Source organism: Lemur catta, chromosome 12, assembly GCF_020740605.2.
Source record: "Lemur catta isolate mLemCat1 chromosome 12, mLemCat1.pri, whole genome shotgun sequence".
NCBI classification, from domain to species: Eukaryota; Metazoa; Chordata; class Mammalia; order Primates; family Lemuridae; genus Lemur; species Lemur catta.
The window spans coordinates 87,061,823-87,206,001 of record NC_059139.1 but is presented as its reverse complement, the minus strand read 5'-3'; the positions used below and the strand labels follow the sequence as shown (position 1 = coordinate 87,206,001).

The window sequence follows — 144,179 nt, the reverse complement described above, 5'->3', positions numbered from 1 at the left end:
TAAAAACTAAAAGCATATCACAAAAAAGACAGGCTTTAAATCAAAGGTGGCTGTCAAAATACTAAATGTAAATGAGGAGAAAATATCCCCTATGTGTGTGTATATAATCCCCTCAGATTAGATCAAAAAGGAAAAAAATGTCTACATAAAAGGGTGATTCTGAAAGGCTTAAAGAAAAAGAATAGGAGAAAACAAATGAGTAAACGAACAGACCAGAAACTGCTGGTCACGGAGGAACCAGACACCCACCAAGTTGCAGACGAGAGACCCTGTTTCTCCCTCGCCCGTGGTGAGGGCTGCAAAGCCCACTCCTGCCTGAAGGAGGGATGGCGTCTAAAACAGGAAACCAAAATTCAACAAATAATTTTAATAAAAAATAGCCCAACTTCAACATGCCTAACCAACTCATTCAACATTGATTCAACAGCATTAACAACTTTTTAAAACTTTTTCACTATATTTGTATTAATAAGTCATTTCAAACTGAGAATTTAGATGAGCTTATCTTAAATTTTTTGAAGACTACTATTTTTAACAGCTGTGTTTCAGGGTTGCTTTTACAAAAACAATAGTTTTCTTTTTTAATGTAATTTTTTTAAACTATTTTTCATTCACTGGCACAATTTGCTTTTTCACTCTAGGGAGAAAAGAGGAAAAAGGACTATCTGAAAGGTGATGGTAACCCACAGAGTTTGATATTTTTTCACATTTGCATAATTTTCACAATATGCTTCAGTGCTTCTTGAAAATGCACTAAAGTGGTCTGACAGCCCCTGGAAAGCTATGTTATTAATATAACCTTCTATTCCAAGCAGCTGAGAAGAACTGTGTAACTCAGAACTATTAGCTATGCCTAACGCTAGAGAACAGGACAACAGGGACAGCTATCTCATTCTCCACCAAGCTGCGTGTGAAAGGTCTTCCTCCTGACTATATGATCACTAAGGGTGATATTCTAGGTAATAACTTAGCACCAAAATAGAAAGCCACCGGGATAATTTTCACAGGGAAGTAGCAAGTTCAACAGAGACCATGGCTACCACAAGGTTAGACATACTAGTAAGAGGGAAAACTCCAGCAGAAAATATCAAATATGTATTGTAAGTGCCCAAATGGGGGGATAAATGAGTTTAGGTGATTTAAAGAAATAGATTGACAGAGAGAGAGAAGAAAGAAAGCAATTAAGTTACATGTACCTAATCATGACATCCTTAAATTATTCTAGTTAAGCCACAACATATGAAAGGGTGTTCACTTTAACCTTTCCTTCAAAATGGATCACCAGGTTTGGGGTGAAAGCTTGAGTCAATAAAAAAGAAGGATAAATCCCCAAGAAAAGCTGCTCTCTTATGGTCCTCTAGTAAAATAATTATACAAAATTCACACTACATTCATGAGTTGATCAATTATCTCTAAATAAACTTTAAAAATGTGTCTATTGGGTGTTACACGTGAGATTAGCTGGGAACATTATTTCCTTGCTGTCTTTGAGGACAGGTGAATTTTGTACTGAGAGGCAGGGGCTGGGAAAGTATAAGTGCAGGGACGTGAAGGAACCCACAGCTGAACACTGAATCAACTCTTTATTTTCCTGTGGTCTAGATGTGCACACAGGGCCAGCAATTTCACTTTTAAGCCATTAACTATTTTAACAGAATCACCAGCTTAAGAAATTACCTATGCCTTAGCTTCATGTAGCTCACCACACAAAAACTAGAAGGCCAGCTGGACTTTGCACTCATATATTTTAGGACTGCCCCTATCCCAGGAAAGAGTTAAGAAGTTTTTGTTTTTAAAGCCTTAGGAAAGTGACAAACAATGATCATAATGAAAACATGGAGTACCCACGTGTGCCAAGCTTTCTCACACATGCTATCTCGAGTGGTCCAAGTGCAAGAATTCAAGGAAGGGCTTGAAGAGAATATAGGGTTTTGTTTTACGGGGTGAGGTTGGGGGTGGGCTAAGAAACAATGGAAATCTTTAAGTGAGGGAGGATGGTTCTGGTTCTTGTATAGAAAAGACCAGTATCTCCCTCCAACACAGTGTCATTAGGGCTGACTGTGGTAAAAATGAACCCTGGGAGCTATGGCCTTGGGTATCACAGAATAATTTGCTCTAGCTTAGTTGTTCATTGGAGACATGGATGCTCTGAAGCAGTAGGCCAACCCAGTTGTATTGACTAAACATTCTAAGGAGGCTGAAACAATGGGCAGTGTCTGATCAACTACGCTCACAGAAGAGAGCCCTTACCCCAGATTTCTGGCCTAAGTAAGCTTTCTAGGGTAGGAGGGCTTTCCTAGTCATGACTGATATCAGATATCTTGCTAACCTATGTGAACAGGGGCTTAGATTTAATTTGATTTCAAACAATAAAGCAATATGACTGTCGTACACTTGAGTGTTATAAAACAAATACATCTCTGTCTCATTTGTTTCACAGTCACAACCATAGTCAACACAAGCTTTTCCTCAGCAAAAACGTGTTGTACTCAAATACCATCGCCACATTAAATTCAACTGTTACCCAGGGTTTTTAGTCTACCATTGCATTGCTCTGTTCATCCTTTGCCCACAACACGGCTGTTGTGCAAATTTAAATGAAGTTGAGAAATATTTTTATCTAATAGCAGTTAACAGATGACATCTATGTGAAGATGGGACAAGATTTCTAAATTCAAGGCCAATCACTGAGACCTGTTCATTGCTAAGCCCGAACGTCAGCGTGGTGGACGTCAGTAGCTCAGGGGCTCGGGCAGGCGCCTGTCTTTCTGAGCCGGTTCTGTCTATGCTCACTGGCCCAAACATGTGTTGGGACAGCTAAAAATTGTCAGGGCAAAACACTGTAGCACTGCAAGCAAAGATGCTCTCTTTTGACACTTATATCTTGTGGTTGGCTAAATAATGGCCCCAAAGATGTTCACATCCTAATTCCCAGAACCTATAAATGTTATTTTATATGACAAAAGAGATCTTGCAGATATGAGTAAGTTAAGGATCTTGAGATGGAATTATCCTGGTTATCCAGATGGATCTATGTAATCACAGTGTCTTTATAAAAGAAAATTAGGAGATCAGAGGGAGGAGAGGTTACTGTGACCATGAAAGCAGAGATTGGAGCCATGTAACCGTGAGCCAAGGGATACAGGAAGCCTCTGGAAGCTGGAAAACGTTAGAAATCCCTAAAACCTTCAGAAGAAACCAGCCCTGCCAACACTGTGGCTTTAGCCCAGGAAACTAATACATATCTCTTCTTTTCCATATTAATCCAGAGTGCTTGATAATTTACGTTGTGCTTTTATACATAGCTGACCTAAGACTTAAACTGGTCTAATATTAGTGTAATTTTCCTACTCAGACCCTGGAATTCACGCTTTTTAGGCTAGAAAGAAAGAACAGAAATCTATCCACAGGGATCATAATGAAAACACAGAGCGCCTACATGTTCCAGGCTTTCTCACACATGTTATCTAATGTAATTCTCACTATAGCCCTGAAAAATAGGTGGTAGTTTCCCAATATTTTACAGAAGAAGAAACAGGCCCGAAGATTAAGTAATTTTCTTCCTCAACCTACACCTCCTCCAAGAATCTTTCCCTAATGCCTCTCCTCCCTGCGATTAGGCTGGGTGAATCATCTGGGCTTTCTCACCTCCGCAGCATTCCCTGAACTCTTGGCGTTGAAACTGAGGGACTCACCTGCTCACCACGCCACCCTCCCTAGACAGCCTCGCAGGCAGGAACTGTGCTTCGCTCATCTCTACGTCTCTGCTAGAGTGGCCGGTATATAGTTGGGGTTCAACATATGTTTGATAAATGCATGAATGAAGTATGTACAAAATTAATACAAAAGGTATGAATTAAGTAAGCACAAAGGAGGAAGGCTAGCTTTGATGGTCCACATGCCTGTCCAGACATGATGTTAGGGATCTTCTGATCGCCCTACGAATCCTGTGACCTCAGTGAGTCTTCTCAGTTAGCAACGAGTGTTGATGATGTACTTCAAATTCAAGGAATCAAGAAGGAGATTTTAAAAAAAGAATTAAACATCTCTGATTCTTACCTCCAGTTGTTTCTAGGTAACACTGCAGCTAAATTCAAATTTACATAAATTTTTCCTCCTAAACGATCCCATAAAATCCTCTGTGTTTATCTAAGGAAAAATATACCATTTCTAGATTAAGTACCTACACAATTTTTTTGACAACCTACCTTGTTGGCAATGTTTTTAGTCATTAATTTCAGATTCAGGAAGAAGGAATTCAACTATTTTTCACAGTGCTGCAGAAGTCATATATACACATTTCTGCTGAATCAAGCACAAGATAATGCTATACGATGCACTCACCTGAAACACATCACCTCAGCCACCATACGTTACCAACGATTAAAACAAAATGAGAACCAGTTTTTCAACCCAGTAGTTTACCTAAAAGTCTCTCTTAGACAGCTTTGACCTTTATATCATGAATTTCATTTTGCTGTAAGCTCTTACATTTATATTACTGCTTAACATGCACTCTTCATAGAAATCTGCCCTAACAATTTCTAACTGTATTTATTCAGTTTGAGCAGTCTGCTTAACTACTAGCCTAAAATGCAGTACAGTTACCAGAAAAATAATATTTCCTGTTATTTCAGAGCTGTGAAGGTCAGACCAGTTTCATACAAAGGGAAATGAAATGTTTTGTGTCTTTAGGCTGTGTAGTATAATTTAAATGCTTTCCTTACTGCTTATGGTAGAGCCTTCCACTATTCCTCATGTTACTGTTTTCAACGTTGTTTCCCCTGCCCTCTCTCCCACACCTTTTTAACTGAGCAAAGTTATTTCTAACACTCTGCTACCTATAGAAATTATGGAACACATACAGTCATTAAAAATTTCAGTTAAAAGCTTTTCTAACCAGAAAGCAAAAAGTATATTAATGAAACAGTTCTGCAAATTTCTTTAATCAAGTAATTAACCCCTTGGATAAAGTAATTTATTTAATTCTCTATACTATTGTGAGGAGTCAGATGATCCCATCAAGGCTGCCTATTGCTGAGGTCCTATTAAACTTGCACACAGTGGCAACATAAGCCCAACCCTGGTGTAAGTGGCTGATTTTCAATGGAGACTTTTTAAAATTTATACATAATATGTGTACATTTTTATGGGATATGTGTGGGTATTTGTCACATGCATAGAATGTGCAATGGTCAAGTCAGGGTATTTGGGTATCCATCACTTGAGTATTTACCATTTCTATGTGTTTGGGAACATTTCAAGTCCTCTCTTCTAGATGCTTTGAAATATGCAGTACATTGTTGCTACCTGTAGTCATCCTACACTGCTGTGGAACATTAGAACTTGTTCCCTCTATCTAACTGTGTGTTTTCACCCATTAACCAACCTCTCTTCATCCTCCCCTACCACCCACACACCTTCCCCTGCCTCTGGCACCTATTATTTTATTCTCTATCTCCATGAGATCAATTTTTTTTAGCTCCCACATGTGAGTGAGAACAGTCGATAATTATTTGTTTGTGCCTTGCTTATTTCTGTTAACATAATGACCTCCAGTTCCACCCATGTTGCTGCAAATGACATTATTTTATTCATTTTTATGGCCAAATACTATGTCATTATGTAGCTAAATGCATGGGCTCTGGAGTCAGAAAGACCTGGGTTTAAAACCTAGTTTTACCAGTCATTTGCTGTGTGAACCTAGGCAGTTGGCCCAACCTCCTTTGTTCTGCATTCAATAAATTGAGCACCCACTGTTCTATCACTATTACTCTCTGCTTATGGAATTCCAGAAAAATAAGCCTAGGTACAATTGCAAAATTTGCAAATATTTTCTTCATTGAAAATTTAGTGAGTACAAAAACCAGGACAGGACCACTACAATATGGTAAGAGGAGAAGTTCTACAGGACCAAGCACTATGTCACAGTTTGGGCCTTAATACAGCCAACCAATGCACATCACAAAAAAACAAAGCAAACTTAGATGGGATTGGGATAAGTACTAACGTCAGGGGAGTCCAACCTTCTGGGCGAGACACAGCAACAGGTAAAATTCCAGCTATATTCAAAGACATTTAAGTGGCAAGGTCTAGGTGCGTGGAAAAGCACTTGACAGTCCTATAGCTATTCCACAACACACTGTGGCAAGAAAGATGGAGCTAAATAAGGAAAAAACTGATATGTTAAAAGAAAGACCCACCTGTTGGGGCAATAGAATAGAAGAGAAATGAAGAACGATAACCACAGTAACCAGTTCTTAGTAAGGTAAGAAGGAAACGCTAAGTCAACACACAAGAAGTGCTGTGACATAGTAACTTTCAATATGACCCCAAAAGATATTCTATTAGATGATAGCAGAATCTATCCCACAAGAGAGGGGCTTCTCTAATTTAAAACCTTAATTTATAAAACCTACAGAGACAATTACCTAGCCCAGCTCATTCTTCCAAAAAATAGTTAGCCAACTAAAAAATAGCTTCCTGAGCCTAGTCTATTCATCATTGACTGTGTTTTCATGCTGTCTATTCTATTCTTTGCAGCATCTAATGTCTTGATTTCTGTTGGATTTTTATTTTTATCTCTCATTTTTATTTACATTTTTAATTTTTAATTATTATGGGTACATAATAGTATATATTTATGGGGTACATGTGATGTTTTGATACAGGTACACAATGTGTAATATGCAAATCAGGATAATTGGGGTATCCATAACCTCAAGAATTTATCATTTCTTTGTGTTAGAAACATTCCAATTCCACCCTTTTAATTTTTAAAATATACAATAAATTATTAACTATAGTCACCCTATTGTGCAACTAAATACTAGATCTCATTCATTCTGTCTAATTGTATTTTTGAACCCATTAACCATCCCCACTTCACCCCCCACCACCCTTTCCAGACTCTGCTAACCATCATTCCTAGGCACATACAACCTACCAAGATTGAACCACAAAGAAATACAAAGTTTGAACAGACCAATAACAAATAAGGGGGTAGAATAAATATTCTCCCAACAAAGAAAAGACCAGGACCTGATGGCTTCGCTGATGAATTCTGCCTAATATTTGCTATATTCTAAGAACTAATACCAATCCCACTCAAACTATTCAAAAAAAATCAAGGAGGGAATACTTCCAACTCCTTCTACAAGGCCAATATTACCCTTATACCAAAACCACGCAAAGAAACAACAACAATAACAAAGACAACAACAATAAAAAAAAACTATGGGCTAATATATCTGACGAACATAGATGCAAAAATTCTCAACAAAACACCATCAAACCAACTTCAATAACATTGAAAAGATCATTCATCATGATTAAGTGGGATTCATCACAGGGATTCAAGGATGGTTCAACATACACAAATCAATAAATGTGACACATAACATCAGCAGAATGGTGGTTACCATTTCTTTTTGAGCTCTACCAGTTCACTATTTATCTCTTTCTGTTGTTTTATCATTTTTTCTTTGTGCTTTTTCTTCTCTTCTCAACGTTCTTCCATCAAAGACCATAGTTTCTTATATTTTGCTAAAATGACCCAGCCTCTGCCCTCCTTTTTTTTCAAAAGCCCCTAATAACTAAGATGAAAATAATGAGAAATGAACCAGCATGGAAGGTATAAAGAGATACTATTAAAAATATATGTATATCACATATAAAGAAACATACAGATATATATAAAGAGAGAGAAATACTTCAAGAAAAAAACCAAAGGACAGCCAAATGTTATGCCAGGAAAACTACACCAGAAAGCATATTTTAAAAGCTTAATGGAAAAAATAGTTCTTTTATAAAATTAATGAAATAAAATAAACAGAAAAAAATTGTGATTTGAATGAAACATTAGAAATATTTTTAAAAGCATAAACACTATTGAAAACAAAGTCATAAATAAGGAGAATCACATTGAGGAAACTGAGCAAAATAAAATGAGAAAGAGAAAATACTGTACAAAAAGTAGAGAGAAAATGAAACAATATGACAGACAAAAAAGTTCCCAAATTGGCATCCTTGGTATTGCTGAAGAAGGAAATAAAACAAATGAGACACAAGTTTGCTAAAAGATATAATAAAAAATACTTTTATAAAGCAAAAGATTGAAAAGGCATATTGCTGGCCCCTCCAAAATTGATATAAAACAATCAACTCATAAAAAAATAAATTTAAAAACAGCAGACGGACAATAGAGAGGGGAACGTGGGACGGCTGTACCTGCCTCACCAGCGAGTGAGGGGGGGTTCAGCCCCACAGGAAAGCGGCCTGTTCCCCCACTGACCCCCACTCCCACTCAATTAGGGATCTGCCTGAAGCCGGTGCAGAATCACCACAGGGGACGCGGGCTCTGCGGAGAGGAGACAATAGCGGGAGGCATTTTGGACCCCAGAGCCCTGTGGGCGGACTGCAACCCGTGGGAGAGGGTTCGAACTGGGCTGCAGCGAAAGACATCTGGGGGACGTCGAACTGTCTCCTTTACGTGGGCAGCTGGGTTCCCTCAATCCCCGGCTCCTCCGGCCACTGCCGGCCCCTGAACATTCGCCCCCAGCACCAGCGACCAGCACGCGGGCAGCCGCCATTGTCGGGGTCTGCAGCCCAGCCACTGCGGAGTGATTGGGAACCAGGCGGCTCCATCCCCTGGTCCACAGCCCCCCACTAGGAGCTCCACCTTTGCGTGAACACTGAGAGCTTCCCCAGTCGCGAGGGAGCGGAGCGTGGACCTTGAGGACATGGGGGCGGGCAGAACATCGCCCCCGGGAGCTGCAGCAGCCGGGGTGCTGGGCGAATGCGGGCAGCCCCCCCTCCCCGTAGCCACTGTCTTTCACGCAGAGAGAGGCAGAAACCACCTTGGGAGAGGAAGAGGCAAGGAAAAAGTCGCTTTTCATCTGCAATTAGAACAGCCCAGTGACTGGACTCTCAAACCAGTTTCAGGTCAAATTAATTCTCTGGGGCTGGACCCAACAGGAGCAGCCCCCCAGCTGAGGTAGCAAAATCCTGAACAACACATGAAGGGCTCCCCCTAGTGACAGAGGAGGCAGCTTACCTGGGCTGCTGCACAGCCCAAGATCAGCGCACACGGCCTGCCTCTATCCAGGCTAAAGCTGAAAGAAGGGACCTAACGATTGATCCAGATGGGAAGGGCTCAGCGAAAGAACTCTGGGAGTATAAAGAATCAAGCTGAAACCTTGCCCTCTAAAAGGATTACTAACTAGTTCTCTATCAATTGACACAAACCAGACTCGAAATAGCAACATGTCACAGGAAGAATTTCAAACATGGATCAGAAATAAGCTGAATATTATGCAAGAAAAAATGGATAACCAACACAAAGAAACCACAAAAAAGATCCAGGACTTGGAAGAAAAATTCACTAAAGAAATCGAAATATTGAAGAAAAATCAAACTGAACTCCTGGAAATGAAGAATTTATTCAGGGAGCTACAAAACGCAATGGAAAGTCTCAAGAGCAGGGTAGATCAAACAGAAGAAAGAATCTCAGAGATCGAAGATAACACTTTCCAATTAAATAAGTCAGTCACATAGATGGAGCAAAGAAATAAGAGAAAAGACCAGAGTCTACAAGAAATGTGGGATTATGTGAAGAAGCCTAACGTGAGAGTTATGGGCATTCCTGAGGGTGAAGAAAACAATAAGCAAGGGTTGGATAAGCTATTTGAAGACATAATTGAGGAAAATTTCCCAGGCCTTGCCAAAACTCTAGATATACAGGTTCAAGAAGCTCAAAGAACCCCTGGGAGATTCATACCGAATAGGAAGACACCATGTCATGCAGTTATAAGACTGACCAAAATATCCACTAAAGAGGCCCTTCTTCGAGCTCTAAGGAGAAAGAAACAAGTAACATACAAAGGAAAATCCATCTGAATTACGCCAGATTTTTCAACTGAAACCTTACAAGCAAGAAGAGACTGGGGCCCCATTCTCACTCTTCTGAAACAGAATAATGCCCAGACTAGAATCTTATACCCAGCTAAGCTCAGCTTTATATATGAAGGTGAAATTAAGACATTCTCAGATAAACAAAAACTCAGAGAGTTCACCAAGACAAGACCAGCACTCCAAGAAATACTCAAAACAGAGCTACACACGGACCAGCACAAGAAAGATCCAAGAATATAAAACTACTCAAGAGAAGATAAAAACCCAGTTATCACAATGGCTCAAGTGAGAAAACAGAATAATGAAATTCAACCCAACATGAGGAACAGAAATCAATCTCACTTATCAGTTCTCTCATTAAATGTGAATGGATTGAATTCCCCACTCAAGAGACATAGACTGGCCCAACGGTTAAAAAAATACAAGCCAAGTATCTGCTGTCTTCAGGAAACTCATCTAACCTGCAAGGATGCATTTAGACTGAAAATAAAAGGGTGGAAATTGATATTTCAAGCAAATAGAAGCCAAAAGAAAGCTGGCGTGGTGGTTTTAATCTCCGATAACTTAGTTTTTAAATCAATAAAAGTAATGAAAGACAAAGATGGTTACTATATACTGGTGAAGGGTACAATTCAACAAGAAGACATAACTATACTTAATATATATGCACCCAACTCAGGTGCACCCAGATTCATAAAGCAAACCCTACTTGATTTGAACAAAATGATAGATAACAGCACTTTAACAGTCGGACACCTTAACACGCCGCTGACAGTACAGGAGAGATCCTCCAAACAAAAAATAAACAAAGAAATAATAGAATGCTAGAACAAATGGGCCTGACTGACATCTACAGGACATTCTACCCAAAATCCACTGAATATACTTTCTTCTCATCAGCTCATGGGACATTCTCCAAGATTGACCATATCCTAGGACATAAAGCATGTCTTAAAAAATTTTAAAAAAATAGAAATTATACCATGCATCTTCTCAGATCACAGTGGAATAAAATTAATAATGAACCCTAACAGAAATTCTCATTCCTACTCAAAGTCATGGAAGCTAAACAATCTTCTTCTGAACGATTATTTTATAAATGAAGAAATCAAGATGGAAATCAAAAGATTCTTTGAATTAAACAACAAAGGAGACAACTTATCAAAATCTGTGGGACACAGCTAAAGCAGTCCTGAGAGGAAAATTTATTTCCATAAATGCCTATATCAAAAAGACAGAAAACTTACAAATAGACAATCTAATGAATAGACTCAAAGAGCTGGAGAAGGAAGAACAGACCGACCCCAAACCCAGCAGAAAGAGAGAAATTATTAAGATAAAATCAGAACTAAATGAAAAGGACAACAAACAAACTGTAAGGGAGATTAATAAAACAAAAAGTTGGTTCTTTGAAAACATAAACAAGATTGACACACCTCTGGCTAGGCTAACCAAGAGCAGAAAAGAAAAAACTCTAATTACCTCCATCAGGAACATGAAAGGAGAAATCACGACCAATGCCACAGAGATACATGACATCATCTATGAATTCTAAAAAAACCTTTATGCACACAAATTGGAAAATGAGGAGGAAATGGACAAATTTTTAGAAACACACAGCCTTCCCAGGCTCAACCAGGAAGAAATACAATTCCTGAATAGACCAATATCTAGATCTGAAATCAAAACAGCAATAAAAAACCTTCCCAAAAAGAAAAGCCCTGGACCAGATGGGTTCACACCTGAATTTTACCATACCTACAAAGGAGAACTGGTGCCCATCCTATATAAACTATTCTCCAATATCGAGAAGGATGGAATTCTCCCCAACACATTTTACCAAGCCGACATAAATTTAATACAAAAACCAGGAAAGGATGCAACAAAAAAAGAAAACTACAGACCAATATCCCTTATGAATATAGATGCAAAAATTCTCCATAAAATCCTAGCAAATCTAATCCAAGTGCTTATCAAAAAAATAATCCATCACGACCAAGTGGGCTTCATCCCAGAGATGCAGGGATGGTTTAACATACGCAAATCTATAAATGTAATTCACCACATAAATAGAAGCAAAAATAAAGATCATATGATCCTCTCAATAAATGCAGAAAAAGCATTTGACAAAATTCAACACCCTTTTATGATAAGAACACTTAACAAAATAGGCATAGACAGGGCCTATCTAAAAATGATACAAGCCATATATGACAAACCTACAGCCAACATCATACTGAATGGGGAAAAATTGAAAGCATTCCCACTTCAAACTGGAACCAGACAAGGCTGCCCACTGTCCCCATTACTTTTCAACATAGTATTGGAAGTCCTTGTGAGAGCTATCAGGCAAGAGAGCAGAATCAAGGGAGTCCAAATAGGGAAAGAAGACATCAAACTCTCACTCTTTGCAGATGATATGATGTTATATCTAGAAAACCCCAAGGATTCAACCAAGAGACTCCTGGAATTGATCAATGAATTCAGTAAAGTCTCAGGATACAAAATCAATACACACAAATCAGAGGCATTCATATATGCCAATAACAGTCAAACAGAGAACCAAATTAAGGATTCAATACCCTTCAAAATAGCAACAAAGAAAATAAAATACCTTGGAATATATTTAACTAAGAAGGTAAAGGACCTCTATAGGGAGAACTACGAAAAACTGAGGAAGGAAATTGCAGAACATGTAAATAGGTGGAAAACCCTATCATGCTCGTGGATCGGAAGAATCAACACTGTTAAAATGTCTATACTGCCCAAAGTGATCTACAGATTCAATGCAATCCCTATTAAATTACCAACATCATTTTTCACAGATATATAAAGAATAATTTTACACTTTGTATGGAACCAGAGAAGACCCCATTTAGCAAAAGCAATTTTAAGCAACAAAAACAAAATGGGAGGTATTAATTTGCCAGACTTCAAACTAAACTACAAAGCTGTGATTATTAAAACTGCTTGGTATTGGCACAAGTGCAGGGACACAGACCAATGGAACAGAATAGAAAATCCAAACATAAAACCATCCTCATATAGCCATCCAATCTTTGACACAGCAGACAAAAACATACTCTGGGGAAAAGATTCCTTATTTAATAAATGGTGCTGGGAAAACTGGGTACCCACATGTAGAAGACTAAAACAGGACCCACAGCTTTCACCTCTCACAAAAATCAAATCACAGTGGATAACAGACTTAAATCTTAGGTGGGAAACTGTTAGAATCCTAGAAGAAAATGTAGGAAAGACTCTTACAGACATTGGCCTAGGCAAAGAATTTATGAAGAAGACCCCTAAGGCAATCACAGCAACAACAAAAATAAATAAATGGGACCTGATCAAATTAAAAAGCTTCTGCACAGCCAAAGAAACAGTCATGAGAATAAACAGACAACCTACAGAATGGGAAAAAATTTTCGCATACTACACATCAGATAAAGGACTGATAACTAGAATCTATTTAGAACTCACGAAAATCAGTAAGAAAAAATCGAACAACCCTATCAAAAAGTGGGCAAAGGACATGAATAGAAATTTTTCAAAAGAAGATATAAGAATGGCTAACAAACATATGAAAAAATGTTCGACATCTCTAATTGTCAGGGAAATGCAAATCAAAACCACAATGAGATACCACTTAACTCCAGTGAGAATGGCCTTTATCAAAAAGTCCCAAAACAATACATGTTGGCGTGGATGTGGAGAGACAGGAACACTCATATACTGCTGGTGGGACTGTAAACTAGTGCAACCCCTATGGAAAACAATATGGAGATACCTTAAACAGATTCAAGTAGACCTACCATTCGATCCAGCAATCCCGTTATTGGGCATCTACCCAGAAGAACAAAAGTCATTCTATAAAAAAGACACCTGCACCCCAATGTTTATAGCAGCACAATTCACAATTGCAAAGATGTGGAAACAACCCAGATGCCCATCAATCCACGAATGGATTAGTAAACTGTGGTATATGTATACCATGGAGTATTACTCAGCTATAAAAAATAATGGTGATACGACATCTCCTTGGTTCTCCTGGAGAGAGCTGGAACCCATTCTATTAAGTGAAGTATCCCAAGAATGGAAAAACAAGCATCACATGTACTCACCAGAAAATTGGTTTCCCTGATCATCACCTAAATGCACATCGGGGAAGGATACCAACTGGATATCAGACTGAGGCGGGGGGTGGGGGGAGGGGATGGGTGTATGCCTACATGATGAGTGCATTGCGCACCGTCTGGGGAATGGCCATGTTTGAAGGTGCTGACTTGGGGAGGTAGGGGGTGGGGGGAGGGGATGGAGGTATGACTACATGGTGAGTACCAGGCGTACTGTCTGGGGAATGGACACGCTTGAGGCTCTCAGGGGGATGGGCAGGACATGGGCAATATATATAACCTGAGCTTTTGTATCCCCATAATAAGATGAAATAAAAAAAAAAAAATAAGTAAAAAAATAAAATAAAATAAAAACATCAAAAAATATTCTAAAAAATAAAAAAATACAATTAAAAATAATACATGTAAAAAATACAGTATAACGACTTTTAAAAAAGAAATAACATAGGAAATGGCTTGCTCTATTTAACTTTTTCAATATATATATATAGTTTGTTACACAATTAACCCAAGTTAATTACACAAACTCCTATCATTTCCAAAAATAAATATGCATTTGAAAGTTAAAAAAAATATCAACTCAATCAACTCCAAGGTTCCAAAGACAGACTTAAAAGATACCACTAACACTTGGGCAAATAAATAAATAAACTCACCATGGGGGTGGGATGAGAAGGAACTGAGTTCACTCGCCCTGAAAACTTTTGTTACCAGAAGACAGTGAAGCAGGTCTAGGGGGTCCAGGACACAAAAGAGTGAGTAAACATTTTTTTTTTCCCAGCCAAGCTGTGTAAACCTGAGGAGTCTCAAGAATAATTGAAAAAATAATAATTAAAGGAATTAATAATTTACTGGTAGGGTAAATTGATTCCACTCAAACATAAAATCTGTTGGAATTATTGTGAAAATATAAAAATATAAATATTATAAATCATGAATATGTTTTAAAACAATCTACTTAATAGATATTGAGAGAGACAATGAAGGAAAGAGTATGGTATTAATATAAGGAATGTAAGTACATTGATTTTTCTAATTTTGCAAGGCAGGTTATCACTGAAATGTTTAAAGTTGATAAATCAAACAATGGAGGTAATGTTATTTTAGAACAGAAACAGAAACAAAGACATAAAAATAATAATATAATCATGGAAATTAAAAATAATATGCATGCCCTGTTATTATATAAGACCTTATGTTGTAATGATTTTAAATCTTCATAAATCATTCCATAAATTGTGAGTTCAAAAAAAGAAAACTATTCTAGAATTATTTTTTTAAAGCTAAAAAAAAAAATAAATGTTAAGGATTAGGTCAAAAAATAAACATGCAAACATAAGTGACTAGCCTAACCAGATATTAAAATATATTACAAAGCTACAGTAATTTTGAAAACTACATAAATAAGTTAATTGAACAGAATGCAGTCTAATAATGTGTATACAGTAGGAACTCAGTATATGATAAAAGCTATATTTTGGAGCAGTGTGAAGAGATCTGTTGGTCAACAGAAGTTTTGGAGAAAACTAGCAGCTGCCTGGAAATGGATCAACATAAATCCCCACCTCACTCCTATCAAAATAAATTCAAAATAGATCAAAAGTTTTTAAAAGTTGTGTATACACATATCCTTTGATTTAGCAATTCCAATTCTAGGAACTTTTCCAATTTTTATATTTGCTAATATCTAATATACGTATTACTGGAGAACAATTTCTAGGACCTCTATTTAAATTAAAAAGCAAGCTACAAAACAGTACATCCAGTATGTTTGTACTTACATAGAATATATAGCAAATATATGATGTATATTTGTGTACATATGCCTGTGTGTATAAAGTTTACACAAGCATAGAAACATTTCTAGACAGGATATGCAAGAAACTGAACAGCGGAGGCCCGGTGCAGTGGCTCACACCTGTAATTCTAGCACTCTGGGAGGCCGAAGTGGGAGGATCACTTGAGGTCAGGAGTTTAAGAGCAGCCTGACCAAGAGCAAGAGCAAGACCCCATCTCTATAAAAAATAGAAAAATTAGCTAGGGGTGGTGTTACATGCCTGTAGTCCCAGCTACTCGGGAGGCTGAGGCAGGAGGATCACTTGAGCTCAGTAGTGAGAGGTTGCTGTGAGCTATGATGACACCACTGCACTCTAGCCAGGGCAACAGAGCAAGACTCTGTCTCCAAAAAAAACAAACAAAGGAAACTGAATGATGGTTGTCTCTGGGGAAGAGGGACTAGTTAGCTGCATATCTGGCAACAGGAGATTTCATTTCATTGTGTAACCACCTGTATTATACGGATTCCTATCATTGAAATATATTGCTCTTTGGATTCATAAAAAGATCTCTGAAAGCCCCAAGTAGCAGAGGCAGCCAGAGAAGCTGAGCACTGACCCAGACTTCCTGGGTGACCGTGGAATTACTCCACGAGTTACAGGCAATGTTGATACAAGTTACAAATTGCTTGGTTAATGGAAAACAAAAACTTGAAAGATACATGGACTCAGAGCGACGTTACACTGCTGTAATATATCACCTATTCAAAAAGTTAATTCTTAGCCACTGCTAACATGATCTTAATACTATGTTGGGAAGATAAAAGGATTCTATTCATGGACATGTATTCTAGAAACCTATACTACAGCTTAGAAAATTATGGAACTTTAATTCAGTATCCAATTTGGTCTCCTTTACTTGAGAGCAGATATTTTGATTTCAAGGCACACTTCAACTGTGAAAAATACGTGGTGATGTCTGAGGTCCCCAAATACAAGGGTCATAGCCAAAAATAATTCTTTTGTAGCCAATGAAAATTTTATTTTCCTAATCAACTTACAGATACTTCATCGAACTAGATCCCAATTATAAGGCAGAACTTTTTATCATGTTCTTTGTGGTAACTCCTTAAGTTTCAGCACTTCAAAAATGACCTTGGAGCCATAATTTCACATAAATTTTATGTAAGCCAAAGAGAAATCAAGGCCTACAGTGTGGCTCACATGAGAATGACACACCCAGTCACTAATGTATTTTTGTAGTCAAAGAAAAAGCTCCATATTATGTAGTCTGAAAGCGTTTTGCAGTTGAAGAAAAGAGTATGTTTTTAGGGCAGATGGTGATGGTGCTTTCAACTTGGGGAAAGGTAAATAAAGAGGAGTTCAGGGTATTGTTGCAATTTAGATGTAGTTTATTCATCAAGAAAGCTCTTGAAAACCTCTCACAAGTTATCTACCTGTCATTTCCTAACTGGACTATAGGCTTCATTTATTGTTTTTATAAAACAGGAAGAAGAGTCAGAAACACATTTAGTGTAGAGATTCTAAGGGTTAGATACTATAAAAGCAACAGAAATTAAAAAGCATTTCACTAAATAGTGCTAAGTCTACCATTTATATTTTACTTATATGTTTATAACACATATTTTTAATTATAAAATAGAGAATGTAAGTACATTATAATTGTAAGATAACAGATTAGTATTAATATAGTAGAGTCTAATAACTATCCCATTTTTTATTAGCCCACCTCAATCTTATTGGCGATAGAAAATCGTATTTCCAGTTTAATAGACTTCTATCAATCAATACTTTTTTCCTCCCTTTTTCTGACAAAGCCTCATGTTATCTGCTCCCTACATGGATTGAAAAACATTCTTTTTCATTAGACTCCAATAATAAAACTAATCAACAAACAATAATTTATTGTATACTATCTGTAAAGCCCTATGTATACTAGGCTCTGTGAGACACCAATGCATTTTTTAACAGCTTCAAGCCTCCAGATGGAAGGATACTAGAGAAAATCCATCTCAGTCTTGTTCAGGGGGTCCTTGTCATCTGAGTGTTTAAGCCTCCCAGCAGATTTTAGTTGGCATAGGTAAGCAAGAGTCATCATAAAAGGAACATAATCATTTAAATTTCCTTAAAAAAATTTTGGTCCCACACAAACATTTCTCTCCACTTACCACTAACACCTGTCTCATACTAACATATTTGCACGTCATTCTTTTACCAGATATTTACAACATCCCACAATACAGTGTAAATAAAGTACCTATTGATTGCAAACTGAAACTTCAAATTATGCAAATGGAGGATATCATGCTATCCATGAAGGTGATATTGAAACAGATCAGTTCACACAAAAGCTGTTAACAAATAAGGATTTTCTAGAGGAGGGCCAGTTAACAGGAAAAAAAGAGAAATAAACAATGATACATGTTTAATCTTGGTTGGGTTTGCTGAGATTCTTGACTATAAGAAGTCATAACTGTAACCAAATTAGGGAAATTTTTAGTCATTATTTTTTAGAGGGATTTTTTTAAGCCCCATTCTATCTTTTTATCTTCTTAAATTCCAATTGCACACACATTAAAACTTTTGTTTTTGTCCCATAGGTGCCTGAAGCTCTATTTATTATTTTTAAATATTTTTCCCTGTGTTCTTCAAGATGGATAACTTCTATTGCTCTAGCTTCAATTTCAATGACTTTCATCTGTCATCTTTCTGCTATTATGCCCATCCAATGAATTTTTTATTTCAAACATAGTACTCTTCAGATCTGGAATTTCCATTTGTTTCTTTATTATAGTCTATATTTCTTTCATGAGATTTTCTATCTTTTCATTCATTGCAAATATATTTGTCTTTGTATCCTTGAGTATAGTTGTAATAGCCATTCTAAAATCCTTGTCTGCTAATTTTAAACGTGGGCCATTTTAAGTTTGATTTCTAATGATTGACTCTTCTTTTAAGAATGAGTTTCATTTTCCTGTTTCTTAATATGTAGAATAATGTTGTATTATATCTTAATCACTGTGAACTGTTAAGTTGTGAAGAATCTATGTTATATTCCTCTGAAGATAAAGATTATTGCATTTGTTAGCTTGTGTTAATAGGCAATTAGGTTGCAGTCAAACTTCAAATGCTGTCTGTCTTTTGTGTGATAACTCAACTCTTATTTATTTTATGCTTAGCTACAACCTGTTCACATGTGCGGTTCAGGGGTCACCTAGAGATTTTGTCAAAGATTATGCATAGAATTGGGGCTTTCTTTCTGGAATTTCCTCCTCACTTTACATTCTCTGTGGATTCTCTGAAATGTACCATCTGATGATGCAGTGCAGAAATAGTGCAGGTTTTAAATTTGAATTTTAGCTATCTCACATACAGCTTCTGCCCTCTTTCAGGCTTAAAGTCATGAAAATGACTAACTTAACCTATGCTGCCCTTTCTGCCAAGTGCTCACTACCCTATGATGTCTTCCTGTTTTTATTCACACTTCAGTGTTAGAGTTTATTGTTGTTGTCTATGGACAGGGCAGGTCTAGTAAGAGCTCATTCAGCTATATTGGAAACAGAAAATGAGGATTCATGCTACAAATAAAAACATTTAAATTAAATGTCAAAGAGTTAAAACAATAACTCCCTCTAATAATTTTACAAAACTGACTTATTTTATGAGCATCCTGCAAAACCAAAAATGAAATGTCCTATCTCGCCATAATACAATTTTGTTAGAAACATTGCTCAAAAAAATATACATTCTTCTTTGATGTATGCATGCTTTCAATTCTAACCTAAATTTGCTAAAAATAAATTTTTTTTTCAGTTTTTAAAGGATCCATCAAATTTATTAAACTTCTAAAAAATCACTGTTTACTATAAAATATGGTTTGCATTTTATTAAAATTCATTTTAAGTGGCATTCTTTCCAGCTTTAATTATCATCAGATAAGGAGGAGTTTCTGTACTTTCAGGTCCGTCCAATATACCTAAGCATTGTCATTCACAATGACAATTGAGGATACTCAGAACTCAGAACAGTAGTATCTAGTCTTCAGACATATTCCCAACACACTCTTTGATCCAGCCCCTGAGTCTTGGCTACGTCTTTTGATTAGGATCCTTCTCCTACTCCAGAACCTTATGTTGGCCTCTCCTATCTCTCATAAACTTTGACTTCGTTATTTCTTCTCTGGTCTTCCCTCCTGTCCAACGTCTACTGCCCTGGTGTGGTAGGCAAATTCTGATATGACACCCAGAGCTCCATGCCTCCTGGTATTCATGCTCTTGCATAATTCCCTCCTCTGAGTGTAGGCTGTACTTAGTGACTTGATTCTAATGAATATAATACTGCAAAATTAGGGGATGTTAATTCTATGATCAGGTCACAAAATATTTTTACTTTTGCTAGTGGAGTCTGTTTCCTTCTCAGCTTGCACAGTTTGATGAAGCAAGCTGCCATACTGGAGAGGCCCACGTGGCAAAGAACTGAGGGTGGCCTTCAGCCAACATTTGTTAGGGAGCTAAGGCCTTCAGTCTAATAGCTCAAGGAACTGAATCCTGCAAAGAACCATGTGCACTTGAAAGTGGATCATTCCCTAATCAGGCCTTAAGAGGACCATAGCCTAATCAACACCTTAATTTCAGCCTGTAAATTTCACCCTAAAGTAGAAGATCCAGCTAAACTCTGTCCATATTCTATCAAAGGACTTTAAGCAACTAAAATATAGTATTAATATTTTTTAATAGTGGTTCTCAAACTTTAGCAAGCATCAGAATGACTTGAAGCGTTTGTTAAAACATAGATTGCTAAGTTCTTCCCTACCCTCTGTGCCCAGATGATGATGATATTGCTGGTCTGGGTTTCAAACTGTGAAAACCACTGTTTTAGAACATTACACTGGTCATGTTATGGAGAATAGATGGGGTAGAGGGGGCAAGAGAGGGATCTGTTGGAGGCTGTTGCAAGAATCCAGGAGCCCTAACCTAAAGAAGTGACACTGAGAATAGAAGTAAGTGGACAGGTGCAATAGATATTTAAGAGGTATAATGATCAAGAATTGGTGACAGATTGCATAAGGAGGGAAAGGGGACTGGATTCTGGCTTAACCAATTGGGTGCATGATCATGTCATTTAAGGTAGAAGTGGTCAAAAGTCAAGTAAAAGGATAATTACAAAATGTAGTAAGAGGGCAGTCACTGGCAATGTTAGTGGGAGCTGTTTTTGTAGAATGAGGGATAAGAGTGGGCTATAGCCAAATTGCAGTGGAGGGGGTAAGTGGAGACATAGAGTACACAACTTTTAAAGAAATTTTGTGAATGGGGCATAAATAAATAAGGCTGTATCTAGGGAAAGACACTGGACTAAATAAGTAATTAAGGCCCAGGGGTAGAATTAAGACCAATCCTATTTGTCTGCTTCATCTTTCTGTGAATTAATTGAGCAGACAGCTTTTTGAATGCTGGTTTGGATAGTGAAAAGAGGACAGAGAGTATGAGTTCAGGATATGGCAGGTTGTACTAGGGTTCGGGCATTTATAAAATAGTTGTACTGGTTACTTGGTAAGGGTGGGATAATGGCATCAGTTCATAGGGCAAAATGGGTATGCAAAGGCACTGAATATTCTTGATGGGTGTGAAATTAATTTAACACTTTTGCATCTTGGTTTATGCATCAGGAGACTTTAAAGTGTACTTTCCTTTTTCTCAGTAATTCTGCTTCTAAGATATATCCTGAGAAAGTAGTTCTAGATAGGAGCAAATGATTATAGACAAAGATGTTCATCATATATCAATTATAGCAAAAAGAATTAAATATCTTACACATCAAACAATAAAAAATTGGTTAAGGAGATTATAATATACTTAATTAGTAGAATCATACTATATTGTGAATGGTCATTTACAAAATATAATAGCATGGAAGAATACCTAGTATATATCATGTTTTTTAAAAATCCCTAAGAAATGAAGAGGTTGGAGATCATTAGAAGGAACTATATCCAATCGTATATAGTTGCTGCATTCGGATATTACACAATTTAAGGCTTAGCTTTATTTCTTCTAAAAATTCTCCTATTTTGATTATATTTAAAACTTCATTGTAAAATGTTCTATCAACAACAGAAAAACTATAATGAAAATATAAGTACTGTGTCCTTGCAAGGCCACCGTATATGTCAGAAGGATATGGTTAAAAAATGTATCTGATACTTTTGCTAACCTTATCCTTCCTACATTTTCACACTTCAGGGAGGAGGACAATAAAGAGAGGTACCTTTTTTTTTTACATAGAACCTTTATTTTTATTTATTTTTTTTATTTCAGCATATTATGGGGGTACAAAAGTTTAGGTTACGTGTATTGCCCTTGCCCCCACCCCCACCCCGAGTCAGAGCTTCAAGCGTGTCCATCCCCCAGACAGTGCACACTGCACTCATTATGTATGTATACACCCATCCCTTCCCCCCCTCACATCTGCCCAACACCCCAATAATGTTATTCCTAAATGTGCTCTTAGGTGATGATCAGTGAAACTAATCTGATGGTGAGTACATGTGGTGCTTATTTTTCCATTCTTGGGATACTTCACTTAGTAGAATGGGTTCCAGCTCTATCCAGGAAAATACAAGAGGTGCTATAGCACCATTATTTCTTATAGCTGAGTAGTACTCCATGGTATACATATACCACATTTTATTAATCCACTAATGTATTGATGGGCATTTGGGTTGTTTCCACATATTTGCAGTTGTGAATTGTGCTGCTATAAACATTCGAGTACAGATGTCTTTTTTATAGAATGTCTTTTGTTCTTTTGGGTAGATGCCTCCCAGTAATGGGATTGCTGAGTCAAATGGTAGGTCTACTTGTATCTGTTTAAGGTATCTCCATATTGCTTTCCACAGAGTTTTGCACTAGTTTGCAGTCCCACCAGCAATGTATGAGTGTTCCTATCACTCCACATCCATGCCAACATTTATTGTTTTGGGACTTTTTCATAAAGGCCATTCTCACTGGAGATAAGTGATATCTCATTGTGGTTTTGATTGCGAAAAAATTTTCGCTACACATCCGACAAACGGTTGATAACTAGATTCTATTTAAAACTCAGGAAAATCAGCAAGAAAAAATCAAACAACCCTATCAAAAAGTGGGCAAAGGACATGAATAGAAATTTTTCAAAAGAAGACAGAAGAATGGCCAACAAAGGTATGAAAAAATGCTCAACATCTCTAATTATCAGGGAGAGGTACCTTTTTTAAAAGCTGTTTTCTATTCTGTTTTCCAGCAAGAAACTAGATGAATATTCATGAGTCTGGATCTCTAGCTAGCTTAATAAAGGCAACTAAAGTATGATTCATTTTTCCCTCTGAGATCAAAACTGAGATCTTTGAGTTTAATGCAAAGAGGCAGAAAACAGGAAACCTGAAACAGCAGGTCAATAAATGCATTAACTATAACTCTCAGTTAACCTTTCAGGTACGGGCTATCCTCAGTACTTGTTATGGCTCATAAAGTGACCAACCATTCCTGAAGACCCTTAACCTTTCCCAGTGGCTCATAAAACTTTTCCTTCCTGGTTTGAGGACCTTCTGTAAAATCAGAATCTCTCTTCCTTGAGACTTCAAATCTTACCATAAAATTGATGCCCAAGGAGAGTTTAGACGTTGTTCATTGAGGGCAATACTTTCCTATATCTCTTCTCCTAGGCAGTGTTTTGAAGTGGGAAAGAATATGAGCGATCAATATATTTATGTGGGAGAAAATGGAATCATCAAGAGACTGGGTGGTGGTTCTCAAAAATGTCAAAGAGCAAGTATAATTATTTCAAACTTAATTCTGTTATAAAATTTGCTACTTGTGGCCTTCAGTTTTCCTTTAGGCAATATATAAAGCTCCTGACATAAAATGATTGAATTATAAACCTGTGTCAAAAAGAAGAAATCTTTCCCCTTCTGCTATAAGAATCCACTTTTTAAAATCTCTTTTCATATAAAAAATATTTCATAAGCAAATTGCTCTTTTAAAGAGTCCTTGGTAATATAAGATGCATTATGCATCTACCTGACATTTCACGAATGTTCCATATTAATTACCCTGCATGGTTTTTGGTACAGATGTGGAAATCTAGTTAGCTAAAATCTAAAAATTCGGTGTTAATACAACTCATCATTTTACCTTCAGATATGTATAGACCATAAATTATAATTTTTATATATTTACATTATGATGATTATACACAATGGATAAAACTTTCCCAAATCAGATGTTAACCAAAATTAAAACAAAGGAAATATATAAAATTCCATTGCTTCTAACTTATTTCATTAATGGAAAAAATAAGGAAAAGTAATTAAGTAGAATACAAAAATGGTTTGATTTCTTTGTTGTACACTTATCTGTTAAAAATATAAATTTAAATTTTCATTTTATTTCAGAACATAAATTTTATGTTTTAGTCAGCTAAGGTCTGAGTCAATTTGCTGGTTTAGACACAAATGAGGAAGTTTCTATTTGTACACATGTCTATATATCTGTACACATAGAAAATAGCCTAGGATGTGATCAATCTTAGAGAATGTTCCATGAGTTGATGGATGAGCATTATCTCTTTTCTTCCTTTGTGCCTTCACAACATACAGTCAGCAGAATGTGTGTGATGCTAAATAGAGATAATACTTTAAAGAGCAAGACGAAAGCATCAACTAACTTACAAAGGAAAACCCATCAGGCTAACTGCAAACTTCTCAACTGAGACCTTACAAGTCAAAAGGGATTAGGGTACCCTCTTCAGTCTCCTTAAACAGAACAACTGCCAGCCTAGAATTTTGTATCCTGCAAAACTGAGTTTCTTATATGAGGGAGAAATAAAGACTTTTTCAGACAAGCAAACACTGAAGGGACTTGTCAAAACCAGACCTGCCCTGCAAGAAGTACTCAGATCTGCACTGTACATTGATCAGTACAATAGAAACCCACTAGTGTAAAATTACCCGAAAGCTCAAGCTCAGAGCCCATATAAAATAATGGCTTAAAAGGTAAAACAAAGCAACTAGTTTCTACTCATCGAGCTGGAATGTGCCTGAAGCCCGTGGCTGCTGAGGCCTGCCTGCTACCGAAGGCTGTCCAGAGCCCAGGGCCACCGTAGTCATCTGGCAGTGATACACACTGGAGATTGAGTTCACACACAGGGGCTGTGGGTTGCTCACAGGACAGGTCTGGATGCTTGGTCTGCATGTACTCACCCGGACTTAGGGGCCATGGGGTTCTGCCTGGTGCTGCAGCAGGCCTTAGGTTCCACGGCAAAGTCCTATGCTCATTTCCCTTTATTTCCTCCAATGGTATGATATGCCTCTCCATGCTGCTGCCTGGGGTTGGGGGAGGTATGACATGAGCAATGTAAAACTAGCCTTTCTACCCTCTTCAATGCATCTTTTCATATTATTGTGCTATAATCAAGTACTGTGATCTCTTATCTGGTTTACTTAGCTCTTTTGAAGGTATTGTTGTGCGTGGTTAGTTATTCAAATTGATGTTTCTGAGGTAGGAGGGAGATGACAACTGAAGAGTCCTATTCTGCCATCTTACTCTGCCTTCTCTGTTTCTCTTTTACAGTGTAAATAAAGGAGGCATAATCCACTCTGGCAAACTAGCCATCTTGAGGAATAAAGACTCAGCACAAGTCTATAGTCTTGACCAGAGCTTGTTAATCCAGGTGCCATAACTTGTTCAATATATTTGAGTGGAAATCTCTATATATTATTGGGTACACAGCATATAGAGTGCATAGTTCTCTATTTTCTTAAGCAACACAGAAGGAATAAATTGAATATTTCACATTATTTAGGACAGCACTTTTCAAACATTTTTGAAAGAAGAATCTATTTATCAAACAAAGTTTTTCCTAGAACATCAATTTAGTAGGACAATTTAGAAAGGTGCAGCAGAGTTTACAGAAATCAAAAAGGCTGATAATATACCTCAGCGTGGCACTTCACTGTGGAAAGGCTGCTGTTGACCAGCGGACTTTCTGGAGCCTGGTCTCCGAAGCAAGGCACTTGCTGATCAGCATGAGGCTAGCACTGATTTGTTCTCTTTTAGAAGAATGAGGCTCTTTCTGGCTAACTCCTTTTCAGAAGCATGGCCACTGGAAGAATGTCTTTGTTGATTTTCGTAGTGTGTGTATTGATCTAAAGTTACCTTGAATTAACAGTGGTTACTTATTCACAACTTGGGACTTTGGCTAAATAATAGCCTTTTCCTTTCTTGAATATGAACAATAAGGACTTTCAATTCTTATTCTCTCCCCTTTTGGTCTTCCCTCAGGCAAACCTGTAGGAGAGATAAGGGATTGTCCAGACGTTTATTTATGGAGGTATAATTTGCAGCTGGTGTTGCCACCTAAGTATTTGAAGCACTCCACATTACTGTGGAATAAAAGTAACTCTGACTGCTCAGTGTTTCCAATTTATTGAAAAAATACCTAATACAGGATATTTAGGGCACCCTGACAAAGTTAATACAGGAAGCAGAACAAAATATAGTACAGGAAAGAAGTGATTGACTTTTTACCCATATGATGTTCAGAAATGAGATTCTAATTTTCAAGGTACAATTTAAGATGGTTAGAATATAATCTCATGAGATCTTGATAAAAAGCATAACTGACATGTTAAAGTGATTTTTCCAATGAATGAGAATGAGGGTGAAAATATCAGATAAAAACCACAAAAATGGTGGTTATATACACCATCAGGTTAGAGATGACCAAGTGATTCACTCTAGAAGAGTTTGAAAAACAATACCAAGAAGTCTTCACACTGATGCATATACAAGACTACCAAGAAGAGTTAGATAAAAAGAGGGCACAGTAAATATGACAAAGGAGTTATTGACACTTGGTACAATGAGGTTTTGATTGGAATACACACGAGGGGTAGAGAGGAGTATGTGGAGAGGATACATAGCTCTAATGAAATTCAGTACACCCAACGTAAGATGCACCATGGAAAATATTTAGGCAAAGAAAAGAGGGGGAATTGAGATACTATTACAAAAATACATTACAAAATGGTAGGCCAGATTTTTAAAAATCACATTCAAGCATACAACTCATTGTCTGGAACAAAGTGTTCAAAAAGAGCACAAAATACTAAACATAAAATTTAGTAGTGATAGAGGGTACCAATTGTCCAGAAAGTCTTATTTTACTAAAACCAAAGCATCTGCAAACTCTTTATATGCCAAAAATCTAATCTCCCAAGAAATAAAGAAAGCAAAAATTAAAGCTACTATTCTGGACCACAGAAATGACCAGCAGGCATTGATTGATAAAGGAGAAGTGTCAGAAACCTTGAGGGAATGTAAGCATCTCAAGGTCTGTGATACCTAGTGAAAAGAACTCAAAACTCCAACTTCATTTCTCCAATGAAAAATTATCCTAAAGGCCGGGGGCGGGGGACAATGTTGCAAAGTAAGACTATTGTCTCTGACAAGCTCAGCTTTTAAATGGGTACAACTAAGAACTCAAATATATTGTGTATAGCAAATGAATATGAAAAATGATAAAAATCTTTAAGGCTCTCTATTAGCTGAGGATTTTTTAAAAATGCTAAAGCCAACATAAAAAGGTTTCATAAACTAGGTGTAGAGCCAGATGTAAGGAAAAGGCTGAGAGATAATAAACAAAATTGTAAGGCTCAGCTTTTTTTTTTTTTTTCCTATTATGGTCTTTCAAAAATCAAGAATCATGATTAGCTTGAAAAGTTAAAGGTGAGGGGAGAGAATGGCAAGAAAGAAAGAAACCCAAAAGTCCTATCAATCTAAATCCAAGTCCTTTTTTGATAGTATAGTGAGAATGACAGGGCAAGGAAACAGACTAAATGGTTTACCTGGATTTCGGCAAAGCTTCTGATAAATAGTTAATGGTATTCAAGTGGTTGTGAAAATTTATCATACGTTAGAATGAACATTTAGACAACCTGTTATTGGTTCAGTGGATTGATATTAACTTCACATGGATTACAGTGGCTTGATATAGGGCTTGCCCTGGCTTTCCCATTTTGTCATTTTTATCAATAAAGGTATAAAATTAATGATTTTTAATTTATTGATGTCATTAAGTGAAGCAAAATAGCAATTGTAAATATGACAGAATTTGAGTCTAATTTTCTTTAACTTTTTGGAGACAGAGTCTCACTCTGTCACCTCAACTAGAGTACAGTGGTATCAACATAGCTCACAGCAACTTCACACTACTGGGCTTAAGCAATTCTCCTGCCTCAGCCTCCTGAGTAGCTGGGTCTATAGGCATGCACCACCACACCTGGCTAATTTTTTCTATTTTTGGTAGAGACAGGGTCCCACTCTTGCTTAGGCTGGTCTCAAACTCCTGAGCTCAAGCGATCCTCCTGCCTCAGCCTCCTGAGTGTTAGAATTATAAGCATGAGCCACCACACCCACCCTGAGGCCAAATATTTTAAATCAGATAGGAATGATGGCTTCAATACAGGAAGACAAATTTAACAAATACAGGTCTGATTCTTGTCTCAAAGAGCAAAAGCATACACACTGTATGAGAAATCAAAGTGTTGCTCAGTTCAAAACTGTACTTTACTATGAAGGTAACGGTAAAAGATACCTTGCATTGTGAGCTATCATAAAGATTACTGCTAATTCTCAGAACCATGCTGCAAAGTTGGCATTATCTCCAATTCGAGGTCAGGAGAGTGAGCGTAAGAAGTCAGATAACTTGCCACAGTTCTCACAAGTTAAGTGAAGTAGTTTGGATTCACATCAAATTTGTCTAATCTCAAAGTTCATGCTCTTCCCAAGATGACACACTGCTTCAACATCTCTATTCAATATGGGGGCTAGACTTAACTCATTTGATTTCTAACTCCCTTATGTGCTATGGTTGTATTTAATATTTTAATTCTTGATGCTGTATCAAAATGTCCCTATCTTTTATAAAGGAAAGAAATGTCATCTTTTGGTAAGCAGTTTCATTCAATTAGGTATAAATTAATTCACTACAAACATCCCAATATTTTCAGTGTTGTATAGAACACAGGTTGGCAAACTATGGTTTACAGGCCAAATTCAGCCCACCATCCTATTTTTGTTCAGCCCACAAACTAAGAATAGTGTTTACATTCTTAAATGGTTGAAAAAAAATCAAAAGAATATTTCATGACACATAAAAATTATATGAAATTCAAATTTCAGTGTCCATAAATAAAATTTTATTGGAACACAGCCATGCTCGTTCATTTACATATTGTCTATGGCTGCTTTCATGCTACAAAGGCAGAGCTGAATAGTTGTGACAGAGACCGTATGTGGCGCTTTCGTTGCTTCACACTGCTGCTCAACACACTACAAATCTCAGTGATTGTTATAATTCGACAGCATTTCAAGTGTCACACATATTGTCATACATTTTATTATTTTTTACTAGTGCATATTCATCATGTCAAAAAAAGTTTAAAAAAAGTGAACTTTGAGTGTTGCGCTTTTAAGGCACAGTGGAGTGTGGATTATTTTGTTATACAACTATAGGACAAAGCATTGTGTTTATTATGCAATGACACTTTAGCTGTGCTAAAAGAATGTATTTTCAGACTAAGCACTCATCACAATATTCCCAACTCACAAGAAAACAACAGTCATAACAATTAGAAAACTTAAAACATAGTATCTAATTACATAACAACAAAACTGAAGATAAGGGTGCAATCAAAGTAACTTTCTGATTGGCTCATTTGTTAACCAAGCGAAGATTTGCTGATGTTGAATTAGAGTTAATTAAGTTGTGTTTGATTGTAGCAACAAGAAAGTGTGTTCAGAGAAAATAAACTTGTTTACGCCTACTAGCTTTTCAGCAAGAACAATTGCTTGAAGACATGAGGACACTGAGGCAACACCAACAGTCAATTAAAAAACAAGGCAATAATTTCAAGTACTTTTTCTTGGCTTTTGGTGAGTCAACAAATGTTACCAATACTGTCCAGTTGTTGTTCATATGAGAAGTCAATGCTGACTGTGAAGTTCCTCAAGAAATAGCCTTTATGGATAGTTCGCATGAAACAACTACAGGAAAGAATATTTTCAAAGAAGTTGAGAAAACATCAATTCAGTACAACCTGAAGTGGAATCTGCTAAGATGTGTTGCAATTGATGGTGGTAAAAACACATGTGGAGCAGAAAAAAGTAAAGTTGGACAAATTTACAAAGCTTGTGAAAATGTCAGATGTTTAAAGTCAATGGTTATACATTGTATTATTCATCAGCAGGTATTTTATGGAAAAATCTGAATCTATTGTTATTGAACTAGTAAAGTCAATGGTGAATTTCCTGCACTTGTGGCCCTAATAATCATCAGTTCCATTAAGTTTTGTCAGAAATAGAAGTTGAATATTCTGACTCTCCCAACTACATAGCAGCAGTTTGATGGCAGTGGTAAACTTTTATTGCAATTTTTTGAGCTCAGACCCAAGACAAATTGTAAGAATGAGAAGAATCACCCTCAACGTTTTTTATCAAACACTGAATAGCTTTGAAAATTAGCTTTTGCTGCAGACTTGATAATGTTTCTTAATAAATTCAACCTAAAATTACAAGGCAAAACATCACTGATATGTGAAACTTACACCGCAACAGGTCATTTTGATGACAACTAATGTTTAAATCACAAGTAATTTCAAGCTGTTTTATACACTTCCCATGCTGTCAAGTTAAAACAAAACCTCCATTCCCACACAAATTTGCAGTGGATATATTTTCCAAATTCAACTACAGTTCCAGCTGCATTTTTGGTCCTCAATGCAAGTGCAAAGGAAAGTTTCATATTTCAATATCAATTTAAACATACAACTGAACAGCCACCTAACCTCAAAGCAAGTTATTAATCTGCAATGTAATAATATGCTAAAAGGCAAATATCAAGAGCAGAATCAGAAACTAATGGAATTCTATAAATACCTTCCAAATGATGATATGTTCAATTAAAATCACACACTCAAGGACTAATAACAGTATTTGGTAGTATCTACCTGTGTGAAATGACATTTTCAAAGATGAAATACAAAAGATCACATTACAAATCTGCATTAACAGACGAATAACTGCAAATGATTTTAAATACAAATTTAGTGAAATACTGTCTTCTCAAAATAATTCAATCCTTATTAGTACACCTGTATTACAAAAAAAATTATATTCAAGTGTTAATGTATTTGTAATTTTATCAATAAAACGTTTCCTTTCTCATTATATAAGCATGTAATAGTCTCAATTTTGCTTCTTCACCCATAAAACCCAAACTTTACAAAAAAATTTTGCCAACCCCTAGTCTAGAAACACGTCAGAATGATTGTCCATTTAAGTAAAATCATAGTATGGTAAATATCCCAATGAATAATTTTTTTTCTAACAAAACCATTTTCATGCCCCAATAATATTACCTGACAGTATTTCTATATATAGTCCTTTCTTTGGTTATGATCCATGTAGTCTTAAGAAGAAATAAATTATCTAAGAAAATAACTTACATAGGTCTGTATTAGGGCCGGGCAGAAAAGAAACTAGGTATCCTGAACATCAGCCGAGCTTGATAATTCTGTTTATTTGCACTTTAGCAGAAAAAATAGTTTTTAACGCTTCTAACCCAATTCTATCACTAAAACCCTGAAAAGCTAAACAGAAACAAAAACACACCAAATGAGGTACTAGTAACCTGCTTTTTCACCTGAGTCCAAAACATTTTCCAAATATATACATTCACTACAAAAGTGATTTCTAATAATATATTCAGATTTCTAAAATTCCCAATAATGATGATAATGTTTTCTAATTTAAAACAAGTGGTCTGAGTTTGGCTTTATGCTATATTTTGTTTCTTTCAGCATGATGGTGGATACGTGTTGATTTTTGCCTGCTCAGTAGCTATTCATTCTTATTCTGATAAGAATATCCTAATTTCCTTTTGGGTAATACCTCTTCTACCTTATTTGTCAGTCCAAAGTGTCTTCTGAAGGTCAGCTCATGACTCACGCTCAGCTATTGACAGAACAACATTCACTGGCTCAGGGTTGGGCATGTGAACCAATGAGGGAAGGTCAGTCTTAGGATTTTATTTTTGCTGAGGTTACTAAGATGGTAGAGAAGAAATCTCAAGCTGTGGCCTAGTGGCCTCCTAACCATCACACCTGGAAAGTATACCTGATAGTGAAAACAGCAGAGTGGAAAGCAAAACTTCTGGAGAAAGATAGATTTCTGTCTTAAGGCTAAGATTAGGCATGTCTAAAGCTAGTCCTACCACTGGAATCTTCAGTTAAATGAGATCATGTACACCTCTATTGCTCCAGCCAGATGAAGTTTCTACTGACTACTGCAACTATACAATCATTCAGATTAGAACCCCGAACTTAAGTTGGATTTTTCTAGATAAGGCCTTTTATTACTTATGTGTCTCTCCAGATCTTTCTCCTCTTCTGAATCTGGTGCTTAATGGACACATTTTTCATGTGCTGAATGTGTCCTGCTTTGCCTTATCTTACCTGGAGCATCCTTCAGTTAGTAGAGCACCATTAATGCCATTTTGTCAAACCCCGTAATGCACAATGATAAACTGTGAGTTACTGTCACAAATATATACTCTACATTTGCAAAGATTTTTAAGCCCTTAACCTAAAATTGTATTAATAATGCTTACTTTGTGTAAACACAATAGTATGATTTCATTTTCAAAAAAGAATAAAATGATTCTGTTTATTCTCCTTAATTTATCAGAAGACATTAGTTTTAATTAATTACTCTATCAACCAGTTCAAAGAAGTTTAAAAAAGAATTTAACACATTAAATAAAGCTTATATCCTTCCTGGTATGTGCTCTTTACAACTAGGTTTGACCAAAGCAAAATTAAACATAAACAATATAACAAAAGCATATTCCTTTAATTCTGCCTCTCACTTATAATAGACTAAATGAATTGAATTTTTAAAATTCCTATCTTAAATTAGCGAGTGGCATTATTTTAACCATGATTAGAGGAAATGGGAAAGAGCAAGTTTAAAAAAACTACCTTTATTTTTTACTTCTTTTTCAGTTACATACTTTTAAACAGGGATGTGTTTCATTATTCAGACATTCAGGCAATGTTGACTTCATTAGTGTTGACAGAAAAGAAGCATAAAAATGCAAAACATTGTTGGCTTAACCTGAACATACCTGCATTACCTATTATTGACCAGTTTGTGTTGCCAAAAGACTTATTCCTTGGCTTTAAAATAGAGCACTTAAAAATATTGCTAAAAAGCAAATGTCTACACACTGGTCTTTGCAGCAAATAAGGGTACTTATACTTTTAAAATATTTTTAAGTCCATAATTGGATTAATATACACACCTTCTTATGTATAAGGAGTTCAGATCATATAAACACTGTACAATCCAAAAAACCCTACTGAGAATAAAACTAGACTTATGATAAGAAATACAGATATCGCATGTATTTACAAATATCATAGACACACAAATTTGGTCAAATACTGTAAAGAAAGAAGTGGTTTCACATTATAATGGCCAAAACATCCATCTACCTTGCTCAAAGCAAACAAAAATAAAAACTCAGTATGTAATTCCTGAACTTTAAGACATCATGACAGTATACAAATAGAATGGAAACTACTGACCAAATTATATAGCAAATGTTTCCTAAGCTGAGTGTAAGTCTTTAAAATCAAGAAAAGATCATTCACAGGATTGAAAGCAACAATGATAAACAATGTCCTGATTTGTGGTGTTCATATGGGTGCCTAATTCATCAAAAACAATGCATTAAACTTTTGGCTAATAAGAAAAATAAATTACAAAATACAATTAAATCCCTGTAAATCCAATCATAAAGTTTAAAAAATGTGGATTTATTTACGTTAACACACATTTTAAATGTTACCTTGAGATAATAAAAATAAATAAGCATGCCTGGAGGCACATACTTAAAAACAAAGAAAAGACAGCATGGAAGGAGTAAGTAACAATTTTAGAAATGAGAAGTGAACATGAGATTTGTTCAACCTAATTATCTTTGTGGCCAGTTTGTTTGTTTGTTTTAATCCCTCTTGAAAATTCTGGCTACTAGAATGTGACAAAAGTACATCTGTGTCTCGCTGGCTTAAAACAAAACATACTTGAAAAGTGGAATGGGCTTCCTTTTTTACAGAATTGTTTCTTTGTTCATATGCAGGCACTTCAAAAGACTATGAAGGCAAAGCACCTGACCCATCCTCTCCAAAATATTTTTCAATCATCAAAATTATGCTAAAGACTAGGAAAATTCCAGAGAAACAGCAAACTTGAATACAAGAGACTAATGCTCACATAGGGCAAGAGAGTAACCCAGTTTTTATTGCTGGGGTTCTTTTTTATCAAAGAGCAAAATAATTAATAAACAGACACCATTGCATGGCACATCCAAAGTTTTCTGTTTAAGGGAGAATGTAATCATTCAGCAGTAGGTTTCAGTGGGATCTCTTAGGCTTCAACCTTATACACTGCAACGAGTTTCACATTTATTTCTTCTCCTTAGTGTATTTCTTTAAAACTCCAACATATATCACTTCTTAAAGTATTCATTTCTTGCTGTCTAACATACATTATTATCTGGAAGCATAAAGTTACATTATACAAATAGTTTGCATTTTTAACAATAAGCACTTTTGCCAATTCTGCAACACGGTACTTCACATAGTGGTGCAACAAAAGCAGAGCTCGTATTTACCGCACTACTTACGATTCATTTTACCACTACCATCCGCCAAACCCATAGAGCTTTTTCCTCAGTACCTCTGGGCAGTGACTGTACCATGATTTCACAGAAAGAATGTTAATATGACTCATGAATAACAGTACCATCAGTAATACTGAAATCAATGCAGATGTCATAAAATATGAACTTCTCAAGGAATAATTCTTTTAAACATTTGGGCAATGCTGTTTTCTCTGTGGCATTAACCACTGGGGGAAAAAATTCCTGTTTGATTATGCTCTCACAGAAGTTACAAAAAACCAAATTAGGCATATAACTGGTTGACATTTAAGATACTGTACTGCTTTCTACAATAGGAGAAGAGCTTCTAAAAAATGTTCTATAGAACTATATTCATCAATACCACCTCACTGGTCCATTCCATTCATCGATGGGCAAAGTACTCATATTTTGACAAAACTTTAAAGCTTCCAAAAAAGTTAAATTAGGAAAAAAATATGAATGTAAGACAACCACAAAATGAAGTATGAAAGTATGACATTTTTGTTTCTAAGAGTGAGTCCTTGAAAATATATGTGGTCACTACAGAGATGATTTAATCACAAGACAGCAGATGAACGCGTAAGTAACTCCCTATGGTCTGTCTGTGTCCAGAGTCATTTGTGGCGCTGTATGGTTTTCCTTTTCCTTCGTTTGAAAAAACAGCAGCACCTGCAGATAAGGGAAACACTCTTTTTACTATAAAAGTACTAAACTGTTACAAAGTAAAGTTGAATCTATCACATTAACTTAAATGCTCATAAAAAGCAACATGCTGGTGCAAGATGAACAGTGAATACACCAATGAAGCATATATATTAGTGAAACTATGACAGAGCTATTACTATTATGTTTCATCAACATGCCTTTTAGGAATAGCAAGACATTGTATGCAACATAAAAAGGAGCCACTAAATTCAAAAGGCTTTGCACCAAGACTAATTGAGAAGCTAAAGAGTTCTGAATTCCAAGTGACCCACCATTTTTACTTAGGATGCTCGATAATTTCTGACAGTGGTGTGCTTTTATGATATTCATCCTATGCATTCTCTCCCTTTCTCACTGTTTATTTATGATTGTTGAGGCCATTATTAAAAAGGCAATACTGATCCTAACATTGGAAATTTTATTTTCACCAAGAATCAGTTTAGATTCCAAAAGTAAAAAAGAAAAATCAAATATACACTAGTCAACAAACATTCTCCATCATATTTACAAACTGGAAAAGAGAAAATACATTAAATAGAATGTCAAGACTGGCACTTTTTAATTCTTTAAGAGTTAAAGAAGAGTCAAGCTTATTGTAAGTTATTTTAGTTAAGGTAAAAATTATGCTTAATATTTAAAATAGCACAATCAAGGTGATTTAGTTTTATAATTCAAAACTATGTATTTAAAACAATTAAGTTCTGATTTTTATTCCTAGGTGAAAAAATCTAGACACAATCCCTGAGAAAACTAGTTTTTCTCACAATAAATTCTCCTAGTCATGAGAAGATGTAACACATCATGGCTGCTGTAGAACAAGGCTGGGGCTTGTATGAACTGAAAAATGAGAATCACTAATCAGTTCCTAACACCCCATAAAACAATACAAACATACACACACACCCCTTAAAAGCCTGGCATTCCTTCAAATAAATGTATGAAGGTACGGCTTCAAGCCAAAAGGTATAGTGTTTTTTTTTCCCCTCCACACTTGAAAGAAAGTCAATCTATCAGAACATACAAAATGACAGGCATTATATATAGTGAAGCGTCTTTTTTTAAAAAAACTTTCTAATTCCTAGGATTGAGTTTATTTTTGGCATAGGCAAGCACAGTTGGCTATCTCTTGGCTATCCCTAAATTTTCCATCATTGAAGTTCAGAGTGTGTGTGTGTGTGTGTGTGTGAATCTTATTTTGTAATGCAAGCCATATTTACATGCATGATTTCATCACCAAAAGCTGCCAATTCAAAGACTGTATGTAATATGATCTTATAAAGATGTTCCTACAATTCTTATCAACCCACATTCATAAAAGAATATTAACTCAACATTTGCAAGCTAAGCATAATAGGAACCATATTGCTTCAAGTTTCCTATCCAGCAAAAGATTATGGAAGATGAAATAACTGCTAGATATGTTTTATATATTTCTGTAAGATAAATTTAAACAGAAATCCATACTGTCCAGTTAAATTACACAATCTCTCTACCCACATTATCTTTAGTCAAAAATAATTTCATATCATTATTATGATTTATGCCATGATTATGAACTCACTATGCAGGCACTGAAAACCAAATTATACAACTGTATTGTTTAAGTGCATCAAATCGCACATAATGACTAGACCATGGACTATGAATAATTCAAAATTGTGTATCATCTGATAAAGATTCAACTAGAAATATGTACAATTACTTATTCTTATGGAGGTAAACTACTGGAAAGAACTAAAATGAATTACCCAGTCAAAGGCCTAGAGAAGAGCTGCCATGGTAAAATAAGACCCCAGGTGTAATAGATTTTTCCAGGATTTAGAAAAATAAGTCAAATTTATTTTTAACTGTCAGCTATCTAATACTTTCTCAAATCTCAGTTATATAAATTTTCCAAAATAGAAAAGCAAAACACATTACCTAAGCCAAATTACTCTATAAAATATAAAAACCATTACTCCAAAATGAATCTTTCAACTAAAGACTTAGAAAAGAGTCAGAAAATGTCTATAGGGTAGCAAGCAAAACATGAAAAAATAGGTATGTAGAAGAAACAGACAAATATTTAAAATATTTAGTTTAAGAATCTGGTAATATTTCAATAGAAATTCTTAACTGTTTAATATAAAGTTCTTTTAATAATGTTCTCTGTTCCTAAATACTTTGAAAAGACATTAGTCTTTTCAAATTCTAAAATACATTGCCGAAAATTTTCTACTAAAAAGGTGTTTTAAGTTATATAAGCCCTTTTGAATGGGGAATTTAATATAATACATGTTTTAATAAACAAGCCCAAGTCCCAGATTTTCCACACTTGTATTAGCAATTCATCTTGTCTAGTTTATTTTCCCAGGATTCCTTTCAGTTCTGAGAGTCAAATTCTTCCCATTTAAGTAACTGTTCCTTCAACAGCGTAAGTATTATTGAACATGGAAATCTATGCCAAGCATTTATTTGGGAGTACATAAGATTTTCAGATGAATTCTAATGGTATAGACCCTTTAAATTCAAACATCTTAATCTAAAAAAGACATCTAGTTTTCAGAAATAAATCCCACTAACATATTTGCAAAAGACCAGTTGGTATGCTATTCCAGTAACTACCACCAGAGGGTAGCATTGCTTTCTGTGATATGAATGTATCCAACTACAAAGACAACAGAGATGCTCTCAAAATATGGTATTACTTACAGAAGTCAAGAGGTAAATTGATATTTTAACCTTATGGTTTATTTATTAAGATAGACGTCATTATCAAAACATCTCATTTATAGTCTTAGTAATTAAGAAATTAGGTCTCACTTCAATTGTCTCCCATCTCTAGCACTTAATCTGAAACAGTGGCACTGCCATATAGCCACTCTATCACATTACTGTTTTATTTCACTCTAATTACTAACTACTACTTTGAAATTCTTTTATTTGTTTACTTATTATCTGCGTTCGCACTAGAACGTAAGCTTGTTATGAAGCTTGCTCACAGATAATATATCCCAACAAATTGGTACAAAGTTGGTACTCATTTAATATCTATTGAGTAAATGAATGATTTGTCTCATAAATGCAACTAACTCCTGGAGTAAGAACATAGTCAAAATGCTAAAGCATATTCTAAAGCTAGAGTTCTTATCCATGGGCCACAAACCCTAGTGAAACCTTGTAAAATAAATATTTTAGTGCCTATGTGAGGCTTTTCTGTAGAAAAATGGTTTACATCAGATTCTTAAAGGAGTCTGAACCCCAAGGTCAAGAAACATTACTCTCAAGATGTAACTGCTGGACCACCCCTCCTGTTTCTCCCTTTCCAGCAGAGCCTCAGTCCTGGATGCCCTGAGCTGAGCTCTGCAGGTGATGAGCGGACCCGTGCCTTCAATTCGTATGAGTGCCAGCAAAAGTATAAACAGAGACCATGTAATTTCACAGCTTGGTACAGTTGAAAGGAAAAAAGAAAACACCAGTTACTGACCATAACTACTGCAAATAATAGCAAGAATTTCAGGAATTAGCACATACAACAGTTCTCTCAATGCCAGCAAGTTATTTTTATCAATAAATTTGATTATCTGGTCTTAAAAAATTATCTACACCTATAAAATTCTGAATACATTTTCTCTTTGCTGCCCCATGGCTGTATTTTCTTACACATTAGTTCATATTCATTTGAGGTCTCTTCAGATCTAGACTATTGGCAACTATCCTGGGGAAACTTACTAAGCTTACCAGACATTTGAACCATGTTCTTGTTAAGGCTTCCCTTTTTTTTTTTTTTTTGGCTTTTTATTATTCCTTATGTGGTTCCAGTGAGCCAACATGCTCTCACAAGTCAGGATCATACTGTGACATGATCATTCAGTAACTCAGTAGCTAGCCTAAAGCTTTGAAGCTACACATCTAATCCGAAATCCTTTCAGAATAAATGTTAAGTCCAGCTTCTGATGAACTCTAAGCTGTTCAGGAAACAAGAAATCAATAGATCAAAGTCCTGAACTATGCAGAAAACACATATGGTAAGGGTCAAGGATTTGCCATTGACATTGTACCACCATTTCTACTTTATTCATTGCCTTTTTCTTCATCTAGAATTTGCCTTGTCTTCCCAGATTTATGTCATATACTTACTTCCTTTTCTCAAATTCACCCAGAAACTGAAGCCTATTTCCCTGTCGAAATATGAAGTTCTTATTTATCCTTTCTATAATGACTCACTGGCTCATCCTTTGGTTGAGACTTCTAGTACCTCTAGATCCTACCCACTTAGGACTCCAGAACCTAGCTTCTCATGACCTGGGTTCATAATGACATATAATCTTTAATTCTTTGACAAAGGATTTTTCCCCTTAAAATTTATACTTGAAATATAATTTCTTATCTCTGGATCTCTTGATCTAAAAAATGAGGAACTATTTAGTTGACCACCAAGATTTTAGATCAGAGAACAAAACTATCCATTCACATAACTACTCCAACTAAAAACTTGCAGACCCATCTTCATCTCTAATTTCTTTCTCTCCATCTATATGCAGTTAGTCCTTTAAGTCTGAAATGACTTCCAAAAATTTCCCATCTTCTCATGCTGGCTTAATTCAGAACTTTTCAACTTGTCTCCACCATTGCTAAGAGCCTTTTAACTGACTTCCCGGGATAAGTCTCTCCTCACTCCAATCTGCCATCCAAATTGCCCCATCATAAATAGGCTATGTCCTTTCCCTCTTAAATCTCATCAATGATTCTCACAGCTCTTCAAAATGTGGTTCCTAACCTATTTCCTCCTCTCAGTCTTATTCTGCATTAGGAGTCCTTCCCAAGCAGCCTAAACTACAGACAAAAGGGAAAGGGAAAGGCAAAGGCAAAGGCAAAGGCAAAGGCAAAGGCAAAGGGAAGAAAAAGAAAAGATCTACCTGTCATTCACCACATGGTCTTTCATACCTCCTTATCTTTGCACACATTCCTCCTTCCACCTATAATCTACCCTCTCCCCCCTCAAATTATACATTCTCTATCACCTCATATTATAATTTTTATGCCCCTCTCTTCTTCACCGAACTCTCTCTTGAGGAAACATACTATGTTTTTCCCATCTTTATAGTTCTAGAGACTATCAAAGTCCTGAACACTTAGTAGAAACTAAATGAATGATCCAAGACAGTCATCTTAAAACATTTTTTTAAATGACAGTTTAATCACTAGAAATTCCTGACCCAAAATAAAATCTCCATCTAGTTTCATAGGAAAACTTAAAATTTATATTTTTGAAGCATTTTCTGTAATCTGATGAACTCCAGGAAGTAACATAAGCCTCATAACTGCTGCCAAATTAATTTTTCTAAGGCTCAACTTGATCATATTGTTTCTTGGCTTGCTTTCTTATAGAGAAAGATAGTGTTCAAATTTCTTTACCTGCCTACGAAGGCCCTTTTAGATTGGTAACTTAGACTACCTAAGCTTCCATTAACGTATTCACATACTCTATACCTACATGGGTTATTCCTCTAACTGGTTCCATTTTTTCTTGCTCATCATTGGAGCTCAGCCTCTTCTCTCTGACTCCTCCTAACCTCTCTGACTCCTTCTACCCATCTTCCCTGCCAAATCATACTCATCTTTGGGAACTAGTGCAAATGTACCCTTACCCAGGAAGACTTCACTGATCTTCCCAGCTGGAGGTACACATTCCATTCTCTGAACTCCAATAACATTCCATCCTTCAACTACAGTGCTAATCCTGCAATACCTTGTATTAGACCAATGGTCCTCAAGCTTTATTCTCCTTAGAATCACCTTGGAAGCTTTTAAAAAATACTGATAACCAGATTCCACCATAGAGCAACTATTAAATCAGAAACTTTGAAAGTACAGCCTAAATATTAGTATATTTTTAAAACTCCTCCAGGTGACTGTGATGTGAAGTGAGGGTTGAGAATCACTGTACAAAAGTCATTGGTGTACCTTCCATCCTCCCTCATGGTATTAATATATAAGCCTTCATATATCTTCATTGTTACCATATTAGCAAACAAACAATCTGTTCAATAAATGCTGGAAGAGGAAAAGGGTGGGGGAGAAGGGGAGGGAGAGGGAGGAGGGAGAGAGAGAGGGAGAGAGGGACAGAGAGAGAAAAAGAAAGATGGTTTCATACTATTAATATTTAAAAAGTAAATAACGGTATTAAAGGAAACACTGTGATCTTAAATTCCCAAAAGGAATGATGAGGATGTTATCATTTGTATCACCTGTCTTAACATTCTCAACTACAGTAAACAAGTAAGGCACAATCTAATTACTAATGAAGAAGTCATTTTATATGGAGTAATAGAATATTTTCCATCATTTAAAAATCATATATTTACCCCAGTGAGGTACTATGCTGGGGAACTTGAAGATGCTAAAATGTCCACCATAGAATACATTCTACTTAATGGGATGGGGTGAGAGGAATCTCTGCCAATCATAGGTATGAAAGATGGAAAAGAAACAGATTCTGAAAGAGAAATTCTAAGCAGGTCCCTAACTACCTGTAAGATGGTAGCAGAGAGAAAAGAAGAGATTGCCCTAGGCAATCACTAACCTTTTTTCTGTGCCTATGTATTTGCCTATTCTCGACATATCATTTAAATGGAATCACAAAATATGTGGTCTTTTGTATCTGACTTCTTTCATTTAGCATAATGTCTTCAATTACATTTCTTTATATTGTCAAATATTCATTGTATGGGTATACCACATTATTTAGTAATAATTTACTGAGGCATAATGTTTTAGCTACTGAGGATCTGATGATGAAAAAGGCCTTGTTCTCAAGATATTCAAGAAGTTTCAAGAAGTGGGAGATACATAAAGAGAATAATATAGCAAAGGCAGACTTAAGGAACCAATGGAATACAGGGTTCAGAATGGAAAATGGGGCTGGAAAGATAGGCAGGGGCCTATCATACCATATGAAAGGTATGAAGAGCTTGGTGCCATGCCAAGAATCTGGACAGGCTATTCCAAGCAATGTAGAATGTTTCCTTCAGGAACAGCCTTCCCACCATTTTTTCCTTCTCATCTTCCAATGCCTACAGATACAGACCCAAACCCATACACACACATTCACACTCATCCCAACTAAATAAATTACTATGCCTTTCTTCAAAAGCCATCCCCATACAGCAGTCTCTGATCATCAAGGTCAGGAAGTAATCTTTTTCTTTACAAACTCTAACCAATTTTTATACCTTTTTCATAATATTAATCATATCCTGACATTTGGTAATGCAACAGCAATCTTCCCTGCTACTTTATAATCTACTGAAGAGCAAGGACACTGTCAGGTATTTCTGAAATCTCAACAGTGTAATTGAATGAATACACAGATAGATATAATAGATTCAATTGAAAACAGGTCTCTAGGAGGGTGTGAACACAGAAAAGCCAGTTTTGATGAAGACTGTGGTAGGTATGGAAGAAAAAACACGGGACACTGGATGGAAGAAGCACAAGCCCAGGAAGAACAGAGATGAGAGAGGTCACTGGCAGCTCGAAGAGGAGAAATAAATAGGGGTGATAATAGCTACTGAATACCTCCCATGTGCCAGACGAAATACCAGAGCTTTATCACATTTAATTTTCTCAACAACCTATGAGGTAGATATTATTAGCCTCGTTTTACAGAAAAACAAACAAGCTCTCTTGAAGGTTAACAAATAAGTGGCAGAAATAGGATTTTACAATCTATCTTTAACTGCAAAGGACATGTGCATTCTAATCTGCCACACTACCACTCTACTTTCATAACTGTGCTTACTACTGTACCTAAAATTCACAAACAAATATAAGCTGTTGTTTTTATCTTTTGTTTAAAAACACACAAGTATATAGTTAACAATATCCTGAAATACACTAAACTTAGTCATGCTGTCAATAAATTCTATAGTCAAAACTAATTAAAATGCATATTTGATCACTGCTCTTTAAAAAGAACTATCTGCAAAAGTTTCCTCATTTTGCAGCCAGCAAATGAGCATTGATTTAAAAATTATGTAAGTTTCCTTTTGGATATGAATAAAATGCTTCAAAATTTACTAGTCTGAGCAACTTCCTTTATTCACACCAAGGCTGACTCAAACTTTGTCTTGAAACTGGGAGAAGCATTGTAAACATACTACAACTAAAGGCAAATGTCAGAATTAATTTAATATAATATTTCTACTAATAAGAATATTATTCTTCATAATAACTATAATTATCAGGAACTATTTAGATGAGGATTTTTTAAATTACTCTCTCAGTATATCATAAAATTTTTCAAGATTATATTCAAAGCAATGATAATTGGTTAGTAAATGTAATACTGTTTTAGTGACACTATTCAGGGAGGAGAATATCTGCTATATGTATTTAACATTTACAAACAGGAAAAAAGAAAGCTTAATTCAAAAACCTATCTTTCTCTTTAAAATAGCAAATAACAACTATGTTACAAAATGAATGCACAAGCACAAGCAGGGTTGGCAATTAAAAAGTGGCCCCAAATCTATGTCACCTGAACCAAAAAAGTTGCAGCAGGCAAAAGAGCTCCTCAAATAATTTTTTTTCCTTTTCAGGGCTATATTAATTATATCAAATACTTTTGAATCACTTCCACGAATTATGATTTCTATGTTAAGAGGTTTGTTTTCAAAAAACACAAAATGGTGCTAAATCTTAGAAATCACAGTCAACGGAGCTATTTCTGCCTGCCTACACTTGAGAACTCACCACATGTTCAACACTTTCTGGCAGCTATACACACACACAAAAAAAAAATACAAGGGAAAAAAGAGAGAGAGAGAAATCATCAGAAACAGCCCAAATTGAAATTATCACGTTGTTATTCATGCTTATATTTTTCCAGTGTTATTATAATGTATATTTTTAAAAACTAATTCAACAATTACAGCATGCAGCATTTTATAAAATTAATAATTATTCTTATGATTACAGAAAAATGTTTATCAATAGTACACAATAACTTTCATGCATCAACACTGCTAAAAATCAAAAGCTAAAAATATGCTTTTAATTCTACATAAGAATTTGAACACAGATCTTAAATAACTATCTATTATTAAAGTATTCACTGGAATAGCACAATTTTAAACTTTGTAATTAAAATAATTAAGCATACAACTTGTTTTTCATGTACCTATTCCCTGAAAAAAAATTTCTGAAATAATTGTATGACTATAAATCTCAAACATGCATAGTTTAAGAACAAAAAATTACTAAAACAAGCAAAACAAATACATACTTGGTTTCATCCATCACTTCTACTTCGGTAGGGGCTGTGATGGGCGCATTTGAACGTCCTGCAGTAGGGTCATCTGTATTTAACTCTCCATTTGTAGAACTTACAACCTGCAAAAAAAAAAAAAAAAATTTATATATATATATATATACACACAAATATACATACACACTAAGTAAGAGGTTATACAATGGTGAACATAGCTAAGGTTAAAGAATTTAAATTAGAAAGTTAATATGAGGAATACAAAACAATTAGTAGGTAGTTGTTCATAATTGAATATAGTAATAGCTTTAACATTTTATTAAACATCAAGTGTCATCTAATATGTGCTTTTTAACTCATTTCCTTTACATCTTGAAATTTGTCTTGTCTCTTTGCCTCTAGTTTTTAAGGCTAACACCTACACTTATGTCTCAATCAGTTTCCTCTTGTGTACCCCTTGTCCTTTGGCACCTTGCTACATCATAAATTACTTTCCTTGAAAACTTCAATATCACTCCTTCCAATGGATCCTTCATGTCAATCTCTAATCACACTCAGGTCTCCATCTCAAATTACATTTAAATAGAAGGCAACACCATTCATTCACCCAGGTGTTCAGACGCAGGAGTCATCGTGATTCCTCTTCAACTTAAACCCCACATGGAACCCATCTGCAGGTCCTGTTAAATCCTACCCCAAACATATCCGTATCTAATCAGTTCTCACCATCTCTACTACTACTAGAACTCCAGTCCAAGCCACCATGATCTCTTAAGAATAAAATCCTATTAACTGGTCTTCTGCTTTTACTTGTCCTCACCTCCTACAAAATGTACTGTCCACACAGCAGTCAGGCTGTTCCTTTTAAGATATAAATCAGATCATGTATAACTCCCTACTTAAAACTCTCCAACTGTTGGTTTCCCACTTCACTTAGAATAAAAAAAATCTATATTCCTTACACCAACTGACAAAGTCCCACATGATGTGATTGATGATGCTCCCTGCCTATCTCTGATTTCTTTTTCTTTTCTTTTTTTTTTCACTCTGTCACCCATGCTGGAGTGCAATAGCACAATCATAGCTCGCTGCAGCCTCCAACTCCTGGGCTCAAGCAATCCTCCTGCCTCAGTCCCCCAAGTAGCTCCCCCAAGTAGCTGGGACTACAGGCACATGCCACCACATCCAGCTAATTTTTTTATTTTTCATAGAGATGAGGTCCCGCTATGTTGCCCACACTGGTCTCAAACTCCTGGTCTCAAGTGAAACTCCTGCCTTGGCCTCCCAAAGTGATAGGATTACAGGTGTGAGCCACCACACCCAGCCCCTAACCTCTGCTTTCATACCACTTTCCCTATAGCTCACTAGCCTCCATCTAATATGCCAAGTTTCTTTCCACTTTAAAGACTTGGCATTCTCTACTGTCGCTGCCTAGAATTCTCTTCCTACTTATTGGCTGTCTTCTTATCTTTCACATTATCAAAAAGCATCTCTAAAACAGGCTTTTTCTATCACACAATATAAATTTCTACGTAGACACAGTCTTTCATGTTATAACCTATTTTTAATTCTTTGCATAGTATTTATCAGAGTTGCTATTTTTCTTATTCATTTTCTTATTTGTTTCTTGACACCACCTCTGCCCCCCTGCCTCCATTAAAATTAAGTTCCATGACAATAGGAACCTTGTCTCATTCCCCACTACACTTGGCATAGAGCAGGCACACAATAAATACTTGTTGAAATAAATTAATGCATGCATGCATGAATCAAATCCTAAAACATGATAAAAATCATAATGAAATTCCCAAATTGTCTTGTCCCTGCAAATTCACCTTATGGTCCTATTTCTTCCTTTCCCCTTATTTCTAAACTTCTTGGGAGAAAAAAAACATAACTCACCACTTCCACTTTTATAAAATTTTCCATTCATTTATTCCTTAACTCCCTGCAATCTGACCTCTATCCCTACATCAGAACTCTAATAAGAGTTTTCTTGGAGGTTACCAGTGATTCCTAGAAAATGTATTCAGTGCACTTTGCTCAGTTCCTCATTTTCCTATGCAGCTTTATCACTTGGTGCCAGCTGACGACTCTGGAGTAAGATGGGTCTAGACTCAAAACCTAGCTCTACCACCTATCATCTACATGACACTGGGAAAGACACTTTATCTTGCTAAACCTCAGTACTCTCAACTATGGAATGGGAAAGAGGAGTATCTATTTAACAAGGTTGATATGAGGATGAAATCAAATTAATACATAAATATCAATATAAGGCACAGTGCCTGGCATATAGCGAGAGCTCAATAAATGGTGGTCATCATTATTGCATTATTAATAGTTTCATCTATAATCATGGCTTCAAGTACCACCTCTATGTAAAGGTGGTTACATATGTAACCACTCACCCATATCTTCAGTTTCCTGGGCCAAGTTTGCCATCTCAGTCTCTGTATTTCTGAAACTAAACTTATCCTACTCCCTCTTAAATCTATTATCTTCTATGGTTCCTGTTTCATTTAAAGCCCCACCATATTCCCAGACTTCTAGAATCAAAAATCTAAGACTCATCTTTGATGCTCCCCCTAACCACTATCTATTTAAAAAAAAAAAGTTCATATATCAAAGGCATGGGCACCAGAGTTGACAGCTGCCTATTAGACTTAAAAGCACTATTTATAGAACCTTACATTTCTAAAATGTAATTAATTCAAAAGTTTTTACTGAGAGTCTACAACATGCCAGGCACTGTTCTAGGTACTTGGAATACCACGGTAAACAAGACAGACTAATCAACACTCCTGCTCCTGTAGATCTGATATTCTAGTGTGGAGAAATACGCCCCTCTCCTCAACTCTAGGAAGGCCCTTCTCCCCAACTCCAAGAAAAGTAACTAGAAACCAACCAACATATTTGAGTTAATTTGGGAATTATGGAAACTCAGTTTCCTGTATCCTATGTAGAATAAGTACTTAAAAATGAATACTGCGTTTGTGCCTACAGCCGAAAACATGTAAAACTGCCTTGATCATCTTCAGAGGCAATCCAAGGAAAAGAATACTCTTAAATCTAAGTGTGCCTCTCTGTTTCTGGAGCACTTGCTTCCCCCTTTCTGTCATTCTATAGAGCTGTCAATTTTTTCTCTTTATTTCTTCCTCTTCTGAAAACATTTAAAAATAATTTGTTCTAATTATTGAACATAATTTGGTTATTTTTAATTTCAAAAATGTCAGAACCTCTGCACTAAAATGGAAAGTAGTTACAAAGGAGTATTCTTATCTTATATATTCTTCACTACATTTAATGAACAGAGTGCCTTGTATACAATAGATAATCAAACCAGTTAACTGAACAATTTTCACTGTTCTTCCCTCAACATACTATTTAACAGGTTTCTTTTTCTCCCTTTTGTTCAATGGCCCTAGATAGCTGGAGGGACTCCACTTCAACTTACAGGCAGCTCCTCTAACATGTCTTCCCTTATTTTAAGAAGCATAACTGAAAATTTAAACCCCAGGTATTCTAAATTCCAGCAACAGTAACTATAGCTTTTCCAGGAACACTAACCATGTATACATTATAATTATATAATCTGATTTATTTCAGTTCACAAATGAAGAACTTTTAAATCTAACTTTAGTAAACTTTATTTTATTGAAATGTTTCAAATCCCATTTTGCCTGGTTGACCAGAACTAGATCAGAAAGAAGTAACAACTTTCAGAAAGAAGTTGTTTTTTCAGGGTTTCTCAGATTCTCTAGCACTCTAAGTAGAGGCCAGTATCCAAAGTCAGAATAGAATCTGTGTGGTAACAGAGTAAAGATAAGATACTGCTGTTGTCCCCTATAAAGTTGTCCTATTTAACACCAGTGACTTGACAGTGTATCATGGTATTAAAACTTTTCACTTAAAATTAGTGGTCTTTTTACAAAGGAAAGACAAACACATAATATTGTAAATAATGTGTCATCATATTCTGAGAAGCCTGAATCAATCAATCAAACAAATATATATAAATTATTTTTATAAGCCAAATTCTAAAGAATGATTCTATTTAGGTGACATTTCTAGAATTATAACTTGAACTAGAAGATAAAAGCCTCCGAAATATTAGTGTTCATCAGGCTGATTTCTTTAATAAAAGTGTATAAAAAATGACAGATCCTCTGAGGTTTGACATTTCAAAAAATAATTCAGATGTTTTACGGGTTTGTTGTTGTTGTTAAAGAAATTTCTTCTGACATTCCAAATTTGACAAAAAAGTTAGCACAGTTCTTATTTTAAGTTAAAAAAAAAGGCAAAGTTTTACTGTCAGAATTTAAGAGAGCTTTTGAGGAAATAGCCCATAGGTAAGTGTGAGAGATAAACAATGGTTCACTTCACAGGTGCCTGCCAAATCTAATTCCAAAAGACATCATTCTCACAGACTTTAGAGTACAGAGATAACACATAGTATCTTTATAGTCAGTGATGTTTAAAAGCCAATTAATATATTTTCCAAATATAATGAATTCACACAAATTAGTTATACTACTATCTTCCTAATTTCTATTTCATTTCTTGTAAGCATGGTTTACCAACTGCATGGTAGAGACTTACTATATTACCCAAATCTCCATCCATCCAATAAATGTATTATAAATATTAAAACATTATATATTTTATTTGTATACTCAGCTTGTTCTAAAAGGCATCTATAATAAAGCACACTAATAAATGACATATAGTTAAAAGAGTAATTTCCAAAGGGTTTACTAAACCTGTGCTGGGATACACATGTACTATATGAAACCAACTTTTTTATATATTCTAAAAACTATAGCTAGAGTTATAATTAATATTCTTGATATTCCAAAAGATGACCCCAAAGCATAGTGACATTCTTACTGACTTTCAACAAAGATAAACCAAAATGAATTTTCAATTTAACTTTCACTTACAGAGGCATTAATTAGAGCATTATTTTCTTTGAGCATTCCAGTCTTTGGAGATGTTAATGTTATTGTAAAAGAATACCAAAATAAATTCATAATCCTGATTTACCAGGTAATAACTAGACAGGGAATTTCCTAAACTAAACTAAAGGAGATGAACTGGAATCTGTTTAAGTAATAAAGGCAAGTAACTCCACCTCTCTTTTGCAGATTTCAGTACCCCAGAAAACTATGATTGGAATAGGTACTTGATTTTGATCCTTGTAACTCTGTCATTTCAGAGATATGATAGAGAAGACTGAAACTAATTTTAGAAATGTTTTAGAAAGGTCAGCATTCACAATTAGCAAAATTGAAAACTCACTGAGACATGTTACCTAGTACTTCTCTGATTTTTAACTATGCATATATGTTTTATTACCATCTCAAAACACATTTGTCTAATCCTTTTTGCATTATCATCACCTGTATTTGTACTTCTGATGCTTTATCAGCTAAAACATCAGAATGTTCATTACAACAATTAACATTACTCTTTCATTTTCTTCAACAATGCCTTGATGCACATGTCTGTACTATTTGCGATTCTACCCGTTTCTCCCCCAGGTGCTGAGAATCACATAATTACTTAGATTCAGACCAAAGGCTGCCCCTAACTATACCAGATTTCCAAACAATCGGGAGGTATACTATATACCGTGTAAAATAGTTTTTCGGTAGCATCCTTAATATTTGTCTTCTTCCCTCTACTTACAGTCACCTCTCAGCTTTATAGGATCAGATTCTCAGTTGGCATTGAGCTCAATGGAGTTGTGCTACAGTGAAAAGCACAGGTACAAAGGAAATAGAGATTACCACTATCTGCTGCCAGTGGTACATTTTAAGCCCTAATTTTGGTGCTCTTCATTTGCCAAGTAGAAACACATCAAAACAGAATAACTGAATTCTTCCTTTCTCCTCAGCTCCCATCCTCAACTCAACTCTACCTTTGGATTATTTTTCAAATCTTTTCATTTCTCTTCATCTCCACGACCCATTATTCTTCTTCAGCTACAGACTTGATGGCTATGTCCCTGACTTAGTCCCTTTAATGCTAGTCTCCAATGAAAGTCATCTTCAAAAAACAACAATCTGATCAATTTGGCCCCCTATCTAATTCTCTTTATGGCTAACCCAATATCCTCAGAATTAAGTCCAAATTTAGTAACAAGATCTGTTGGATTCTTCATGATTTGCTTCCTCCTACCTCTTGGTCTTATTTCTCAACAACACCAGCTTGACTGAAGACATGAGCTCCTCAAAGTGTCTCTCTCTCCTCCATAACTTTACGCACGTTGTCTTCTCTGACTGGTATACATACACTCCTCTCTTGACCCCTCTACCTTCTTCTGCTGATTAACTCCTACTGATTCTTCTGGTCTCCACTTAGATATCACTTTTCCCAGGAAATCTTGACCCAATTAATTCAGGTTAGGTGCTTTTCCTCTATAACCTTCTAGCACTTTGTGATGTCTCCACCACGAACCCTGCCTGCTCGTCAGCCTTCTCCGCTGACTGAAAGCCCCATGGACACAGGCACCATGTCTGCGTGTTCTTCCTTTCATTCAAAGAACCTAGAACAATGCCTATCACCTAGTAAACATTTATATAAATATTCGCTGGATAACAGCCAAGAAACTGAATGCTGTAGGTCTAAGTTTCTCAACCGTGTTTATTACCAATGATTCTAAGGAGGAACAGAGTGGGGCACAGCTGACTCCCCTAGAGGTTTTCCAGAATGCACACAGGCCACGAATAGATTCAAATAAAGTCTTTGGATAGCTAAATATTATTCTTAGTCTCTTGACTGGGAAAATTTTATCAAATGTATAGCTGTATCCTTCTGCTTAGTAAATTAACATGACTTCACTAAAGAGACAGAATAAAATTAGGAAAATTCCATTTAGCAATGGTTTTTTTATTGTACTGCTATACTTCACTTCCCAGAGACAGATAAAAATACTAGTCAAGTTTCTTAATTTGCAAAATTAATAGATTGTACTTACTTAGCACTTCCTAAGCCCCAACTTCTATGCAAAATACTTTTTTAAAATTAAATTTTCACAACAAAACCATAAGGTAGAGGTACTATTAATACCCTCAATTTACTGATAAATAATTCTCAGGCACAGAATTTGAACTGAACTATGACTTCAGAGCTTGTGCACTTAACCACAATGTCACCAACTTGGTAACTTGTATGTCTGGTCTGTTACATAATAATTCTGGAAAGGCACGGAGTTCAAATTTAGACTCTGCTAATAGTTTCTATTAAGAGCACAACTGAAATAACAAATATATGAAGATCTTCCTGTACGTCAAAAATTGAAAGAGGTTTCATCTTGGATGTCAGCTCTCAACAGTCTGGAATGCTTTTGAGTGCTGCACTGAGAGCAATTGTCAGTTCCATGGAAAAGAGTACAGTGACAGATTAGGGAAGAAAGCATAGGTCCAGAATGGCTCATTTTAGGTAACTGCTGATTCTGTTTCTGAATATCCTAAATCTATACCACATTTCATTACCACATAGCTATCTATTTATCATGGAAATCTCTCTCCTGAAAAGCTATTTGATGATATGCCCTTAGTACTTGAGCATATTTTTTTTAATTGCCATATAAAATCTTTGCATCTCCTGCAAAGCCAATGCTTGAAACTTGTTCAACAGGTGGTTTAATGACCATTGCACAAAGAACCCTAAGGCAAATTCCTCTCATACTTTTGTATTAGTAAAAAGTTTTTTCTCCTTATCTCTTCCCTTTATCAGACAATGAGAATCATAGAACATATAGTTCTCTCTCTGCCTTTGTCCAAAATAAAATATAGTATTCAATTATAATAATCACATTAGCTCAGATTTTAAGCACTTTTCTTTCCTCATATTATCATTAGTTTTAATTCATAATTTTGTAATAATTTTGAAAGTGTATAGACTATAAATTATAAATAAATTCAGTCTTTATTTTGGAACAGGACAAGATTCAGGCATGATCCTACTTAGGCTGATGGTAAATTTTTCATGAAAATCAAATGTCTTAAATGTCCATCATAACAGGTCAGTTAATATTATAAAATACATTCATGAAGTCCATGAAAACAGTATATATATTGTTTGTTTACCTAAGTGTTTATTTTATGTTATACTGAAATTCTAGTAAGTCAAATTGATCACTTCTTGAATATTAGAATGAAATTAGATGTAGTCTCCATAGGCAGAAAAGTTTTAGAGAGAAATGAGAAATGAACAAAGTTTAAATACCTCTGTGAAAACATGTGAAACAACAGAACATGAAGTATTGGAGTAATTAAGCCAACAATCAAATTCATTTACCCTTGACAGTGCAAAGGGATTCCATGAGCCACCTTTGAGAATCGCATAAGAGTAAGAAGGGGCTAAGAAAATAAATTTGTGGCAGTGGTACAGAAGTGGTAGGAAAGCTTTCTAATAATGCCTTAATTGTTGCAGATTTCTCTGAGCAAAACACTTCCTATAATACATACACACAAACTTAGAAACATGTAAACACATACAGATACATACCCAATTCAGTTTGTGTTATGCAAATTGAGTATAATTTGCTCAGTTAGCTTTTCCAATAATATGAATTGAGGTCAAAAAATTATTATAATTCAGGCATCCTTGCCTTTGAGTCCTTCACTCTGGACTCTCACAGAACTATTTAAATATTTATATCACATATTACTGAAAATTCCACAAACTTCAAAATTCTACAAAAATATTTGATTACATAATTTAAATTACCTCTAAAATTTAATGGTGAGAAAAACATGAGAGCTCATAAGATTTAATTATGAATTAATTTTTAGAGTTCAAATCAAGAAAGAATAAAATCCAGAGTATAAATCACTTGATTAAATATATATATAAAGAAAAATGCAAACCTGATAAAACATAATGGAAAATTTTCAAGTGAAAATACGCAGAGAAAAAAATCAAAATATAAAAAAAAAGATTCTAAATTAAAATGTATTAACATTTGTTATTGCAATAATTTTAAGCTAGCTTTTATAATACCTTACACCAGTATTTTAAAAGACATAAGAGACTTAGTAATCTTTCCCTATTTCTATAATACATATAAATGATTTAAATTTAGGGGGCATAGGAGGGTTGAGTATCGTAGCTGTCTCTAAGTGTGTAAAAAAGGGACAAATCATAAATAAGCGACTGCTTTAAATTTATATGAATATCCAATTTATTGAAGGGAGTATTTAACTAATACTTGTCATTAAAATTATTTTCTCCATCTGATATTTTCTACAAATATGAAAGCAAAATATTCTATTATAAAATTTAGGGTCAAGTTTATTTGACCAATTAACTAGAAAGTACATTCTGAGTACAAAGGATACAAAAAGATATCTATTTAACTGGCTTAAGTTTGAAGGAGGCAAAATCAATGAAAGGGAAAAGATACAAAAATGTCATATTACTTAAGCAGTGGTCCCCAACCTTTTTGGCACCAGAGACCAGTTTCATGGAAGACAATTTTTCCATGGACGGGGGTAGGGGTAGCTCAAGCAGTGATTCAAGCAATGGGGACCAGCTGTAAATACACAGGAAGCCTCAAAGATGAAGCTTCGCTTGCTCTCCCCGTTTACCTCCTGCTGCACAGCCCAGTTCCTAACTAACAGGTCCGTGGCTGGGGCTTAGGGACTGCAGACTTAAAGCATTAAAAAAGATTGAGGCTATTATTGTAAAATCAGGTTTAACACATATTTCAAGTAACACAGTTTTTCTAATCTGTTTGAGTATGACTTAAATATTGTTGCATATACTTGCAAAAATGAAGAAAAGCAAATCTTGGTGGTCTTCCTAGACCATGTTAATTTTGTTTTTTTAGTTAAATAACAAAGGATAGAATTATGGGTAGAGTTCAGCAACAAACTTTCCATTAGGATATGTAATCATGCCATGAGTTCCAAAAAAGGGTTAGTTGTATAAATTTGGGAAATAATCACTCATGCAAAAATCAGAAAATACCTGTACCGAGCCACCATGTCTGTCTGCTGCAAGGTGAGCTCTCAAATGGTGGGGATTTGCCTGCTGGGAGTCCCAGGCTGCCCTGTGGTCTGCCGACTGCCATTTATTTAATGCATATGGCATGCATGGAAGAAGAGAAACCCAATATGTTAAACATCTCATCCTTATAATATATAAAACAAACATATAAAAGGAAATTTAAAATATCCTTACTATTCTGAATCATAGGTATAGTTATCTTTGCATGTGGAATATGGAGAGATTTTAAACTGCCAAACTGTGTAACGATCAATAATAAAAATAAAATTGAACCATAAAATTTTAGAAGTAAAAGGACTTTAGATATCATAAATTTCACCCTCTAACTTAATAAATGAAGTTAACAAAGAATCAAAAAGATAAAAATGACACGCCCAGGAAAGCACTCCAAATAAGTCATGAGCACTCTAAAAGGCCATCCACTGTATTTTTTGATGGTACAGGTCCCCAGTGGTTTTCTGATAAATATTTTTAAGAAGATAAAAATGATCATCCTTGAATAACTGTGCTTGAGATCCTAGAAAAAATTTCTCTCGTGCTTAGTTCCATTTCTGATTGTGAGGATAACATGAGAAAACAGAAAAGTTCTTTGAAAAAAGAGAAGCACTATACAGAATACTATGAGAATAAGACCAAACAAACAAATTTTTTTAAAAGTGACAATTCTACACATGTGAATCCCTTTACTTCTTTGATCTCTTTTTATCTGGTTCAAATTAAGGAACCCATTTCCATGAAACAGGATAAAAATTCTTAGTGTTTTCAGATCTGTTGGCAAATCTGCATGGCAATAACCACGAACATAATAATCTACTAGTAGAATTAAGAGTAGTTTCTTAATAGAGGTCAATTTCTATGCTTCAAGAAAATGTGAACAGCACTAATCAAAAGAAAGGAGAAGAATACAATATTTAAGTTTTATTATGTGTTTGGTTCTGCATTAGCTACTTTATATGTGCTATTTCATTTTGAGATAGACAGCAGCAACTCACATTTTACTGATGAAGATACTGAGATGTTAAGCATTTCCCTAAGGTCACAGACCTAGCAAGGAGTACAGCAGAAATTCTAACTCAGAGCCTCCTGTTCTTACAATAATAAATACTACCTAGCTCCTCACCACAATTACACATATTCTAAAGCCTTCAGTGCTCTTTTCTTTCTTTCTTTTTCAACCAAAATCAAGAAAATCTTGCCACAAAGTACCAAGCACATTGGGCTACAGGGAGCCTAAGCAGATTGGTGGCCAGAGCCACCTTCTAGGGGAAAGATGTTAAATTCAAGTAGACACATGAATCTATGATCTTGCACTAAGCTTTCTCAATTAAATTGTACAATCCAAAATGACATACTGTGTGGCACGAAGTATGTCATCAAAACAATTATGATAATTCTCTAATGTCTTTTCATGAAACATTCCAATTCATAACCAGAATTTAACAGATTTATAGCTTGAATTGAAATAAATTATTAATACATAAAATCAAATCTAGATGAGATAAAGAATGAAAACAATGCTAAAATTGAGAAAAGTATCTACGGCAATAGGCAACATTTTGGAGTCATGGAACTCTCTAAGAATATAGCAAAAGCTATGCACCCTCTCCTCAGACTAAACAATTAAACACACCCATCATTTTACACAGAATTTCATGATGCCCTAAACTTCAACCCACTGACCCTAGGTTACCATTTATCTGAAGCCATTACAAAGGTTTCAGTCATTTGAAAGAATTAACCTTTATTTTCTTTGGGATTTTGTACTGTGGGTGTCTCCTAAAACTTAAACTATTTACTGGTACACAGATATTTAAGAAGAGTTTTTTCTAGATACCCAACTTTCTTGTCATGATGAGAATCTGTACATTTAGGTCTCAAATTAAAGATGTAGGTCTATCCTAAAGGATTTTCCTACATTTAATTCAATAACAACTGCACAAATAAGATATGGTTCCCACCCTCAGTGAGCTTACAATATAGCTAGTAAGATATGTCCAAACCATGTATAAAATTAAAAGTCTAAAATATTTAACTTATAATTTAATTCAACAATAAAAGAAGAATTCCACTTATTATAATACCTAACAGCTCAAATGAAGAACTTCAGAGAATACCAATTATTAATCTTCTTCCAAATACATTCAAGAAACTGACTCTGGTTTATAAAACACAAACTCAGGTCTCAACTTCTGAGCAGTTTCTTTCTATAGACAGCATCTTATCAGAGTGCCCAAGCTATCAACTAATTTTAATTTATACATGAATTTACATATAAGGCCCTTTACTGTCCCAATTTTTCTAAGTCAAAATTTTAAAAGTAATCTTTTAAATTGGCTATACTTTATAGCATAATATAATATTGTTAAATACCCCCTAAAGTACAGCATTTTATTTTACTATAGTTTTTAATAAGCGGTGGTCTTTCCTTTGATTTTCATTTCTTGTTTTAGCCTTGGCCTGTACTCTGATAGAATGCACAATATAAAAGTAAAAAAGGAGAACATGTTATCCTTCTCCAAAAAGGATTATAACGGAAAACTACTAGACACTTTTTAAACTCAGGGTGACAGCAAAATTTTTAAGTCAAAGACATCTTCAATAAAACTTCTTTTTACAAAAAAAAAAGAAATGAAAACATTGCTCAAAAATTTCAACATCTTTCTATTTCCTTACCCAGGAAACATGAACCATTCACTCTCAACCGATCTTCCATGCCTCTTCTCAAACTTACTCTCTGTTCTCCATCTAATCCGTCTCTACCTACTCTCTGCTCCAAGCAAATTCCAATTCCTTAAACCAACTCTACATTTTTAAACTTATGTTTCATATTTTTTATTGTTTACTACTCCCCAAATGCCTTATTCCTTCATTTCTCTTTAAAAATTCCATTCATTCTTCAGGTTTATCTCAAAAGCCACCTTTTCCTTAGATTTTTTTTTTCCAATTGTAGAAATTTATTGGTAAAAATTCAAGGGGTACAAAGTGCAATTTTGTTACATGGATACATTGCATAGTGATGAAGTTTGGACTTTTAGTGTATCTATCACCGGAATAGTGTACATTGTACCCAGTAAGTAACTTTTTATCCCTCACCCCTCTCCCGCCCTCCCACCATTCTGAGTCTCCAATGTCTATCATTTCACACTTTGCTTCCATGTGTACACGGTATTGAGCTCCCACTTATAAGTGAGAACATGCTCCTTAAAATCTTTATAGATCCCCACATGTGATCTTCTATGACACTTTACTGATATTTCATATACCTTATTCTGCTTTGAAATGTAGTTGTTTGTGTACTTATTGTAATAAGCATGATAATAACAACACCAGTCACAAGAGTTGACATTGAAAGCTTCTTATATGCTAGGAATTAACATGCATTATCTTCATTTTATAAAAGAGGAAATTGAGGCTTTGGAAGATTAATTTGCCGAGGGTCAAGCCACATCCATGTACATCTGACTCTACAGTCTGAGTGAGCTCATAACTACAATCTTGCTTTTAGCCACTTGCCACAAAACCATTTCTTACAGGTTATACTGTCTTCCTTACTTCTACATATCTACGGTGTGTAGAACAGAGGCTTGTAAATAGCAGAAACTCAATAAACAATTTATTGAACTAAATTAGAGTATAGTAAGATCAAGTACTCTTTTTTTTTTTTTTTTTTTTTGAGACAGAGTCTTGCTCTGTTGCCCAGGTTAGAGTGCCGTGGCATCAGCGTAGCTCACAGCAACCTCAAACTCCTGGGCTCAAGCGATCCTTCTGCCTCAGCCTCCCAAGTAGCTGGGACTATAGGCATGCGCCACCATGCCCGGCTAATTTTTCTATATATATATATTTTTAGCTGTCCATATAGTTTCTTTCTATTTTTAGTAGAGATGGGGTCTCGCTCTTGCTCAGGCTGGTCTCGAACTCCTGACCTCAAGTGATCCTCCTTCCTTGGCCTCCCAGAGTGCTATGATTACAGGCATGAGCCATCGCGCCCGGCCAGATCAAGTACTCTTACAATTCATTCCAATATGGTATCCAAATAGTTTCATACTAATAGAATATCAAATATTACTCAAAGTTTACATGAATTTATACCATTAATTAGGAATTTATGATTAAACATTTTAATGTTATTATTAAACTAATAAATAGTAAAATTAGGAGAAACAGTTTATTAAAAATATATGTATTTTTAATCCTTCAATCTGTTTTATTTATTGAAGAAAAAAGTATGTGTTTCAATACCGAAAGAAAGATATTTCATATCTAAAAGAGCAGCAAACCTGGTTTTTGGATTGTTGCATTTTATCTCTGTGTTGATGTGCTTCTCTGTTTGATGACAGAGCAGGATCTTGCTGAACTGCACCCACTGGAGTAGGCTACAATACAATAAAAATTGGTATCGATACATTCTACTTCAGAAATCTTATTTAAAATCATTTATTTAGCTGCTTAAAAAAATCAAGGAAAAAATAAAAGACACTGTTACATAAATTAAGGCTTTAAGAAAAGATATTCTCAAAATACATTGTTAAAGCTAACAAGGTAAAGCAAAGAGAATATAGCTACTTTTTAAAATGTTTTTAAATATTTAAATACTTTATAAGTATTTATTTTATATTTACAAAAAGCCTTCTAATACTGTCATTATTTTTAGGTTACTTTTTCATTTCAAAACAATAAAAATATATTTGGTTATGTCTCTCATTTCCAAAGCTAATGTATAAATAGAATAAATTATTTTTAAAAAATTAAAATAGTTTAAAAAATAATAAAATTAATTATTTTCAATATCTGACTCAGAGAAGAGGCTTATTAAAATTTTTAATTCTCATCAAGGTATTAAAGTATTAAAGTACTGAGACTATTATACAAAAAGAGTATCTTTGACATTAAGAACTAAATCAGGATGAAAAGTTCAAAATAACCCATCACTCTAAAAAGCAGAGAATCCAAACGTAGGACTTTTACAAAATTTAAAGAATACTAATATGGGCACTACCAGACGAAATGTCCCTCCCCAAAATAATAAAATGAATCCTTTTAAAAAGTTATTTGTTCTCAACTCTTTTAAATTGAAGAATCTGTACTATTAAAAAGAAGATAAATACTATAGTCTTACTGCATAGCATAGAGGAGGGGGCACCAACCTATGGTGAGTTGTGTAATTATTTCATTATATATTACAAAGTAATAATAATAGAAATAAAGTACACTATAAATGTAATGTGCTTGAACCATCCCAAAACCATCCTCCCCCCTACCCCCCACCCCAGTCCATGGAAAAATTGTCTTCCATGACAATGGTCCCTCGTGCCAAAAAGGTTGGGGACTGCTGGCATAGAGTACTCACCAACTGTTTACCAATCCAGTCATATTCATAATCAAACATATATCCTTTTCGATCAAACAAGTCAGTAAAAAGCTTTCTTAGGTAGTCATAGTCTGGCTTTTCAAAAAAATCTAGCCTTCTTACATAACGAAGATATGTTGCCATTTCTTCTAGAAAAAATATAAAAATTATTTGACTATACTTCTATTATACTCAATAATAAAATTATTTAAATGTCTAAAAACACATTGTATTATAAAAACATGGAAAAGTAAAAAAAATCCTATTGCAACTTAAAATTTTCTGAGTTTAATTAAGACAAAATAAAAAGGGAAAAGAAAGGAGGAAAGCAAATAGAGAAAAAAGAAATGGGAGAAGTTTAGTTTAACAACCACTATTTTTGCTTCATTTCATTAGGAAAAGCTAAAATTTTTATTTTATAATATTATTTTTAATATTGGGTAGTATTAGAGGTTAAAATTAGCAGCTGAATAATGCATGATTAATCACAAAGCATCACACTCAGTTCATGAGTTTAAAAATTTATTTAAATGTTGGTGGAAATTGACTTATACAAAAGCATCTGCACTAGCTTGCTGGATTTCCTTTAGAACCGGTGACATACACAGACGAACAGAGAATTCAAATTCTTAACCTTGGCTATGAGTGGTATTCTAACAAATTACACTAGCAAAATAAAGCTAAAACAGATCTCAAAAACAGTAACACAGGAGCACACTGTAAGTTTTCTTTTAATTTCTAGTCATATACTTAACAATTATTTGGTAATAGACAAATCTCCATAGACCCCTATAATTCCCAAATGTATTAGAGATATATATATATATATATATTTTTAAAAGGTCATATTTTCCAGAAAGAAAAGAAGAAAAAACCATAAAAGCCAACAGGTAAAATGGTGAGCAATTAATAAAACAGAGTGCTTCACCCTAAAGGTACAATCACTATAGTAAGAGATGGCAGGTTATGCCTAGCTGCTTTTCTCTTCCAATTGATTCACTGGCAGCCAGTAAGTATTACACCCAGCACAATGGGCAAGAAAAGTAGTATCCAGTGATCTTCGTCACATGGTGACTTTCCCACTACCCACTTCCTAGCTAATCACCTGGCTAATTTACTTTGGCACTCCCATTTTTCCTGCCTTTATATAGGCTTCTTTAATCACAGCCAGCTCTGTCTACACCTTCACTCCTAGTACTATCAACCAATATTTTTAAAATCTTCTACTTCTAGATGTTACAGCAAGAAAAAAATATATAATTAAAGTTTGCTGTCAATAAGTAATATAAGCAGCCTTGAGAAAGAGCTATTTAGATTATATTGATGATATTATTATTACAACAATAATGCCAGCAATGTACAGGACAACCAGTAAATATTGAAATGAGACAGGAACTCAGTCTTAAATCTGCAAATTTAGTTCCCTTTTCATTTAACGTTGCTGCACAAATCACAGCAGGTATTTTAATCCATTAACAATAACATCCTTATTCCTTAATTGATTTAGAACCCAGAAGTAAATTTTGTTGGTTTGAGTTGCCATAAACCTACTTGAAAACAAAATTATTTTCATAAATGCATACAGCTCCCCAATGTGAAATTAGCCTAAAACTAGAAAGGTAAGATTTTATTGTAATTTGAAAACTAAACTATAAATCATACTTCATACACATCCTTTGAACTTGACACTAAGACCTAAATGACTAACATTGTACACTATAACTTTATAATTGGTATTCTTTAGCAAATACTTTAACTTATTAAAAGTATGTAACTGAAGGAAATATTACATCAGCTAGTATTGTTCAATATTATTAAAAGATGGGATTTTCTTCCATTAATACCACTTTGCAAGAAAATATACAGATTGTTGCTATGGGCTATGCATCAAATGCTGACATCTTTTAAATCACATTTTGAGTTCACTTTTTTAAAGCATGAAAAAAAGTGTTTATAAACTTAAGCAATGATAATTAGCACTTCAGCTTTTCTGTATTTAAGTACATGAATGAATTTGGCATTATTCATTACCTGGAAAATTTTCACATAACACTTCTATTGGTGTAGCTCGTTTTGTATCTCCAATTTTCTGATATCTCTCTTTTAATGTGTCAGCCTAAAACACAAACAAAAGAATTCTGAGAATGTGGTAATTTTAGAATTATTGAGCTGGAAGAGAGGACCTTAATAAATGTTAACATTTTAGGAAATTCAGTAAGGAAACACAAAAACAATTACCTTTAAGCCTTGCCAAGGAAGACTGCCTCTCAGAAAATACATGAACATATGACCTAAAGCTTCTAAATCATCTCTTCTACTTTGCTCTGAAATATAAGAACATAAATTTCACTATTCTCTACTAGTTAAGGACGCAAGAATGGAGCACTGATTTTTTCATTATGTATAAACTAATTTCCAAAAGTTCAATATATAAATACAAAATACAGATCTAGTGGCTATAGATGACAAAATCATGTCTAGTTAACTGATAATGTTTTTACATTAAAATTATTGTGCATCTTAAAAATATGCCATTATAATTTTTTAGATGCTATTAGAGATTTATTTATCTGTTTAGATCTCTATTCATGGAAATAAAGGCCAAGGGAAACAGAATTCCATGGGCAAATAGAGTCACTGTGTACTATAGCTCTGACTTAAAGATTCAGAACATTACATATTAAAGGTTCTGAGAAATATAGAGTTAAAAATGTTTAACTTTCTTTAACACTGCATTTCGTAAACTTACATGAGCACAAAACTTCCATCACACATATTCTCCACTGACATTAAACACAATTAGTATTGTGTATAATATATTTTAAGAAACACTTGTGTTCGACATATACCATTAATAATCCCTCCACTATTACCAAAAAATGCCACTAGGACAAACTGTCATTTTCAAGTTGTCATCTTAGTAACAAAATGTTGTATAGCACATAACTGCATGACAATCATAGACCAAGGCTCAAGGAGACATTATATAAATATTTGCTGACAATGATATTTAAATTTTTGACACTGAAGTTAAATAGTTAAAATTTCTTGATGTTTTAAAATAATACAAAATGCTAACAATGAAAGAAAAATAATACTTTACTGAGAGGATATTTGTGTCCAAAATATTTTACCCAAATGAACAATCATCACACTATCGATGCAGTACTACATGCTTTTGGAAAAGCAAACTTCAATGTATGTATCTGAGCTAGGGTGAAAGGGTAAGAAAAGGTTTTAATTTTTACTATGTGTATTGTCAAAACATTCTATACGTCTATAACACTTGCTATAGTTTACAAATATATGTTTGTGTGATTATTATTTAATCACTATCCTTCCACCAGACTGCTAGTTGCAGAAGAGCAGATGTCTCTTCTGCCAGCGTGACGACAGGCATAGAGCAGGCACTCAACACACATACTACTGAAATAAATAAACAGGGCTAAGTGCAGTGGCTCTTGTCTGTATCCCAACACTCTGGAAGCCTTAGGGAGGACTGCTTGAGGCCAGGAGTTCAAGATCAACCTGGGCAACATAGAGAGACTCCAGTCTTTACAAAAAATTTAAAAATTAAAGAAAGAAAGAAAAGAATATTTGAAAATATATAATATTAAGTATATGTCCCTTTTCTATAAGCATAGGGAAAATATCTAGAAGAATATGCATCAAAATTGATAGTAATTAGGGCTATAAGATGAAAGAACTAGAGAAGGGACTTCAACTCAAAATTCACATTTCACATAAAATGTAGTAAAATGGAGAATTTTTCTTTTCTTTCTTATACTTCTGTAATAAAAATGTAAAGATATGCTATTAAAAATAGCTAAATTTTCTAAAATAAGTAAAGTGGACTTAAAGTTCATTTTAAATTCACTAATGAAAGTGGGGATATGAATAACATGAATAAAACTAGTATTGACTTTTACAACAAAAATTTCACTTCATTAGGTTCTGAGAGTCTTAAGAATGAAAAGCCATGCAAAGAGAAAAATACTTCTGAACTCCAGCTGAGAATCCAAATCACCTCTAAAACTTTATAAAAACTCAGATAAGCAGGCCTACTGCTAGCAATTGATTCCTTGGGTATGAAGTGGGATAGAGGAATGTACATTTTAAAAGCTTAGCAGATGATTCTGAGGTACAGCCAGATTTAATAACCACTAAAAAAGAAACTTCACTGAAGTATAATTAACAACATAAGAAGCATAATTCATAATTTACATATATTAAAATATACCCACAATAAGGGGACAGTTTGATAAGTTTTGACAACACACACGACTGCAAAACTAATCCCACAATTAAGAAGCTTTTTTTTTTTTTTTTTTTTTTTTTAATTTTTTTTGAGACAGAGACTTACTCTGTTCCCCAGACTAGAGTGCCGTGGCATCAGTCTAGCTCACAGCAACCTCAAACTCCTGGGCTCAAGTGATGCTCCTTCCTCAGCCTCCACAGTAGCTGGGACCACAGACACGCACCACCACACCCGGCTAATTTTTTCTATTTTTAGTAGAGAGGGGTGTCACTCTTGCTCAAGCTGGTCTCAAACTCCTGACCTCAAGCAATCCTCCCACCTCGGCTCCCAGAGTGCTAGGATCACAGGCATGAGCCACCGCGCCCAGCCAGGAAGCATTTCTGTAATACCTGAAAAGGTTCCCTTATGTCTCTTGCCTATTATTCCCTTACCCACACAATCTCCAGCCTCAGGTAACCACTTAACTGTTTTCATCACCACAGATTAGGTTTTTTAATAGAGTTTCACAAGAATGGAATCATAAAGTATAGATTCATGTCTGAATTCTTATACTGTGTTTTCCAGATTCATTCATGTTGTGTGCATCAGTAAGTAGTTCATTACTTTTTATTGCTGAGTAGTACAGCATAATAGATTTATCTATTTACCTACTGATGGACATTTGGGCATCTTTCCATAAGGTTTTCACTTCTCTTGGGTAAATATCTAGGAGAGGGACCACTACATCATATGGTAAGTGTAGGCTTAATTTGATAGGAAACTTCTGAACTGTTTTCCAATGGGGCTGTGCCATTCCAACAGCAATGTATGAGAGTTCCAGTTGCTTCAGAGCCTGTCCAACATTTAGTATGGTAAGTCTTTTTAATTTTAGTGACTTTAAATTCTTAGCATACTATGATTTAATTTGCATATCACTGGTGACTACTGTTGGTGAACTTCATGTTTTATTTCACATACATATTTTTGTGAAGCATTTATCCAAATATTTTGCCCATTTCTGAAATTGGGTTATTTGTCTTATTAAAAAGATATGAGTTCCATGTATATTCTGGATACAAGTCATTTTCAGATATGTTTTTGTAAATACTTTCTCCCTCTAAGACTATAGCTTGCTTTTTTTCTCTTAAGAGAATCTTTAAAAGAACAGAAATTTAACATTTTGATGAAGTCCAATTTATCAGGGTTTCTTTCCTCTTATTATTTATGCTTTTTTATGTCTAATCTAGGAAATCTCTGACTAACCTCACAATCACAGAGATTCTCTTATTTTTTTTCTTCTCGAAATTTTACAGTTTTGGGTTTCTACACTTAACTCTATTATTCATTTTGAAGTTTTTTGTTGTTGTATGTTTTTTGCTATCATTTGTTTTTTGCTTTTGAGTGTAGGGTAAGGGTTTAGATTCATTTTTTAAATATTGATATATAGTTATTCTCACACAGTTTCTTGGCAAGACTATCCTTTCCCCTTGCATTGCTTTTGTAACATTCTCAAAAATCAATTGACCATCTATGTATGAGTTTATTTCTGGATTCTGTATTTTGACCAATTTATCTATGTCTGTCTTCTTATCTATACCACCCAAAATAAGTAGAAGAAGAAAATAATAAGCGTCAATGACCAAACTATGACCAACAGACAATGAATAGAGAAAACCACTGAAAACAAAAGCCATTTATTTGAAAAGTTCAATAAAGTCATTAATACTCTGACTAGGCTAAAAGAAAGAAAAACAAATTGCCAATAAGAGCAACAAAGGGAACATCAGAACAGATCCTATAAACAATAAAAGAATATCACGAACCAACATTATACAACAAATTCAACAACTTAGATGAATGGGACAAATACCTTGAAAGCTATTAATTACCAAAATTACCTGAAGAAAAAAAATGTGAATAGCTCCATATCAATTAAAGAAATTTAATTTATAATTTAAAACCTTCCCAATATACAATCCAAGGCCCAGGTGGCATCACTGATGAATTCTCTTAAACAGTTAAGGAATAATATCAGTTCTACACAAACTCAGAATTAGAAGAGTTTCCAACTTACTGCATTACCATGTTACCAAAAACAGACAAAGACATTACAAGACAAGGATACTATAGGAAATATTCCTCATAAACAGACACAAAATCCTTAAAAAGATAATGCATCATGACTAAGTAAGTTTCATCCTGGGAATGTAAGTTTGATTTAACTTTCAAAAATCAACCAATGTAATTCACCACATTAATAGCATAAGATACAAATTGTATGATCATCTCAAATATAGAAAAAGCACTTGACAAAACTCAACATATATTCATAATAAAGGAAAGAAAAAACCTCTCAGAAAACTAGGAATAGAAGGAAACTGCTTCATCCTGACAAAGAACAGCTATAAAAAAGGTACAACTAACAATTTCTAAATGGTAAAAGACACTCCCCAGATGAGGAAGAAAACAAAGATGTCCACTCTTGCCCTCTCTATTCAGTGTTATACTGGAGGTTCTTATCAGTACAAAAAAGCAAGGAAAACAAAATTAAAAGGTATTTGGATTCCAAAGGAAAAAAATACAACTATTTTTCTTTGCAGACAACATGACTGTATATGTAATCTACAAAAACTCTACTAGAAGTAGTGAGTTTTAGCCAAGTTACAGGATACAAGGTTAGTATATAAAATCAACTATATTTCTATACTAGCAATGAACAATTGGAAATTGAATTTAAAAACCAGTATCTTTACAAAAGCATCAAAAAAAGAAGAAATATGTAGGGATACATTTATCAACATATATGCAAGACATATATTATAGCATACAGTTTAAAAGACTTAAATATAGTATATATAGAAGTATACTGATCCCTACAGGAAGATTCTTTGATACGGAGAGGATCTCAGTATAAGAGGCAATGCCTCTTTGAGTTCTATCCAAGGCGGGCTTTAGTTATCACAGTGCCAACAAGCCGTGATCATAAGGTGATCTCGCCTATGAGGTTCTATCAGAGAACAGTACTAGTCTCACAGCCTACAAGGCACTTAAAAATTCAAGCCACAAATACAAGCTAGTAAAATAAACCTACTACTGAAACTCAGTCTGAAATGCTCTGTACCCTCATAATTACTTCCTTTGTGTTCTTTCCCCAAGTGACATATCTGGAAATAAATTTCACCACGTATTAAGTAATAGAAATCATAGGAAGGCTTTCTCTTAGAAACACAGTAACTAAGGAACACCCCACCCTCAGGTCGTTAGCAGTTCTTTTACATGAAAAAAAATCTCCCAACAGTAATCTGGCTTTATTAAACCCAGATCACATTTTGTACAGCACTTAACTACAAAGGCCTGTTTGAAAATGGACGTTTTTCCACAAAGCCAAGAATCAATATAGGAACTCTTGATGTAAGCACCTAAAGAGACTAGAAAGTGACAATCTGCTTTACAGTAGGTATCACTAAGGATTCTTTAAAATAGCTTCTTTGAACCAACTTAAAAGTTATATAAAGAGTCAATTAAAATTTCAGGAATATAGGTATCACATGAAATAAACAAAACCCACACATATTAAGAGCCTACTATGTGTCTATGCTTCATACACATGCTCTTTTAAAATTACAACTACCACTGAAAGTAGACATTAGTAATCCCACATAAGGAATGTAAACCTGACAAAGGTTGAGTGACTACTACAAAACTATGTACCAAATAAGTGGAGGGACAGCTTTTCAGCCTACCTGTCTCACACTGTTTTCATTTTAGAAAGCAAAGCAAACATATCAATTAATCAAATGTTTATTGCAAACCTTCTGCAATGCTTTTCTATTTAAGAATCCTACTCTCATATCTCAACTTTTTTCTCTGTCTAGCACTATTTCCATTTCAACTGAAATTTCAATTTTAAACAGAAAAATATTTCATTTTTCATTAACTCAAATTTATCAATGTAAAAAAATACATCAATGCCTCCCATGGAAACAGGAAACTTTCTACTATACATGTATACATTTGCAAAATTAAACTTATTACTGTATTTTCTATTTCTGTTTTTCAAAATGAAAAACAATGAGGTCAAAAGGCATGTGAGTTAAACTGAATACAAATACGAAAACAGAGCTCAAACAACAAAGAGTCTCCCTGAAGAAAGTTTAAATCATTTCTTATAAACAAAAAATAAAAATTATCTACTATAAGCAAGTAAATGTTTTACTTAGTATTTCCTTCTAAAATATTAAAAGTTACTTTCCTTAGCATCCCCCAAAAACAAAAATACATCGTCCTTAAATTTCATTTAGCTCATATTTTTCAAAATTACATAATAAAGATGGGTTTTTAAAGAATGAGAACAAAAATCTAAAAGGAAAAGAAAAAATACAATTATGCCAGACAATATGCAGCAACAACTCACTACTCACTATTCCAAATACCTAATCTAGCAACGTCAAGAAAACCTACAAATTAAGAAAAAAGAGTTTTCTGAGCAACAGAACCACATACATTCACTTAATTCCTAGAGAAGTTCTCTCGAAATCTAGTACTTTTAATTTAGACATAATTGCAGTAAGTTTGGCTTAGTGGGTTAAAAGTAGCAAATCAAAAGACGAGAAACTCAAAGTGCTACCAGCAGTAGGTATACGTTACAGTATGTAGGTATACTACATGCAATATCAAAATGAGAAAATACACTTGAAGGCCAAAAGAACCACACACAAAAAGAATCTATTAAAAAATACAGATAGCATTTTCTCTAAACTTATTTAGATAAAACTATACATCCTAACACTCTCCAACTGATCATGAGACTACCACTATATAACACTAATTATACAAAAAATATTTGCTGTGAAACATAGGAAAAAAACCAATTATGCTCATTGTATGGTAAAGACTTTTTTTTTTTAAACTTCTTTTTTTCTTTTTTCTTTTTTTGTTTGAGACAGAGTCTCACTCTCTTGCCTGGGCTAGAGTGCCATGGAGTCAGCCTAGCTCACAGCAACCTCAAACTCCTGGGCTCAAGCGATTCTCCTTCCTCAGCCTCCCAAGTAGCTGGGACTACAGGCATGCGCCACCATGCCCAGCTAATTTTTTCTATATATATTTTTAGTTGTCCAAATAATTTCTTTCTATTTTTAGTAGAGACGGGGTCTCGCTCTTGCTCAGGCTGGTCTCAAACTCCTGAGCTCAAGCGATCCACCCGCCTCAGCCGCCCAGAGTGCTAGGCTGCTCCCGGCCTAAAGACATGTTTTTAAACTTTAAAAAGTTGTATGGGTAGCTTAAAGAGCAGGCCTCAGGAATTTGGACAATTAACCTAGACATTAAATTATATAAATCACATCACAGAATGATAGAACAGAAAGAAGGCATTTTTGGAACACCATAATTCTGTGATTCCTTCTCTCCTATTCAGAGAACTTACTTACCACTTAGAAGCTTAAAGTATCACTCTTCTTTGGAACTCAGATTTTTATTAACACAACCAACTCCCAATTTATGCCTCAAATCCTAGTCTTTTTATTCTTGAATAATAAATAATAATTTAAAAAACAAAAGAATTGATTTTTATTTCAAGACTACTCACCAAAGAAAAATACGCAGTACTTACTTAAATAACTACAGTAAGAGAAGACATAAAGAGGGGGACAAAGTGATACAAAGGAAGATTATAAAATAAGGTTCAAAGCAGTTGACAGAAGTCTTTAAAGAAAATATTAAAAAGCAGACACTTGATCAGATCAGACCCAAAAATAACAATTCAACATAACAATACTAAAGAAAGCTTTCATTCAAATAGACCGTGGATATCTATATCTGTCACACACAGCTTTATCGAGATTTTATCCTGGGCAATTAAGAGATATGAGACAGGTACAATAGTGAATCATTATATCTGCTTTCTGAACATAAATTACCTAGTTAAGATCAACAGATACTGCAACAATAAAGATGCAAATTCCTAGTGTCATTTTACACTATTCTCCCATATTAGAAACATCTTTTTCCTTTTAAAATCTGATACAGTGTCAGTCTACAAAAAGGAAAAATACTTATAAACCCATACAATATTCTTCTGACCAAATTCTCTATTTTGAAAAGTTTATGTAAGCAAGAAGTCCTTGAATGCACAAGAATGAATGAATGAATAGATGGATGGAAGAATGAATAAGGCTTTAAAAGTAATCACCAAAATCCAAGAAAACCAAGGAGGACAGAAATCAGATATGTACAAATTTAAATCACATTAAAAAGTCACATTGTCTCTGTTCCTCTTTCTTCATCTCTTCCTGACTCCTCACAAAGCCAAGTACTCCTAACTTAAAATGCCACTAAATATTCCATGTTCACAGGCATCACAAGCTTATAGAATAACTCTTTAGCACCCAAATTCATATTACTTTAGCTTATGCTTTTTTAAAATAGGAATTCATATAATCTGCCAAAAAAATTTTTATCTGTTAATATTACTCATTGATTCCCAAGTTTTACATGAATACTGAGAAGCAGGGCTTTTATAAATGGGTGAAGTAAACATTAAAGCATTTGCCGTTTGCAGTACTTGCCAAAGAAATACTTTTTTGTTTTCTTCCTGAAAGAGGAGTAAAAAGAGATTATTGCAGTAGTTAAATGCCATTTCCCAAGCTCTTAAGACTTTTCCCAACAAAGACAAACATGTCAGACTCACTCTGCCATTTCTACAAATAGAATGCTTATTACAGTTACCATTGTTCCGATAAAGAACATTAGGCCCTAAGGAAGTTGTGACTTCATGTTTCACAATAAATTAGTAGTGAACCTTTGTTAGTTGTTATAAAATAATCTGTTAACAACTCCCATGAAATGAAAATTTCTCACAGACACTGTACATGTAAATACAGGCATGCCTGGTTTTAACTGAAGGCAGGATCCTGAACGTTGTATATCTACCCAATCGTATTCTAAATCTACCAGGAAAGTTTGCTATTAAAAGGTACTCCCTGAAAATATTATCTGAATAAAATTTGTGTTTTATAATTTTAGATGTTTGAAGCTTTTCTTTTTTAAGGGCAAATTTATATTTTTCAGGCATTTCAGACATCTAAAAAGAAAAAAAAAATCATGAGTCTACTACCAGGCAGGCTGTTAGGAAGCATGCCAAGTGCCACTTAGTTCTGACTGAGAGGCAGAGAAGGAACATGAAGTATATAGGAGGTCAGGTTGGGAAGAATGGTTAGAGAACCTAACGTTAGGAGCTGGAAGTTGGATTAGATGACTTCTAAGGTCCTGTCCAGATCTGTGACTGTATATTTTAAGGTACCTTTGAGCAATGATGATGGATATATACTGATTGGTTTACATTTCTGTCTATCCCTTGTGAGTGAGATGTCAGGAATAGAATCTAAAAGCAAAAAATTTAGTTTATCTACAACTGATATTTTTAAGAAATAAAAGTAATTCAATAGGAAAGAATACGGTACCATAAAAAGAACTTCAACCCCTATCTCACACCACATAAAAAATTAATTCTAGATGGATCACAGATATAAAAGTAAAAGCTAAAACTATACAGCTCCTAGAAGAAAACATAAAATGTCTTTACCATAAGGGGGTAAATATTTCTTAGGAATCAAAAGCTAGACTTCATAAATACTTAACAGTTTTGCTCATCAAAAGATACCTGGAAGAAAATATACACAATGCATATATATGACAAAAGAATTATATCTAGAATATATAAAGAACTCCAAAGAATTAACAATAAAATGACACACTTCATAAAAGAAGATATACAAATAGCCAATAAATACGTGAAACAGAGCTCAAAAACATTAATCACAGGGAAATAAAATATTACCACATATCCACTAGAATAGCTAAAATGAAAAAGACTGACAACACCAAATATTGTCAAGAATGTGAAACAAATAAAACTCTCATTCATTGCTGGTGGAAATAAAAAAAGATACAAACATTTTGAAGAACAGATAGGCAATTTCTTATAAAGTTAAATAACACCTACCATATGACCCAACTGAAAACATAAGCCCACAAAAAGATTTACAAGAATGCCATGGAAGTTTTATTCATAAGTCAAAAATTATTAATCCAAATGTCCATCAATGTTAGAATGGATAAACAATTTATGGTACATTTATGCAATGGAATACTACTATTAAAAAGGAACAAACTACTGACACTTGCAACAACACAGATGAATCTCACTGATACCATATTAAGCAAAAGAAGCCAGATGATCCCATGGATATGAAGTAACAGAATCAGAAAAGCTAATCTATGGTGATAGAAATCAGATCAGAGGTTGCTTCTGAGAAGGTGGGGACTGACTGAGGGATGTTTACAGGATGATGATAGTGTTCTAAGTCTTCGTAGCAGTGTGAGTTACACAGTGTGTCCATTCATCAATACTTACAAATGGAATATACTCAAATGTTGTATACTTTACTCAATGTAAATTATACTTCAAATAAAAAAAGAACTCTTCAATAAAATAAGAATTACAAGTATTAGAATTCTAGTAGGTTTGCTTTTTACAAAGTGGTATCACTTGGCAATTCTGAAACTACTTTCTGAGTATCCTAGGCTTCTAAAAACAAATAAGCATATTATAAGTAGTCATAGATTTCTCACTGTTGGTAAAAAAAAAAAAAAAAAGATGCAACTATAGAAAAGGGAATTACTTTTTTACTAGAAAGGGAAAAAAAGAAATGCTTCAGTGAGGAAACTTAGAAGACACTACCCCAGGCAGGTGATCGAGGCTACTTGGAACCAAGCAACATCATGTGTCACTTGACATGATGCAATAAGTACACAGCACTCCTGTGATATTTGTGCATGCCCAAATCTAGTCATGAAGAAATAATAGACGCAAATAGAGAACGTTCTATAAAACAGCTGTGCTCCTCAAAAATATTAAGGTCATGAGCCATAAAGAAAGACTGAGGAACTGTTCCAGATGAAGAAAACCAAAGGTGTACGACAAATTAATGTGTGATCCTGGACTGGATCCTGGACCAAGTGGAAAAAAAATCTACAACAAATGCTGTGAGGTTGCTATTATTTTACCCTTTGTACAAATAAGAAACCCCCTTGAAAAGGTTAAACAACTTGCCCAAAGCCATACAGCTCTGTGGTCCTTAACCGCGGACAGCCTGTTAGGGACCAAGCTGCAGAGCTCCGCCTCCACCATGCCCTCCCCCCACCCACCCCCATTCGTGGAAAAATTGTCTTCCATGAAATTTAGGAACCAGAGGGCCACACAGCAGGAGGTGAGCAGCGGGTAGATCAGCAATTTTCATCTGTATTTATAGCCACTCTCCATCACTCACATCACCACCTGAGTCCACCCCTCCTGCACCCCATCCCTCCATTCCCCCCACCCCCGTAGAAAAACTGTCTTCCATGAAACCAGTCCTTGGTGCCAAAAAGGCTGGGGACTGCTGATACAGCTAGTATAGGTAAGCCACCATTAGAAGCCAGCTCTGCCTACCTCCAAAGTATATGCTTTAAGCATTATACTTCTTAGGCAGGCTGCTATTTCCGTGGCTAGCCATGTTAAAGAGTTATAGTCTTAATTAAAATTTTTCACATGTACTAAATTCAGTTAAAATTAGGTATTCTGTCATATTTTTAATAGAAATAATCAAATGCTGTATCAAAGTTGAGTATTTCAAGTTATCATAGAAATAAAAAAGATATAGCAAATGTAATAGCTTTCATTTATTTATTCTACAACAACTTACTTTAAAAGTTTTCTTCAAATATAAATGAAAGTAAACTCTAGGTAGATGTGATAAATGAAAATTACAATGAAATCTACTGTAGTCTGCAAAAACAGAACCATAACAACAAATAAAAACTCACAATGTTAGCATAGCTGCTGAATTCAAACTTCCATACTTACGAAAGGTACACATACCTTTTCCTAAATGCGTGTTTATGCTCATATATCTAGCTGTTCCTGTAAGGCTCTTGTGTTCTCTGTATGGTATGTGTTTCTTTGTCTCTGGATCAATATATTCCTTTGCCAAACCAAAATCTATAATATGAATAACTTGCTGGGTTTTGTTTCCTGGTCGTCCTATTAAGAAGTTCTCAGGTTTTACATCCCTGTATATCAAGTTCTTTGAATGAACATATTCCATGCGAGAAATCTTGGTTTAAGAAAAAAAAGAAGAGACATTTTATTTTGGGCTTTGACTAGCCCAAGAAAGCATGATAGAAGGAAGACAGAACTTTCACAATGAAAACAACATAAAAAAGAAAAAAATCAGAAATTATTTTCAATCCTTTAAAAGTAATATGATATATATTATATACATATCCAATTATGATTAAATTTTTTTACCTTTATTATTATAGTCACTGAGAAATGAAAGTGTTTGAATTTTATGAATTCCTTTCATAAAGGAATTGATTGAAGCCTGATTCAATCAACACTTTCAGAGGATGCTACCTCATAAAATCCAAAAGCTTTATTGATACAAGATCTTGAACTCAAAAGTATAACCAAACATATGCAAAAAGTTACAATTTATTCTTCCTTATCAGTTCAATAATCAAACAACTTTTATAACTATATTAAAGAAATCTGAGTCAAAACTATTAAACAAAAACAATTAACAGCACCATTCAGTATTTCTTTCTTTTTCTCTTTTATAACTTGTTTTCTTTATTTTTTCCTAGGTATTAATACTTAAAAATAAGATCTTAAAATTAGAAAAGTTTGGAATCCAACTCCAATAATAATATAGTACATAATTGTTTTACATATTCTCAAATAATGTTCATTGTACAAATTGTCACAAAATAGAACATCACAAATAAGAAAATAAAATTGCTTCATTTAGTGATGATCATGGTTAACAATGCAATGTAAACATATAGTTACACAGGCCATTCTAGCTTGTTTAACAAATTTCTGATCATATATAATATTCTATGACATATACTTTTAATTAATGGTATATTTTAAGCATTTTCCAGGTCATGAAATATTTTTTAGTATGTACTTTTTAATAGTTGCATATTATTTTATGGCTATTAATAATTTATTCAACTAACCCTGTTATTTCTGTGCATTTGCGTTGGTTCTTCTTTTTATCATAAACGTCCTTGCACATACAGCATTAAATAAATCTGACTACTTCCACAGGATAAATTTGTAGATGTGGGATTAATGAGTCAATGGATAAAAACAATTTTAAGACTTCTGCAGCACACTCCTATTGACATTTATTTCAAAACTACCTTAAATCATCCTCTAAATTATTATTCCATGGGTTTCTTAAAGTTTAAGTAATTTATTAAGACTCCTTCATGATTGTTTCTTCTTCTTCTTCTAGGTCATAAACTCTATTACCAAGACTAAGAATCCATGTTTCTGAGAGTTTTCTTTTGAATTATTCATCTTCTACATGAAAAAGGTGCTATTTAATAGAAACAACTTAATTCTCAAACTGAGCATTCTTAAAGTAGTTAAGATACAAATTTTCATACAAATAAATACACCTGACTCAGTTATTTTACGCTATATGCATCCTAGACAGACAATACGAAAAGTAGAAACATTAATATTAGGTCAAATGTTCTGTAAGATAATGTCCTAAAACTTTAAACTTTTAATATAAATTTGTGACCAACAAACCATGCAATCATTCCAACAACTTCATACATCCTGCTTTACTTACCAGTTGTATAGCTATCATGAGAACTGTTTTAAGAGAAAATGTTCTATCACATAAGTCAAACAAGTCTTCCAAACTAGGTCCCAGCAGTTCCAGCACCATAGCATTGTATTTACCACAAGGGCCAAAATAGTAAACTTGAGGTATACCATCTAGGGGAAAAGAAACAGTCATTTAATAATTTCATCATCTTAAATACTAAGGTTTTCTTCCTAGAAAACCGATAAACAATTTTTTTAATTTTATAGTTTCAAGAATGGCAGCAGTATTTTTACTTTTTGCAGACACACAATAAACTTCCTGACCAAACCTCCTTCCTCCCTATACCTTCTCCTTGATGTTCACATTGTAGCCTGGTTACATCTCTACTGCTGCTGCATTACTAAACTATATTATAAACAGTACCTTATTGTTTCTCTCCACCACCTCACTATGGACAAGAACTAGGCTTTTTAGTCTTATATTTCCATGTCCTAGAGAAATTCTTAGCACATCATGCTGAAATCAAGGTGTAAGGCTGGACTGCAATCTTACATGAGGCTCAGAGCCCTCGTCCAGGCTCAGAGGTTCTCGCCAGAATTCAGTTCCCTATGGCGATAGGATTGAGGCCTTCAGTTTCTAGGGGCTTTCTACCTGCATGTGGCTCTTTCCACAACATGGTGATTTGTTCTGTTAAGGCCAACCGGAGAGCTGCTCTGCTGTTTCCAGTATCTCTGACTTCTACACATTCTTTAAAGCCCCTTCTTTGTGATTAACTTTATGTCAACAGATAGGGGCCTTAATTATATCATCTCAGCTATATAACTTAGCCTAGCTGCATGGGGGAAATCCTAGAGATCCTGCCCATATTCAAGGGGAGGGCATTATATAGGGTGTATACACCAGAGGATAGGAATCTTGAGGGGTGATCTCGTAGTATGCCTACCACAAGGTTATTAAAGACAGCGGTGTTCCCTTGTTCAAGCCTCATATAAGATCGCAGTCCAGCCTTACACCTTGATTTCAGGATGATGAGACCTTCAACAGAGGACCCCGTTAAGCCATGCCTAGACTCCTGACCTGGGAAATTGTTAGATTATAAAGTCTCTCATTTTAAGCCACAAAGCTGGTAATAATCCATTATGCCACCCTTGTTAATGATCCTTGTAGCCAAGTATAATTGTCTTAAAACAACTTAAGTAATAACCCTCCTCATCATTTCTCTAAAAACCCTTGTCTTCCTTTACCTCTCTGAATACAGCCAAGCATATTTCCATTGTAACGCCCATTCCCAAATAAATACCATTTTCTTTTAGAGAGTCTCCTTCTCTGTCTGTTATCTAGGTTTGACACTTAATACTGCATCTATCTATTTTTGGTCATGAAGAAATGAATATCTTCCACCACAAATGTCTCAGTTTTACTTCCAAATGATTTTTTCAGTAATTTTAAAAGGGAAAAAAATCTAAACCATAATAAAAGACTTTTCCCATTCTTTTTAATGAAAAATTATTTTAGAAACCTAATATCATTCTTATTGCTTAGCCTATCATTTTTAATATAAATTAGTACAGGAACAGAACAGAAAACACTGAACTGGAAACCAGGACAACTAGGTTCTTACTCTAATATTATCTAATATTCACCCGCTGCATGGCTAGTTTGCCATTCAACCTCTCAAGTGGGCCTCAGTTTGCATATCTATATTAGTAGTTTGGATAAAACCACTGTTTCTCAATTGTGAATATAAGTGAGGCAGCAGAACATCCGACAGCGGGAAGGTGAGATAGTATAATCATGGCATAGGCAGAGGAATGAGTACAAGTTCAAACCTCATATTTGGTCTCCTCTCTAGAAACAAAGATTCTGATACACCCCCATGTGTATATTTCAACACTCTCTGCAAATGCACAAACACACACACATACACACACTCATCACACATGCTTGTCCCATTTCTTCTTGCCACTGGGAATCATTGTCTTAGTGTGAGCCACTTCTACCATAGCCACTGTTACCATGTGTGTGTCACATCTACCCCTCATATGTGTAAAAGCAGAGAAAAGGTTCAGAAATAGAGAAGGAGAGGCTTATTAAGTTTATTCCTACTTCAAAATCCTGCTTTTACTATGCTATATACATTAAGAGCCTGGAGCTGCAATTAAGACTTACCAATAGCTCTCAGCTACTAAGCTTTCAAAATTCTTTCTACAATGCTTTTTTCCCTCTAAGCCACTGAAAGTTGTTAATTTATATGTTCTCAATTTAACAACCTCCAATAACTCATTTCCACTATTTAGTTTGTTATTTCTGATATGTAGGGTGCAAGGAAACCAGATCATCAAGGCTTATTAGAACTATAAACAGAACGAAAAATAAACAGGTTTTGAAGATCTTCAACGAAAGGACTGTCAAAGGAATTCTCTACTTCCATCTGAGACACCATCTATATTCCCAGCAGTTAAAGTTGGGAATGAAGTTGTTGAGAAATGATCTCTCAACAGGACAACAATATGTTTTGGTTTATTAAATCACTGTGTTTTTTTCAAATATTTTCAAAAGTTTCTAAAAATAGAAAAACATTGAAGGAGTTCTGCTGTCTTAATTAATTCAACAAATCAACAATAACTTATCGAGCATATACTACATCCTTATGGGACTGGGCTGGACATTATGGATACAAAAGTGAACAAGACACCAGGACTAAGGATGCTTTAACCCAGGAATGCAAGGTTGGGTTAACATGCAAAAATCCACCAAGGTAACTCACCATAATAACAGAATAAATGTGGAAAACCACAAGATCATCTTAATAGATGCAAAGAAAGCATCTAAAATAACTCCGAACAAATTTGAAATAGAGGTTCCTAAATCTGACAAAGAACATCTACGAAAAGCTACTAGCTAACATCATACTTAATGGTAAAAGACTGAATCCTTTCCATTTATGACTAGGAGTAAGACAAGGATGTCTACTTTTATCTCTTCTATTCAACAGAGGAATGAAGCAAGAAAAAGAAATAAAAAGCATTCTCGAGAATGAATGAAGAGACCCTATTACTTTAAGAAAAACTGCCAATTATTTACTAACAATAAAATTCAACCTTTCAAGCAATAATTTCAATTTTGTAAAATTTGTATCTGCCATGATGACCTTAATAACTTCCCAATACTTAAAAACTTGTTCTGATGAAACGTGGTGACATTAACTATTATGATTTAATTTGGGATAATGAGATGTATCAATATTTGAAATATATGCATAACTCAGTGAAACAGTATGTTTCAAAAGACCAATGCTGGCAGTTACAAAATCACACATAGGTAAAAATGATCCATTCAAAGTACAATGGATTTTAATGTAAGCAAGTAGGAAAAATTTTTTGATATGACTTCTAACTCTACATTGCCACTGACAATTAAGAAACTGCCACTTGCCAAGTTTTGGTGTAGTATCAAAAACATATTCATAATACAAGTTAATTAGTCAAGATTGACAAAGTTATGGATTAAAACACTGATGAGATTATAAAACAGTACCTTTTTAAAGGAAAATAACGCTATCCTTTTCAAAGTAAGCGAAAGTATGCATACAATGATGTTTAAGCTCCATTGGTTGTTTCAGTAAAAAAAGAACTGACAAGTACCTAAATATCATCAAACCTGAACTAATAAAACAAATTATGTCAAACCCATTCTGTGGAATACAGGTACAGCCTTTAACTACTTTTGGAGATAATTGTGAAGAACAAACCTTTTCTATTTACTTCTTATAATACTGCTGATTACATTTTTTATTGTTTACAGTCATGCATTACCTTTTTTTTTTTTGAACCAGGGTCTTGCTCTGTTGCCCAGGCTAGCGTATATGGCATCATCACAACTCTCTGCAACCTCAAACTCTTGGGCTCAACTGATCATCCTGGCTCAGCCTCCCAAGTAACTGAGACTGTATGTGTGCTACCACGTCTGGCTAATTTGTCTTATTTTTTGTAGAGAAGGAGTCTCGCTATGTTGCTCACGCTGGTCTCAAACTCCTAGCTTCAGATGCTCCTCTGGCTTCGGCCTCCCAAAGTGCTAGAATTAATAGGCATGAGTCACAGAACCTGGCATACTTTTAAAATAAAAATACTTTTAATGAGTCATTAAACATACATGTGACTAGAAAAGATACTAGAAGAAAAAGCCAGAGAAGAAAGCTACCAGAGACTCCTGGAAGCACAGGTGATTTCTACTTTCACTTTTGTAGTTTTGGGACTTTTCCCAATTTTTATGAAGAATATATTGCTATTTTTGCAATCAGGAGAAAAATGCACATTTTAAAAATTCTTCTGAGATCACAAAAAAAACTCGAGTTGAAAAAGTATTTAGACCAAACTATAATTTTACTTCCCAGGAAAAGTCTGGACGGTTTTTTATCACTGAGTAAACAAATTAAATTGTTAAGAGTTAGGAAAAGTTGCAACTAACAAACAGAGGATGGGACAGGGTGTACCCTAAGCAAAGAACAAACAAAACAAAACCACTACACCAATATAAATATGGCAGACAAGACCACCAGGAAGATATTTTTTGGAAGTGAGAGAGGTAAGGGAAAAACAGGCAAGAGAAAAGAGGCTCAGAAAGAAGGCTTAGAAGGAAGAATAATGGAGGAGTTAAGATACTAGCTATGTCTACTGATCAAAATATTTGGCTACTGAAATGCATAAATACAATTCAACTCATGGGCAAAAAGAAAATTTTTGCATATATTTGTTCTTACACTTGGTGAATTTTCAACTATAAACTCATATTGCACCCATTTCCAATGTGTCTAAAATTACTTTTGAAACTACTATATAAAGCCCTTCATTGTGAATTCAGGAGTGTTAGTTCTGATAACGTCCAATATCCCTAATTTTCAAGGATGCTCATTAGCATCCCTAATTTTCAAGAAGTCTGTTTTTTTTCCAAGAAAAGCTCAAGAATGAGTAAGAATATAAAATTTATATATTTGAAAACAGTCTTACCCTTACTTCCCCGAAATTCACTTTACTAAATACTTCATTTTATATTTCAGTATTCCATTTAAGTAACAAAACACCATTAATTAATTAAAGTCACAAAACAATAACACATAGGAGGTTTAACACTATCAAAGCCTGCTTGGTACATCCTGCCAGGTCTTCAAATACTTCAGTTCCTTATAGGTGGGCATTAGTTAAGCAGATCATTAAAAGAAATATCATGATCCATTTCATAGTAATAATATCACAATCCATTTTCAGGTCCAGAATTGTTCATGTAAAATGTTAAATAGGAAGAATTAGAACCAAAGTATCAACATACTTATTAGGAAATTTAAACCCCATACCTCTGATTAAGAAAACCTAAAGTATGATTAGAAATACTAAGTACAGAATTATGATACAGGCTATATTCATTTTTAGGGAAGTTTTGCATTAAGGCATTCTTAACTTTAGCACAAATGCTTATACTCCTAGGTCAACAGCTCTCAATATGCAGTGTGAAGACACTTGGGGACAGAGGTGGTCCATGAGACCCTTTCAAGGGGTCAGTGATATTAAAATTCTTTTAGAGTAACATAAATACATTATTTATCCTTTTTAACTCTCAATCTCTAACAAATGAACAGGATATAGGACGTGATATCACAACAGATTGAATCAGAAGAAGATATGAGAATCTAGCTGTTTTCTATTAAGTCAGACATTAAAGAGAGTTACAAAGTATGTAAAACAATGCTACTTTTCTCACTTTTTTGTTTTGAAAAGTACATCAACAAAATTGTTTTGATATTAAAATGTTTGAATTATATTATTTTTAAATGAATTAATATAGCAACATTTTCATATTTCTCTTTTAATTTCTAATATAGCAAATATCAATAGCTATAACCCATAACAACAAAAGCTGAGATCCTCAAAAAGTTTAAGAGCATAAAAGGATCCTAAGACCCAAAAGTTTGAAAATTCTGTCCTAGCTGAATAGTAAGCTCTGACATGAACAAAACAGGTGCAGTGAATTATGGATTTGGTAACAGTCCTTCCATTAAAAGACCATAATATCTGCCATTTAGTAGTAAAATTCTAATTAGCCTCAAATAAAAGGAGTTAAATGTAAGGAATCAAGTCACCCTACTAAAGAAAGAAGCAGAAGTACAAAGAACATTAAAGTACAAAGGACGTTAAAAAATAACATCACCTACAAACAAGTAAAAGTTTAAATGTTACAAAAACAGAAAGAATTTATTATCCTCTTTGAGCATAAATAATTAAGGAAAAAAGGACTATATCATTCTCACCCCAATCCCCCAAAGTTCAAGCTTACAAACGTTTTCTTCTTACAATGTGCTACATTATGAATATGAAATTATCATTTCATTTTTCATGGATTTATATTGTCTTTTACTATTATATGGGCAATTACAAAAATGACACAGTATTTAAGAAAATTAAATCCCTTAGCACCATTTAGTAATACTCTATTCAAAAGTATGGTTTGGTTTTTGTTTAAGATTCTTATTTAATTAATCACTGAAAATACTACAATTACCACATAACACATAACTGTCCTAACACCTGCATCATATAAACCAAACTGAAACCACTATCAATTAACCCTTCTCTCTTATTGATGATGCATAGCATTCCTTAAATGTACACATTCTCCATAACTTAAGCATTAAGTATATTCACACTGTTGTACAACCATCACCATCATCCATCTCCAGAACTTTTTCATCATCTTATACTGAAAATCTTACTCATTGAACAATAATTCCCCATTTCTCCCCTCCCCTCAAGCCCCTGGAAAACACCATTCTACTTTCTGCCTCTATGTATTTGATTACTCTAGGTACCTCATATAAGTGGAATCATACAGTACTTGTCCTTTTGTGACTGCCTCGTTTTACTTAGCCTAATGTCATCAAGGCACATCCATATTATATCAAATTCCCTTCCTTTCTAAGGCTGAATAACATTCCATTGCATGTATATACCACATTTTGTTTATCCATTTTTCTGTCAAAGGACACCTACCTTTTGGCTATTGTGAATAATACTGCTATGAACATGGTGCGCAATTATCTGTTCAAGTTCCTGCTTTTAATTCTTTTATGTGTATCTAGAAGTAGAACTGCTAAATCAAATGGTAGTTCTATGTTTAATTTTTGGAGGAACCAATGTACAATTTTCCACAGTGACTACACCATTTTACATTCCCCCCAGCAATGTACGAGGGTTCCAATTTCTCCACATCCACACTAACACTTGTTTTCTGTTGTGTTTTGTTTTGTTTTGTTAATAGCCATATGATGGGTGTGAAGTATGTCCCTGTGGTTTTGAGTTTCAATTCCCTAATAACAAGTCATGTTGAGTATCTTTTCATGTTTTTATTGGCCATTTGTATATCTCTGGAGAAATGTCTGTTCAAGTCCTTTGCCCATTTTTGAATTGGATTGTTTCTATTTTTGCTGTTGAGTTTTAGGAGTTTTTTACATATTCGGGATATTAATTAAATATATCTTATTTTTTATAAGAATACTAATAAACAAATTGCTGTCTAAATGAAATTTAACATACCATAGGAAAGTTATAGTTTAAATTACTTCAAATGGCCCATTTATTATTAAGAGCAGTCTGAAAATATAATCTTTTCAGGTATGAATTCCAAAATCAAATTGTTTCAAAGTCATAAATCTTCCCAAAACAATTAAGAACTCTTGTTTTTCTACAAAGCTCACTTCGGTAGTCAAAACATATTTTTTAAATTCATGATTGATTAAAAAACACACACATGCATACACACATACACACACACACACACACACACACACACACACACACACACACACACAAAGTACCCCAAATTCATGATTCATACGAAATACTCAAAAATATCCACACCTGTCAGAGTCTCAGAGCCACCATGATGCACACCTTATTCATACGCAAACAAACATATGCAAACCATTCATATTGCAATCTATGTTAATGATGCCCATGCAGCACAGGGGAGCACCCTTAAACACACAGACTACCCTGTAAACGGTGGTACCTACAGTTGTGTAATACTGCAGTCCTAGGACAATCAAGTGCTAAAAGATGTATATTTCATTTTTATTCTTACTATATTTGACATAATTTTTAAAAGTTAAAACAGGCAAAGGTTAAAATAATAAAAGCACACTTTTGTTATTCAACTCAATGATCTGCTAAACTCCAAATTTACTTATTCATTCCTATCCAATAAACTATTCAATCCTATTTTTCTAAATGACAATTTTACTACTGTAGTAGAGATAGATCTGTTGTTTTTAATCTCTCCAGCATCCAATCCTCCTTACATAATACCTAAATTCCTGAATAGGCAAATACTGCTCCCTATTCTCAGTCTCAGAAGTTCAGGTAGCTCCTGAGATGAGCACATGATCTAACTCTGGGCAATCAAATTCATAGTGATTAAATCAAGAAAGAGCATGGGACCCAACATAAGACAGTAATATTCAGTCCTAGAACATTTGCTGGAATTTTTAAGAAAGAGATATTTTCATAATTGCTAAGCCTACATTATTGGAGGCCACCTCCACCATCTCTTAAGAAGGGCCAACCAGAAAGTAAAGCTTAGGTGTACAAAAAACATAGACCATAGAGACTCAATATGTTGATGATAATATTTGAAGCCCTGGATACAGCAATATCTTTTACATCAGGGCATTTCTCTAGTATGTGAGTCAGTAAATTCCTTTTTTTCCCACTTAACTTCTTACTTACTAGTGCTAACTAGTATATGTGGTTTCACATACAATTTGCTTTATCCCTTTAGCCTTTAAATCTCAGTTACCAGTGATAATTTTGATAACTCCCTGAGGTGTGTCCATATCAGATATAAATATGCATTATAAAAAGTCTATAATGATAAACACATTAACACAAAATCTCAAACTTACTGTCCCTGCAGTGATTACTCATTTGCAAAGTATGATCTTTAAAAACAAAATGCAAAATCAGTATCAGTATTAAGAAATAGACAGCTCTACAAATTAGAATGTAAACATGCTTACAGAAAGATGCATGAAGCTATTCCATTTTACTAAATCTGGAGAAACAAAATCCCCTTACCTGTATTATATAAGAAACTGTACAAGGAAAATCATTACAATTAGTAGAATAGGAGTATACAGAAAAGTAGAGCTGTGAGAAGTTTTAACATAAAGGAAATACAAGTAAAATCATTACAATTAGTAGAATAGGAGTATACAGAAAAGTAGAGTTGTGAGAAGTTTTAACATAAAGGAAATGCAACATACAACAGAAAATTTTTCCATTAATTTTCTCCAATGGCACAAAATATCTATTCTCACTTAGACTTAGGGTTTATGTAAAAATATACCCATATTAGCTGCCTAGGGCTACCGTAACAAATTACTACCAATTGGTGGCTTAAAACAACACAAATTTATTTATTCACAGTTCTGGAGCCTAGGGTATCTAAAATCAGTTCCACTAAGCCAAATCAAAGTATTGGCAGCACCACTCTCCCGTCAGAGGCTGTAGAGAACCTCTTCTAGGTTCTTATAGCTGCAAGAATCCCTTGCCTTATGGCTGTATCACTCCAATCTCTGCTCCATGGTCATACTGCCCATTCCTTTTCTGTGTCTGTAAAATGTCCCTCAGCCTCTCTCTTACAAAGATACTTGCGATTGCATTTGGGGCCCACCCAGATAATCCAGAATAATCTCTCCATCTCAAAATCCTTAACTTAATCACACCTGCAAAGTCTTTGCCATATGGTAACATTTACAGATTCTAGGGAGTATGATGCAGATTATCTTTTGGGGGCTATTTTTCAGCCTATCATAATAGCATAATTCCCTTCAACAGCTATAATATTGTCAAAAAGGCTAAGAAGATGGAAGCTATGTGCATTTTATATTCTTAAATTTTTTTCACAATGTTCTCTACTCATATTTATACCAACATAAAAAGCTCCAAATCTGTCATATGTAAAATAAAAAGGGATCATTAAGACTATGGTAAGAAAGTGTCTAGTAAACACAGCCTTATGAAGTGACTTTTCTTAACCAAATTTAAAATACCATTCCTTGAAACTAAAGAGTTATTTTCATTACAATCCATTTTATTCAAAATTTAAAAATTATATATAAAACTTTACCTCCAGATCCTAACTGTTTGTAGAATCTGTATTCCAAATGTAGCTGTGGTGCTCTGGATTTCATGGGCTCCTAATTAAAAAAAAACAAACAAAAAAAAACAAAGACAACATTTAAGTATTAAAAGATCACTGGGAAAAAAAAAAGATCACTAGGCCCCAACTACAAATGTTATAAATTTTGGTGTAAATGCTTATATTATATAATAGTCTACTAGTCATCTTTTTGTAAGATTAGATCCACATAAAAATTAACTTTTTGTTCAATGTAAAATAAATGGAAACCATAAATGTACATAAGGTTAAATAGCTATTAGATCAAGTGACAGGAAAATCTCTGATATTTTACTCTTTAACCCTGAAGAAAACATTCATGACTACGGAAATGGAGCCCCTTATACTCTTTCCCTTGTTCTCAGAATTCACCTCTGAACTGTACATTTCTCACATAAAGGTTGTAAGTAAAACTGAAATCATAGAAAAGTAAGAAAGAACAAACACGGTGATAAGAAAATTTTGATAATAGCAACAATGCCCTTCTAAATATTTTCAACTGAGGTAAAACTTACACACAATAAAGCACACAGTTCTTAAGTGTTAATTAGATCCATGAGCTTTGTTAACTCCAGGACCCCTACAACCACTACACCAAACAATCTACTGATTATTTCATTTCCATTATCCCTCCTTCAGAGGTCATCCCTTTTTGACTTTTATTGCCTTTGGATTACTTTTGTCTGTTGTTGTAGTTCATCTATATACAATATATGCTTTATTTGTGTGTATGGCTTTTATCAGTTAACATAAATATTTTTGAGATTCACACATATGCACACATATAGATACATACACAAAGACAACATGCACAGAAGCAACACAGACTTGAGAAATTAGAAATAATATTAAATGTGAAAATATTTTCAGGAAACAGGAAAACTACAATGGGGTAACATAGGAAATTTAAACCAGAAACACAAGGTAACAGAAAATTTCATAAGGAACCAACAGACTTGAAAAATAAAAATATAATAACTAAATTAAAAACTCAGTTTGCCAGCAGAAACACAACAGAAGAGAGAATTTCGGAACTGGAAGGCAGACAGAAAAACCATATGGAGAGCCGGATGCAGTGGCTCACACCTACAATCCCAGCTACTTAGGTACCTGAGGTGCAAGGATTGCTTGACCCCCAGGAGTTGGAGGCTGCAGTGAGCTATGATCATGCCACTCTACTCCAGCCTGGGTGACACTGAGAGACCCCATCTCTTAAAAAATAAATGAATTAATTAATTAAATTTTAAAAAAGAAAAACTACATAGAATGCATTATGAAGGAAGAAAAAATAGAAAACACAGAAGAAAAGATTAGAGACCTGGACGATACAGTAAGAAGGTTTAATATGTACTAATAATAGTCTTGGGATTAAAGGAAAGAGAAAAGTGAGCAGAGGCAATAACTGAAGAAATAATTGCTACAAATACTCAAGAACTGATGAGGGTAACAAACCACCAATTCAAGAGGAATGTGAATCCCAAACAGGATAACTAAAAAGAAATTTATACCAAGATACATCATAATGAATCCATGACCAACAACAAAGACTTCAGATAACCAACTATTAAAATCTCACTGGAAAACTTACAGTCATTAAGATTATTATAAGAGAAAACAATGAGATTAATTCATGAGAAACAGGATAGTACAGATACTATACTGTACTTAAGAGCACAAATACTGAACTGAATTGTATAAGGCTTGAATCTTGAATATACTACTTACTAGCTCTGTGACTTCGAGCAACTTACTTAACCTTTCTGTACTTTTCAGTACCCTTATCTGTAAAATAAGGTTAAAATTTTACCTTTCTCATAATATATACAAAGTACTTATAACAGTGCCTTCCACAACAGTGCTATATAACCTATAATTCTGCAATTAACTATCTAAAGTGCATAGCCTTAAGATATAACAAAAAGATGTCCACTTAAGTAATCACAAGTAAAATTAAACACATACCTTGTTTAATCACTAATACCCTGTAGGTAAAAACAGAGACTCAGATCTGACTTAGTTGAGTTGTTTCAACTTGATTCCAGCACTTTACTAGAAGTAAAATTTTATTATAACACCATATAACAAAAGTTGCCTTACAACAGGATGACATTTTCATTATTTATGTACAACTGGTTATCATGTAAGTGCAAACAACAAGATATGAGGGTTGTGGTAGAGGTCAAATTACCAAATTATCCTGAAACAAACTATCAATCTGAACTAGGATAATATTAGAAAAATGTAAAAATCTTTATAAGGGATAACAAAGCTGAAAGTAGTCACTGAAATCTGCATCTCTGAACACCATGCTATCAAATAACACCTTTATTTGTACCAAAGTATAAAAACCAGATAGCACTGAAAGTACACAGACATAACATTTTCAAGTGATTACTTTCATGCCAGGTTTTGAACAAAATCATGTTATCTGTTGCAAATAGATACAATAGATACAAGCAAATAAACAAAAATATAAGGAAATAGCAAACTAAGTAACAAACTATGCATGGTTCAACAATCTGTGAAAATTTTTGTCCTTCCAATACATTTTTGGCTGAATTTGATGAAAACATGACTATATACCACACTCCAGCATCAAAATACTAGAAATTCAGATCCAAAAATATTCCCAGTTCTCCCAAAGAATACTGAATAACCATTATTATTATATATAGTGCCAATCATTGTGCTTTAAAAAAGGGTAAGAGCAAAGGAAGAATGTCCCAAAAAGGAGAAAAAATAAGTAAGGGGATAGTGATATAGCACAAAAATAAACTTTAAAAAGTGATATATGTGCATATACATAAGAAGGCTGAAAGATGACATAATAAATGTTTACTAAGGTATCAATGGTACGGACAACGTAAACAGGTTCCAAATTTGAAAATAAGAGGACCTAAGAGTCACTACTTTAATGACTGAAAACAGACAAGGAAAGGTGAGCCTAGAGTAGTGGCTCCTACTTTCACATAATGGTTTATCTGCCTTTACATATAAGATAAATATCATTCACATGCAGAACATGCTCCCCATGACTAGAGCTACTCACTACAAGCTGCTGCATCAATACCACAGAAAACAGGCATTGCCATACTTCTATCCTTGCATGTCACTCCCACCCACAATGCAATACAATGTCTAGGTTCAACACCACTGGCATAGTGCAAGGGAAAAGGGAGAATTTCAAAGAAATGAAAGTCAGCAATGCCCAAACACTGTCCAATTCCTGCATCTTGGGCCTCGCTATTAAGATTCATATTCACTAACTCCCCTTGTCCCGATTTCATGCTCATCAGGGACCCTTGTAATTTTAACTTCGCTTTCTATGTAGATCAGCCTATAGGAAGAAACTTGGGCATTCTGGATCTATAATAGTTAAACATCTCACTATAAATTAGAAATTAGCTCTTTGCTGAATATTTACGTTTCTGAGAGCTTAACTGTGTGAACTGATTACTGTGAATCCACCTCGAAGAAACAATGACAATCTTTGTGAGATGACCTAACCAAATTTTGTGTCATAAAGCCAAAAATCAGCCTTTAATACCAAGATGAACTCATCTAGGTAAATGCCAGTCCAAAGCCACATGGGTGGGACCCAGCCAAGTCTCCCCTGATGGCACCACAGCCCTACTGTGCAACTTTATTTCCCAGTGAAAATAAACAGCACTCACTGCAGTGAAACTTAGTCTATACTCACAAAGATACTTAAAATGAAGTAGTAGAGGCTTTCTATTTCATGTCAAAAGTTTTTCTATTGCCTCCCACTTGCCTCTTCCCCTAACACTCTCTCTTTTCTATATCTATTTCATATTACCATAACAACAGAGGTTATACTGGCAGAGAAAAGCTTGAAAAAGGCAGGCAAACAGGGAAAACCAAATCATGCTAAGCCTCAGGAAAACCTAGCTGGCAAACCAAACAGAAAATTGGTGCCAGATGAAAGTATGTCTTTTAAGACTAATTCCTAGATCCCAATTCTGCCTTATGGCCGTCATACCAGGCGCATTTAAGACTTCAGAATAATCTCACAGGAGTTTGCTTTCCCTCTATCCCCTACCACATCAAACATTTCCGAAACCCTGAAAGTCAAACAACAGGCCAGCTTACCACATATACCAATAAAAAAAGAAATTTCAGAAGCTACCTGGAAGTATGTTTTCAAAGAATGTAATCCTGAATACTAAAATACTTTTTTGTCAAAATGTTTGAATCAGAAGGATAAACCTTGCTTTCTAATTTTTATCTAATTAAAACTTCTTCCCTAAATTAAAAATAGTGCCAAAATTCAAAAACTCAATTCTACAATGCTGCTAAAAAAAACAGATTGAGCTTCTGTGGCACAAAAAATCATAAATGTCCTACACATTATCATATACTTGAAGGGCGTAACAATGTTAGGAGCATAACAAAACATCAGTTATGCGTATAACTTTTCAAATAAACACTCAAGTTATAAATGACATGAAAACAAAATATAATTAAAATATAAGATAATAATTAAGGAAGTAACAAGGAAGTAATTAAGGAAAATTAAGAAACATGAACTTACCAGTTTAATTGCCACATATTCATTTGTGTATAAATTTTTCCCTTGAAAAAGAAAAAAAAGTCAGATTCTGCCAGTAATTAATTTTTAAAAATATATTATATCAACTGTACTCTGGACAAGAAAGCACATAATACATTTAAATAAAGCATAGTTTTGTGCTTCTGACTATTTAGTAAAAAATTCAATAACAAAGAAATATTTATGATCAATTCAATTTTGTATTTAGTATTTCACCTGGATTCAGAGTAGAAAGTCAAACTAACAAATACGTTAGCCCACTTACAAAAATGGGAAGATTCTGAGTTTGGTAGAATATTGTGTATAATTTAAAAAGTAATTAACAGTCAAATGTATGCTAAAAAAAATTTCAAAACCAGAACTCCTATGTAATAACAGGAATACAAAATTCCTCTCCCAATGACCATCTTATTTTAAATCCTTTATTAGAGGATATAATCTTATTAGGGCTCATATTTAATTCAGTGGATATATCAAGTACATTTTTTAAATCTGAAATATATTAAAAATGAAATAAGAAAATTATTATTCATCAATTGGCTCAGAAAAGCTAGTTAACTTTGAGGGGAAAAATGGTTAATAGCGCCTCACTTTATGACTAAATTAATTCCAAATATTTTAAGAGTTAAATACAAGATATAAAACAAAGAAAAAAATTATCATCCCCGTATCCCCATATATGAAGGCCTTTCTGAGTGTAAGAAGACATGAAGAAGACAATCAGAAGGTTTCATATATATTCGATTACACAAAATATTTTAAACTCCTGCATGTTGGAAAAAACCTACCACATACAAAGTGTAAGTATAAGACAAACCAGAATGTAGATTTAATATCACTGATATGTAAAAATTCAAATGAATTACAGTAATCTTTGGCGTCGGCAAAATTAAAAATAATCTAGAAAATTCCAATAGGCCAGTATCTATAGCTCAAGTAGAATACTAGGGAGAATTTTGGTAGCAATGACTATATGAAGATAGTTTGATATATAAATTCATGTATATGTTGATAAGTATATTTTAAAAACTGAAAAAATAGTACATGGGATTTTTAAATTTCTAGTATTTTTTCAATTAGCATGTATTACTTTTGTAATGAGGGAAATAGAACAATGGCAGATTTTTTTTCCAACTGTGAGAATAACTGGCCCTGGTTACACTGGCTACTGAACACAGAGGAAGCAATCGTCAGCTTTGATCCATGTGATTTTCCAACATAGCACTCCTAACCTCCTTCCACATAGCAGCTAATGAATGAATGGCAATAAAACTTCCAGGCAAAATTTCAACCTCAAATGTGTTGCCACCTTTGTACAGTAGTTTATTTGTATACATATTATAATTCTCTTCTAATTCTAATTTTGTCCTTATTGTATAAAAATGAGTGAAAACAAAGAGAAAAAAATTCACAATAATGCTAAGTAGCATAGGTCTCATAAACTCAATACAGTTGGAACAAGGATAGAACTTTAAGTACCAAAAGTGGTGAACACTAAGCTCTATTCAGATAGTCACTGAACCCATATAAATATAAAAAAGAGAATATTTCATATTTTTAGTCAACTAGTTCACCATTTAGTTGTGCCTTCGTATACATTTTCAAGAATGTATTATGTATGAAAATTTAGGTTTCCTCTAGTAAGCTTACAGTGAATAATTTGACAATATAGTGAAGAACTTAATCTTGAAGAACTGTTGTCTAAATTAACAAAGAAACAAGACAGGTTTTGAGTTCAAAGATTAAATTTGTATTTCCTCAAGATATAATCATCTTTCCATAACTATATTATATATGATGTTTATTAATAACTACACAGGAAAAAAAATTCACAGGACAACTTAAGTATAGATCCCATAGAACCAAAATGTACCAATCCTTCTAAAAGTACTGTTTTTGTTGTCTTTTATATGGTCAATGTCTACCTTTTAGGTCAGAGCAAAAGACATGAAAGCATCATCTTTATTTGAACCTTAGAGATTTTGCTAAAACTTGGGGTCATAGTTATGAACATGAACAAACATTAAGCAATAATACAAATGCACTTTTGTCACCTAGCATGGCCATAGTCTCACACAGTCGACTTTTAATCAATATTTGTACACACATAAACAAATAAATTATGCAAAAGTATATGTTTGTGTATATGCTATGAGTGAAAAGGAAGAAATGTGCACTTAGCAGAACCCCATTAAAAGAAGGCTCCAAGTAGACTGGTGCTAGTTAAGTGATGTTTTAATTCAATTTCAAAAGACATTTCCAATAAAGCTCTGTACCATATTAAACTTGGAAAGATAGTTTTACCAATTTTGTAGTATTGCGGTGGTTAATTTATTACAGAAAACTATGTTCTTTAGAAACTATTTTTATGTTTACAGCAAGAACCAACTAGTACCAACATCCATTCTCCCTATGATAACAACAGAATGCCCAAGTTCAAAAACAGCTGCCTAGCTACAGACTACATTTCCCAGCCTCTATTTTAGCTTCGTGAAACCCTGTGACTGAGTTCTGGATATCATGAAATATGTTACTCTCACTTCCAAGAACAAATGTGTGCCCTCCTTGCTCTTTTTGTTCTTCTTGTTGGCTGGCTGGGAGAAAAAAAATGAGACCAATCACCTTGTACACAGAAACTGAAGTCACATATTAAGGATGCCAAGGTGCCCTGATAGCCTTGGATGCTCTCCCTCTGGTCTGTGATGTGAAGTAAAAATAATCTATTTTCTTAAAATCACTATATGTGGGGATGTTTTTGTTATACCATTATAGTCTACTCCTTAGTTATTACATTTTGCAGGTAAGTTTTATATTATAATATGCTTCTGTTAGAAGCAGAAAATAAATAAACATAAAATGATGAACCCATCCAAATCTACATATTTATTTGATATGTATCATAAGACCTGCAGAATTTTTAACAAAATAATTCTCAAGCACAAACAATAAAATAAGGGGAGTTATGAGGGAATAGGAAGAGAAGAAACAAAAATAAGCAATGTTATGGAAGCTCCTGTAATATACCTAATTATGTCAAAAGTTATATCTTATTTTAGATACAGTTATTCATAAAGCAATATAAAATATCCTTGCACTATGTTCTTTAATATGATGGTCAGTCAGGTGTGGCCACAAGAGTACACAGGAAAGGCTCAAGAAAACGAAGTTTATTATACTCACAAGTCCTAGAGAAAGGTCACACTGAATGCCGCACAGGGTCACAGGGGAAGCACCAAGTTTTGATTAGGTTGCAGAAGACAGGAGCAAGGGGAGAACTTAAACAAAGCTTTTATTGGAGTTTCCAGGCTAAAGAATGCAGCATAAACAATTTAGGATTCCTAGTTTGAATCATTCCAGTGACCCCTGGGCTATAAGAGTTGGTTTCTATAATAGTTGCCTTGTACTTGGCTCTGGGATGATTAAGCCAGAGGGATATAGCCTCCTGAGTGCATTGGCCAGACAGAAAAGGTATGGCTATGGATTGGTTAGTCTGCATATCAAAGACATGCTGCCTCTTTTGCTAACTCAGAATTGGCTAAGCACAGGAGGGGCAATCTCTCCCCAGCAAGAAAGGTTTTTTAACAGGTCCAAATAATATAATACACAGAAAACCTGAAAAATATATACAATACAACCTTATATTTTAGCTATGGTTGGTCTCATTCAGTGCATGTCAAAAACATTCCTAGGAATTCGACTGTCTAAACTAGAAATATAATACATATACCAATGCAGAATGCAAACCTTACTACCAATACATAAAATAAAACCACAAATATAGATGGGCCCCAACTTACAATGGTTTGACTTAGAATTTTTTGACTTTATGATGATGCAAAAGCAATATGCATTCAATAGAAACCATAGTTTGAATTTCAGTCTTTTCCTGGACTAGCCATAGCTCCCAGTCAGCCATGCAATCCTGAGGGTAAATTACCAATACTCTACAGTGTCCTGCATTGCCCGTGTTTTTTGGATATTGTGTTTTGTGTCTTGACATCCCATCATGTCTACAAAATGCCCATTTTCGACTTAAAATATTTTCAACTTATAATGGGCTTATCAGGATGTGACCCCATTGTAAGCTGAGGAGCATCTGCACATCAATTCATCATTTTAAAATAAAAAAAGAATCCAGACAAAAATGATAAACCCATTTATTTAAATTAAATTTAAAACTGTGATTTTAAATGTTTAACAATTTTTTTAATATCTCATGTCCAATGTTTTTTTTTAATGAATTACCTGTGAGAGTTGTTTCCACAGTGGGTAGGGCTGTTTCTCCTTGGGGCATGTGAACATGGGGGGCTATTTTGAGTTGTGTGTAAGGTTGCAGCTCATATTTAATACCTAAGAGGTCTGAAGTTTTAAATGCCCTGCAATATGTGGGACAGTCTTACAAAAATAAAGAACCGTGCAGCCCAAAATACCAACAGCACCTTTGCCGAAAGTCATTACCTATAATATGTATACCTTATAGTCTTTCTTACTCAATACTACCCACAAAAAGTAACCTCAATACTAGTAAGCAAATGTTGAAGATGTGTCTATTAATGAAGTTTTAAAGAAAGTACTTTAAAAATCCAAACCAGCTTTTAACATTAGCATTCGGTTATCCAGGTATAGAAAGAATAATGCTCACAATGACTTTTTCTGAACATAGAAACTATCTGGGGCCTTTAAAAGAAACAGTAGCACTTAGCATGCCCCTTTAGTAGTCTATGAAAAGGGAGGAATAAGATAATTAAATTAGCCCTACAAGCACATGTTATATACGTAATCAATATACATAAAACATAGATTATAGATAATATATTTAAATAAATTTATGTAAATATATACAATGTATACATCAAACACCCATAGATAGATTAAACAGCTAGACAGCTATTAATAGACAGATGTACTAAGAAGTCATCTTATTCCTACTCCTGCTTGTTCACAGACTACAAAAAAAGGCAAGGGGTTATTTTACTGCTTTTCCAGTACATAGCATATATAGTTTCAGTATTTGGTATATATAGCTTCTCATATTACCCTGATTAAAATGGCCCATTAAATTTTTTTATGTGAATACACACACACACACACACACACACATATATATGTATTTATGTGTGTGTATACTTTGAAATAAATTATATGAAACAAACTTTGAATAAAAATGGCCAAGTATAGGCATTGGTATATGCATTGGTCTTTTTATATTATCACCTAAATTTAATCCTCACAATAACCTAGGAAGTAGAAATAATCCCATTATAAAGTGGAGAAATTTGAGCCCCTGAGTGGTTAAATGATCTATGTGTTCCATAATGGCAGGGATTATTTCTGTATTTTTCCAGTGTATTATCAGTGTCTAATCACGCCTTGTACATGATAGCCATACAATAAATATTGGATGGATGTTGTTCAAAGTTATACACAAGAACAGACATAAACAAGTAAATAATGTTTTCTCTAACTCCAAAATCAGAAACAATTTAAGAATATCAAAGTATCTAATACAATATCCTTCAAAAAATAAAATGTGATATATTCACCCTTTGAAATATTTGAGTCCCTACTAAACACAATAGAGACTTTCAGCCACATCATGTTATAACTATGTACAAAGTATATCATTGCCTTTTATTGGCTTGCTTCATTTAACTATTTAACGTATATTTACACAAAACTAATAAGATGAAGGAGTCACTACAAATTAGGGTGCTTCACAAGATGAAAGCAGAAGTAGTTGAGTAAATAAACATAAAATTGGATTTATTTGTAGCAACAGGGTTGGATCTAAGGAAAATTGTGAAGTCAAATTTTTCTTTCTACATCTAAAGTTCCCACTCTTGGTGGTCAATTGATCAGAGCCCTCATGGCACCTCAATAATGACTCCTGTAAACCATACTGTTCTTCTTTTTTCTTTTCATTGGAGATAGCCATATCTCCACTGTATTAGGAATGTATTAGGGCTTAAAAGACCTATATTTTGATCCTGAAATCTGTCATTAAATTGCTATGGACATCTGACAAGTAACCTTCCCTCACTGAATTTTAATTGCCTTAAATATAGAGTTCAGAGGTTTAATAAGACCATTGTTTCCCAAACTTGCCTGATTATAATAACCTGAGTCAATACTCTGAGTCCCTTGTGACTCTTGAACCCCATCCCAGACATACTTGGGGGCCATGGGGCAGGAAGGAAGGAGAAAAAAATAACTGAATTATAATGTAAATTTCATTAATTTTATGTAATTTCAACATATTAACTTGACTTTAAACCATACATATTCTCCTAAAGTGATCAGTTACTAAATGTGTTCAAGTCTGAAAAAGTGAACTTAAATATCATTCCTAAGTAACATACTACAAAGGCTTTACTGACAGCTATTTCTGCCTGCTAGGCCTTTTTAATTTACTTTCTTGTGTTGTCATATTCTAGATAATTTCAAGAATGTAGACATTGCTATCTAGGCAATTTCTTACCAATGAAAATACAAGTACACAAAAAATTTCCAACATTTGTATTCTTTAAAATTACCATAATAATTAAGCAAACAATTAAACAACTAAATAATTTTCATTAAAAAGTATCTTCTATTTAAAAAAATGCTTCTAACATAATAAAATAAACAAAATAGTCTTACCTAATCGTAATTCTCCGAAATTGCCACATCCAATTTTTTTTCCAACTCTAAAGTTAGGTCCAACCATTAAAACTCCAGATGACGAAGACCCAGTTCCTCGAGTATTGTGTCCCGATCGACCACCAGGTCGCGCCATTCTATCATCTGATTTGTCCTTGTCTTTCTTTTTATTATCCATATCAAGTTTGCGGTACTCCACTTTGAATTCTTTAATCAAGACAAGCACACTGAAATAGGGTACTGTGAAAATAGGTACATCACTAGGTAACTGTACCAGGTGGGTAATGTTAACATTCAAATTGCAGAAGGTAGTCAATTAACTGGAGCGTGTTCATCCCATTCGTAAAATTTTTCTCAGTTGTCTTTTCAGCAAAATGTATCTTTGAAATTATCTTTTCAATGACGTGAACTGATATTGATAGAAAGCTAGAATATGAAGAAAAGAAAATTAGTCAGCTAAGAGAATTTGAAAATATATGATTGGGAAATTAGATAACATAAAAGTTTAGGCAATTAATTATTGCTATTTGTTGATGCCCCCTGAAATCAAACCACGGTAGACTGTTAGATTAACCGTTACCCTTTATTTCTATACTTAAATGCCTAAGAGATCTTAAAAACAAGACAAAGAAAGGAAATCAGGGATTCAGTTACGTCTTAAAAATAAAAAAAGGAACAAAAATGTACTGAGTAAAACTGAGTAAGATCTCTGCTTCCAGCCATGATAGAGTAACTGACATTGAACATCTCTCCTATTGTAAACAACTATAAAGCCAGATAAAACACATGAAGCACTTGTTTTCAGGCACTGGATAATATGCAGTACGCATTGTGATCCTTTAGGAAAAAAACACAAAAGGTAAGTTCTACTTCATCCAAGCTCTCTGGCTAGGAACAATTTCCTGACTATAGCACAAGGAAGTAAGGTAAGGCAGCACACAGTAATCACAGAACAGAGTTCACAGCTGTTGAAGTGAGTAAGAATTTGTGGTACATGGAACCCAAAGTGAGGGAGTTTAGCAGTGGGGGCTAAGTGGACAGTAGGGCAGAAGGCTAGGCTACACATATGCAGGCAAACATTCTAAAAAAACCTAGCAGATTATGGCTACTGCAGGGTTAAATGAAGAATGGAGATACTGGAGGCTGCACAGCACTGGGAGTTCTTGTCAGGTCATGGTGGAGGAACATCATTAACATCCCAGGCATGCAGCTGAGACACCACAAAGAAAATCTTAAAAGCAAGGACCTACGTACATACAGTAAGGACTACTCTAGACTGGCCCAACTACAGCCTAAAACCAAACCTAGACAGCATTAAAGAGTAGCTCTGAGTAAATTAACTGCATTCCAGAACAAAAGTCAACATTCTCAAAAAGACAAAAAAAACAGACTCTCAACAATATTGAATTTACAATGTCTACCATACAATTAAAAATTATCAAACATGCAAAGCAGCAATAAATGGAATCCATGGCCAGGAAACAAAGTTGTACAAGGAAACAGACCCCAAGATGACCCTAACGTTTGAATTAGAAGACAGAATTTTAAAACTGCTAAATAGCTATTAGAGGCCTATCAAACCAAAGGAAAAGAATAAGACAAAAAATACTTAAAGAAATAATAGCTGAAAATTTCCCCAAATTAGTGAAAATCTACCTACAAATTGAAGATACTCAGGAATCCCATAAAACTAAACTTAGGAACATCATAGTCAAACTTCTAAAAATCAAAAATAAAATCTTGAAAGCATACAGAGAAAAGCTACACAGGACATACAGAATTAACTTCTTAACAGAAACAAGAGGCAATGGAATAATGATATTTTCAAAGCAATAAAAGGAAGAAAACAAAAAACTTTCAACCCAGAATTCCACATGCAATAAAGTCATTCTTTAAAACAAGGTGAAAGAAAGCCATTTTCAAATGAAAAAAAGTTGAGAATTAAGTCACCAGTAGACTTGCAAAACAAGAAATACTTTTAAAATAGTCCTTTAAGCTGAAGTAAATCACATAATACCAGATAGAAATTTGAACCTTGAAGAAAAAATGAAGAGCCTGAAAATGAGAAATGCATGGGTATTTGTTACCTTTAAAGATAAATTACTATCTAAGGCATAAGTAATTTCTTAGAGTCATTTATAACATATGTGAATGTGAAATACAGGACAAATGGCAAGAGGGAGGAGTTATAAATGAATTACATTGTTTCAAAATTTCTTCTTGAAAATCACTAAGACTAGATTTTAAGTGCTCTCAACCACAAAAAACAAGTAGGTGAGGTAATGCATATATTAATTAGCACCATTTAGTCATTCCACAATAATGTATATATATTTCAAAACATTACACTGTATATAAGTATATACAATTTTCATTTGTCAATTAACTGAAGAAATTAGAAAGAAATAGATGAGAATAAAAAAGGATTCTTATATTTGTGAAGAATGATATGGTTCCATATTAATTCTAAGGAGCCAATGATAAGTTAGAAATGAAGGAAGAAGCTCTGATGTTCAGTGGTACAATGGGGCAACAACTATAGTTGACGATAGTTTACTGTATTTCAGAACAGCTAGAAGTTTTCAAATGCTCCCAATATAAAGCAATGATGAATGTTTCAGGTGAATCTTGGCCTAGTTACCCTGAATTGATCATTGTATGTTGTGTGCTTGTTTCAAGATGTAACATGTAATCCATGAATATGTGCAATTATTATGTATCAATAAAAAAATAAATAAATAATAACAAAAAAGAAATGCACATTTGAATACCTATACCAAACAATAAAAAATAAATTAATTATAATAAAAATAGCTACAAAACCAAGACAGGAAATAAAATGCAATGCTAAATGTTATTTAGTTAAAACAAAAGAAGAGAAACAAAACGCTTATGAGACAAAAAAGAAAACAAATAGGAAAATGGTAGATTAAAAAACAAACACATCTTCGCAATTGTGAATTGTGCTGCTATAAACATTCAGGTGCAGATATCTTTGTTATAGAATGTCTTTTGTTCTTTTGGGTAGATGCCCAATAATGGAATTGCTGGATCAAATGGTAGATCTACTTGTATCTGTTTAAGGTATCTCCATATATGAATGGATTAATAAAAATGTGGTATATGTATACCATGGAGTACTACTCAACTATAAGAAACAATGGTGATATAGCACCTCTTGTATTTTCCTGGAAAGAGTTGGAACCCATTCTACTAAGTGAAGTATCCCAAGAATGGAAAAATAAGCACCACATGTACTCACCATCAAATTGGCTTCACTGATCATCACCTAAGAGCACATTTAGGAATAACACTGATTGGGTGTTGGGCAGATGTGGGTGGGGGAGGGGTTCGGTGTATACATACATAATGAGTGCGATGCGCACTGTCTAGGGGATGGACATGTTTGAAGCTCTGACTCAGGGGGATGAGGGGACAAGGGCAATATACGTAACCTAAACTTTTGTACCCCCACAATAGGCTGAAATAAGAAAAAAAAAAAAAAACCAAACATGAAATAGAACAAATTCTCCCCACAAAAGGTAAAAACCGTCAGACTATATAAAAAAGCAAGACCCATACTACATGCTATCTATAAGAAACAATTTTAGCCAAGAGACTCCTGGAATTGATAAACAAATTCAGCAAAATATCAGGCTACAAAATCAATGTACACAAAATCAGTAGCATTCCTATACACTAACAACAGTCAAGCTGAGAATCAAATCAAAGACTCACTACCTTTCACAATAGCACCAAAAAGAATAAAATACCTAGGAATATATTTAACCAATGAGGTGAAAGACCTCTACAGAGAGAACCACAAAACACTGAGGAAGGAAGTCACAGAGGATGTAAACAAATGGAAAAACATACCATGCTCATGGATCAGCAGAATCAACATTGTTAAAATGTCTATACTGCCCAAAGTGATCTACAGAGTCAATGTAATCCCCATTAAAATATCAATGTCATTTTCTGTAGATCTAGAAAAAATAATTCTATGCTTCCCATGGAACCAGAAAAGACCCTGAATAGCTGAAGCAACCTTAAGCAAAAAGAACAAATTAGGAAGCATCCCTTAATCAGACTTCAAGCTATACTAAAAGGCAATATTGACCAAAACAGCACAGTACTGGCATAAGAATAAAGACCTAGACCAATGGATCAGAACAGAGAACCCAGATTTAAAACCATCCTCATATTGCCATCTGATCTTTGATAAACAGACAAAAACTATACTGGGAAATAGAAAACCTATTCAATAAATGGTAGAGGGAAAACTGGATAGCCACATGTAGAAGACTGAAACAGGATCCGCACCTTTCACCACTCATAAAAATTAATTCATGATGGATAAAATTCCATCCATCCATTCATGATGGATAAATTCATAAAAATTAATTCATGCCTCAGACTTAAACCTGAGGCATGAAACTATAAGAATTCTAGAAGAGGTTAGAAAAACTCTTCTAGATATCAGCCTAGGCAAAGAATTTATGAAGAAGACCCCAAAGGCAATCACAGCAACAACAAAAATAAATAAATAAATGGGACCTGATTAAACTAAAAAGCTTCTGCACAGCCAAGGAAACAATAGAGCAAACAGACAACCTACAGAGTAGGAGAAAATATTTGCATGCTATGTAGCCAATAAAGGGCTAATAATCAGATTCTACAAAGAACTCAAGCAAATCAGCAAGAAAACATCAAACAACCCCATTAAAAAGTGGGCAAAAGACATGAACAGAAGCTTTTCAAAAGAAAATAGACTAATGGCAAATAAGAGTATGAAAAAATGCTCAACATCTCTAATCATCAGAGAAATATAAATCAAAACCACAATGAGTTATCACCTAACTCCATTAAGAAGGCTTTCATCAAAAAGTCCCCAAACAATAGATGCTGGCGTGGATGCAGAGAGAAAGGAACACTTATACATTGTCAGTAGGACTGCAAACTAGTGAGAAAGGAACACTTACATGCTGTTGATGGGACTACAAGCTAGTACAGCCTCTATGGAAAGTGTATGGAGATACCTCAAAGAACTAAAAGTAGACCTACCATTTGATCCAGCAATCACACTATTGGAGGAAAAAAGACAATCACAGTTAAAAATTTTAACACCATTCTTTCAGTAATTGATAAAGTAAGAGACAAAAATATCAGTATAGTAGATCTAAATAATACCATCGACTACCTTGAACTAGTTGACATTTATAAAGTACAACATTCAAAACTTCAGAATAAAATTTCCTTTAAATGTTCACCAAGAAAAATCATATGCTGTGCTACAACTGAAGTCCCAAGTAACTCAAGTATTATAGAGTATATTCTTTGATCAGAATAGAATTAAATTAGAAATCAATAACTATACGGTATCTAGAAAAGCCCCAAAATTTGAAAATTAAACACACTTTTAAATAAATTATGAGTTGAAAAAGAAATCACAAGGGAAATTAGAAAAAATTCAAACAGGATAATAATACAACATATTAAATTTTATAGGTTGCAGCTACAGCAATGCTTAGACGGAAATTAGAAGCTTTAAGTGCCTATATTAGAAAAGAAGACATTTTTAATCAACAATCCAGGTTTTCTCCTTAAAAAGCTAGAAAAAGAGCAAATCAGATGTAAGTTGAGGAAGTTCTTTAATAGTTATTAATAGTCATGGCCTTCCAGTAAAATACTGCCTTAAAGAATGAAAACATAGGAATTCTCAACCAACAGGAAAAAATACCAAATCAATAAAGAAAAAAATACAGACCTTAGAATAAAAGGGATCATATCTGAAATGAAAAACTTCACTGGGTACAATCAACAGCAGATTGGATAAAGCACAAGAAAGTATCAATGAACCTGAAGGAAGATGCAAAGAAATTATCCAGAGAGCAAAATCAATAAAATAGAAAATAGATCAAAATAAAGCCAAAAACTGATTCTTTGAAAAGGTCACCAAAATTGGTTAACTCCTACCAAACTGATCAAGAACAAAAGAAAATATACAAATTACCAATAATAAGAAAGAAAGAAAAGATGCCAAAAAGATCTTATAAATAGTAAAAGAATAAAAGGCTATGAGCAACTTTATGCCAGTAAATTTGATAACTTAGAAGAAATGGACAAATTCCTTGAAAAATGCAACATAGGGACACAACATGCAACAGAAACTATCAAAAGCTCCATATCTATTTTTAAAAATTAATTTATTAAAAAAAACCCTTCCCATAAAGATGGTTTCACTGGTGCATTTTATCAAATATTTGAGGAAAAAACAGTACTATTCTTTCTAAAACTCTCTCAAAAACACAGGAATAATCAATTTACTTTGTGAGATCAGCACAACTCTAATACAAAAGCCTGACAAAAACACTTCAAGCCAGGAAAATAACATCAGTATTTCTCATAGCATAGATACAAAAATTCTTCATGAAATATAAGCATATATGTAAAAAGTTAAACAAGTAATAATCAAACAAGATTTAATACTAGAAAAGATTGATTTAATATTTGGAATCAATTCACCAAACCAACATAAAAAAGATAAAACCAAATGATCATCTCAACAGACAAGAAACTATATTTGACAAAACTCAACCCATTAATGATTAAAACATCAGTAATCCGAGAAAGAGAATGGAACTTCCTCAGTCTAATAAAAAGAATCTACAAAAAACCTGCAGTTAATGTCACACTTACTAGTGAAACACTAAACTCTTCCCTCCCCCAAATTAGGAAAAAACACAAGAATGTTTGCTCCCAGATCTTCTATTCAACATTGTACTGAAAAACTAACCAGTGTAATATAAGGCCAGTAAAAGATGCAAAAGGCTTAAAAATTGGAGAGAAAAATGTAAAAACCTGTTGTTATTTCTAGACATCATGATTGTGAGTGCAGAAAACCTCACAGGATCTTTAGGGTAAAAAATGTTACTAGAAAAAAAATAAGTGAATCTACCAAGATCCCAAGAATTGAAATTAAAGACAAAAAATTTGAACAGCCCAGGCTGAGTGGCTCACGCTTGTAATCCTAGGACTCTGGGAGGCCGAGGCAGAAGGATCACTTGAGCTCAGGAGTTCGAGACCAGCCTGAGCAAGAGTCAGACCCCCACTTCTACTAAAAACAGAAAAAAGTAGCCAGGTGTGGTGGTACGCACCTGTAGTTCCAGGTACTCAGGAGGCTGAGGCAGGAGGATGGCTTGAGCCCAGAAGTTTGAGGTTGCTGTGAGCTGGGCTGATGCCACAGCACTCTAGCCTGGGTAATAGAGTGAGACTCTGTCTAAAAAAGAAAAAAAAAAAATTTGAACAAAATATGTGTAAGCCAGGTACACAGAAAATACAAAACATTGCTGAGAGAAATTAAAAAGGAGCAAATAAATGGCAAGAAATACAATGTTAATGGAATGGAAAATTCAATATTGTTAAAATGCCCCTTCTCCCCAATTAATCTACAGATTCAACAAGATCCCAAACAATACACCAGCAGGTTTTTTTTTCAGCTGACAAGCTAGTCCTGATATTGATGTGGAAATGCAGAATCCAGAATAAACAAAACAATGTGAGAAAAGAAAATCAAAGTCAGAGAATACACACTACCTGATTTCCAGACTTACTAGAGAACTATAATAATCAAGACAATGTGGAACTACCATAGAAATAAACAAATAGATGAATAAAACAAGAGAGTCCAGAAATAGATCCACACATATACAGTCAATTGATTTTTCACTAAGGCACCAAGTCAGTTCAATAATGACAAAAAAGTGTTTTCAAACTGTCCATCTATATGTGTGAAAAGTAAGTTTCAGCCCTACCACAGTCTATGAATGAATGAATGAATAATTTGAAATGCATCACAGACCTAAACACAATCACTAGAACCATGAAGGGGAATAATATCATTGTGATCTTGAAGTAAAAATTTCTTAGATGACAATAAAAGCACTATTCATAAAAAACTTAATAGAAAGTTATCAAAATTAGTAACCTTTACTCATCAAAAGATAGCATTAAGAAAATAAATACAAACACCTGAGAATAGGAGAAATTATTTGATATATTTATGAGTATGTATAAATATACTGTAACTGAATAAGAAAAACTCCATTTTTTAAATATGCAAAAGATTTGAACACTTTTCACAAAGAACATACACAAATAGCCAAAAAGCATATAAAACAATGTCCAATATCATTACTTATCATGGAAATATAAATTAAAACCATAATGAAATATCATTTCACACCCATTAAAATAGTTAACATTTAAAAGACTGAAGATATCAAGTGCTAACAAGAATGAAGAACAACCAGAACTCTCAAAAAATTGCTAGTGGGGGTATAAATTAGTATGACTTTGGAAAGTTTGCCAATTTCTTATAAAGTAAATATACACCTATCCTATGACCTATTAAGGCCACAGTCAGGTATTTACCTAAGAGAATGAATACATTTGTTTCCAAAAAGACTTGTACACCGATGTTTACAGCAGCCTTATTCATAATAGACAAAAACTGGAAACAATCCAAACATCTATTAACAGAAGACTAGATAAACAAATTGGTATATTCGTATAATGGAATATTACTCAGCATTAAAAAGGAATGAACTGCTGACATATGCAACAATGTGGTGAATCTCTCAGACATTATATTAAGAGAAAATGAGCACATATTATATGATTCTAGTTATATGAAATTTTAGAATCAGCAAAACTAAGCTGTGGTGATAAAAATCAGATCAGAGTGGTGGCAAGTTTGACCAGAAAGTGGTATGGGGGAACATTTTGGGGGAAGGAAATGTTCTGTATCTTAATTGGGAGGGAAGTATGTGGATGTAAACATTGGTCAAAATTCATCAGACTGCATTTAAAACCTATGCATTGTAATTGTATGTAACTTGTACCTCAAAATGTGATTTTTAAAAATAATCCTACACACACACACAAAACTGAATCTCAAAGTACGTATTTTCCCTATGATACCATTGCCATAAAACTTACCTAAAAATACTCCTTTTTTGAGAATTAATGAATTTCTCAGTATTTTATTTTAGGGACTTTTTAAAATTTTTTCATAAATACATATTTATGGGGTGCATAGTGAGGTTTCAACACATACAATGTATTGTGATTAGATCAGACTAATTAGTATATCCATCATCTCAAACATTTATAATTTTTTACATTGAGAACATTCAATATCCTCATTCTAGCTACTTGAAACTTTTTTTTTATTATTGTTAACTATAGTCATCCTATAGTAGTCTGGAACACTAGAACTTATTCCTCTTGGGTAGCTCTTTGAAGCTTTTTTTAAAAGAGCCCTTCTATACTTTTTTTTATTTAGAAGGAAGTAATTTTCCTTTGGCCAATTTTCATGTCATTTTCAATGTACAGCTTTTCATTTATGTTTAATTTATTAAATATCCAAAAACACACTGTACATGTAATAAGAATTCAAATAATACAATGAAGCAAAAATATCCCTTGGGAAGCCCACACCCATTGTCCCTTATTCCACTTGCCCTTCTAAGAGGTAACCATTACTTTATATTTGACATGTATGCTCCAAACCTTTTCTGTAATGCTTGTACATGCATGTATGTAGTTAGCATAGAAATATTTGTAGGTTGGATGGTTTGTTTTACATAAGAGATCCATATGAAGCCCTTGAAGAACCAAAACTGCCCCACAACAGAAGTAGTATTTAAGGTATATAAAGGACTTTTGCCCTTTCTCTTTCTTATATCCCCCTACTCTACAAGAACCCTAGAGAAGCAAGGGGCAGCTAATGAATGGAAGAAAGAAGAATCAAGAAACAACTCATAACTCCTTTCCTCAACAGAGGGTCCAGAGCTAAGAGCCAAGCCTGAAACTGGGAGGTGAGGAGAGAGGAGCAGGAAGAAGTGGTGAATTAGCTTAAAATTGAACCTCAAAAATGGAACAGGTCATCTTACTATCTGAAAATTAATCCACTGCCAAAACTGAACTATTCTTATAAAGGTATATGACAAGAAAACAATGGAAACTGACTAGGACATCATTCACGAGTAGGAAAGGAGAAATAATCAAAAAATATACATACAACAACGTGGTTAGTGAGAAATTATGTCATGTCCTATTTTAGTCCATTCAGTTCAGTAAATAGTTTAGCATAGTCAAGTAACTGTCCATAAATTTGCAATAACAGATTTTAATTTTTTAAAATATTTTTAATAAATTATATTTTTAATAAAAATATTGTCTTATTAAGCATATCAGTATGCTAGTACTTACCCTAGCATAGCACCTATCAAGCAGTATTAGAGTTGCCTACATGTTTGTCTGTTGTAGGAGTCACCAAACCCCACCAGCAAGCTGAATCCAGCCCACTGCCTATTTTTACAGCCTTCCACCTAAGGATGGTCTTTACATTTTTATGTGGTTGGGGAAAAAATTGTAAGAATAACACTTTGTGATGTGAAAATTGTAAGAAATTTCATTTTTAGTGTTCATAAATAAAGTGTACAGGAATGAAGCCATGCTAACTTGTTATGTGTTGTTATGGCTGCTTTTGTGCTACAAGAGCAGAACTGAGCAGCAGTGACAGAGACCATATGTGGTGCTCCTATCACCTCACACTGCAGCTCAGAGCACTATAAACTCAAGTGGCACAGTTACAACTTGACAGTGTTTACAGTGCCACACATACCACCACACCACTACGTTGTATTTCTTTTTTATTACCAGTGAATACCCATAATGTCAAAACCAGAAGAGAAAAGTGGACTTTGTCTTGCATTTAAGCCACACTGTAGTGTGGATTATCTGTTATCATATTATATGAGAAAGCACTGTGCTTATCATACAATGACACCATGCTAAAGAATACAATACACTTGGACACAATCAAATGTATTAATTTTCTATTACTGTATAACAACTTATTAAAAACTTAGAGGTTTAAAACAATACACACTTACTGTCTCACGGTTTCTGGGGATCACAGCATGGGCACAGCTTAACTGAGTCATCTGCTGAGGCTGTATTCAAGGCATTGGCTAGGTTACATTCTCATCTGGAGACTTACGTGGGGAAAAATTCTCTTCCAAGATGTTTCAGATTGTGGGCAGAATTCATATCCTTGCAATGTAGAAATGAGAGCCCCAGCTTTTTGCTGGCTGTCAGATGGAGGCCAAACTCAGGTTCTAGAGGTTGCCTACAGTTCCTAGAAACTACCTACAGTTTCCTTGCCATTTTGGCTTCTCCAACATGGCTGCTTGCTTCTTCATATCCCCAAAAAGAATCTCTAGCTCCAGTTTTCTAACATTGAGTCTTATATAAGGTGAGATAACCTTCTTTCATACCCAAATCCCCAGCAGGCTCCAATACACCAATTCTCCTAGGTCCTGGGATCCTGCTATCTGCATCCAGACCTCTTTGATGTTACTTGCCAGGCTATGTACTAGAAAGAGCATAGGATTAAACAAAAGAAGTCCTGGAATCCCATTCAGTTCCTAATTAGTTATGTAATCTTGGGCAAGACACTTAATCCATCTAAGCTTATTTTAATAATTATAAAATAGGCCGGTTGCCGTGGCTCATGCCTGTAATCCTAGTACTCTGGGAGGCCGAGGCAGGAGTATTGCTTGAGCTGTGGAGTTCAAGACCAGCCTGAGCAAGAGCGAGACCTGTCTCTACTAAAAACATAAAATTTAGCTGGGGTATGTGGCACGCACCTGTAGTCCCACCTACTCGGGAGGCTGAGGCAGAAGCATCACCTAAGCCCAGGAGTTTGAGGTTGCAGTGAGCTATGATGACTCTTCCCAGGGCGAGAGAGTGAGACTATATCCAAAAAAATAATAATAATAAAATAGGAGGATTAGACTATGAGATTTCTAAGAATATTCTTATATTATGTACAGTATGTTATGTACAATATTATAATTGCTTGTTGTATTTAATGACAAAGAATCAATTGTATGTAACTTTATGATCCCTGAACATAGTACACTGCCTTGGCACCTAGGACAGTTAATACATATTGTAGATTAATGAATGAGTTCTTTCTATCTAAACGTTTCTATTCAATATGCCCCATCTATTTACAGAACTTCAAGAGATTTATGAAAAAATAAACCAGCAAAGCAAACAGAACAGCAGGGGAAACTCACACGATTTACCTAGAAACATGAACCTAATCCCTCCTTCACAAATATAAAGTAACAATCAAGTATCACTAGATATATGATCGAACATAAAGTAATAATTAAGTATCCCGTATCACTAGATATGGGAAGACAGCTAACACCATGAAGGAAAAATACCCTCCCCAAAAGAAGCAAATAGGGAAAAAGAAAAAGAAAAAACCTCCAGGGGAAGAAAATCATTCAAAGAACAGAAGGGAACTTCTAAAAAACAGCAACAAAAATTAAAACAGTTAGCTCCTCAGAGGCTTTTGAAAAGTACAATAACACATAAATAGACCAAGAAAATAATGCTACATTAAGTAGAATAATCAAAGACAAAGTAGAGAAATAATCTCATATGTAAAACAAAAATATAAAGACATAAAAAGTAAAGGAATAAAGAAAGAAAAAATCCAATACCTCCAACTTCCAGCTAATAGTATAAATCAAGAGAGAAGACAGAGAAAATCAAGAAAAAGAAATCAAAGAAAATTTTCCTGAGCTGAAGCAAACAGAGGGCGTGGAATGCCAAGCAGAAAAGTACCCCTACCATATAACTTGCTTCAACAGCTAGTCATAATAACGTAAACATGAATAATTGATTTTCAACTTTTAAAATTAATCTTGCCAAAAAGAATGCAAGATAAATGTCATGGAAAAGAATATAAATCTTACCAACCTTGACAGTGTAAAAATAACACTATCACTGACAAGCTAAACTGTTACTGGGGCGTAGATAAGGTAGAAGGAAGGACAGGGCCAAGAATATATGCATCTTGCAAGGTAGCATTAAAGAATAATATAAAAATTTACTAGAACAAGAAATAGAGATGTAAGAACATTAGAGAATGAAAGGTGTTAACAGATGAAGTAAATATAATAACTATGCAAACATTTAAAGACAGACGGGAAAGTGGAAGTATGTGAGCTAAAATCTCATCATTCCTAATGGAGAATTAAAAGATAATGCAAAAATCTGACAGTATCAAACAGAAAAGTATATGTACCTTATTTACAATTATAGAAGTAACCATCCGAAACATTTAAAACTTGAAATAGGTAAAAGTGGTTATCTACTGAAAAATTCAAAGACTAGAGATATAAAGAAAAGACAATTGTTTATATATCTTTCTGTATTACTTTAATTTTTCCCATATATAGGCATTAATTTAATGAATATATTAATTCTACTATCAACAGGTAACTTACATCCTAAATAACTAAAAAGCACTGTCAAACTTGATAAGAATATTTAAAATGACTGAATAATAAAGTACTAAGTGCCTCTATAAATCATAGTTTTCGTTTTTTGTTTTTGTCTGTTTGCTTACTTTGAATGAAAATAGAGTCCACCAACTGTGCAGACAGTTGTGGAGATCTTAACCTGAAATCCATGGACCCCCTGAGCATTTTCTGAAGAGAAGATCCATAGCTTTCAACAGATTATCAAAAAATTTATGTGGCTGGGCATGGTGGCTCATTCCTGTAACCCTAGCACTTTGGGAGGCCAAAGACGGAGGATCACTAGAGACCAGGAGTTCAAGACCAGCCTGGGCAACATAGCAAGACTCTGTATCTACAAAAAATAAGAAAAATTAGCCAGGCATGGTAGCACACACCTGTAGTCCCAGCTACTTGGGAGGCTGAGGAAAGGGAATAGATTAAGTCCAGTTGTTTAAGGCTACAGTGAGCTATGAGCACACCACTGCACTCCGGCATGGGCAACAGAGCGAGACCCCGTCTCTATAAAAAAAAAAAAGTGACCCTAAAAAAGTTAAGAATCACTGAAAAGTACACTGCTATTTTCTCACTGAATTGCTTTATACATACATTCTTAGATACAAACTATCCTAAGAACTAAGTAACATCTGTCCTTTATTTATTTAAAAGCTAACCTTGTTACAAAAAGTATTTAGGGCAGTTTATATTATAATAAAGGAACTACAAAAGGACTGAAAAAAACTAAGTAAGGAAATCGGGGCAAGTAAAATAATGTTAGACATAAAACGATGTAATATTAATATACCATACAGTTCAGTATCCATTCAAAGCAAATTTATTTCTGTACTGTCTAGTGGTCAAGTAAAAACAGGCCTATGATTAGAAAAATATGATTAGATACAAGATTCAGAGTGTACATTAAAACTACACCAGTTGCTAAAACACACACACACACACACACACACACACACACATAATCCTAGTATTTTATTATATGCGCAGATGCAGTCAATAGTAAAAACAGAAAATTTCTCTCAGAGGTTTAAATTCAAAAGTTATAAGGAAGAGAATGGAAAAAGGCATTTTGAAAACTAAAAATTAGGCACCCATTAAATAAAAAACATTGAGAGAAATTTCACAGAAATATGCCCTGCTCATAAATATATGAGGCATATTTGTAAATAAATGGAATAAATAAGCATATTTTAATTTTTATAAGAGATACTACCCCTTTAACTGAAATCCATCCACTACTAAAAAATAATAGACATGCATTTAGTTAATGTAGCATAAAGCTATAATACATATGTCCATAAATGGTAATAAAATAGTTAAAACTTATGTTTGATTCTATAATTATTCTCAGTTTACTGACTTATTTAAAAATCTACATTAAAAAGACAAGGAATTCATCAAAAGAACGCTTTTTTAAACTATCTTTAAAAATAAATAAATAAATATGAATAATCAATTGCTTTGCTTTCATAAATAATTACAATTTTGATATAGTAACATCCACTAATAAAGATATAAATGAGCTGCTAAATACAGAAAATATTAGACATGATCTGATTATATGAACACAAATGTAGGCCACTGGCATACTTTTAATTTGATGATCACTGATGAATCTGCAAAACATAAAACAGATAATCAGATTCTCTAATCTTCATGGCCCAATAATTTAGGACTTTACAGAGCCAACTGACCTCCTTAAGGCTACAAACTACATAAAACAGAGAAAGTAGTCCAAGAATGAATCAGTAATAAGTATTAAAAGTTTCTATATGTATCTTTTCATGTTTAGCATATTATTCAATATTCTTTCCAAGTACAAAATGACAACAAATGGAAATTTAAAAATCAAATTTTATATTCAAATGTTACTTGTCACAGCATTGATTTCTCACTACTTTGCTATGTCAAATGAAAAAGGCCAAATTTAGCACATGAAATCACTTATTCAGTGTTTCAAAAGCTTTATTCAATCTCTATGAAAATTACACTGCAACACATGTCTACAGCCTTCTCCAAAATTTAAATGAGTAAGGATATTTGTGATGTGGTGGCTAGCCATGGAAGCCATCACATGCTTCTGTTAGCAGCAAGTGTCCCAGTTACTGGTTTCTGGCATTAGCTGAACTGTGGTTGTCTAAGAAAAGAATAAACATTATATTTAAAAGCTAGATCATCAGATGTAATGTCAAAAATGGAGATCAATTTCTCTAATTACTACAGAAACTTTTATTTTATCTCAGAAAGATTTGATAACTACCATCTACAATAGGTTATATTTTTCGAACTTGATTTCAGTGATGTCCCTTTTACATTCTACTGAGATCCAGGATTCAGGAATTTCTGGCTTTTAAAAATTATCACCCAGTTCTATTTGAGCAGTGTTCTCCAAATGGTGGATCAGGACCCATTAGTGGGTCATTAAATCAATTTAATGGGTCTCAAGCAACAGTTTTTCAAATGAAATAGTATCAAACAGAAAAGAAAATGAAGTATACATACATAATATGGACAAATCATGTTTAATGAGATTTCTAGTTCTTAAAATAAATGTATATGTATCACTGGGTCACAATGTAAAATATATTTTTATGGGTTGTAGTAGACTATATTTTTATGGGTAGTTGTGATCAAAAAATATTTCTACAGTTTGAAAACTACTATATAATGGCCCAGGAGTATCAAAACATACTGTATTATAATCAGCTACAGTTAAGTCAATTTTTAAATGAAAAACCTTATTAAAAACCTGAATTTCCTCAGTATAAATATTACTAGAAGTCTAATTAAATTAATCTTCTAATTATCCAGGTCTGAAAGTTCTCTGGTAACTAGGATATGACTGTTTCATAGGTCCTCAAAATGTCTTTTGTGTCTTCTATTTTCAATTTCACGAGTGAATTTACACGCCCATTGGCAATACCTTTTATCATAGCCCATGTGCCTCAAAGATGGGAAGGGGAGGAAATATTTAATTTGAAAATGCCCATCCTCCTAGGCACATATTATATGTACACCCAGAGAAGCAAAGAGCACCCTCATATCCTGCCCCTTTAAGAATGACAGGAATCAAAAATCAAGCAGAGGTCATGCTAAATTTATATTACTGAAATATTCACCATACCAACCTCTGAGCAGGTCATCTCCTATCTATAATCAGAAACTTGACTGCAAACCCTACTCACAGCAATGATATAAAATTTAAACTGCAAGCCATCAAAGAAAGTCATATTCCATTTTGGCACACTTACTTTGATTCAACAAATAATTATAGAGTATTTACCATGTATCAAACACAGGTCTAGCTGCTGGAAATACAGCAATAAACTTGCTCCAAAAATATCTCATCAGGCCTCTTAACGATCTACCTACTTCCATGACCCACAACTTTCTGTAATACATTTTTTATATGGATTTAAAAGGATATTCTTTTGTATCACAGAGAAACCAAAAACAGTTGATTCAAAGTAATTATGTTTTATAAAGTCACTGCAAACACAGAACTATCAAACACTGAATCACTGTTCCTAGGGCTAGGTTCCTGTCAGCCTCTGGTCACAAGATTTTCATCAACCAATCAATACAGGCCCTTGTTTTATGTGTGTTTCTGTTTAAAAACAGAGTATTTACTATATATTTTTGAGTCATTAATACTGAACTCACAGCCAACAGTATTATAACGCGTGCCTGAACTTAGCTTATTTAACACATGTATTTTTTTCCATAAGGTATATCGGAGCTTTCTTGCACTTAGGAACCTACACAGCACTTTAGCAGTAAGTTTGGGAGCCACTTTAAACAGCGAAATCACCAGAAAAAAAAAAAGCACTAAATAGACTGCAAAAAAGTAGTCTTTTCCTCAGAAGACAGAGAATCACTTTATTCAACCTCAACTGGGAACATATAGGTCAGGTGACTCTAAATTTTTGCCAATCTGTGTATACATGTCTCTGAATAACTGCAACACCACCAAGATTATTGATTTGAGGGTTACAAACATATTTTAGCAAGCAGGTGAATTTACAAATATGGAATCTGTGAATAATTAGAATCAATTCTAATTCATGACGGGAATTTTCTCTTTAAAAGTATTCTAGCTAATAAATGAATAAGATAAGACAATTAAATATTACGTTATGCAACTGCTAATAAATTAATGGACTAGGCAAGGATCATCAGTGATTGCTAACGTTACAAAAGGAAAGACAATCTTGATCATCCTGATGGAAGAAAAAAATTGAAACTGAATCTGATCAAACCTCAACATCTCACTACCAATTTAGAGAAAAGATAAGGGACAATGTTTTCATTCTTTAATTTAACATCAAGATACTCCATTTTTTAATCTGATATCCTCAAGGGCAGGGGTCATATTCTATTCAACTGTCTCCCCAGTATCTATTATAATACATAGCAGTCAATACTGGTTAAAATTTTCTTGAATAAATTAAGTGAATGAACAACCTCTTAGAAATTTAAGAACATTAATTTATATGGTCATCTCTTTTTCAAATAAAAGAGGAAAGAGAAAGGTACATGCAGCCAATTTAAAGCTCTAAGAGATACTACAAGAATTGGAATAACACCCCAAAAATCAAAAGTCATTTATACTGTAATTTCAACTGTTCAAAAGAAAGCTATGCATTAGAAGAAAAAAAAATTCACTAAATAAAGTCACAAAATGCACATTCTCTTTGTTAAACAATAAGAGTCCCTAAACTCCACTTAGAATCAGTTTACTTTTATTTTTAAATAAGTTTAACAAGTTTACATAGAAATAAAGTTAAAAGAGAAAAACTGAAGTGACTAGTAAAAATATGACAGAGAACAAGGTAGACAAACAACTTTATACTCATCAATAAATCTGTAGACATCTCTGCATAACGGCACACTTTAGAGCTAATATTCAGAATGAGAGTCCTGAATTAGCAAGATTTGAATATGTTTAGAAAACACTGAGAAAACAGTACTACCTTGTAAAGTTTGTCAAAAAAAAAAGAAACCTAAAATAAGAATACATAACGGTATAAAGAGTATGCTTCAAACTTCTAATTTATCTAACTAGTCACTCCCTACAATGCCAGATAAATGAGAAAGTGCACTCAGAAAAGCCAGTGGCTGGAACACACATGGTTCTCATAACAAAGTTTTATTCTTTCTTCTTAACTACAGTGCTAACTTTCTAATTTATAAAAATATGTAACTACAATAACAGCCTAGTGTAGGCAAAGGTCACAAGTTTAAAAAGTTCGTTCAAGAGTATTGATGTTTGGATATTTTAATTATAAAGCTAATATTGTCTACTCTCATCATAGAACAGACTTTGTAGTATAACTGATTGTACATTATAAACAATCAAGTTAACAACTACAAAATTCTAAACTGAAACAAGCAACAGGTGAGAAAAATAAGCTGTTAAGTACAACTCCTTCTCCAGAGATACAATTTCCTTCTACCCAGCCAGATGAAGAGAATCCTTCCCCAAATTAAGTGTGATAGCCTGAAGGCAGAGACAGAGAATTTATCCAAAGGTACCTTAAACCCCAGTATAAGCAACGGGGTTGAGAGCCTAGTTTTTCTTACAGAGATCAGGGCTACATTACTTGAGCAAGAAGAAAATAGTTCCACAGCAGAGTGAAGGTTGCATTCACTGAAAAATGAGGCTCCTCTGAATCGCTATCTATAAATGGCAGATCTACAGCAATAAAAATATATTTGGAATTATGTTATTGTCATGATAGTGCTGGTATGCAATCAAACTAACAAACCAAAGTAATTCAATATAGCCAATTTAAATTTAGGAACTGCTTATTACTGGAACTCTTCTATATCATAGTGGGAATGAAAATGGTACAGCCACTTTGGAAAACAGTTTGGCAGTTTCCTATAAAGTTAAACATACACTTGCCATATAACCCAACAATCCTAATTCTAGAAGCTAACCCAAGAGAAATGAAAACTTATGGTCACACACACCCAAAAAAAACCTGCACAGAAATGTTTGACAGTTTATTCATAATCGCCAAAAACTGGAAACAAGTGCTTCAACTGGTGAATGGACAAACATGCTATATACTGGAATACTGCTCAGCAGTTAAAAGAAACTACTGATACATGCTGCAGGATGGATGGATCTCAAATGCATTCTGCAAAGTGAAAGAAGCCAGGTTTCAAAGGTCATATAAGACATGATTCAATTTATATGATATTCTGGAAAAGGCAAAATTATAGAAAGAGAAAAAAGATCAGTGGCTTCTGGAATCTGAGAGTGGGAGGACGAGCTGACTACAAAGGGGCAGCATAAGGGAATTTGGGGGGAGGGTGATGAAACCGTTTTGTATTTTGATTATTGGGAGAGTGGATTTTAGACAGAAAAACTATTTATCCAATATAAAAAAAATCTTAACATCATAATTAACTGAAATGCTAAAAAAAAGGAATATTTCCTTTAGTAACCAAATTTTCGGGCTACCCATAAATACATTTAATTTCAACTTCTGCCATTTAAGAAAATCTTTCTATAAAGTATTTCTATTTTTATGCCTAAGTTAGATGTTTATTATTTTATTTAAATTGGGGCCAATTTATTTGTTTGAGATTTGTCTCATACAACTGTACAATGCAAACTAAATTGATTTAGGATGAGCTTGGTGCCTCAGGAGGCATTTAATCAAGGTTCTACCATGGTAAAATTTTCTCCCACAAAAAAGATGAAATAATTAATCCATTCATTCAACAAATAAGTGGTCATTAGAGACCTATTATGTGCCAAACACAGGAAATACAAATGGCAAACAAGACAACCACAGTCCCTAACATCACAGAGTTTAAGCAAGCAATAGTAGAAAGCATGATATGTACTACAATAGAATTACTGTGCTTTCAGAGCACATACCAAGTGCAATAACCTAATCATGTAAGTTCTAAGTCTTATTTTTAAGGCGGAGAAAAACGGTTACGTACGTCGTTCACATGCTCCCATTAGGATCTATAGAATGCCTGGTATCTTGGTGAACTTGAAAACAAAGCTTAAAAAACATGCAACACTAGTGCTCACCGGTGATATAGAATCTCTTATGTTCTCCTGGATAGAGTTGGAATTCATTCTACTAAGTGAAGTATCCCAAGAATGTAAAAATAAGCACCATATGTACTTATCAGCAAATTGCTTTCCCTGATCATCACCTAAGTGCACATTTGGGAATAGCACCAATTGGGTGTCAGGCAGATGTGGGGCAGGGAGGGGATCGGTGTATACCTACATGATGAGTGCAATGCACACTGTCTGGGGAATGGACACGCTTGAAGCTCTGACTCGGGAGGGTGGGGGCCATGGGCAATATATATAACCTAAACTTTTATACCTCCATAATATGCTGAAATAAAAAAAAAAAAAAAGAATCGAAAGAAAACAAAGAGACCACATACACACAACACTGTCCCTGCGAAAGCTGTACAATAATCACTCTCCTACAGCAAGGTCCTCTTTAGGGAAGTACAATATTAGAATATGCAGATTTATTTCTGTCACCTTTCCAGCAAGCAGGAAATTTTTCTGTTACAAAATACCATAATTATAAGTTTTTCTTTTTGAGGAATATTATTTTAAAGATGGGGGGAGGAAGAAAGCGAAGAAAAGAACCAAAGATTAAGGGAATAAGAACTGGAAGCAAAAAAATAAGCAAAAGTAGGTATACAGATTTTTGCAATGGGCCGGGCGCAGTGGCTCACGCCTGTAATCCTAGCACTCTGGGAGGCCGAGGCGGGCGGATCATTTGAGCTCAGGAGTTCGAGATCAGCCTGAGCAAGAGCGAGACCCCGTCTCTACTAAAAAAATAGAAAGAAATTAGCTGGACAACTAAAAATATATATATATATTTAAAAAAATAGCCAGGCATGGTGGCACATGCCTGTAGTCCCAACTACTCAGGAGGCTGAGGCAGCAGGATTGCTTGAGCCCAGGAGTCTGAGGTTGCTGTGAGCTAGGCTGATGCCACAGTACTCTAGTCCAGGCAACAGAGTGAGACTCTGTCTCAAAAAAAAAAAAAAAAGATTTTTGCAATGAAGCCTTAAAAACAAATTAAGGAAGTTTAAGGAAACTAGAACAGAGGCATTACAACCACACCCTTGCTTCTTTCTATTATTAAAAAAAGGAAGCCAAGATAAGTAAAAAGAGGGCTACCTACAGGTGCTTTGGCATGAAGTTATCATGTGCAAAGGTAAAATTATATAACCCCAAGGCTAAAAAGAGCGTTTGATGAATACTCAGCTATGCCAAAGTTACCTGAAACATTTTCCATCTCAAGCATCCTAATTATACAATGCTTCTGGGACCACAGGGGGACCCGCAGGACCAGGGTTAATAACTTAGTGTCAAAAACCAGAAAAGCTTTCAAGAACTTGAAAAGAAACTAACACTGATTAAAATAAAATGCTTCTTGGTAGGTTATGTATTTACAAGTAAAGAAAGCAAAAGAAATTTACTAGCATCTTACTGAAACCCCATCTCAGAGAAGATAATAAGTAGTTTCTATTAAGCGGTAGATGCAAATTAATACAGGTCCACAGTTCCTTTTCTAAAGTTCTTGCAATCAAACATGTCTTGGAATTCAGAATGTCTGGGGATTTTTGATGCGTGACAGTGTATACACCACATAACTTGTAACACCACTGAGAAGGTTGGAATGGCACAGAGAAGTCTGGGGCAGCACACTGTAATCAAACATTTGCTACAGTATTTCTGCAGTGAAACCTATCAATACATGAAATAAAGACAATAGTTCAGAACAGATTTTGTGAAAAAATCAATTTGTGTCAAACATACAAAAAAAGTTTTGGTTTTCAGAAAATTTTGGATGTTAGAACTGTTGATAAGAAACTGTAGTCCCACAGAACAGTAACCATAATCTCTTTTCATGAACTGAATGTTATTGTGGTATTTTGGTGAACCTAGAATAATTCTAAAAGTCTCCTGTTGGTTCACACATAACATGTCCTCTAAACCCTATCCAGTGTTAAATTTCTCTATCATGGATTCTCTTATCAGGGCAGTTTTCAGAAATCTAACCTTTGCAATTTATAGAACTGCCAAATCCAATTTTGCCACCATGCAGAAGAATGTTCACTGAATTGAATTGAACATATTGAACTCATCCTAAAATGGCTTGCTCCCATTTTTTCACAGGAAAAATGCTGTAACTGTTAATGGTGTTCCTGACTCAGAAAGAAACATCAAATGAGTATCAAAAACGACCCAATTTGTCATAAATATCAAGATACAATAACCCTATAAAACCCTATTACCATAGTGCATTTATGTGTAGACATTTACTGACTATACACAACACACATACTGACTATAAACTAAATACACTATGACTAAAGTAAAATATTTCCACTGAGGGCAAAACCAGAGACAGTTCCTTGTCACAATGGTATAAAAGAGAGTAAAGCAGAAGTTAGACTAGGTAACCATTAAGGCCCCTTCTATCCTGATGTTGCATGAAAAATACAACTCAATGATATTGTAAATATGATAAATATAACCTAAAATGAACAACTTTTGATTAGCAACACTTCTTGCCTTGTTATAATTTATACTAACTTCAAAGATATCACTTAGGTCTCCTAAGATTTCCAGGAACATCTGAATTGATGCCTTAAGTTATTCTTGACAAACTTCCTTTTAACAAACTTTCCAAGCTTTAGGAATCCTCTCACTTTGGGACTACACCTATCAAAAATTGTTAATGAGCAATGAATATAGTGGCCTCACTAAGGATACTAAGTATAGTCAACCCTCCATATCTGTGGTTTCCACACCCATGGATTCAACCAACCATGGATCAAAAATATTTAGGCGGGGGGAAACCATCCACACTGAACACGTACAGGTGCTTCTTTTTTCTTGTTACTATTCCCTAAACAATACAGCATAACAACTACTTACATAGCACTTATTGTACTAGGTATTATAAGTAATCTGAAAATGATCTAAAGTATATGGGAGGACGTGCATAGATTATATGCAAATAATATGCCATTTTATATCAGGGACTTCAACACCTGTGGATTTTTGGTATCCATGAGGAGTCCTGGAACCAGTACTGAGTAATAACTGTATGACACTGTGAAAAAAAAGTCTCTTATTTAACCTGATCCTCTTACTAATATTTTCTATGCATTTCTTCAGTCACCCTCACACTTCCATCCTTAATTTTAAAAAACACTTTAAAATAAAAGGATGTCTTTTTTTAAAAAAGAGATATGTGTAAAGGGAAGGAGAAATCAGTCATTTTCAACCCTGCAGCACACTGGAATAGCCTGTAGAAATCATAAAATATATCAATCCCCTAGCCCTATCACTAAATTCAAATATAAATTAGCATGGGTAGGATCAGAACATCTTTTTTTTTTTTTAAGCTCCAAAAAAATGTTAATGTGAAGTTGGGCTGAGAACCACTGGTATAAGCCGCTTCCTCCACAAACTTCTCTCTTCTATTAGTAAGTGTTAGCATTCCCAATCCTATAGCAAGGACTCCAAGGGCTATCTTTAAAATTGTCCATTTTTCTTCTCTCATTTACTCTGTTACAAGAAAAAAAATTACTAATTTTCAACTGGAAGTTCTTAAACAAGTCCATTACTATAGTAAAATTCATTTTTAGCTTATTTGATATTCTCATTCCCAAATGCTCAGGATTTCTTTTTCAGTCCTCAAAAAACAACCTTCATTAGTAGGATATTAAACTGCAAAGCATACAATAATACACAAACATACAACACACATTCCAGTTATCAACTCTCAATAATCAAAAAATACTCAAAAGAATGATTTTAAAAACCTAATTACATTTTGATACTTTATTAACTACAAACAGAATCTCACTGACATACCTCACATACATACCTCATTAACTACAAATAGAATCTCAATTATACAAAGATATATTAGCCATAATATATCCTGATATTCAAATGACAGAAAAAGAACTCAGTAAGTGCCATTTTTTTAATGAAAACTGGTAATAACAAGACTCCACATCTTCAAGATTTACATTTTTAGGGTAAGGGGAATCATATTATCAGATTCCCTAAAATAAATGTAGAAAATAAAATAACGTTTTATAAAAAATCCATCCACAAAAAAAAAAAAATACCAGTTTTTAAAATGTTGCCTACTACTGATACCTACTAGTTTCAACTTCAAAACAATACAAGGTTATTTTTTTCCCGAAATTAAGATTTTGTTGCAGAAGTCTTGTAGCCATATATTTGCACACCTTAAGACTAGTGGAATACCATGAATTTTATCTCTTCTCTCCCTATTACATTACCTAATATATTTGCCCACCACTTGAAAGTATTCATTGTACAACATAAAATATAAGTATTTCACAGAAATAGAAAAATAAATATGACACAGTCTGGGTGTAAGGGAAAAAAAAACATTTTCACTTCCTTTTTTACTAAAGGAAATTCTGAATATAATTTTAACACCAATATACCACATTCTAATACACTGCCTAGTATACTATCTGAAGTCAAAACCAAACAAGTTAAAAAAAAATAGATAACACAATAACTTAAAAATATTCATAAGTCCACTACTTTTACAAAGTACACTTGTACCAATTTCAACTTAAAACTTTATAACAAATAATTTTTAATAAATACATTTCAAAATAAAGAAAATTGCAAAGCATCAATGCATTCAAGGCACAGTTTATTCAAGGTAATATACAATGAAAGCAAAGTATATGTTAAAATTTAAGCTGGTGAAAAACACCAAGATTCTATTTTCTTTCCTTAAAAAAAAGTTACTATTTTTTCTGATAGTAAATATAATGCATAGTTGTAGCTGAAAATCCAAATATAGAGAAATATAAAGTATAAAAAGAAAAATCATCCTAAATTTCACCATTTGTAAATAACTATCATTAACATATTCTTCCAAAAGATGGATGGATTTATTCTATTTATAACCATTCACACATGTATTTGTGTATCTATGTATAAGCACATATATATTCCTTTCCTTTATATATACTGAAGGTAGAGAAATGTTTAAGATAATTTGCTTGAAAATAAAAATGATAAGCTGCTCCAAACACTCATTCTGCTTGTCTATTTTCATTTAAGCAGGCCAGGTTTGGGATTATTCTGTGTGTGTATGTTATTGATTGCTTAAGGGCAGATGAAAAAAATTGTCTGCTTGTTTTATTTAAAACAAAAAACAAAACAAAAAAACACCTCTGGCTAAATTTTTCCAAGGCCTGAGAACACAGATATCTGTATTAAAAGTGACTGGCTCAATGATTTACAGTAGTAGCCCATGGTCCTGAGAAAAACTTCAAAGTAGACAAGATTACTTTTATGGCCTCCCACTTCTTGGTCAGGAAGAGCACTACACTAGTAATTAGGACATGAAAGTTCTACTGATCATGTGTGTGACTTGAGCATTTCATTCACTCAACAACCTTCTTATGATTCATTTCAATTCTAAAATCCTGTAATTCACCCTGTCTTCCCATTCCCCCACCATCTTCTTTGCTGCTCTCACAATAAGTAAAAATCATCCCCTCCTTCTATTTCACTGGGATTCCATCATTCAAAATAAACCTTTCTTCTGACCAACAAAGTCCATTTCTTTAATGTACTTATTCACCCTTAGGTGGGAAGAACAAAGTAATCTGATGAGATCAAAGATGTGGGCAGTATCTTGGTGAAGAGGGAGGGCAGCAACTCAAAAAAAAAAAATTAAGCAAGTTTACAGGAACAAAATTTTAATTTAAAATTAAAATAGCTTTATGAGCTCCACAGGAAAAAAATTATAATCTTTCAACTTAGATCATCTATTTTATTGACTCAAAATTAGTAAATTTAAAAAGAAAGCAGTGTTTTTAGCTCCTGATATGAAGACCTGAGCATATTTAAGACAGCAACATGGAGGCAGCTTTCTAGTATTTCGTCCATTACATTTGTGCAACACTTTAAAGTTCAAAGTGCATTCATATGCATTATTTATTTTCATTCTCAAAACAAGTACATAGAGTGGTCACTATTGATTCTCTAACATCCATTTCCCCCATAATCTCCCGTCCCACAATTTTTTTAAAAATATCCTCTTTCTACCATGTAACTCTGTAAAATGTGACACCATCACCAATTACAGGAGGTATCTCCTGATTCAGAAGAGACCGATAATGATAAACTTATTCCTTGTCGTAACAGGTTACTAAGTATGTGTGACTTAACTCTAGTCAATAAAATATGAAGAGAAAAGCATACTAGTAGGCTTGTGCAAAAGACTTCCTTTGCTTTTGCACAAAAAAAAAAAAAACCTAAAAAAAAAAAGGCAGAGAGAGAGATACATAGGAAGAAAATGTTCCACTCCTTCCTCTGGCGTATGCACTTCTAGATATGATCTTCCTACCAGCCTTAGGATGAATCCAACACATATAGGATGCAAAGCCAAAGAAGAATAGGCAAACCAGAGTTCTGAAGTACTAGCTTGGGGCCACCCACATTACTCCCATACTTCAATGTTTCATTTCAGTTATCTACTGCATTTCAGCTACTGTAATGGGGTTGACACCGAGATAAACATACCTCATAAACCTCTCCTTTCCCAACCTGAACCTCCTGCTCCTTCAGCCAGAAGTTCTCCTTTCCATTCGGGCTGAGCTAGGCAAGACAGGAGGGTCACTATTACAAGCTGTTAGACCAGCATGCTTTGCACCAAGCTCAAGTTCTCCTGGTACACATTCATGGTGTTAATTTCCTCTTCCAAAGAATAAACTCTACCAACTCAACCCAGCAGTCCCTACTCAGGTTGAGGAGATGTTAGAAGTATAAGAAGGCTCCTCCTCAACCCCGATGCTATATAAAAGCTGAAAAGTAGCATATGAAATCAGATCAGGGACTGTACTGGAAAATATATGATAACAATAGACTAAATAATCAAACAATTCACTCTAACGAATGAATCTCTCATAGGTTCAGAAATATCAGAATCCTTTTTCTTTTTTTAAGAGGATGTTATAATATTAAATAAATCTCTAAGAGGTAGTGTAAACTAGGAAAGATGATATTTTATAAGCAGACAGACACCCTCTTCAACATATTAACCAACAGTTCTTAAGTTAGCTTAAAAACAAAATTGTTTTTAAAAAATCTGTGAACCCTAAATATTTTATTGTAACTAAAACATAAAAATGTGCATTCATAAAACAATTTTATAATATAGGGCCAACGCATTTTCTTCAAGTAAGAGTCTACTGATGGATGGTCTATTAGGTTAAATATGAAATGTCCGATTTCCTTAAGTACTAAGTTTGACAGTTGATATCTCTGACAATTCACTTAGACATTTCTTTTTTAATTTTTATTGTGAAGGTACATCCTCATTCTTTCAAATGCACATTTTGGCTTGTGATTATCTTTCACATTTTTTTAGAGCAATTTTTGTGAAACCATGGATAAGTCAAAAATTTGTGTTATTTTCCAATATGAGTTCCGTCATGGAACCAATGCAGTGCAGACAACTTGAAATATCAACGACATGTTTGGGAGGGATGTGGCTAATGAATGCACAGAACATCCATGCTTTGAGAAGTTCTGTTCTGGTGATTTTAATTTTGAAAATGAGCCACATGGGCAACCTGAGACCAAGATGGATCATGATGAGCTGAGTGGAAGTGAATCCATCTCAAGCTATGGGTGAATTAGTAGCAAGGTCTGATGTTACTATTCCAACAATATTGGACCATTTGAAACAAAGCAGCAAGGTAAAGAAGTTGGATAGATAAGTATCGCATGAATCAAATGAGCATTAGAAGAGAAATCATTTCCAAGCTCACTTTTCTTTGCTGTCATGACATAAAGGCAAACCATTTCTACACTGTATTGTCATGTGTGATGAAAAATGGATTCTTTTTGACAATTGCAAGCATCTGGCACAATGGCTGGATAAAGATTAAGTGCTGAAACACAGTCCAAAACCGAATATTCATCAAAAAAAAGCTAATGGTGTCTGTTTGGTGGTCCAGCACTGGTATTACACACCACAGCTTCATGAAATCTGGTCCATCAATTACAGCAATGTCTACTGCAACCAATTAGACGAAATGAAGTTGGTTGTGATTAAGCAGCTGACACTGGTCAATAGAGACAGGCCAATCCTCTTGCAAGACAACGCTCAACCATGTGTCGCACAAACGACACTGCTCAAACTACAAAGGCTGGACTTGGAAACTCTCTGGCATCCACCATATTCACTAGACTTTGCACCAACTGACTACCACTTCTTCCAGGCTATGGACCACTTTTTGCAAGGAAAAATATTCAATTCTCAACAAGCTGTAGAAAACACCTTCTGTGATTTCATGGCCACTCATTCTCCAGGCTTCTTCGCTGTTGGCATAAGCAAGCTACCATTAAGATGGCAAAACTATGTTGATAGTTTAGGTGCACACTTTGATTAATTGTACTGCTTCTTGTTTGAGATACCATAAACTACACTTTTGATTCAAAATTGGACATTTCATATTTAATGACCTAATATTTTATTTTTCTTGCAAAAACCACACCCATTGTACACACCTGATTTCCAGTTTCTGTTTCTTAAATATGGAAAGACATTTAACAAACACTGGAAAAGCAATTTTACTGCAGAATCTTTATAGATTATTAGGGGTTTTTTTTTTCCTAATCATTTAAAATTATTTCACCCTCACCTATTTCAACTGTAATCGATTTTGGCTACTGACCTATTTTCAAAGCAGCCAACTGGTTCTCATACAAACACCTTTTTGCCTTCAGACTTCACTGAATAATGTTTCATTAAACTATGTAATTACAATGTCAAGTCCAACTGCCATTAACAGTTTGTTAGGTACAAACACAAACAATTTTCAGTAAGTCTATATAATAACTGGTGGGAATAAAAAGTTCAAGAGTAAACTAGAGAGTAGTCTACTGCCACTCAATTTAACATGGGCATCAGTCAGTAAATTCTACAGAGAGAGTGAAGACCATCATTTATTCTCATGAATGGTTAAGGAGAGGTCAGTTAAGAGAGAGTCTCCTGTAAAAGGGTGTTCCCAAGAGTCTTTGCTTATCTGCCCACCAATCAATCCCCCAACAATTCATATATGTAAGCAACTTCTGAAATAAGGGAAAGAAGATTCACACAGTATCTACTATGTGCTAGGCAATCACATAGTGCTTGCCACTTCATATAAATTTTCTCAATTTTGATGAAAAATATAATGGCAGAGTAACTCCCTTCTTTTCCTTTTTTTTTTCCAAATGTAGTTATCAGTTAAAGAAAGCAGTTCCAAGTAACATAAAGTCATCTAACCAAATGAAGCAAACTTGAGTACAGCTTAAATCTGACATTACTACACTAGAGGAAAAAAAGCATTAAATATTTGCTTTTAAGAAAAATATGAGATTTTACCTAATTCCATTAAAAGCTATGAAAAATGTGGACATGATTTAGCCATAACTTTCATTAAATTAAATTATAACTATGTAATATAGCATTAGAAAAGAAAATGACCCCCAAAGTATGTCTTATTTCCCAAATATATAAACATTTCAAGTTCATTATTAAAGAATTCTTTCTTATAACTAAGACGGTAGGTAGGAAGTGGCAGGAGAAAACATAACCAATCACTTATTATGACCTAAGAACAAATCAGTATGCACTTTCCGTAGGAAAGTAGATAGAAGGGAACCCCAAATATTTACAGTTTCTAAATCTCAGCTTTGATAAGGGAGCTAGAAAAAAACATGTCTAACAGCAAATTCCACTGTGTTTCCAAAAGTTATCTATCCCCACATGTATATCTCTCATTCTATATTTTCTGAGTACTTCAGAAGTCACTTCACATTAATGGATAAAACACACTTGATTTCTACACATTAAGAATATAGAATCCCTACAATTAGAGAAAGACAGATACCTCAAAACTGTCACTTCCAAAGAAATTACATCTTGAAGAACCAACACTCAGACACATACCAATATCAGTTAATCCCACTAAATGCTAACTGCTTAAGAAAAGACAAAAAGGAAGAAGATGGAAACAGACCATTGGTGGTATAAGACTTTGAAGTCAGAAAAAAATCTAATTCAAATATGCATTCTGCTACTTCCAAGATTTATCTTTCACAGGTTATTGCTTTCTGGTCTCAAAATGGAAATTACACCATCTAACTCATAGAGTAAGTAGTCTTAACAGTACCATTTATGGCGTCCATACCAAGTAGGCACTTAATAAATTATAACAGGTATTGTTATTGGGAGGTTCAAGGTAACAAAAATTTACTTACAATGTAAGTCCTTTTTCAATGCTAAGAGGGAAATAATTAGTTTTTTTAAAAAAAAAAAATCAAACAACCTCAATCTTCCCTTTAACATGATTCTACATGCATTTAAAAACTGGTGTGAGGGTGATATTTTTCTAAGTACTCCAAATAATGATTAAGTTTGAGGTTAGATTATTTTAGGATCATCTAATATTTAAAATGACTGCAAACCTCACACATATTTGTCTGGAACTGTGGAAGTTTCACATTTTATCATTTCACTGTTATAGTCAGTTCTCTACATGTACAAATTCTTTACATTTCACCTTATCCATAGCAAATCTCACCTACTAACAATAATATAAACTATCCAATGACCTATATTTTATTTTGTTATTTAATATTTCAGCATTCCCTCTATTTAGTGTGATATAATACATCCTTTTGGGAAGACCTTTAAAACTGAACAACCACTTATCCCATTCTGAAAAAAATCTAAACCAATAAACTATACCAGAATAAATCTATTCTCAGTATGGAACGATTACAGGATGGACCAGAGGGGACACACAGAAGTAAGTGGAGAGCTTCCAATTTCTTCCTGAGTTACATTTTTACAGTCTGGATTTATTTTATGTATAACCAATGACCAGATTACCAGACATACGCATATTCAAATACAAGTAAAGAAATATAACAAAGCCATGTATAAACTGGTTTGGATTATATACTTTTCTGCTTTCCACTGGTAGCACAAATGATAGCAAACTATTTTGTTATAATCTATTTCCTTAATCCTTATTTGCCTACCTATTATCAGCATAGAATCTATATAAACTTGGACCTTCACATCTCAAACTGACTCATTGTTAAATACTACACATTCTGGACTTCATGGCCTGATCTCCACCTACTTTCATAGCTTCCTCTCCCACAAAGACCTCCTGGCACAGCAGCCTTATGTCCAGGTCAACATGCCCTGTAACACCAAACCACATGCCTGTGCTCAGGCTGTTCCCTTTACCTAGAAAACTATCACCCCCCATCCTCTAATTTGCCTATTAAAATATTTTAAGACCCAGATGGAGTGTTACCAGCTCTACACTCATTCATAATTCTCCAGTCAAAAATTAATATCTTTCACAAACACACCCCAAGCTTCCATGCACCTCTAATAAAACCCACAGGAATCTTGTACCGAATTATTTTTGTGCATGTCTGCTTCTCCCTTGAAGGCAAATACTGGGTCTCATTCATCTTCATATTCTACTCACTGTTCCATTCTCATCACATAGTAAAGGTCCAGGTTGAATTAAACTATCCTTTGATTCTAATTCCAGTCCTTTATTTTGAAGGCAGGAATAAATGCCTTTCAAGTATTGAAGATTTTGTTAATATATTGTTAACACTTGCAAATCTAAAAATGAAAATGTCAGTAATTACATATTGCATTAATTTTAAGCTGATGACTGGCAGAGAGGTGAGTAAAATAAATCCTCAGTAAAGATAATCATTTCTCAAGATTGCCCCAAAAAACTCTCATAAATGTCAACATTAAAATTAACCTTTCTGTCCCCCATTCTAATAAGAACTACTTCTACTTGATGCATATCCAGAAATGCAATCTAACTTAAAGCAAAAATGTCTACACATTCTGCTAAGAATCTATGCCAAAGCCATATAATGTACTTGATAACATCTTTCTTCCAATGCCTATAATTTTCATCTTTTGTACAACTTATATAAAGGCTAATGTATACAAAATACGAAGATAATTTATCTACACTCAGGGTATAGCTACAGCAAAGTTTGGAAATAATTATAAAACGCACTAAGCACATCTCAGAAAAAAGAAAAGGAAAACAAAGAAAGAAAAAAATAATGCCACAAACCAGATCTGATTTTTTGGTGGAAAATGGTTTCCTAAATTGGTGTCACACCTTTGTAATTCTAAAATATTATTTAATTTTTGTAATATTTTTCTCCAAATTTATTTGTGGGGAAAGCCAATATTCTTCAAAGAAACATACAGAACTTCAAAAAGTAGATATTTTTAATTTTAAAATCTAGCCCATCTTAGATATAGTTCAACATTTCTTACGATCTGTGGTCAAACGTCATTCGTATCAGAAGCAATTGCAAAAGTAAAAGAAATAATGACTTATTTTGTTAATTCTAATTTAAAGCAGTGTTCTAACAGAAGGTGTAAAAGGGGCCACTGACTGACCAGCCTGAGAGTACTCAACACAACAGAGTTAAAACTAATTCACAGTGTAGCAACAGTAGCTTTCTCCCACACAGACTCTCTCTCCCACCTGAACTTTTCCTCCTTGTCTGAAACATGAGGTGGGAGAAACTGGAATGATCATGCCACAAGCCTATCTAACCCCAGGAGCACACACATCTCCATCACCATCCTGCTGAAAAGAAATGTGGGGGCTGCGGACCAAGAGAACCGACACTTGTGTGTGTCACTTCCCCTGCATGTGGGATAAACAAACCAGCACCGTAACAGTAACCCTCAGAGTAATTCTGTTACCTTTACCGAATGATTTGGTCAAGTTTTGAGCTAAGTCAAAGCTCTATCAAATATAATAAGTAAATCCCTGTGCGCCCCCCCCCATTAAAACAAACAATCCAACGGGAAGTTTATCCCTGAACTGAACGCTGGCCCCAGTCACCTCCTTCCAGCAGATCCATGCCTCCTTCCTGCCCAAAGCCCCTACTCCAAAGGTACTTGTCTAGACACAACCACGGAGCGCAGTGGGCTGCACTCTCCACCTAAATCCCTCCTACAGCAGCCCCCGCCTTTGCCCAGCTCGCCCACCTCCTTCCCGTTCCCATTCGCGCCGCGCCACTCGGGCAACTTTTGCACCCCGCCCGGCCCGCCGCCCGCGGCCCCCCCGGCCCCCCAGCCCTCCGCGCCCTCTACCTCCCGCCCGCGGCCCCCTCCGGCCCGCGCCTGCGAGCCGCCCGCCCGGGTCCTCGCCCACCTTTGCTCGGAGCCCGCCGCCCGCGGCGCCGCCCCGCCGCCCCGCACCGCGCCGCGCCCAGCCCGGGACCCCAGCCCACCCCGCCCCACCCGGAGGGAGGGAGCCGCGCCCGCTCAGGCTGCCGCCAGGCCGGGACGGCCGGCCGGCCGAGCACAGACGCGCAGGGGGCTTTACCTCCGAGGCGCGGTCGCGAACGGCGGGGTCGCTCTGGGCGCGGGCGGCGCCCCCAGGTCCGTCAGTCAGAGGCGACGGGGGCAGCGGCGGCGGCACATCACACGCGCCGGCGGCCCGAGGAGGAAAGCGAGGCACGCAAGGAGGGAGTGAGCGAGGTAGGGGGAAAGGGATGAGCGACGGAGGTAACACAGCTCTGCTCGGACTCCGTCCCCGCACTCCTGCCGGTGCCTCCTACCGCCGCCGCTGGCCGCAGAGTCGCCGCCCGAGCCGCTGCTGTCGCCACCGATGCAGCCGGGAATGAATGCACAGCGATGCCTCACTTATCCGGAGGTCAAACATCCTTCTGCCTCGGGCATCCGGATCGACGCCGGACCCGGAAGTGAACACACGGAAAAAAAATAGAAAAGGAAAGCGTCTCTCTAGTGGCGGCGGCCCCCCAGCCGCCCGCATCAGCGAAAAGAGCCGAGTGGAGCCGAAGATTACACCGACCTGCTCGGATTGGTCGGATCTCCGACCGGAAGAGAGGCAGCTCGCTCATTGGCTGGCAAAGCCTATAAAAGTCAAACCACGCCCCCTCCCCACCTTCCTCTGAGCAGTGCGTGAGGGAGAGCGAGCAGGTTTTGTGGATACGAGTGTTTCTCTAGAGGAGGCCGTGGAAGAAGAGGCTTAACAAGGTCTACGGAGAGAACTGGAGGGAAATGCTCCCGTGGGTTAGGAGAGCTACTAAGAATGGAACGAGCAAAGAGCGTTAAGAGTGCCATTGTACCAAGTCAGGGTGCTGAGGCTTTCCCTGGTGCGCCCAGCGCTGCCCTCAGGTTCCAAAAGCTCTTAGGGCCTGGCCTAAAGGGATGACATCACTGGGTTGACATTTTTCCCTCACTGCCTTCTAACTCCAGTGTTATATCAGGGAGTCAACTGCTTAGAAATATGAATTGTGGCTTATATTTGCATCTCATTTGCTGTCCATGAAGAACTTCGTTTGTGAGCTCAAGTAATCCTCTAAACTATATAGTGTGGTAGATATTATCTCAGTTTTTCAAATGAAATTCCTGAAGTTCCAAGAAGCTGAACATCACTCACGGGCATGAAGTTGTAGAACACAAACTGGAATTGATGTTTTCTGGCTCCACTTTCCAGTACACTCTGCCCAGATAGAAAGGGCAGAAGATTACATTTGTTCCTCTCTTCCTCTTACAATTGGTTAACTAGGATAGAGATAAGTCATTTTGGAAGACCTCTCTGGAGCTTGATCTATCATGAAGGCAATGTAGAGGACTCTGAAACTATAATTTTTTAATTGTTATTTTTAATATCACTTATGCCTAAAGTCCTTTCAAAACTTGGGCATTAAGGTGTTCATGAAGAAAAATCACAGCTTGGTGCTATGTTTAAAAATGTTCATTTTATCAAACAGTTTTGTATTCTTGATATACTTCTTGTATCAAGAAACTTGTATATCTCTATCTCTACCTCTTTCTGTCTCTCACTCAAAACTTAAAGAAAAGACTACAGTGAAACAAATGTACTTTATAATAATTGAGGATTTACTTCATTTTCCTCCCTACCTTGCCAGACTAATGGTAGGGTTAATGTGTTACCTTCAGATGAGTGGAAAGATGCTGTTATTGTTTTGTAATACAACAGTGCCTTCTCTCCCTCTCTTTTCATGCTCTTCCCCAAACTGAAAGTTGAGATGAATGGCATCACCAACCAGTCTTAGAAGAACAATGATAAGAGCACTCCTTTGAGCTTGCCACACCATCATTCTAGAAGAGACTCAAAAGCAGCTAAGATTTATGCGTGCTTAGACTTGTGAACATCTTGCCTAGTCAGATGACATAATCTCAAAATTTCTGATCTATCCCGAGACCCAGTCAATACTAGACAAGAAACAAAGTTAACCCTATCTCACTAAATGGAAGAGAAATATCTGCAACACAGGAAACTCTAAATATTGTCCTCAACTCCCAACAAACATTTTATACTTTCTGCCTCAAAAAAAACTCAGTTTAGATAAAAAAAAACACCAACCCCTCTAAGTCTTTTTTTTTTTTTTTTTTTTTTTGAGACAGAGTCTCACTCTGTTGCCTGGGCTAGAGTGCCGTGGCATCAGCCCAGCTCACAGCAACCTCAAATGCCTGAGCTCAAGTGATCCTCCTGCCTCAGCCTCCCGAGCAGCATGCACCACCATGCCTGGCTAATTTTTTCTGTATATATTTTTAGTTGTCCATATAATTTCTTTCTATTTTTAATAGAGACACAGTCTCACTCTTGCTCAGGCAGGTCTTGAACTCCTGAGCTCAAACAATCCACCCGCCTCGGCCTTCCAGAGTGCTAGGATTACAGGCGTGAGCCACCGCACCTGGCCCCCTCTAAGTCTTGATAAATGTTTAAGAAATACAGGTATATAAATATGAGATCAAATCACATTTTAAAATTAGAATTGAGTAGGAATAAATGTTTACTTTCTTTACACTTTTTTGCATTTTTTTACATTTTACAAAAAATCAGAGAAGATTTTTTGTTAAAATTTGGCCTAGAAGCTCCTATAGATTAAAATTGGCAAAGCCAGGTACGATAACATATACCTGTAATCCCAGCTTCTTGGAGGCTTAGGCAGGAGGATCCCTTGAGCCCAGGAATTACAGTCCAGCCTGGGCAACATAGCAAGACTCTATCTCAAAAAAAAAAAAAAATGGCAAATAATGTAGTCAGGAAGCAATTAAATTTTCAAGTCCTTCTACTAACTTATAAGAAAAAATGGCAATATGAAAACAGCTTATATTAATGAAGAAAAAACCAAACCATAGACATCTCAACCAAAACTATTTTATAGCAAGATATCTCAATTTAATCAGACAGATCATACTTTTTCCATCTGTTATATTACAAATCAAATAAAGTTTATTTGTTGTGTCACTCTATGTTTCCTAGCATTGCCACTCTTAGGTATTTAGTTTCTATTATTTTTCATTATGATTATAGCATAAACCCACGTGTTAGTGCTATCACAAGCTTTTATATTATAGTACACTAGAAACTTGCTTTTATCAAATTTCTCTTTTGCCAAAAGCTTCTCTTCATGTCCTACAAACACTTTGTTTGAGAGAGAGAATGGTCTGTAGATTTTGTGGAAAATAAAGCTGGCCCTTTTCCCTTCTCTGTAAGCAGTAAAACTTGAAGTGGGAGAAAGAATAAAATACAACAGTTTGATTAGGGTTTTAATCAAGAAATTATGAGATTAATATATTTACTAAAGCTTTTCAAAATAAAAACAGATGAAACATTCATTTATTTCTTCCACATATTTTCTTCAATTGCATCGTGATTTGCTGGTTGACATAGCGTAAGGCCTGAGACAGCACCAAACTATGCTTAATTCTTTATTTTTCAAATATTATTTTTAAGGTAAAGTACCTGAAGGAAAGATGTAATTAAGAAAAAGTAAACGGTGAAGTAGAAAGAGGAAGGATACATAATGAGACATTGTAACAGTAGCCAGGGGCTGGGGTAGAGCAACATATTTTTCTAAGACCAGGAAAATAACTTCTTCCCCAGTCAAGCCTACAGTAAAGGGGAGGTTCAGGAAGGATTCTGGAAGAAAGCCAATCACATACAGCAGCTAGATCAGGTTTTTGAGAAGCTATCATTTAGCAATCTTTCTCTCAGATTGTTACATGAGTACATCTAGAGTCAAGACACTGGTTTATACTAACCTTAGGATGATTTTAGGTATTTTGTAGGTGGAAAAATAAATATGCAAGAATTACAAAACTTTTCTGAGAGGCTTTATTATATTGTATAATAACAATCTTCAGAAATGTTTAGTAATATCGACATATTTAGGCCTCCTGGTCTTAGCTCAGGCAGCCATAACACAATACCATTGTGCTGGGTGACTTAAATAATAGAAATTTATTTTCTCACAGTTCTGGATTCTGGAAGTCTGAGATCAGTGTGCCAGCATGCTCAGGTTCTATTGAGATCTCTCTTCCTGGCGGCGCCTTCTTTCTGTGTCCTCACATGGCTTTTACTCGGTGTGTGGGCATGCAAAGAGAGAGTGATCTCTTTCTTCTCTTTCTCATGTTAATCCCATCATGAAGGCCCCACCCTCATGACCTCATCTAAATATAATTGCCCCCCAAGGGCCCCAACTCCAAATTCCATGACATTAGGGGTTAGGGTTTCAATGTAAGAACTTGGGGGAGACAAAATTCAGTCCGTAGCACTCCTTCCTCAAAGGACTATCTTCCATGTAGAAAGCACATTATCAATAAAAGAGAAAGTAAAGGTTAGACAGGATGTTAATAATGGAAGACAAGTTATGGACAACAATGTTAAAACCTCATAGAGAAAAGAATACATTCTTAAGAGAAAGAACTTCAATAAAGAAAACTCTAGAGAGAAAAGCTATAAACACCATAAAAGTGTAAAAGTGTCTTGCCAAAAGACACTAAATCTCTAGGTAGGCAGTTTAATTTTTGTTTTTTTCCATTAGCAGACCTGAATTTTGGCAGTTCTGATCCAAAGAATGTTGCTTTGTGGTAAATGGAAGAGTTAGCTAAAGCTGTGATTTTCTTGTAATGGTTTCAAGAACTGCTTGAATTCTGAGTAATATATGAATCTAAAATTTAGAGATGGTCGTAATAATTAGTCCCTGTTCCATTTCTCTCCCATTGTCCTTTTTTGTTCCCCATAACTATATCTTCCTATATCTACCTCAGGAGTCCATCCCAGCTCATAAGCAAAATCTGAGCAAGACTAAGGATGTATCAGCACCCTCCCATAGGAATCAAGCAGCCTCTAGCTAAAGATGTAACGTGCCAAGTAAGAGCTCTTGATTAGAGGTAAACTTCAAAGTGTGCCACTCCCCACCTCCCTACTGTTTTCCCAATCTATAGCACTGGACTTCTCCTTTGGTTTCCTTTCATAATAGAAGCTGTACCCTTTCCAAAACCCCCATCCAGTGTGGAAAAGTTTTAAGTTTTGTCTGGAAATTTTTTCACTAGTCCCAGTTCTGACTATATGGTGACATAGAGTCCCGTTATAACGGATTAGCCTCAAACTGCTAAACTTCTTCAAACATCACCCGCTGACTAGGCTTACTGGATCACTATATCCTTCTGCTGGACAAGACTGCACTGGTGCCAAAGCTTGTCTACTCCATGTCTGAACTTCATGTGCCCTTTGGACAGTGAGGAGGGGTCTACTTTGTGGTGGTCAGCTTCTTTGTCTAATCATGTGTCTTTGGACTCTGTCATGCTTGCTCAAGTTTGAGCTTAACTTCATCCCTCTCTTCACCAACTAGTACTGCTAAATGCCTGACATGTCATCAACCTCCCACCTCCTCCTATTATGGTATTGATGCCTGATGACGGAACAAGATCACAAAGTCAACATAAGTTAAAATTGATGAGATAGGATACTTTAGTTATAAAACCCTCACATCTATTTAGTTGTCATTCTACTTCTACTACAATTAGGATTATACCACTTTTCAATTTCGTTCCATATTCCTTCCTTACAACAAGTTATTCAAGTACTCTGAACATCAGTTAGCTCATCTGTAAAATGAGGCAGTATTATCTATATCATATTGACCTCAGGAAGATTAAATGCAATGATTTATCTGTTATGTACTTACCACAGTGTCTGGCATATAGTAAGCACTAAATAAATAGTTGTTGTTAGATACCACATGACCACTAGGAATCTGCATTCTCCAATCTAACATGAACAGTAATCAGAAGTTGAAAATATCAGATTCCAAGCTATGTCCTAGCATTAAGAGTCTAAGACAAAGAGCTGGATTTGTGGTCCTGAGGCAAAACATTATTTGAATTTGCTCTGGGCCCTCTTTTTTTCTTTTTTTCTTTTTTAACCAAGTGTATATGGACATTTATGGTATTTTGGCTTTCCAGCATCTATTTACCCTTTTCTAATGGCACTCAGATTTTATTTTAATGGATTTTCTCCAACTCACTCTTTTCAGTGACCAGAGGCTCTGCCTTCCCATAGGGTGGGGGTCATTTTACATAAACCATGCCAATTAGTTTCTCTCACCCTAGATTTGAATCTGGAGCCAAGGGACAAGGTAACTAAAAATGGTTGGAATGTAACTACATCCCAAGAGCAGACCCCTGGCCAGACAGTTCCTGACATAGAACAGTGGCTATGATCCTACTCCCCATCCTCCAGAGCATTCTGGATTCTGCTAGACCAGGTGTTCCAGCTTCTGTAGATTCTGTGAAACCACCCCAGTTGTCTTTCACTAAGTTCCGTTTTACTTCCATTACTGAGTATATTTCTATTGTTTTACAACTGAAAAATCCTGATCACCAGGATTCATTCCTGGCTTTTGGTTTTGCTTACCTCTCTCTCCCCTACAAGTCTCTTTTTCTTGCATAGTCTGGCTCCGTGTCCACTTGCCTTCAAAGCTGTAGTTCAACCCTGCTTTACTTCTTTGGCTTCACCCTAATATAATCTCTGACTGTCTCACTGTTGTTGAGGCTCCCTGGCTTCAGGCTTGTGTTCTCCTCATTGACAAAGCTGGCCACACCCTGCCAAAGCTTTGTATTTCAGGGCAGCTGCCTGCTGTCACCAGGCAGCCCTACCTCAGCTTCTTACTGAAACCCTGCCAATTGCGGAGCTAACCCTTTGGACTGTGACTAAATGCTTTGTGTTCTGCCAGCTTAGATGACCTGATCTAACTGAGAACAAATTTCAACCAAATGCCAATACTTGCTGCTTTCTAGAACTCTTCCTTTAGTATATATTAGTGTGTATTTTTCAACTTATATTTATAATAATAAAAGCCAATATAGTCCTGTATCTCATTTCCTTTACATATATTAATATTACCTAGGCTCTTCTGACCTTATTGACTTACATCAGCAAAGAGAAATCAACTTTGTCTCTTTACAATGAAAAAAATTATATGCTCTAAAGTGGCTATAACTATTTGGGTATTTGGTGATGGGGTAGCACTTTTTTTTTTTTTTTTTTGCAAGCTACATAATCAACTCAGTCTGGTTTTGGACTATTAAAAAGAATCCAGTTATGTAGTGTTTGAACTATAAACCAAAGCAGTAGTCCCTAGCTTCCTTCTATATGCCTTTATTTATACCTTTTAAAAAATATTTTTGCAGCTGAGACATATTTCCAAGTTGCCTTGGGGAGTTCTCCCCCTCCTACATGCCTTTAAATCAAACATTAATATCTCACTGGAAATCTTTCAGTGGTGTTGAACAGGCTACTCTAGAGTCATGATCAAGGTTGCGAAAAAGAAGCTGGCTTTAGAAATCATTTCCACGTATTAGAAAACCCAATTTTAAATGATTATGTGATAATAAATATTAGTTATTGTTAAACTCAACAGACTAAAACATTGTTCAAAGCAATAAAAATAATATGTAGCAGATACTCGGATTATAACTGATAAACAGAAAGAATAGTAATTTTATCTGGTACATATAAAATTAGTCTTTAAAAGGTCATATTGTTTTTCTGGTACTGTTATGTGTGCAATATAGGATAAAGCAAAATGAGTAATTAAGATGTATTCTAATTCTGCTGTTCCTGATGTTGGTACAAATGAAATGAGAGACCAACTAAACAGCCTATGGTCCTAAATTTGAATTGGAAGTATTATCATGAATTCATAGTATTTTACACAAATATTTCCTAGTCCAGTTCACTGAAGAGGCCCAGAAGCAAGTCGAACTCAGTTGCAATGAGTATCTTTAGCCCCCACAACTTCAGACTTCAAATAGCAGAGCCTTTGGAGGACAGACAAGTAGAATATGGTACCTTATTAGCTTCTTATTGCTGCTGTAGCAAATTACCACAATTTTAGTGACTTAAAACAATAAAAATTTATTATCTTATAGGCCTGGAGGTCAGAAGTCCAAAACGGTTCTCACGGAGCTAAAATCCAGGCATTGGCAGGGCTATGTTACTTCTGCAGGCTCTAGGAGATAATTCATTTGCCTGTGTTTTCCAGCTTCTAGAAGCTTCCTGTATTCCCTGTTTCCATCTCCAAAACCAGCCATCTGCTCTGATTGTCACTCTCTTGCCTCCCTCTTTCAGTTATAAGGACTCCTATGATTACATTGAGTCCACCAGGATCATCCAGGATAAGCTCCCTGTCTCAAAATCCCTAATTTAATCTTAATGCTTAGTCCCTTTTGCCATGTGAGGTAATATATTCACAGTTTCTGGGGATTAAGATGTGGACATCTTTGGGGGAGGGCCATTATCCTGCCTACTACAGGCACCAAGTCAAACAGAAGGGTTTTAGGTTTTAAAAAGGGGGCAGAGTCCAACCCCACTTGCTGAGATAAGGCCCTAATACATACAAATGTCACATCTGGCTTTTAGAATAATTTTATTGGTATTGCCTACAAGTCTTGTATAATGGTAAATGGGATGAAATAAAACTAACAACTAGTGAGTACCTAACTGAAGACTGTCAGGCATTTTCTAGAAAACATTTCTTATTTATATAGGTAGGTAGGTATCATTTTCCCCTTTTCATACCTTTGAAAAGTAAGAAGACAGAGAGAGCTGAAGTAGTGTTCAGATCACTCAGCCAGTAAATGACAGAGGTAGGATTTATATACCGATATGTCTGACTCCAAAGTCCAAGTATTTATTAATACACTTCTTTTCATGATGTGGCAGGAGAGGTGAATTACGAGTTCCTGGCACACATTATCAGACTGAAGGATTACTTACTGCAATACCACTCCTCCAGGTCGAACCTGGTTAGGCAAAGGAAGAAGGGAAAGAAAGGAGGGAAGGAGGAAGGGAGGGAAAGAGAGATCCTAAAGTAGTAATTTATACCAAGCTGAATTAGGGCAACTGAATGTATGTAAGAGAGCAATGAAAAAGGACAGCCAGTAGGAAAACTCCTGTTTTAAGCACAGCTTCAAGGATTATAGCACTCACAGGAAACAGCACCAGTCAAGGAATTACTGTGGTCTGTAGTCAGATACTTTTTAATCAACTCTTATTCCAAATGTCGTCAAGCCTCAAAGAATGACAGGTTCTTTAAGCCAAAGAACCAATATTTACTTGTGTACAACTAGCTTACTTATATAATTGATCCTTTCAGCCATATATGTATACAGATAGTTATTAATAATTATTTTTAGTAAACATTCTCCAACTGCTTATAACTCCAGGTATTCTTTTCAACTACTTTATCCTTGAGGATTCAGTAGGAAGTTGCATTGTTTGAAATTAGATAGTGTCTGTTCTAACATGTTCTAATTACGCTTAGCTTTCTTGAAAGGATGTCAATCTAATTAATGGTCTGCCGTTAACTAGTAAGAGAAATGTTTGAGGATATAACTTGACATATAAAACTTACTGAAAACATTTGAAAAATATTTTGGGGGAGGCTTTTCTAAAAAATATGCAGGCCTTCTATTTCTCCAGATACTCTCAAATTCATGCTTGGATTTAGTCATATATATTTTATCACGTGATGGTGTGTTTCCCCCAGTGCTCCAACAAACAAACCTTGCGTAGACTTGCTTTACCAAACTGTGCCTTTCGGTTATGACAACTGCTGACATTGAGGGACGTTATAAGAAACAGCCCCATGAAACTCACTCTAGTAATTACTGTAGGACTATTTCTAAGGATGGTATTTACTACACACCACATCTACTACACGAGGACCATATCTTCTACGTGAGGACCCAAAGAACAAATTTCTTTTAAATTACAAAGCCAGGTAGAACTATGTTTCTTTTAAACAGCTGATTTGTCTTAATCTTACAGATGTCGTAAATGATTCAACTGTTATATTTACTTCCGCTACTGATTGCCAGGAAGCCTGGAGCCAACTTTGTAGCCTATCTCTAGGTAGTCCAAGTACCATAAGACATATGTTTCAGTTAACCGACTCTAGTGTAATCTTGTTTTACATATTCTTATTTCTCTCATTTTTATCTGGTGCTAAATGTATTTTTATAAACTGCTTTGGTTCCTTTAATTCCTTTAAAGCACAGTATAGAAAATATGTGGGGAAAAATTAAGTTTCCGCTTATATGTTTATTTAGCACATTCCATGAAAATTTTTGGCTTTTTTTCCAAATTTGGAGAGTATATTCGGATGAGTCTGATTTAAATGTGGCACTCCTGAATTTCTCACTAGGGGGTTCTGAGGGGCACCTCAGGAGAAATGCATTCATCTTCTAGAGCAGACAAAACTGATGTACAGGGGGTAAATATGACCCCAATTAGGAGAAATGTGCTATTAAATTAAGGTGTTTTGGTCAGAGAAAATGAATATAAGCTTAAACTTGAAAGAAGCAAAGGTAGGCAGTCATTTACATATAAAGCTGCTTTTTACATGGGTACTTTCTATATGCATATTGCTCCAGAATGTGTAGTAGCAGGGACTTGTGTACTTAGCAATGGCTAATGAATCTCCCGAGCAACATCACCTCAACAGACACTAGTAATTGAAAAAGAATTACAAGAATAAAATAACTATCAACTCATTATACATTGAAGAAATATAATAATAGCAATGCTGAGTACTGAACATTGAGTATCTACTATATACCAGGCACTGTATGATAGTACTTTGCCTGTCTTACCTCATTTAATTTTACCTTACCCCAGTAAGAAGGTACTTTTGTAATTTCATTTTACAAATGAGAAATGCAAAGAAAAGCCACTGAAGGACTTAAGAAAGAGCTTAAGTTTCTCTGATTTACGTCTGAAGAAGACTGAGGCTGCTATGAAGAGATCAGAGCATAAGGGCAGCCAGTTAGGAAGCCATTGTAATAGTGCACGCGCAACACGGTGACATGGACCACAGTGGGATTGTGGAATAATGGAAGTGCTGCAGGGTGTTAGATTCAGAATGTCTTTTAATTAAGGTATGTGTGTGTGGTTATGGGGGTGGGGGCACATCACTTTCCTTTCTCAAGGAAATAGCCTCTCCATAGACTAAATGAGGGTTATCAAATGTTAGTGAAGCTCTCTGTCATTCCTGTCCATGCTAAGGGTGAAGCCAGGGCCTTTTTTCTGGTGATTTGGTGCTACACAATCAGATTGTCTTCCAACAGAGGGGTGTGACTTTGCTGTGGAAAAGGTAGAAAACTGCCAGCTCCTTCATTCTACTCCCTTTTGGTGAGGGTGAGTGCCGTATCAATTCTCCTTTAAGCAGGTTGTCATACCCGCTGTGTCGGAGAACACAGAGGAGCGGATGTTAGGAAGCCAAAAACTTGAAAGTGTATTAAGATCCTAAGACGTCTTAGTTATTTCTTCACTTTTCCCTTTTATAAGCCTTCCCCCACTTAATACAGAGCTTTCATATATAAATAAGAGCAGTGGAAATTCTAAAAAGTCTGAAGTGAAAGTGTCAAAATCAGCTTAAATCTTTGCCAGGTCTCGAGCCTAAGAAACATGACTAAAATGAATTTATTGTGGGTTACCAAATTCATGCTCTCAAAAAACAAAATGTGTCTCAGAATGACCTAGCATGATGTAGACACTCCAGTCCCACCAAAGTTCTAATTCTTGCCCTCTTCCTCTTGCCTCAAACGTATTTTCTTCCTTGATGATCTCCTCATTGTGGTCTCAGTAATATAGGTTCCCGTATGTTTCTCTACTGTCTACAAGTGGATTATATGTTTTATGGCTTCTCTAATGTGGTATGAGGCTGCTACCATACTACTGGGCTAGTCGGAACTAAGATCCAAAATGGGGTGGGCCAGTCACAAAGGGTAAATTTGTAGCTAACTATATTCTAAACGTGTGTGCATAATAATGATATAATATTTATGTTATATAGTATATATAATACATGTATATGTATGTGTATATATTATAAAATAGGTATATGTATGTAATATAAAATAGGTAGTTGTTTTGTTGTGGATATATTTGTTTTGTATGTTATCCATCTACCACCAACACACACATACTTTTAGTGACATTGACTCTATTGCCTCATATGAGCAAACGAAGTCAACCACTTTAACCTCCCCAAACCGTTTGGACCCATATCCTTTTCCGAGTAAAATTTTGTTGCCCCTTCTGAAGGCCATGGACTTTTTTCACCTTTAATTTTAACCATGTGTTTCTACAAACTAGTGGATTCCTAGATCACTGGGAAGCCCATCCTTATGAGCCTTGCATGCTCTCAGATTGGATTATAATGACTGGCTTGGTAAAGTTACTGGAGAGAAAGCACAGGAAGCAAAGTGTATGTTTGCCTTTGGAAGCTAAGTCAGATCTAAATGTTCTGAAACTAACTCCTCTTTAATCCTGCGTCCAGAACTTGAGTTAATTCCAAATCTCCCTTTGGTTCAAATCATCCATGTGGTGTAGGTCTCAAGGATCTGCACTGGAACAAAGACTCTAGGATAATTTCTCCGTGACCTCTTTACTCACCTTTCCTATCCTCCCTCCCCAACCACCCAGTTATCTAGAAGGATATGAATTAAGGTGACCCTTGAACAGAGTTAGCTTTCTAGATATCTTCCATATTAGAAGTAGAATCTTCCTGCAATTACTAATTTCTAGACATCACTTTCCCTAGCTTATCCTCCAGATATTATAATATTTTGGGTTTTTTTTTAAACATTCTCTTGATTAAATCAACTATGTTTGAAATATGTAGGGTAATTTCTATTTTCCCTGCTGGGCACTGGCCCAGAGAGGTCTAAAGTAGTACCCGAGATGAATGGAACTCCCTGGAGCTGAACTGATATGCAAAACTGACTCACTTGCTCTCTTGTGCAAGTGTGTAATCTCTCTCTCTCTCTCTCTGGCAGCTTTGCCTTTAGCATAATTTCTAGTCTTTGCTTGAGGATACAGAGCAGGAGTTTATGCTCTGCACCCTTCTCAAACCCAGATTTCCCAATCCAAATCAATTTAGCCTGTATGCCAAATTTAGTGCACTTATCTTTCTGAAGCATGACATAGTAGAAGATATTTTAAAGTTAGAGATAAAGTCTTCTAAC

General features: G+C 34.8%; 1 protein-coding gene across 9 annotated transcripts; it reads right to left on the bottom strand.

Annotated features, from left to right (window-relative positions):
• Nucleotides 1-32,617: 32,617 nt before the first annotated feature.
• CSNK1G3 (casein kinase 1 gamma 3) lies at nucleotides 32,618-131,658 on the bottom strand. 9 transcript variants are annotated; one of them, XM_045566282.1, is made up of 14 exons: nucleotides 131,191-131,658; nucleotides 97,307-97,732; nucleotides 90,650-90,690; nucleotides 86,047-86,116; nucleotides 75,892-76,040; nucleotides 74,121-74,355; nucleotides 62,206-62,291; nucleotides 61,999-62,083; nucleotides 59,968-60,116; nucleotides 58,898-58,993; nucleotides 54,582-54,677; nucleotides 44,619-44,725; nucleotides 44,087-44,110; nucleotides 32,618-35,314 (listed from the first exon to the last, which is right to left on the bottom strand). In XM_045566282.1, exons 2-14 carry the CDS (start codon nucleotides 97,482-97,484, stop codon nucleotides 35,260-35,262), a joined length of 1,371 nt encoding a protein of 456 aa, XP_045422238.1. In that variant the 5' UTR covers nucleotides 97,485-97,732; nucleotides 131,191-131,658; the 3' UTR covers nucleotides 32,618-35,259. The 9 variants fall into 9 exon arrangements, with proteins under 9 accessions (XP_045422238.1, XP_045422240.1, XP_045422239.1 ...); XM_045566284.1 differs by having other exon boundaries at nucleotides 59,968-60,113; nucleotides 131,191-131,635; XM_045566283.1 differs by lacking the exon at nucleotides 131,191-131,658 and adding an exon at nucleotides 104,464-104,480.
• Between the last annotated feature and the right edge of the window lie 12,521 nt (nucleotides 131,659-144,179).

Excerpts from the sequence above, each read along its gene's own strand:
- CSNK1G3 (XM_045566282.1), bottom strand. The coding sequence starts at position 97,484 with ATGGATAATAAAAAGAAAGACAAGGACAAATCAGATGATAGAATGGCG. Across the intron at positions 86,117-90,649 it reads AATATGTGGCAATTAAACTG|GAGCCCATGAAATCCAGAGC; the intron begins GTAAGTTCATGT and ends TTTTTTAATTAG. Across the intron at positions 74,356-75,891 it reads TCATGATAGCTATACAACTG|ATTTCTCGCATGGAATATGT; the intron begins GTAAGTAAAGCA and ends TCTTAAACCAAG.